Below are 144,179 nucleotides of genomic sequence, written 5' to 3' on the forward strand. Positions count from 1 at the left end.
ATGCCTAGACTCTGCTGTAATCAAATAAATAGTAAATAAATCTGCTGATATTTAATGATATTTACCTTAGTTTTGACAGAGTTCCAATCTACTTGCATCCAGCAGAATAGGTGCAATGTGTTTCTCTGTATGTAATGTGTGACTAAACACTTATAAACACATTTATTTAGTATAAAAATAAAATCTTATAAAACAGTGATCATGCCAGGTACTAGTGACTCATGCCTAATCCTACTTTCTCAGGAAGCTGAGATTTGAAGATCTGCGGTTCAAAGCTAGCCTGGGCAGGAAAGTCCGTGAGACTCTTATCTCCAACAAACCAATCAGGAATAAGCTGGAAGTGGTACTGTAGTACAACTGGTAGCGCACTAGCCTTGAGCAAAAGAAGCTCACGACATAGCCTAGGCCCAGAAGTCAAGCCTCAGGACCAGAAAAAAAAAGAGTGACCTACTCATGGAAAATATTTAGTGCATAATATCTTGCATAGAGATATGTATTTAGAATTCAGTGAGGACAATGACTTTATTCCTCTCTTCAGCCTAATATTTGTGAATAAATATATGGTGAAAAAGTACATTCATGGATTCACCATAGCAGTATGTTAACATTGTAATAGTCATTGAAGGAAGCATTAAATGTCCCACGCAATATTATCAAGGAGGACTAGCTATGTTACTTGGAGAACTGCTGATTTGGAAACCTACTAAAAAGGAGGCTTCCAATTGCTCAAGAATCATATTATGGCACCTTAGGGTAGTGACAGTTTAGACCACATGCCTTGCTTTGTGCAACTTCAGAGATCTTATGCCTGTAAAGTGTAAATACTAAGAACTAATAAACTGTCAGAAGTTCAAATGCAGGGAACAAAACACAAAAAAGTGAAGCAAACAATATTGCACAGATCTCTAAATTGCTTCAAATTAAAGCATTAGTATTTCTTACCAAGAACAATAGATTGATTTGACAATAGCAATTACTTTGTTATTCCATGTATCTTGATTTGCTAAACTTAATAATATAATTGTGCAAAATTTTAGCTGAGTTCTTAGATTATTAAAAGCAAAACATAAACCTAAGTATTGTGTTGTGAATGACCGGGCTTAATATTTGGAAGAGAGTTAAAGTTGTTTTTCCACTGTGGAAAACATGCCATGGACATTCAAGCACCTTGAACTGTCTGCATTTTTAAAATATATTTTTTATTGTAATTAATAGAAGGGTTACATTATATTCGCCAGATAGAAGGTGCATTACTTCACAAACATTGATACCTTTTCTCATGTCTTGATCCCCATTTCCCTCCCCCTCACCCCTACCCTTCATCTTGTTTTCCCCCCTTCCCTATCCAATTTCAAACAAAGTATGATGCTAAATGAAAAGACCTCTAGGATATAGAAACAAAAGCCGTATAATGAGTGATTGTTGTCCTTAATGTACTATGTTATCTCTCATCTCTTTTGCTGTCCCTCAGTTATCTCATATTGTTACAGTATCTCACTTTGTTATCTGATACATTGGATATATCTGTCTGCATTATTTTTATATTTCCATTTTGTAAATTTCCAAACCAAACACAAAAATGTGAAGCCTTCAACCTAAATATCATGGCTAAGGCTATTAACTTGAACACATGAAACTAAGGCTCTTGAACTCTGCCACCTGAAGGACCATTATTTGAGGGGAGCTGAATAAGTAATTTTTTCAGTACACATCTCTCTGGTTCAAAAATATGCTTACTGTAGTTTAATATACCATAAAATCTTGATTTAAAAATCTCTTAAAGCAACTTGTTAAACATGTCATTTGAAGTATGATGTAAAAATCAATGTTAACAAATTCTTTAATAAAAAAGAGTATCACATTAAGAAAAAAAACAACTTAACCCTAAAATAGCATTTTAGCATGTAGCTTGTCTCTCAGTAAATGTTGACAAAAATTAAAAAAAAAATCTCTCAAAGCCCAAATAAGATCATCTACAGATCTGTCAAAATTCATTCTAGGCTGCCTTTCGCCAATATTCCTCCCCACCCCAACTTCTTCAAAGGATTTAAATGCAACAGAGATTATAGAAATCACATTAAGATTGAAAGTCTGAAGGATAAGTTTCACCTGGAGTGCTTGTTAAAAACAAATGCAATTTCTGGTGTTTCATTCCAGATCCATTCAATGAGAATCTGCAGCTGGCCCCTTGAATCTGTATTTACACTTTCCAGATGTTCCTTAAAAAAAAAAAAAAAGACAACTACCCCGCTTGACAAATCTGAAAAACCTCTGCTGCTAGGTTTTAACTGCTATTAAACTGAAATTGAAAGGGGGGCAGCTATAATTTCTGCATTATTATTGATTAAGAGAACCTGCTTTTAATGGGTCAATTGTTAAAATGCATAGCTGTCGGGGCTGGAAGATACAGCTGTGTTCTCCTGCTGAAAGCAACGAAAGCCAAACCTCTGACCAAAGTCATGTTTGAAGTTCAGCTGTGAAATGTGATGGCTTTTAGCTGAATCTCAATGCCAGGCAAATGTATGCCTGTTCTCCACTACTCTTCTCTTACACCATTGCACTGTCTGCATGCTAAGCTTTATGCAGGAATGGTTTACTGCTGCTTCTTGGATTTCTATAGGGAAAAAGAAACAAGGGCTACAAAGTCAAGAGCTTTAAGCATCTCTGCATTTCTCATCTGAGCAGTCAGTGACATAGAGCTCTATCAAGCAGAGCTTACCACTGATTTAATTTGATCTTTCCAGGGAGGATTAAAAATATTGTTCTCACCCCAGTTGGAAAGTTGCTGCTAAATTTTGATATGTCAGAGGCTTTTTCATTTTCTCAGTGCCTGTGCTGGCGAGGATGGCAAGTGACAATGTTGTTGCATTTGCATTATCTCCCTTAGCTTGCACATTTTTCAACCATGTCAGAGAAGGAGCGATTTGAAGGGAAACTCACAGAGAATATATAAGATGGCCTCTTGGCCTAAGTTCTAAAGGATTGCAGGGAGACCTGAAAATTGCCCAAAGGGATGCACAGAGCTTTCTATCCTGGCCCAGCACCCTGTTTCAGTGTGACTGTACATGCTACAGGCTCATGCCACCTCTGCTTCCCAATTGGATACCTGTTAGGAATTAAACATTTCCTATACTTAGGGATCAGTAAGCAGTCAGCACGCTCCTAACTTAAAAGATGATTTGATAACGATCATGTCATAGTTGTAAAACCACTTTGGGTTTGTCAAAGGTCTTGCACTTACAGTATCTTATATAGTTCTTTCCAAGTTTCTGTTTGGTATTCAAGGCAGGTTCTATTGCCAACATTTTATGGGAGGTAGTAATGAAGAGAGTCAGTATTAGGCTTTGAAAGTTTTGAATTCAGAGATGAGCAAGAAATTCTGTGTCTGGATGAAAATTGTTATAAACTATATATCTAGTTTCTGGTGAATTATTGATGAAGAGAATGTGCGTTTTAATAAGTAATTGCTGAAATATATAGCTGCACGATCTGACATATACGAATGTGTTTTCTTGCTGGATTCTGAAAAGGATATGTGATCATTTGGCATCTCATTTGCTGTCCAAGTGACAGGAGGGCCAGAGGGTGGTTATGGTTATCTGTGTTCAGCTCAAAGGAGCATGGCCGTCACCTCTTCCCATTGTTGAGGTCAAGGGTGATGTTATTTCAGACCCTGAAATGTGTTGGTTATAAATCCTCCCACTAAATCACATCCCTTGTTCTCATTTATTACAGAATGCATGATTAGAATTTTTAATAGCTATGAAGTAGCCATCTAGTGGTAGCTTAGACATGCTATGCTTTTATTCAGAGTTGTGAAGTCCTAGCTGCTGCTCTGATTGGTTGCCAATTCTGTCTTCTCTGTTGATCACTCAGTGACCAGTGAGACTTGCCAAAAGAGCAGAGTACTTTCACAACAAGCACAAAACAATATTCACGGGTGGAAGATTCTGTGGTTCTTATTACATATTAAAATTCTAACATCACAAAAGATGGTGAGAGCGGAAAGAGCCATGGCATGAATTTGTTGTCACGGTGAGGATATAAGGAGATTGGAAGAAACTGTGAATCCATTCCCTTTGGATATTAAAGCTAATTTTCTGCCTTCAACATGAATATTTTGGACGCTTCAATCATGAATATTTCATTGAAGGGATCCCTTAAGTCACAAAACATGTTATATTTGAGCACTTACTTCAGGAAGCTCCATTTCTTTACCCACTTAACTAAAATGAAATTAAAATGTTATTACAGACTCTTCCATGTGGAGAACAAGAGTTTGTGTGTGTATATGATTATTGTTAAGCAAAGATAGAATTTCATGCAACAAAGCGCTTACCTTACTTTTCTTTCATCACAGATTTACAAAGAATGTATGCTTTCTCCCCAAAGTACTTTGCTTTATTTGTCAGGATGCAACTAATGGGAAGTTTTTAGTGTATGCTGAAGTCAAGTATTTTATTATTTCTTTCCAAGACTGCTTTATTTTAGGTGTTTCTGTTCTCTTCCTTTGTGAAATAAAATCGCACCTATTGCTGCTTTCTGGTGCTCTAGATAATGATAAGGCATATTAGTTGATTTATTTGGCTTCCATCATCATTTGAAGTTCCCGGCCTATGTTTTATTCTTTCAAACGTGCTAAAGCACTCATTGAATCCTAACAAAAAAATGTCAGACCACAGGTAATTCTGTCTGTCCCACAGCCTTGGAAGCTGGATCTTTGCCATACTTTTGTGGGAACTAATTCAGATCAGAGCAGAGCCTTCTTTGAAGTTCTATCAGGCAAGAGGATAATGAAAGATTGCAACATGAGATCATTGATATTTTAAATATTGTAGATACTGCTGCTATGAAAGGAGATACCTGGTCCCGGTATGGTAAAGAGAAAAGAAAATCTCAATTAGTGCTTTTGTAAATCCCAACACACATGTGATACATCTCTACTGAAAGGTTAGCTAGTTCATACATTTGTTTATGCAGCATTCAGCTGTGCATATGGCTTTTTAAAAATTATATAACTTTAAAATTTTTCTTTAAGTAGTTATAAAAGAGTTTCAATTCAATATATCAGTTTATGAGTTTGATCACTTTTTTTTGTGCTGTTCCTCAGGCTTGAACTCAGGGCCTGGGCACTGTCCCTGAGCTTTGCTTTTAAATTTTTAATTTTCTTTTCTCAAAGCTTGTGCTTTACCACTTGAGCCACAGCTCCACGTCTGGCTTTTGGGGCGTGGTTATTGGAGGTAAAGATCTCACCAACTTTCCTGCCTAAGCTGGCTTCAATTGTCGCATCTCAGCCTTCTGGATAGCTGTGTTTACAGTCATGAGCCACTGGCATCTGGCCTATAATCACATCTTGATCAATGCTATGCCTTCAACTACTCTTCCCCAACTCACCTGCCATTAGATAGCTTCTGGAGAGTGGTAGACATGGGGAGGTGGCAGATAAGAGCATGTGATGGAAAAATGTGTGTGTTGAAGTGGGAGGATAGAGCATTGACATGGATGAGTAATACAGCATAAGTATGCTTAAGAAAAGCAAGAACAGAGTGGGAAGAGAGGGCTGGTATAGGGTGCTGGCATTTTCATAACTTGCACCGAGGTAGGAGTGGGTGGTGACAGGGCACAGGGCTAATGTGCTATTTTGATGGAAAGTAACAACTTAGATATTGAGTCATCCTTCAGCTACTGGTGTGGGGGGAGAGGGGTACCTAGCTCCAACTGTCTCATCAGTAAAACAGCTCCCATATACATATTTCACATTGATTCACATGATGTGATTTTGTGAATTTTTCTGCCTTATTGTCACTTAAAGTTCTACAAGCCAAAGCAGAGGCCACAGTGGAACCAATATTTCTATTCTAGATAACAGGATACCAGAAGGTAGAGCTACATGGATTAGTCTGTATGCAATGAAACCCAGACTTGAGAATCTTTTGATGACATTGCTGGAATCAGGCCTGAGGTTTAAGCTTCTCCTTGCATTCCCATTATATATATTATATATTATATACACACACACATATATTTCTTTTCTATTCATCCCTCCTTAAAATAATATTGGACAGTGTGATATGTTTTAAATATAGAAGCAAGGGACTCATAATTAATCATTTCAACTACTATCATTTACACTGAAAGGCAATGACTGGATGATTGCTTTATTAATTACTGGCAAAATTTTTCTTAGAACCCACAAATCTTGCGAATCCATTCTCTGAGCATTGGCTACAATAAATTGCTTGATTTTATTCAACAAGGAAGGCAGAGAGAAAATGAGTGTCAGGCAGAGAAGGAAGAAATGAAGGAAATAGTATTAATTTCTTATGTCACTCCACATTCTCTTTATTAGAACCTTTAAAGGGATTATAGTCACATAGCACCTGCTTTTTAATCCAGCCCTAATCTACACACACTCTTCTACTGTTACTAATTTTTAACTAGTATGCGGTGGAAGAAGGTAGAAGGTAGTATGAGGCTCCGCTTTGTGCAGCCCTTAAATTTTAGGCTTAAATTTCTTTGACTAATTTAACAACTTAATCTTTGGTGTTCTTTATCTTAGTAGTATAAAAACAAAAGTGTTTATTTGAAGGGGTATCAATGTATGAGAAGTAATACACCTACTATCTGGTGAATATAACTGTAACCTCTCTATACATTACAATAAAAAAAGTGTTTGAAAATTTTAGAAGAAATAGAAATTTTTAGAATTTTTGTTGCTAACAAAAGAAAAGTGCCATTTCCTGGAGTTCATTTGGATAAATATTATTTTATACGATCAGATGCACATAGGCATTGAGTCCTAAACCTTTCTGTTGAAAAATTAGAAATATATTCCCCAGTAAGAATAAATTTACCTTCAGTTAAAAGTTTTTGACATTAAATCAACATCCATTTACCATAGGAGGAGTTAAAGAATCTTGCAACTCCGCTTATTTAATATCTAGTCCTAACTTTAAAGGACATTTTCTTTTTTAAGAAAAACTTGATAATAGTGACTTTCAAGGTTCCAAGCTTACTGGTATACTTTAATGGAAAAAAATGTATGCTTCAAAGCATTCATTTTTCTTCTCAAGCTTTGTAGTTTCCAATTTCTTGACTACTGGGTGGTGTTTAGTTTAGAATTCTCTCAATGTTTTGAGCCCCTAAAATAATTTCACTGAAGAACTAAGCCAAATGATATGAGGGGTGCAAGGAGATATTTTCATTCTCAACCTTGAGATTACTGAAATGCAGTTATTTGATGTGTTCTTTTCTTGGGGGATGGAATGCCTGCCCTGGGGCTAGAACTGGAGGTTAGCACTCTACCATTTGAACCACAGATCCATGTCTAGCTTTTTTGGTTGCAGATTGGATATGAATCTCATGTACTTTCCTGCTCAGGCTGGCTTCAACCACGCTTGAACCATTGGTCTTGCCTTTCAATGCACATTTTCAATAAGTTTAAAATCAATTAGCTTCTTTTGTATTGGGGGGTGGGAACTAATTTGTTTCAATGGGGATTAAGCCCAAACATAAACATTAGGACATTAATTTAAACATTGTACATTACAGCATGATCACCATTGTAATATCTCCAAATTAATTTACACACTATCGATCCAAACTTATTCCTTTATCTTCACACTCTTCCTTGGAATACAGCACTATCTGGCATAGAAGTTTGAAAAATAGTTGTTAGTTTAAATACTGTCACTTTTAGTCAACATTGGCCACCCAGTTGATTCTTCCTAATTTTCTTGTGTGGGTGCTGAGAAGTTAAACAAACATTCCTGTATTGAGAATGTATTGATATTGTCATAAGCCCTGGTGAATTGAAAGGGTATAGTTTTGCGAAATAATTTCAAAATCAACCTCTAGGGGGTGCTGTAGGCCATGATTTGTTTTTCTGAACCGCTCTTAGGCTCTGTGTTTTGTTATAGACAGATACCCTGAAGACTTCAAACCTGACCTCCCCTCCCATCCCCGCCCGCCCCTGGAAATCTATCTGGGAAATACTAGACACCAGTGTAAGTTTCTGAGTTTGGGTAGGATAGTATTCTAAGCTGAATTATTTGGGTTTATTAGAGCTATTCATTAGAGCTATTTCTTACATGAATTCCCCCCCCCCACACACAACATGGGCCCCCTTTTTTTCTCTTAAAACACTTAGGGGACACTTGCTAGGCAAGGGCTTTACCATTTGAACCACAACTCTAGTCCTTTTTGCTTTAGTTATTTTTTTTTCAATAACACCCTTCAATTATGTCTGGGGTGGCCTGGATCATCACCCTATTTATCCTTGTTCTCTTTATGTTTCCTAAGGATAAGTGTTGGCCGCCAAGTCCAACATAAAGGATAATTCTAAAGAGCCCAGGAACTTCCTTATACCTTAGGCAGTGACTGGGAACTGCCTATCGTTTCCAGATCTTTGGACAGCATCACTAACATTATCTAGGTCTAGCACCACTCCATAATGTGAATTCTTCTTTTTACTTTTCTTTGCCATTCACTTTTCCATGTACTTTTCCTTCTAATATTGGTCAAGTTTCCTGGCATTGGGTTAGTATTCTCTAATTTAATACTGACAGTACTGGAAAAGTAACCTGAGACTGCTTTGTAGTCAGCAATACAGGCTGTTATATAACAGGCTGTTATGTTGTTATGAATGACAACAAGGTGTATCATGTAATATGATTTGGAGTCTGGTCAATATGCTGTCTTTCTTTTGAATGGTACGGCATAATTGGAAATTGAAAATCTCCTTAAATTTCAAGACTTCATCTTTAAAATGAGTACATTGAGACCCAGGGAGATTAGATGTTTCACTCAGCTATTTCATAGCAGGATCAGTTTTAAATCTATTTTGACCATTAAGGAAACATTATGATTCTGGTTGTAGTGAAGGTAGTAGTTTCCCTTTTGCAATGGAGACCACTTTTAAAGCAGTAGAGATTGTAATGAAGCTCTATAGACAGACTCCTTTCTGACAGGTGGACTGTTCTTCCAGAAGCCAATCTTGTTTGACCATAATATAGGCAATTGGTCCCATGATGTTTTGAAACATCTTAATAGTAGGTGGCTATATTTGTTATAAAATTAAAAGGAGAAAACCATTAAAACAGAGTCTCTAACACGTAGGACACTATTTCCTTGGAGTTAAAATTGTGGAAATTGAATACAAAAATAACTGAAAGCTTCCTCTAGCCTTTCATTAAAAAACTGCTGAGGAAGAGAGAAAATGTTTTATTCCTTAAAATATCTAAAAAATGAATTCAATTTTTTGTCCTCAATTACCATCGTAAATGTGATGTCTCTATCTAGCTATCTATCCATCTATCTGTCTATCTATCCATCTAGCCATCTGTTTTGCTCCTTATCACTTCCTATATTAAGTGTACCAAGGTATATAAGATACATGTATCTTAAAAAATCTTTCCTGTTTCCCTGACAGTATGTTGTTCTTAGATAGAATTGTCTAGATAGTAGAAAGAAAAAGAATTGATTTTTGTCTCTGCTTTTGTCTCTAGTGAGATGTGAAATCACATATTTTTGTTTTTAAGAGAATCATATCGGACTAAAATTAGTTCCATAAACCTAGTTCTCAGAGATTGGCCTCTGGTTCTTGGAGTCAGGGTTCTCTCAGAAAGGTGTGCTGAGCTGGAGCTGTTTTTCAAATTTTTTCATTCTCCTAGTCACTCTTGGTGACTTGGAATTTCATGTTTCTACATCTGTCTTTTCTTGCCTTCAATCCTCCTGCAGTTCAATCTTTACAGGCAGGCTAAACGAAATGCACAATTGGGTATTTTCTATGTTGAAGAAGAGAATTCCTTGGCAACCCAGGGGGAGGTACTGAATTCAAGGTTTCTTGCTGTTTCACAGTGGAGGATGCACAGTTGCTGCTTGGGTTGCAGTCCCAGAGGTGGAGAGGGCAGGAGAAAAATCCTTGTTCTCGCTTGGGTTCTGTAATTTCATGTCTGGGTATCCCATTGGTTGAACTCAGCCAGAAGCCAACTGAGCCTGGGAATCAGCACAGGCAGGCAATTATCATGTGATGCAGAGAAGTAAAGAAAGTAAAGGGGCACATGGCATCTGAGGAGAGACAATGCCAGGACCTGGTGACTAATCCTGGTCATGAAGAGAGTATAGGATGAATACATTATTCAAGATGATTGGTTGGTCATTTTCTATAAACAAATCCCAGGAAATGTAAGAGGTACAGCCATTCCTAGTAGAGTAGTTAGGACACGGTTCTGGAAGTCAGAAAAAGGAACCTTGGGGAAAATTTCTACTGAGGGATCTTAGGCCTTACAACTTCTTTTCTTTTTGCCAAATTGTTTTCTTATTTTACCATAACAGCCAAGCAAACGGGTTTTTTTTGGGAGGGGGACGAGAAATATCTTAGCTCACATATCAAAGAAATGTTGATGGGAGAGATGTGTCTGATACACCGCTCTCTCCCCTGTCTTCAGTTTCTGTCTAAGGTCTGTTTGGAGTGTCTGATCTCCCTCTGTCAGTGTGATTAGAAGACTTCAGAATGCTGTGATTGGATCCTGTGGGGAAGTTAAACAAAACAAAACGAAAACCAAACAACCATTATATCATCTGTCTTGTTAAGAATGAAAAAAAAAAAAGAACGCAGAGCAGATGTGCCTTGTTGAATGTTTGTTTTCTATGGGAAAATAAATTCAGATCACACTTCCAGACTCCCTTCTGGACACTAAGGTAGTGAATTTAGAGTTAGGTGGTGATGATAGAATTTGCAATTTCTCTTTCAAACTGTGCAGCTCTTTAAGGGGCCAGTGTGTAACGAAATTCACAATGTGTGTATAAAAACAACTGAGTGAAGATGATAAAGACACAGTCAGCATGAGGCTCCATAAATTCACACCATGGATGTGCCACCCCATCCGCATGAGCTTCAAAGGTGCCCACAGAGGCTTCTCCAGAGCCTCTATGGGAGAAGGTAGGACCCGTGCTGCGAACATCTGGCCACCCACCTTTGCAGAAACAGGGAGAACATTTGATGTGGCAGTTAGCATGGGGCCCTATAACATATCTCACAAGCAGCTTTGTTTTAACTTTGTTGATTTTTTTTTTAAAAAAATCTTTGCTGAACAAGTTCTTGTGCTTCAGGCAGATGGAGCCTTTTGTTTTTGCCTTTAGACTGAGGACACCAGCCAGGTATTCAGCTGACTTTGGTAGATGCATCATTGATTTCTTTTTTGTTTCCCCCTGTTTATTTATTTATTTATTATTTCCAGCCTTGGTTTTGTTTTTATTTTATTTTTTAGAATCTACATATTGCTTGCTCTGCTCAATCCATCATTTTACTCTTGAAAAGGTCACAGTTCTCTCATCAGGAAACTTTTGAGATATCCTTGGTATGATTTATCTTCTGCTTGCTTCCCTAATAGAGATGCTCAGGGAGAAAGGCCCATTAGTTTCTCCTAAGGTCATCTCTCCACTGTCCATTACAAAATGAAGACCAGCTGTGCATGCTCTAGTTGGAGGTAGTCACTGGATGATTTAAAGGAGGTTGAAGACATGACTGACCTGTGCATAAGGACGCATGTGCACTAAACAGGGTGCTATGTAATGGTGTCTGTGTAGATGCCACAATGGTAGCATAGATATTTAAACCTCCTCCTTATTTGGCTCATAAAGATAAGCACTGACCTCTAAAGTATTTCATATTTTGCTATCTTATTGCATTCACCTTCCATGGCTGTTTAAACATTTTGGTATGCTATGTGTGAATGTTTTTGATCCCTCACGCCAGCTTCTCAGGGATATTAATCATCACTGACAGTAAGAAATTAAGTAAACCTACACATTGCTTTTAACTTATAGAATCTGAACTAATAGTCAACAAAATCCAGAACATCATCTTTTTACTGCTTAACACTTGATGATGTTTAGTGGAAAGACAAGATATTTTTAAAGCACCTACTATCTGGGAAATGTAACTGTAACTCTCTATACATTATAATAAAAATAAAAAAATAATCATTTCCAAAAAGAAAGAAAAAGGTAGCATTGGGAAGTCAGTTTTTTTTTCATATCTGGAAGACACTTAGAGGAAGCCTTGTTTTATTTATATGGCTTCTTTGTGGTAAGAGAAAAATATGATATTAGACTAGAAATGTTTAAGTTGACCACAAACTGGTAAAATCTCATTGTTCTCCCATTATATAAATTTGACATCTAAAATAGGTGATGTTGCATATTTCTATTCTTTCTGGTTACATGCTTGTTTCAATCAAAGTTATTGATCCAAGAACCACTTACTGTATTTCTCCAATATGTGTGGTCCTATGTTAAAAGATATATTGAGCAAGACAAATTAATCCATCTCCAGGTTTTCCAATGTGGTATCTTGGCATTAAGTTGCTCTACTATGATGGAGATATTTAGTTGACTATAGAGAAGAAGCTTGTTAAGAAGAATGTGATTGTATAAATTCAAGTGTTGGTATGCCTGGCACACCTGCAAAATTTGTCAGTCTGACCTTGTGTCCCGAATACTTTATTCAGTTACACAGGGAAATTTGTTCTGTCTTGAACCATGCTTTCCCTCACCCCTTCCAGCTCCCCAAGCAACTTTCAAGCAAGGTGTGAAGTTGCAAGACTGTTTAATGCTTCACTTATTTTCAAACCTGTGGATTTCACCAACACAAGAACTGCAACTAGAACTCTAGTAAACTAAGTTTACAACTGTAGTTCACAGTATCAATGTTAAAAACCCACATAAATGTCATGGGAATGCTAGGGAAAGAATGGTGGGAAATCAGATGATAAATAGTTAACATGAAGATGGATCAGTGTCTTAGTTATGTGGCCCTCGCACATACTTAAAGAACATAACCAATCCTCTTTGCTATGCAAACCACTGTTCATACTTAATTTTAAAAATATATTCCACCATTTCATTCTTAAAAATGATTTAATTATTTTAATTTTTTCCATAAACACAGTAGTTTATTTTTGTCACTCTCAGAAGACTCTTCTACTTGCTTTGAAAATCAGAGAATTTAACCCACATAGACAGCAACAGAAGTCGATCCACAAAAGCTCCAGAGTTACTCAGATATCCCACCCCACTCTACCCCCCCCCAAATACCAAAGGGAGGAAGGAAGGATGACAGGGCCCAGACAGTCAGACTTTATTTAAATTGTTAATATTATTTTTTTTCTGGGCTTGAGCTCAGGGCCTGAGCACTGTCCTTGCACTTTTTCAAGGCTAGAGTTCTACCACTTGATCCTCAGCAGCACTTCCAGCTTTTTTCTATGTATGTGGTACCGAGGAATTGAACCCAGGTCTTCATGCATGATAGGCAAGCACTCTACCACAAGGCTAAATTCCTGGCCCCTAACATGTTATTTTTTTCATATTTTAACCATGACAGCGATTGAGGACATGAAAAAAAAACCTGTTAATAAGCTGGGTGCCAGTGGCTCATGCCTATAATACCAGCTACTCAGGAAGCTGAGATCTCAGGATCACAGTTCAAAGCAGCCCAGATAGGACAGTTCCTGAGACTGTTATCTCCAGTTAGCTATTAGAAACAGTGCTATGGCTCAAAGTGGTAGAGAACTAGCCTTAAGCAAAAGAGCTCAAGAACAGCTCCCAGGACCTGAGTTTTATCCCCTTAACCAATTTAAAAAAAGAACAAAAAGAACAAGACACCTAAAACAACTTCTTTGAAAACATTTTAAAATTGCTTAATCTTAAGGACGTATTAATAAAAAGTTCTTAGATTTAATCTTCAACATATGCATTGGCCCTACAGATAATAGAAAATTGTTCCTAGTTCTCAGATAATTAAAACTTATATTGATGCTTATGCATGGTGACATAAATTCAAAGGTAAAAAGTTCTTTATTGTGCAAAATTCAAATTTGAATTAGATTCTGAAAAAGTTGAGTAGGATCTCCTTGGTTAGTTTGGTAATAGCATGCTACAAAACATGCAATTATGATTCCCTTGGAAGAAATAAACTTCCTTTGTTATTTCCTTTTTCTCTTTTCCTTAAAAGTAATGTGAGGTAATGTATCTTATTTAATATATCTCCATGTTGTGATCCATACTCTTAAAATTGTACCTTACACTTGAAGCGAGGACTGGAATAGTATTAGGAAATTGGATTTGAGTCTTGTTTCTAAACAACTGTTTGATTTCAATGTCTCTCTTGGTAAAATAGAGCCAAATAAGACACATAAGTAACAGAGTACTGTGTGGGGAGACCTGATATGGTCTTTTAAAGTGCAAAACTTTGTATGAAGGGAAATGGGGACCAAGACATGAGAAAGGGTATCAATATATGTGAAGTAATGCACATTCTATCTGGTGAAATATGAAAAAATGTAAAATATAGTGAGCAAGCTCTGATCTAATACCAGCATCTACATGCATGTGGAAAAATAGGCAAAAATTATCCATTTATACTTTTGAGTAGGTCTTAGTTCTCAATGTAGGATAATGGTCAAGATTTGAAGGGTAGCCTTTACAGTCTTTTCTTGTTTAAAATAGAAAAAAAAACACAAAAGACCTGAGGATGTGCATGTTCTTTGCTTGTTTCTCAGTGATGTGAGAAAATTCACAGCACACTCTGTAAGGGCTGGAAAGGCTAGCTGGGTCCATGGCCTTTCAGCAACAGATACAATTTTGTACTCCATGTTATTACTTCTTGTAAAAGCTGCAGCTTCCCATTTCCATCTCTAGAACACCAGATGACAGCTCTGGCAGAAACAAATAGCAGGTGGAATGACATGTATTTGTGGACTTTAGGTGATCGTTTGGCTTTCACATATTGCCATGTCTCTTTTTCCAGACTTGCCCTTCTTTTGTAGGCTCAACACCTCTTCTTAACATAATGATTACATTCAAGACCTGCAATTCAGCCAAGATGCAGTCACAGGTCACTGTTCTTCTATTATCACAGCTGGGGTTGAAATCTCGCTTTGCCTCTCTCAAGAACAGACATTGTATTCTTCTAGCCTGTGTCATCCTGGGCAATGTCAAATGCTACTAAAGTTCATTCCCAAGAACTGGTCACTGTAGTTTCTTTGTTTAAAAATTATTGTTATTATTATTAATAATAATAATTTCAGGGCCAGTGAGGGCATGTGTTAAATGCCCACCTTTAATTTGTTTATGATTGTCTTCTAGGTGAGTTCCAACTGGAACTAAAAAAAAATAGAACAGGTAGGGACAGTGATTGTGGACACAAAGAACGGGAATTTGAAAGGCAACATATTCCTCCAGTAATGATTATAAAATTCTACTTTAAGCAACGAGAGCCCTTCTTTAAAATGTTTCTGTCTCTTACAGCTCATATATGCAATTATTGGAGATTCTGATGGGGAAAAATAAATTCAGTCTTTTACTGAAGAAAAAAGAGAATAGCAGGTCCAATATTTCAACACAAATAATAGGAAGGTGAAAACATATTGTTGCTTGCTAGTGGAACTTTGGAAATCTTAAGGCTTTAAATATAGGTTCAAAATGATGTTTGGGGAACTGGGAGTGTGGTCTATCGGTAGAGTGCTCACCTAGCGTGCACGAAGTCCTGGGTCCTATTCCTCAGTACCACATACACTGAAAAAGCCAGAAGTGGTGCTGTGACTTTAAGTGGTGGAGTGCTAATCTTGAGAAAAGCCCAAGGACAGTGCCCAGGCCCTGAATTCAAACCCCGGGACTGACAAAACAACAACAACAAAAAAACCCCAAAACAACAAACAATAAAAACAAATAAACAGAAAAGATGTTTTATTAAAATATATGCTCCCCTTTTGAAGACTGGTATTCTAAAATGTTTCTAGGGTAAACCTCCCTTAGAGAAAGCTAACTCAGGCTGGGAGTTTGGCCTAGTGGTAGAGTGCTTGCCTAGCATGCATGAAGACCTTGGTTCAATTCCTTGGTACCACATACATAGAAAAAAAAGCTGGAAGTGGTGCTGAAGCTCAAGTGGTAGAGTCTAGTCTTGAAAACATCCAAGGACAGTACTCATGCCCTGGCAAAAAACAAAACAAAACAAAACAAAAAACAAAAAACCTAACTCATTATGAACAGAAAATAAGATCAAATGCCTAAGAACTTGAATGAAGTGATGAATAATTTTTCTTTTCTGAGAGCCAATTAACTAGCATAATTATTGAACTCATGTTTGTTCACCTTAAGTTTATGAGCACAATATGACTGATTTATCCTTATCTAATAATCCCTATTTTTTTCACCACCTGCTGCAGCTTCAAAAATGTGATTTGAATTAATTTGCTTTGATGAGGACATTGTGTACACTGGAATGAAAGTTTTTGTCCAGAACAAAATGTTTATTTCCATTTCATCTCTCTGAAAAGGTAACTCCTGTCCTCTGTACTATGCTGTCATCTGAGACTTGGAATGACTTGAACTCTTCAGATGAATGATTTTGTTCTAGCTGAACAGCTGTTTCTCAGCCCTTGTCTCTAATAGATGGGTTGTCATTATGAAAATGTCCACACACTAGGGTCTTGCTTTAAAAATGAAATATTTGGAGTCATACTTATAGTCATTTTTGGTTTTGTTACTTTTTTGAATACTGTCTTCCTTTGTGTCTAGCTGGCCTGGACTGCGATGCTCTTATTTATACTTCCACCATGCCTTGCACATGTGTGTGCCACAATAGCACTCAGATTTTTTTTACTGGTTGAAGCCATACCTTGTGAACATTTTTCCTGGGTTATCTTCAAACTACACTCTTCTTGATCTAAGACTCCTAATACTAGAGTATACAGGCATGAGTTGTTGTACCCAACTGAAATCTGTCCCTTTCTTCAAAACTATATCCTTTACTTATCCTCAACTGTTTATGTTTCCTCATTGTTTTTTCTTTCCAATATGCATATGGTTTTAAAATTGCATCATTGGAGTGGATCTAATTATGTACATACTAAAGATATTGCTCTAATTGTACAAATGATCAACCAAAGCATATTTAAGTTTACCAGAGATCTGTTAAAAAGAGTATTAGGAATGTAGTTCAAGGTAAAGTGCTCACTCACACTATGTAAGTGAGGCTATGTGACTTCTAACATTGATTTATGGAAAAAATATCCTTAAGTGTGGAAAACTCAATTTGTAAGTAACTGACATCAACTGTTCTAGGTTGAAAATTGTTGTAGTAATCACTATTTTGGTCAGATTTTAGATTCGTCTGATCATGTGTGGATTGTCATATTCTATTAATTAAAACTCAACTCTGGCCTGGCACTAGTGACTCATGCTACAAAAAAGCAGGAGATCTGAAGATCATAGTTCGTAGCCAGCCTGGGTAGAGAAATCCATTTTATCAGCAAAAGGCCAGAAATGGAATATGAACTAACATGTAGTCCGAGGACGAAATGCTGTCTTCTTGCATATGACTATTTTGGAATTTCTTTTTGTGATGTTTGTAAACATTTGCTGTATATTATATGCTATTTTAGCTTCTAGGTTTATTCATTAGCCAATCCAAATTTTTCCAGATTAAAAAAATCTGTGAGCTAGGTATTAATATTCAGAAAATACCCCAAATACCCAAGAGCCTGAAAATATTGATCTTCACACAGTCTCTTTGGTATGGTATTGTAACCACAGGAATCTCCCCAAATAAGTAATATTTCACAGAAACATCTAAAAGGAAGATTATGAGTGTACATCCATCTGGTAAAGAAATTCAGAAACATGCATCAATTGTCACGTCTTTATTCAAAAGAAGCACATTACATATTAAAAATCTGAGATGACTGAACTTCCACCCAAAGTGATTTTTCATTGCAGGCTTCAAAGACTGAAATTATGTCAACATTAGATAACCTTTCACATTTTAAAAATTTTATTGTCAGGGTAATGTATAGAGGAGTTACAGTTACATTGGTCAGGTTGTGGGTGCATTACTTCTTGAACATTCTCATGTTTTTGTCCCTCTTTCCTTCCCCTTACTCCCTCCCAATCATCTTGTTTCCCCCCCTTCCCTTCCTGTACCAAACAAGGGCCAGGAGTTTGGCCTAGCGGTGGAGTGCTTGTCTAGTATGCATGAAGACCAGGGTTTGATTCCTCGGCACCACATACAAAGAAAAAAGCCAGAAGTGGTGCTGAGGCTCAAGTGGTAGAACTCTAGCCTTGAGAAAAGCTCAAGGACAGTGCTCAGGCCTTGAGCTCAAGCCCAGGTCTGGCAAAGAATAAATAAACAAATAAATGTATATATAATACACCAGGTAACAAAGTCAGATACAGTAACTACATGAGATTAACCATAATGGGGAAAAAAGAGAAAAGAAATAACTGCACATAGCACATTGAGAACAGCAATCACAAAGACAAATGTCTTTTTCCATACCCTAGAATTCATTTTGTTTAGTCTCATCCTATATGACTATGTATATATATGTATATATATGTATATATATATATATATGTACATAGCCTTTGAGCTATTGTGATGCTCTGCTAGGAGATTCCTAAATGTGTACTGATTACTGCAAGTGAGAGAAATTATGGAGCTTAGGTGTCTTTGGGTCTGGCTTGCTTCACTTAATATGACTTTTTCCAAGTCTTTCCACTTTTTATGAATGGGGCAATGAAATGTAGTAGAATTCTATGCTACCAACAGAAATAATGACATCAACCTTTCACATTTTAAAAAAATGTTTAAAAAATGGTTTTACTGCCTCTATCACACTCCTTCCCTTTCTTCTCCCAAGTAACATCTCCAGTAGATGTCCTTGCTTCACTTTTGGTAGTTGCAAATAGTTGGTTTCGACAATATTCCATCTCCTTTATCCTTCTTGACATCTCACCTCTCCCCACTAGTCTCCATCTACATACAGAGTTTGTTCCTCTAAACCCTCCCCATTGATCAATAGCTTCAGTTGTGTTTCTGTCTGCCCTTATATATACTTGCAATGTATTAAAATTGTTTTCCTTCTTTCCCTTTTATCTCTTAGGTTGTTCATGTTCTGTGTTCAACCTTATAATTAAGCAAATGGTGTCTGTCTGTCTCTGTTTCCGCCCATCCGACTATCTATCTATCTATCTATCTATCTATCTATCTATCTATCTATCTATCTATCTATCATCTCTGTGTGTGTGTGTGTGTGTGTGTGTGTGTGTGTGTGTGTGTGTGTGTGTTATGTGTGAAGTTTTAGTCTAGCTTCTATATATGAGTGAAAACATTTTTTAAAAGTTTGGTTTCTCTAGCTCAACCTGATGTCTCTGGTTACACCCATTTTTATGCAAGTGACACAACTTCAAGGCAGGTCTTTTACCACTCCAATAACACTTCAAGCCCCTTTTTGCTTTAGTTATTTTCAGGGTAGGGCTTGGCCTTTATACTCAGACTGGCTTTGGATGCAACTTGGCCACTTATGTTTCTCATTGTCACACAGGATGATAGGCATGTACCATTGCACCCAACCATCTTGCTTCCCCTGTGGATGAGAGAACAGTCAAGTGCCACCATGTCCAGACATGAGATGGGGTCTCATAAACTTTTTGTTGTTGGTGGTGGTTGTAGGTCTTGAACCCAGGGCCTGGGCACTGTCCCTGAGCTCTTTGGGCTCAAGGCTAGTACTCTACCATTTTCAGTCACAGCTCCAATTCTAGTTTTCTGGTGGTTAATTCATGATAAGAATCTCACAGGCTTTCCTGCGTGGGCTGGTTTTGAACCCAAACCTCATATTCCAGCCCTCTGAGCAACTAGAAATACAGATGTAAGTCACTGGCATCCAGTTCTCATAATTTTTTCTGTTTGCTTTGCCAGTCCTGGGGCTTGAATCAGAGCCTGGGCATTGTCCCTAAGCTTCTTTTACTCAAGGCTATTGCTCTACCACTTGAGCCACAGTGCCACTTCTGGCTTTTTTTGTGTGTATTTGGTACTAAAGAATGGAACCCAGGACTTCATATGTACTAGGCAAGCACTCTACCACTAGGCGACATTCACAGTCCTCTCATAAACCTGCCGAGTAGCTATGATTATATGCCTGTGCCACTGCATTTCGAAGGTTAGTACTTAGCATTCTTATTTGATTATTTATACCAGTTTAAACTATAGATTGTGGCATATCTTGATAACTACATTATTTTGTAAAAATCTTTTGAGAATTTTCACTTTTTAAACTTAACTTCCTATGTTGTGAAAAATCCTAATTAATCTTATTTTAGTTAGATTTGAACTGTGACAAGTAGAGAACTACTTCTTTATTAAGATGTTGCAAAGTTTGTGTTTATATTCATTTAGATCCAAAATTATTTTTTTCTCTCTGAAGCAAACCTGAGTTGTATTTTATTTATATAAAAAAAAGACACAGAAGTAAATCACCACCTTTGTTTTGTCACATGGAGTAAATGGCCCACATCATTGAAATTCATAAGGTAAGTCCATGCCCATTTTCAGCTGCTAAACTGTAAAAGATGAAAGTTATTTCTATGAAATTGGAGTGAAGAGGACATAGCCTAATATCCTTTAGCTTTCGCTGTTTCTTAATTTGCTGACTTGAAGATGACACATAACCATACAGACACTAGGATTCTTTATACACACACACATATATAAAGACTCTATATGTACATATATATGTGTATATATACAGACATATGATCTTTAAACTGTACTTTAAATTCAATGCCATACTTACATTCCCTTATTACAGATTATCTGGTTCAGAGTGATTAGCCACTGTGATAATTAAACCATTTACATGCACAAACTTTCAAATGGATATCCTCACTTCAACTTTCAGGGAATTCTCTAGTTTTACTTCTGGGGATTCTTACCCATTTTGTGGAAGAATGTTTTCCTAAAAAAATAATTAGGAGATCGGCAGAAGAATGCGGCGGTTCAGAGTGAGTCTTTCTGAGCTCTCACCAAGATACCAGTTCTAGCTTCATAGGGAAAAGGCCATAGCCAAAGATCCATCCTAAGAAAGCTTCAGCACCACAGAGATCTCAGAGAGGAGAAAGGCAAGAAACCAGAGCAAGAAGACAGCATGAAGCAGTGCCAGCCACTCGGAGCCGCCACAGAGACCAAAGCCTCACTCCTGAACCTGAGCAGACAGCACTTCTCTGCAGTGCAGATCTGCTGGCTCCAGACAGAGCCACACAGAGCCTGCACGAGCCCAGAGCCATCACCTGGCCTTGATGTGGAACTGTCAGCTTCACAGAACCAGAAAACCTAGCAATTTGTGAATACCTGCATGGAGACATTTCCACTTCTGTTCACAGAGCGGCATTGGGAAGGAATCCCCTCTCCCAATAGCTGACAGCAGCGCCATCTTGACTGCTGGCAAAGACCCTGCCAAACCAACTGGAGCCTGAGAAGTGGTGCTGACAGTCATCATTCAAAAGGACAAAGGTTGTCCCAGAGGTATCTTAGCTTGACCTCTGCCCCTGGCACTAGTGGAAGTTCATCCCCCTGGGCGGGGTTGCGCTCCTGGTAACAAAGACACTCCTGACTCCATCAAGCAAATTTTACTTTCACTAAAACCACACACAGATCGAAACACAGTGATTGTTGGTGACTTTAACACATCATTCTCACCTATGGACAGATCAACCAGGCAAAAACTCAACAGAGAAACCTCAGAATTGAACAACTGTATAGACCAACTAGATCAAACAGACATCTGCAGATTATTTCACCCAGCAACATCACAAAATAGGTTTTTCTCAGCAGCACATGGAACATTTTCTAAAATAGACCACATTTTAGGGCATAAAACAAACCTATGCAGATTCAGAAACACTGAAATTATTCCCTGCATTCTCTAAGATCACAGGGCATCAAATTGGAACTGAAGACACATCTCCACCAACGAAAACCCTGTAACTCATGGAGACTGAACAACATATTGTTGAATCACCAATGGGTCATCCAGGAGATAAGAACAGAAATTCAATAGTTTATGAAATTTAATAAAAAGGAACACATGAAGGCAGCAAAGGCAGTACTCAGAGGAAAATTTATAGTTCTGAGGGCTTACATAAACAAACTGAAAAAATAGCAAACCAAAATTTAAGGTCTTGGAAAAAGAGCAACAAACCAACCCTAATCCTAGTAGAAGGAAGCAAATTACTGAAATCAAAGCAGAACTAAATGAATTGGAGTCCAAAGAACTATAGAAAGAATCAACAAAACAAGGAGTTGGTTCTTTGAAAAATTTAACAAAATTGACAAATCCTTAGCAAATCTTACCATAAAAAGAAGGGAGCACACCCAAATAAACAAAATCACAGATGAGAATGGTAATATCATGACAAAAATTACCAAGATCCAGAGCATCATGAGGGAATACTTTTCAAACCTTTATGTCAACAAATTTGAGAATCTAGGAGAAATGGATGAGTTTCTAGACAATGTTAACATACCCACACTGAACTTTCCCTCTTTGCAGATGACATGATTCTGTATTTAAAGAACCCTATAGACTCTACTCCTAAGCTCCTTGAACTGATTCAAAACTTTGGCAGGGTAGCAGGATATAAAATTAACCCTCAAAAATCAACTGCCTTCTTATATGCGAGCAATGAGAGGAACGAGGCAACAATCAGGAAAGCAACTCTTTTTGCAATAGCCTCAAAGACAATAAAGTACCTAGGAATGAACTTAACTCAGAATGTAAAGGACCTATAGGATGAAAACTTTAAAACCCTGAAAAGGGAAATTAAAGCAGAACTGAGGAAATGGACAAACCTCCCATGTTCCTGGGATTGGAAGACTTAACATCGTGAAAATGGGCATCTTGCCAAGGGTTATCTGTACATTCAATGCAATACCCATCAACATCCCAATGTCATTCTTTAAAGAAATAGGTGAGGCAAACCAAAATTTCATATGGAATAATAAAAGACCCCGTATAGCAGAAAGAATAGTGCAGGAGAAATCTCAATATCAAACTTTACACTCTCTTACAGAGCTATAGTGACCAAAACAGCTTGGTACTGGCACAAGAACAGGCCTGAGGACCAATGAAATAGAACTAAGGACCCAGTTATTAACCTACAGATCTATGGTCACCTAATCTTTGATAAGGAAGCAAAAAATGGAATGGAAGAAAGACGGCCTCTTCAATAGGTGATGCTGGCAGAACTGGTTAAGCACCTGCAGAAAACTAAAGTTGGATCCTTCTTGTCACCCTGCACCAGGATTTATTCCAAATGGATCAAAGACCTTGAAGTAAAAGCAGAGACACTGAAAACTGCACAGGAAGGAATAGGAGACACACTAAGGTCTCCTTGGCACAGGTTGAAACTTTCTTAATAAAGACCAAGAAACACAACAAATCAGAGAACGTCTGGATCTGTGGGACTGCCTTAAACTGCAGAGCTTCTGTATGGCAAAGGACATAGCTAGCAAATTAACTAGAAAACCTACAGAGTGGGAAAAGGTCTTCACTAACCATACAACAGACAAAGGCCTCATATCTAAAATATAACAATAGCTCAAAAAAATTGAATCACTCCAAAACTAATCTCCAAAGTAACAACCATCCCATTAAAAGATGGGCCAAAGATGTAAAGAGAGTCTTTTCTAAATAAGAAATCAGAATATCCTATAGACACATGAAGAAATGCTCGACATCTCTGACCATAAAAAATGCAAATCAAAGCAACTCTAAGATTCCACCTCACTCCACTTAGAATGGCCATGATTAAGAAATCTAATAATAATAAATGGTGGAGGGGATGTGGCCAGGAGGGATCACTACTACACTGTTGGTGGGAGTGCAAACTCCTTCAACCACTATGCAAAGCAATATGGCAGTTTCTCAAAAGACTAAGCATAGAACTCCCCTATGACCCAGCAATTCCACTACTTGTGATTTTCCCAATTGTCCAGACACAAGGGCACACTAAATCCACTAGCACAATGATGTTCATTGCAGCCTAGTTACCATAGCAAAGATATGGAACCAACCCAAATGGCCCTTAGTTGATGAGTGGATCAACAAGATGTATTTATACACAATGGAATTCCATACTGCAGTCAGAAAGAATGACATTGCCCATTTTTAAGGAAATGGAAAGACTTAGAAAAAAATCATATTAAGTGAAGTAAGCCAGACTCAAAGGAACATAGGCTCAATGGTTTCCCTCATTTGTTGTAATCAGTAGAAACCTTTGGTTCTCCTAGCAGAGATTTACAATAGAACAAAACCTAGATACATAAGGCCGTATAGTATGATGCTAAATGAAAGGACCTCCAGAATATAGAAACAAAAAATGAGTGATTGTTGTCCTTAATGTACTATGTTATCTCTCATCTCTTTTGCTGTCCCTTGGTTATCTCATATGGTTACAGTATATATTGTTATCTGATATACTGTGTATATGTTTATTTGGTTATTTGAAATAGGAAAGGGAAAGGGGGAAAACAAAATGAGGGGCGGGGTTTGGGGGAGGGAAATGGGGACCAAGATATGAGAAAAGGTATCAATGTATGTGAAGTAATGCACCTTCTATCTGGTGAATATAATGTAACCCTTCTATTAATTACAGTAAAATATATGTAAAAGAAGAATAATTAAAATTTGTTCACCCCTTTCTCACCATTTTTGTTTTCCTTCCTTACCTACCCTCAAACAGGTAAACTTATATACAACATAAAAGGTACAGAAATGTAAAAAAAACTGACACAGTGGGGGGGAACCAACAAAAACAAAATAAGAAAAAATGTTCTGATTCTGTTTCTTGGAGGTCATTTCGATAAAAATTTTTATAAACATTTTTTCATAGGTTCCTATGCACTTAGCTATTGAAACTTTGTAATCTCCTAAGAATATCCTCCTTTGGTCTCACTCTGTGAATGTCTATAGTCCTGTATACTTTACCAAGTTTTGTGAAAAATTTTACATTACTGAGGGACATGTGGGTTGGTTCCATGTCTTTGCTGTCGCCAATAGTGGTGCAATGAACATCATTGTGCTAGTGGCTTTACTAAGTCCTTGCTTCTGTATGTTTTGAATGGAATTGCTGGGTCATAAGAAAGCTCTATGTTTAGTCTTTGGAGGAACCACCATAGTGGTGAAAGAGTTTGCTCTCCCACCAACAGTGTAGTAGCAATTCACTCAAGAGATGATTGGATCAAAAAGATGTGGTACTTATACACAATGGAATTCTATGCTGCCATCAGAAAGAATGACATCTCCCCCATTTCTAAGGAAATGGAGAGGCTTGAAAATAATCATATTAAGTGAAGTCAGCCAGACCCAAAGGAACATAGGCTCGATGGTTTCCTTCATTTGTAATAATTAGTATACATCAAGGACTCTCCTAGCAGAGGATTACAATAGCTCAAAATCTAGGTGTATAAGCTCACATAGGATGAGACTAAATGAAAGGAACTGTAGAATATGGAAACAAGAGATTTATCTTGTGTGATTTTTCTAAACGTATTATATTATTTCTCTTCTCTTTTTTGCCCATATTGTTATTGTATCTGACTTTGTTTCCTGGCATATTGTATATATGTTTAGTTGTTTATTTGATATAGGAATGGGAAGCGGGGCAAACAAGATGATTGGGAGAGAGTTGGGGGGAAAGAAATGGGGACAAAAACCATAAGAAGGGGTATCAATGTGTGAGAAGTAATGCACCTACTACCTAATAAATGTAACTGTAACCTCTCTATACAATACTCCAACAAGAAAAAATTAAAAAATAAAAAGCAGAAAAATTTATATTAGTATTTTATAGTGAATAAACCAAGCTGAAAATATTACTTCATAATATTGACTGTATATTCCAACATAAACTCTTAGGCTTCTGTTGGTATGTGTTGATGCTAAACTGACTGAAATGTAATCCAAAGAGTTTCATATGATTAACTTAAAAGCTAATTTGTTTATCATCTACTATCAATGTAACCCAACATACTGAACTATTGACTGATTTACTGTGTTTCTCCAAGTGGAAGTTCCAAATATTTATTATTTTCAATGTATTTCTTGATGTAAATTTTGGTGATAAACCAAAATTTTAATTTTTAACAGCCATTTACTTTAATCTTAAGTGTTACTGTTATTCATAATGAAATGATTAAACATAAATTTAAAGCTGGTGTAGCTTCAGGAAGAATTCCAGGATTATATACTCTAACAAAATATTTTCTCATTTGGATACTCAAATTGAATTTGCAAGAATGATTGCATTAGGATGACACTAATCAAAATGGATTATACTTATATTGATATGCTGAATTATAATCCATTTGTACAACTCTTTATATATGATAAAGAGTATAAATCCTAAAGTGTAAGTGTATATTCATATTTGAGTCCTTAGATTGGTTTTTCTGAAAAGTTCTGCCAGTAATAATGATTTCTAATTTCACCAGGCAATTTATAAAATACACATGTGACTTAAGATATGAATATTATTTTCCTTTTCTTTTTATATATTGGCTATATATATTGATCATTGTTATTATATATTTTAATTAATAGTTTTAGTTTACTAAAATGTCAAAAAGACAATATAGAGAATTATATCACAACAGTCTTCTCACATTTTTCCTATCTCCAATTATCATTTAACATCTTATACTAGTAGTGCTCTTTCTTAACCAATTAATGAACTCAAAGTTGATACATAATTATTATGTAAAGTTTCAGTTTTCCTAATATTTCAATTTTTATAAACACAGCAACATTATTTATTTTGTTCTATCATAGATTCCCCCCAGAAAATCATATTACATTTAATTTTCACATCTTCTTGGGCTTTTCTTGGAAATGACACTTCTCATACTTTCATTTGCTTTTTATGATCTTGGAAGTTTTGAGAAGCATGGTAAATATATTATAGAATATTCTCTTATTGCAATCTGTCTGATGTTATTCTCATCATTAGACTGGGTTTATGTGCTTTGAGATAAAGACCTCAGAATATTGTACCATTTTCATCACATGTTATCAAGGCACCTTCTAACCACATGATTCATAGCTACTGATATTAGTCTCAAGAACCTGGTTGAAAGAGTTTACCAACATTTGCTACTATAAAGTTACTAATTTTCACCTTTCCATACTGTACCTTGGGGTATTTTGTACTGTAGTACAAACTATCCTATATTTCTATTTGTTTGTTTTTATTTTTAAATTATATTTATTTTAATTTAGTTTTGCTATAAAGATGATGTACAGATGGCTTAAATTCACATAAAATAATGAATACATTTCTTGTTGAAGGAAGTCACTATATGCTTCTCTCATGTGTAGAAGATTCCACGTTTATCTTTTTCAATACATGATATTATTTGTAGTATGTGTAATATACAGCATATAAATGACATATATATATATATACATATGTACACACACAGACACACAAGCACACACATAATCTCAGATTTCTTGGTTTGGAAAATAATGGAAACCTAATTCTAAATCTCTTATGGGCCCTCTTCAAAAATTAGTAAAATTTACATGGAAATGACGTATAGCCACCCAGAAAATAGCAAATATCAATATTTCCATAAAAATAAAATAAAATAAATTCCAACAGAGCTTTGAGAGGTCCAGTTAAAAATCTGAGTGTACAGTGTGGAAGGACTGAATACTCTAATAAAAGAATAGAGAAAGTGAAACTTTTGTATAAAACATTGAAGGAGAAGAAAGAGTAATGATAACTATCAAAATAGGAAGCACAGCTTGAAACAACCAACATAGAGCCATCGGGAAGATACTTGAAAGTGTACAGAAATGAAGTCTCAGAAAAGGAGTATTTCTAATGGAACAGTCAGATAATCATGGTCAGAACTATTGGAGAGAAGAAACTAAATGCAAATTAAAAGCCAGGGCAGGAAAGTAGGGATTTTTGTCAAAACTGAGTCCTTTTCTCATTTCTTACATTCACCACCACCATCACCATGTCCAGAACTGGAATTTTCTACCAAAATGCAGAAGAGGAAATTACCAGAAGACAAGATATAGAGTTTATACATGAAATAAACACTAATAGAAAAGAAAAATCAGCTCTTCATGTACTTATCCATTTGGATTTTTCTTTTTTTTTAAATTTCATTTTATTGTCAGGGTGATATAAAGAGGGGTTATTGTTATAGTCATAAGATTGTGGTACATTACTTCCAGAACATTGTTATCCCTCCCCATGTTTTGCTCTCACTTTCCCTCCTCCCACCCCTTCCCAAGTTGTAAACTTCATTTCTAACATATTGTTATGTGAATGTCGCTGTTACATGGGTTCAACATCTTTTATATAAAGAAAATACAAGTGTAAGCTACACAAAGCTGAAAAGACAAGATTGCATTCAAAGCATGTATAAAAATCCGAAAGTATAAAAATGCATTTTGTCCATTAAAAAGTATCATAAAACTATAATGAAACACTTGAAGCTAGAATAAGCATTATCAAATAAGTACTAAAGAATATAAAAGAAAAACAATGACAATTATAGCAGCAGATTGAAAATGTGATCTAAAATGATCCAAAACACAGGAAATAAAACAAGAATTGTTTAAATTTTTGAAGAGACAAAAATTCCACTATAAACATTGAAAAAAGGAACCTTCAGGAGAATTAATTCAAGGAAAGATTTAATGATAGGCATTGAATAGCCAAGAGGAGTATATATATATATATATATATACACATACATACATATACATATATGTATTTATACATATGAACATATATATGTGTGTATGTATACGTATATACATGCATATGAATATATACGATATATGTGTATATAGTGTATATATGTATATGAAACAGGAATGGTAGCAAAAAGATTGAACATACACATAATTGATATTTCTGTAGTAGAAAATCAAAATGATGAAGCAGAATTCATGCTTACTGTTATATCTAAAATTATTTCTATACACTAAAGAAAACTGGCACAATGAAAAAGTTTTCATTTTTGAAAGAAAATGATCTGAAAGAAGCATCTCTAAGATGCAACAAGTTTTCTAAGTCTAAACAATAGGCAAATGTAGAAAGCTGTGCGACTTTAGATTGTTTCAGAAAACCACATGGAAAGGAAACACTGATGGAACAACATTCTTAGAAGTTTTAGGAAAATGCAAATAAAAGACAATGTTATCTTGTCAAACTCTCTTTCATATGTCAAGGCACACTTTTGAATGTGCTGAAACTCTGGGAAAACTACACAATTATCTTTCCTGATTCACTAAAGGAGTGATTTTGTCTAATAAAAGGAATTTGAAAACCTTTGGTAAAATGGCTGAATAGTCACATATTACATATCCATGAGTCACACAAAGATGGGATAATGTTTAGAAGATGTGTTTTCATATGTTAGTATATTTTATGGCTTCTGAAAGAATAGAAGGGATAATATCAATGAATTGGAGATGGTAAAATTATTTCTTTGTCATAAATATTAGAACCAGTAAATGCTATTTAAAACCAACCTATCAAAAATAAAGTGTGGAAAAATTGATATGACAATTAAAAGTTAATTACTGTCAGGCACTGACAGTTGGTGCCTGTAATTATAGCTACTTAGGAGACTGAAATCTGAGGATCGTGGTTCAAATTCAACCCAAGCACAAAAGTTCACAGGATTCTTATCTTCAATTAACCAGCAGAAAACTGGAAGTGAAGTTATGGCTCAAAGTAGTAAAGCACAACCCTTGAGTTGAAGTGCTCAGAGACAATGCCCAGGCAGAGCATAAGTCCCACAACGGAAAAAAAGTAATTACTAAAATAAAAGTGATAATAATGGTTAATATCTTTTTAAATACTAATAGAATTTAAGAAAATCAAAGAGGGCACACTAAATCTAATAAATATTGCAGTTACAATAATCATTTGAGAGACAAAATAAAGAGGAAACATAAGCATCACAATAATTATTAAAATTAGCTTTCTTGCTTATCGAAGCAAAATATACTCCAATGTATATCTAAAAATATATTCCAATAAGCACCAATTCTAGTTATGTACAAAGGATTTTAGAAATTTATTATTTAAATGATATAAATAACAGTATAGATCAAGGTCTATCAATTCATTTGAAATAGAAAGAAAGCAAGGGTTATGACCTTAATTCTAGTGAGGTAGTAAGCCATTCACACATAAGACAACAAATGAATGAAGAAAAATGATAAGATTTCTTATTCATGGAAACTGAGCAACAAATTATGAAAAGCAGAAAGCAATATATTTGGAGAAGTAAAATATTAATCCATTGATTCTTTTAAAGAATTTATTGTATTAGAGGTAATATATAGAGTGGTTGCAGTTACATTCATCAGGTTATGGATACATTACTTCTTGAACATTGATACCCATTCCCATGCTTTTTCCAGCTTTCCCTCCCTCCACTCCCTCTCACTCATTCTGTTTTTCCCTTCCCTTCTCTATTTCTTTCTTTCTTTTTTTATTGTAGGGTGATATATGTAGGGGTTATAGTTATAATCCTCACATAGTGGGTACATTACTTCATGAACATTGTTACCCCTTCCTATGCTTATCTTCCTCTTTCCTTCCCCACCCCCTCCCAATCATCTTGTTTTCCCCCTTCCCTTTTCTATTTCAAATAAACAAATAAATGTATATACAGTATACCAAGTATCAAAGTCAGATACAGTAACAATGGGGGATAAACCATAAGGGGATAAAAATAAAAGAAATAACTTCATATAGTACATTAAAGCCAACCACAAAGATAAACCTCTTGTTTCCATATCCTAGAGTTCATTTTGCTTAGCCTTATCCTATATGTTTTTGACTTATTGAAAATACTGATTCTTCAAAAATTCAACAATCTAGGAAACTTATTAGTTAAAATATGCAAAACAAGTTGGTAAATTAAGGAAAAATAGTTCCAAGTCAAGAAATGATTATGTGTTATATCATTTGCATCTTTAACTGAATTTTCACAATATGAGCAGTTGCTAAATATTAGACCTTTTCATCAGGGCAGAAATTTAGTAATGGGAAAAAGAGGAGAGTTCAGGGAGTGATGGGAAAATGGCCAGGTCAGCAGAATTTGAACTGAGTTTAGATGATAATCCAACTTAACTCTGAACTCTGGTAGAGGTCTGATTCTCTAAAGCTACAGAATACAATGCTCTATAATTAATAGGCAAGCTTTCAGCAAAGCAAAGGTCAATTTTCAATCTTTGAGAGTAGGAGTTATTTTCAGTTTCAAGAAAATAAGCCTTTGCCAGATGGTTATTATGTGATTCACATTATGATTAGGTTCAATGTGTCATCTTAATATTTACATAAACATAACTCAAAAGAAAAATAAAATATCCCTCCTGTTTGAGTATATACAGTAGTATTTTGACTGGTTTACACATATCTTAATGTATCATTATTATGGAACATTACCCTTTATATATTTTTCTTTCCTTTATGAGGTGTCATGATTTCTAGCTACCTGAGTGGAAAGAAGACCAGGATGGAATATAGATTTCTGAACATTTAGGTTTTTAACTAAACCATTTTCTTCACTCATGTATTTTTAACTTTGTCATAAATATCAGCTTCCAAATAGGTTTCTGTGCTCTGTATTGAACCAAAGGTTCAATACATGCATCCCATCTCCCTGTCTTGAGTTGTAGTCTAACAAATAGTAATGGCACTTGCCATTGGCTTAGTTGAAAGAACCTAAATCTATTAATTCCAAGTTGGATGCTTCTCCTAGGCTCCAATTGTTCCCTTGCACTTTACAGTTTCATTGTTTAAAATTCATGTTTAAATGCAGGGCCTTCCAGTGTGATACAGCAGAAGTGAGTGAAAGAGAGAAGAAGAAAAAAATGCCTTGCTAGTGTGAACCCCAACTCTAATCAGAGATGTAGACATTTTGGATCCAATACCTTGTCACATGGGGTGAGATCTATTGTCATTTGAAGTTATGATCAAAGTTCTACATGGTTCTTGCTGATAGATTTTTTTCAATCTCATGTACACTTTGATTCATTTTGCTTAGCTTTAAAACATTTGTTCTATTTACATGAATGTATTCAACAGGCAGATTGTTCCTTGTCTGAGAATTCTTCTCATGAATGCAAATAACATTTCTTAATCTCTCACAGATGCTTCAGGAAGTATGCTTGATGAATCACCTAGAGGAGATTTTTTTTTAAGAAAAAAAGGACAAAGAGAGGAAAAACAAATGTAGAATGTTACACAACCCTTGAGTATGCCATTAATGTTTTAATTTATGCAAAATATGCACCCTGTGAATTAATGCCTTGGGAAGAAGCCATAAGGCTTTCTCCAGGGCTATGGAAAGACAAGGTCAGGCCTTTGCTGCATTAAAAATGCAGAAAGGTTTGATCAGATCGGATGAGATTTCCATGCCTATTTTGGGTAAATAAACTTGGGCTTAAAAAATGCTCTTGAAACCATATGCTGTCTATGTCAAAAGTCTTCCTCTTTGGGAGAAAGTATTTTTTTTTGCCAGTCCTGGGCTTAAGCTCAGGGCCTGAGGACTGTCCTTGGATTTTTCTCAAGGCTAGAACTCTACCACTCTACCTCAGCACCACTTCTGGCTTTTTCTAAGTATGTGGTACCAAGGAATCAAACCTGGGTCTTCGTGCATGCTAGGCAAGCACTCTACCACTAGGCCAAACTCCCGTCCCCGGGAGAAAGTTTTGTTTTGTTTTTTTTTGGAGAAAGTATTTTTTATCAAGATAACATGGACCAACATTTCTTGTTTCAGGTTCTTCCCAGTGCTTTCATAGGGAAATTTAGATACTTATTTACCAATAAATGCAATTATTAATGTAAGTTGTTTTTTTTTCCTCTATAGAGGTGTTAGGAAATTGAAAACACCCTTGTCAGTAGGCAATTGTTCAGATCTGGCCCTGCTGCTGAGTTTGCAGATACACAATGTATTTGCATGCACATAGAACTGAGGACAAGAAATGCATGTCTTGTTCCCATGGAGTTTCCATTCCAATAGATAGTTATTCCCATGGTGGTGGGGGGTACTAGCAGCTGCCAGCAAGCACATTGCTAAATAGTATTTTTTAATCAAATGCAAAATTCAGCCAGTGATTGGGATTCTATGTGTCTCCATACATTCTGAAGTCTAATTTCCTGCTGGCTATGGCTCTCTCCTTTCCCACTGAGGTCTGGATGGTGTAAAACAGAAAGAGGGTGGGTCTCAGCCCACTTTAAGTGATGATGTTAAGTCAGGAACTTTGGTGCACCAGGTATGCATAAATTCCCTAGAGCAAAGTGGCAAGAAAGGGGAAGTTAAGGTTTATTCACAAGACAGGAAAGGGGCCAGGAAACACAGGAGAGCTGAGATTTCATAGCATTTCAGCTGTAGAAGAAATGCAATATGAGTCTTTTGTTTATGGTTTTAGTTCAGCTAGCTATTCCAGCAGGCTACTGAGGCGATCAGCTGTTTGTCAGTTTGTACAATCCTTTCCAGGAATACATGATCAAAACTGGACTCAGATAAGTTTCTGCTTCAGTTCAAAAGAACATTTTGATAAAACCTAGTTGAACAGCCTTCCTGTAAGACAAAATGAATCCTGTACAAAATGATGTAGTTTAGGCTAATTTGAGTTGGAGGCCACAATGAGATGTTAGTAGTATCTGGCAGAAAGAATGGAAGAAAGACAGTATTCAGAAGAAACAGACTATATCGGAAGCCGTTAGACTGTAAGGAAAAGAATCCAGTCAGTGAGTCATTCATTCATTCACCAAATATTTGTTCTACTTAAATCGCCTTTCTTTCCATACTCTTAGTGACCATGGATGCTATAGTGTCTGCCTTCTTCTCCAGCTTCACCTTATGACATTTCTAGTGCCTTTTTAGCTACTTGTATTAGCCGTATTATTTTCTCTATTAGAAAAGTTGCACCTCAACACATCAGCTATCCAGGTACACATACCTACACAGATACAATATGCACACAGGTACTTCATCTTCTGTGTCTGGTGGTCTCATCTTTCACCTTAGTTCCTCCAATAGATTTTCTTCCTTTCTGCTCTATCTAAGGTACATTACTCCAATACTATTTCTCTCTCTCCTAGAGCTCTATTTCTTTCTTCCTATCATGCATCGCAACCTACTATCTATTTATTTCCTATGCAATTTTACCTCTAGAATCCATACCAAAAGGCTTTCCCTGTTCCTGGCACCTGTCACAATTTCTAGTCCTGAATGAGTGCTCCTGAACTAGTAATGAATGAATGAATGAATGAATGGGTAGTTGAATGTTTAGGGAGTTGGGATGATTAGTAACAGTAGAAGGGACAAATCCCAATAAAATCTATTCTGAAAATCAACCTTTAGAGTTCATTTCTCAGCTCTTTGAGGAATGGAGGCCTTTAAGAGGAGCAGCATCCACTCAACATCTCTGGTCATAAAAGAAAAGCAAATCAAAACAACTCTAAGATTCCACCTCACTCCACTTAGAATGGCCCCGATCAAGAAAACTGTTAACAACAGATGCTGGAGGGGATGTGGCCAGGAGGGATCACTACTACACTGTTGGTGGAAGTGCAAACTCCTTCAACCACTATGCAAAGCAGTATGGCAGTTTCTCAAAAGACTAAACATAGAACTCCCCTATGACCCAGCAATTTCACTACTTGGCATTTACCCAACCATCCAGAAACAAGGGCATACTAAATCCAGTAGCACAACAATGTTCATGGCAGTATTATTCACCATAGCAGAGATATGGAACCAATCCAGATGTCTCTCAGTTGATGAGTGAATCAACAAGATGTGGTATTTATTCACAATGGAATTCTATGCTGCTGTCAGTAAGAAGGACATCACCCCATTTGTAAGGAAATGGAAAGACTTAGAAAAAATCATATTGAGTGAAGTAAGCCAGACTCAAAGGAACATAGGCCCAATAGTCTCCCTCATTTGTCATAATTAGTAGAAACCTTGGACACTCCTAGCAGAGATTTACAGTAGAACAAAATCTAGAGACATTAGGCTAAATAGTATGACACTAAATGTAAGGACCCCCAGGAAAAGGAAACCAAAGCCATATAATGAGTGACTATTGCCCTTAATGTGCTATGTTATTGCTCATCTCTTTTGCCATCCCTTAGTTATCTCATATTGTTACAATATTTCACCTTGCTATCTGATATATTTTATATGTGCTTAATTGGTTATTTGAAATTGGATAGGGAAGGGGGGAAAACAAGATAAGCAGTGGGGGGGAGGTTGGAGGAAAATGGGGACCATGTCATGAGAAAGGGTATCAATGTTTGTGAAGTTATGCACCTTTTATCTGGTGAATATAATGTAACCTTTCTATTAATCACAATGAAATTATTTTAAAAAAAGAGGAGCAGCATCCAGCAACAGAAGGGGGTGTGATAGTACCATTTTTTTTCTGGGAAGAAATGGTTGGTGGATCCTGATACCTTAGTGTAGTATATGTGAGAACAAGTGGTCCCTTCTAGAAGTGGGTCCTTTTCTTTACCAGTAAAAGAATAAGAGGGCAGGAAAGTGTTTAAAGTAAACAAAGTATGTTTTTAAAGCTAAAGGAAAGAGGGGAGTTAGTGAGAACATACTCTTCAAAGGCAAGGGAGACCATAGCTGGGGTTGTACACACCCTTTATCTGGCCCACCAGGTATTTGGTTCTGCTTCCCTTCTCTTTTGGGGGAGTGTACTTTTAAGTTGATTGAATAATTGGGACCATGTGCTCCCAGAGGCCTTTCTTATTGGATCCACACCATACCCATGTCTTAAAGGCAGAAGTGGGAGGCTTGTTTTCCATGTTGGGCCTTGATTTTCCTAAAGCACTTGTGTCAAAGTCTTGGACCACTGGGGATAAGAAAGGTGATTTGTGCTATATTGACCTTTGTCCCAGTTGCCATTTTTCTTCCCCTTACTACCTAGCTGGCATCAACTCTTCCTTCAATGGCTTGCCATTGTAGCTTCCATTATCAAATGTGTCTTGCTGGTTTAAGACATTTGCAGATTATTGTCTCTGTGGTGGGAAGAAGCAAAAAAAATGTTGACATGATTGTTGCAGTATTAGTTTTCCTCATTTGTCATCAGGTATTTCACTGAGCTAAACTACTGTTTGAATCTTCAGGAACGTGGCTCTGGGAGGCAGTCCCACGAAGCTCCTGTAGAGTCCTAGAATGTTGGGTCTTCCAGTGATTGGGTCTCCAGACTCATTTGCAGCTTACCAGGTGCATGTAGGAAGCAGCTGTGAAGATTTCTAGAAGGTTCCTTCACTCTCCTTCCTGAGTTCCCAAGATTCTTAACATCGTCTCCTCTTTTCCCCTTAAGACTGCCCCATGCCTGGATTTTTACAAGGGAAAATATCCATAACTTTCAGCAAACAATCCCTAAGTTAGGTCAAACAACCTGAACCTGAGCCAGTGGCTCCTCTCTCCTGGTCTGCTCCACCAAGCTCAAGAATAGATATGCAAATTAATACCTAAATCTAGTCTTGGGAGTCCCAGCTGGTTGTGTAAAGTAAACTCTGATAATAATTGCTTTAGCTTTGGCTCTGTTGTGGATGAGTGTGGATTTAGAAAACCACTTGGGGAGAAAGTTTCTATGGTGATAGCCATTTCAGATGCTCTCAATCTCCTCATTTTTTTCCAACCTTCACAGAAAGGTAAAATCAGAGTTGAGATTGATCAACTTCAAGGCACACAATATACCAAATCCAAAAGTAGATGCGGGCTGAATTTAATAGAATGTAGTGTCATCTCAGACCACCTACCTTGAAACAAAGAAAGAGAGCTAGAGCGGTTGCGGTGTGAGAAGAGAGGGGCAAGTGCTTGCTGAGGCACATCCTGTGGACTTGTGACTTGGCTCCTTTGTAAAAAAGCCGATGTGCCTTGGCAAAAAAAAAAAAAGAAAAGAAAAAGGTCTGCGCTGCCGGGGCATGCTGTCTCTGCTCTGATTCAGAAGAGCCTTTGTCTCCCCGGCCAAACCGCGGCTGGCCGGGCTCCAAGCTGTCTTCTCTCACCGGTATTCTGCCTTTTTTTCCTCTCTGCCTGAGTTCTCTGTGGTCCTAAAGCTTACTTAGGCTCAATTTCTGGTAGAGGACTGTCTCCTGCACTGCCAGTACATGAATCTTGGCAGGAGCTCAGTACGCCTCACACTGAACCACCGCCATCTTCCTCAAAGAACGACATTGCCCCATTTGTTAGGAAATGGAGACTTAGAAAAAATCATATTAAATGAAGTAAGCCAGACTCAAAGGAACTTAGGCTCAGTGGTTTCCCTCATTTGTCATAATCAGTAGAAACCTTGGGCTCTCCTAGCAGAGATCTGCAATAGAGCAAAACCTTGATACAAAAGGCCATATAGTAGGACGCTAAATGAAAGGATCTCTAGAATATAGAAACATAAGCCATATAATGAATGATTGTTGTCCTTAAGGTACTATGTTCTCTCTCATCTCTTTTGCTGTCCCTTGGTTATCTCATATTGTTACAGTATCTCACTTTGTTACCTGATATATCAGATATATTTGTATTTGGTTATTTGAAATTGGATAGGGAAGGGGGGAAAACAAGATGAGGGGTAGGGGTGGGGGGAGAGATAAGGGGACCAAGACATGTGAAAGGGTATCAATGTATGTGAATTAATGCACCTTCTATCTGGCAAATATCATGTAACTCTTCTATTAATTACAATAAAAATATATGAAAAAAATAAAAAGAAAGGAAAAAAAAAAGAAAAAGAACAGCGTTCTTGCTCTGTTGCACTCAGTGAAAATGAGTTGGCCACAGGAGGCTGCAACAAAATGCCTCTTCTCAGAGGATGCCTGGAAGCTTGGGGGATGTGCAGGAGGAACGTGAAGCACAGATTTTTTTTTTTAAGCCAAGGATTAAGGGGAGAGGGAAGGATAAAGTAAACAAAAACATTTTCCTTTTGTTTCATGCATAATTAATAGCATTTCCCACCTGCCCTTTTCTCCCACCACAAGCAGAATCAGTTTTCTGTTGGAACATGAAAACTAGTGAGAGAAGTACTTATTACAGAAAGGAAGACTCTGCACAGGACCAGATTAACAGGGAAACAAACTACCAAGCTATTTATAAAAGATCTCAAACTAGTTTTACATCAAATCATAATTTCTATAAAATGTATCCCTACTGGGCAGGGACTAAAGAGCCCAAGGACATGCAATCAGGTATGATGTTTAAATAGCTGTGTAAACAAGTGCTCCACCAACTGCCCAGTAACTCATTTCCCTCAGCCTATTAACAATAGTAGCTGAAAAGTAGTTTTCAGGAATTACAGGATATACAGAATTCATTCATTAGGGATGTGAAAGACTATCTTAAAGATTCAGAATTGTTAGTGCAGACCTGTAATCTCAGCATTCAGGATGCTGAAACAAGAGGATCATGAGTTGGAGGTCAGCCTAGACTATACAGGGGACACCCTTTATCAACAGCAACAACAAAAGAAACTCCCAAACCACCAGTTCAAAGCCATCTGGGCCATGAAAGTCTATGAGACCCCTATTTCCAATTAACTACCAGAAAACTGGAAGTGGCACTGTGGTTCAAAGTGCTAGCCTTGAGTGAAAAAGTTCAGGGACTATATCATGCCCCTGATTTGAAGCCTCAAGACTGAAACAAATAAACAATAGTAAGGAAAACCAACGTCAAGACAGAGATTTACTGTGATGAGATAAATATGATATATCTATGGGGTCATTTCTTTAATATTATACTTGCTTTTTTTGCATCCTGTAACTAGACCTGTCAAAAGTATGTATAAAGTGGTCAATCATTTTTAAAATTACAATCTTCAGTACGATTCTTAAAATTTTCTTGTAAAGTAACTATAAGACCCAGTTTGTTTGAGAAAGAAATGAAGTTGTCTAAAACATTTGGGTTTATGTCTCTTGTGTAGATATATAACTAAGGCTATCCCTTATACTTTCAAAACTTTGCTGATTTAAAAAATATGTAATATTGCACTTGTATTTACCTGCCATTGGTAGATCAAACTGACATTGGTATAAATAGTAAAAATAATAACAGCAACACCAAAACAGTATACAGTCATAGGTGAAAGCTATCTAAGTTAAGATACAAATAAAAACAACCACTAAGATTAGTAGGGAAAAGATAAAGATAAGCCCATTTGTCTGATTTGGGCTATGTGAGTTATGGCATAGTAAGCAATCAAGTTGGATTATGGGTATCCAATCAGTTAACTGGAACCTTGCAGAATCTGCATTGGCAGGTTAGGAAAAAGAATGTCACTGAAGGAGTCTAAACAGATTATATAAAGAGGGAAAAATGTTAATATGACAACAGTGTTTGTAAAATGCTAAAGTAGTTAGTAGTATGGTCCTGGTCAAGACCCAGCAACAGAGTGTGCCATAAGCCTACTAAAATGAGTCCTTAGAATAGTAAACAGGCAAGTCAACTGGTCTACCATCCAGTGGGCCTGCCATTCTGAAGGGACTAGAAAGAGAAACAATAATTTCAGAAACTATCAGATGGAAATATTAACCAGATAATGTGGCAATTCTTGATTTATATACCTTTCAATCACCTCTTATAAAATAGGTCTTGTAACTGAAGATGTTCCTTAGAGACCTAGATCTGAATCTAAGTAAGTGTTCCCTTTCACAGGGGAAAACAGAAATACCTAGCTACTATAGAAGGCATATTTAAAATATTAGTATGTAAGGGATCAAAAACTATGAGTACTTTAAGATTGATATTTTGTTTCACAAAGGAATAGAGGCCCATATTTATTTTTATTGTAAATAATAGAAGGGTTATATTCTCCAAATAGAAGGTGCATTACTTAACAATCATTGCTATCCATGTTTTTGTCCCCATTTCCCTTCCCCATCCACTCCCCCATCTTGTTTTCCCCTCTTCCCTATTGTGTTTCAAACAAACAAATAAACATAAATACAATATATCAGATAACAAGGTAAGATACTGTATCATTACGAAATAACCAAGGGACAACAAGAGAGATGAGAAGTAATATAGTACAACAGTCATACCTTATATGGCTCTTGTTTCTGTATTTTAGATGTCCTTTCATTTAGCCTCATCCTATATGGCCTTATGTATCTAGGTTTTGCCCTATTGTAAACCTCTGCTAGGAGATTCCAAGGTTTATACTAATTATGACAAATGAGGGAAACCATTGAGCCCATGTTCCTTTGAATCTGGCTTACTTCTCTTAATACGATTTTTTCCAAGTCTTTCTATTTCCTTTACAAATGAGACGATGTTGTTCTTTCTGATGGTAACATAGAATTCCATTGAGTATAAATACCACATCTTGTTGATCCAATCATCAATGGAGGCATTTAGGTTGGTTCCATATCTTTGCATATAGCACAAAATCGTGCTATATGCAAAGAATTCTTATCAGCATTCTTTTGTCCCTCCCCCTTCATGAGCAAATCTTTTAAACTTACAAACCAATTGAAATGAAAACCAGGGGTCACTGTTTTTCTTAAAATTTTATAGTTAAATTTGAAGTTTACTTATTTTAATTTTTGTTTAAAAGTTTCTACAAAAAGAAAACATATTGTCTATTGATATTAGTGGCTCCTGCCACCTTACTATTCAAGGGGCTGAGATTCAGGAACATGGTTTGAATCTAACTGGGACAGACTCAAGACTTATAGCAAAAATAAAACAAATATCATATATAATATATTGTTTACTTTTTTGAGGGCCTATTTAGCATGCTCCTTTCTAGTTTCTTCAATGTTGAACACATAATCAGTTCTTGACAAATATTTTTGTTTATGTTTGTGTGTGTGTGTCCTTGTTGTCTCTCAAAATATCTTGCATTTTAATAATACTTATACTAGATTGTAATAAAAGATATTGTTCCTATTTTATAGCATAAAATAAAACCATACAGCATCTGCAATCAGTTCCATACTGGCCTCAGTCTGTTCTGTGAACTTTCCTATGCTCATTAGATACTTGAACTTGGTTTATGTGGATGAGATTAAACAGACTAGTCACTTGTATGAAAATGCAGGTAACAGGGAAAAATTCCTTTTGCCAAAACTTCTGGTTGCAATCCTAACAACATGAATAACAGGGTTGGAGAGGGGGATGATGAAAATTCACTGAGTCACTGCAAGTAATTTAATTATAAATAGAGATTTCTTTGAGTAGTGTTAATGTTTGCTACCTCAGCTAACCTGACAATAAAGGTTTCACAAGCTACAATGACATCTGGAACCAAATCACATGTAGGAATTATGCAGCCGCAATAAAAGCCACTTAATTAGCATTGCAAATGGTGTTCCAGCATTTATGAGATGTCTGCAAATTTGCATACAGATACATAATTACATAATTTGCAGCTGTTGTGGTTGTTCCATAAGACCTTGCCACTTTTATTAGCAGAATATGTAAATCAGGAATTAATTCTCTTTATCTTTCTCATTCTCTATCTTCCAGAGATGTGTGGTAAATCATGGAGACATGGTACAACTCTTAGCTGGACTTTGTCACCTTGTCTTAGACTAAATTATAACAAAACATACCCATAATGTACTTAGAAATTGTATTATTTTGAAATTGTAAATACCACTTTCTAATGAATGAATATGATTTCTCGGCTAACATTAGCTTTTACATTTTTTTAAAATCCTCTACTTCGTTATTATAAAAATATGGTCTATTTATGTCTTGCTGGTTTAAGGAGGTTAAATATACACTGCCTCTTATTTTTATTGTTTAGATAATTGTTTCTAGCTTATATATTAAATTAACACAGTCCTCTGGAATGGAAGAATTGTATCAAAATAAAATAGTATCTAGTAAGTAATTTAGATACAGAAAGCTGAGCAGATCTGGCATCTTCTTCTATAGAACAGAAGGAACGATCATTCAATTTATTGTTAATTCTTTTGAAGGAAATGCTAATTGATAATTTAATAAATTTTATTAGAACAATTTAATGTAGCAAGCCCATAAAATTTCAGGTCTGGAATTTGTCAGAAAGATTTACCATGGATTTGTGATTTATCCTCAGCCAATCAAATTAAAAAATATGCAGTTGGATATGCAATGATGGCTTTATATTATCTGAACTAAGGCATGGTAAGTACAAAATATATCAGAGAAGCCTTTAATAAACTCTTGATAAACAGGCAATTCTATCTTACAGCCTTAAATATTGGAGCCACAATTATTTTAGGACATTTCATTAGTTAGATAAATGGATATTAGAGTCTCTCTGAGGCAAAATGTCCAGATAAGTTGGGATTTGAAGGTGCAGGCTCTTTTGTTCACTCATCTATTCATCTATTTATTTAGCATTTATTGAAATAGGAGTTAAAGAAGAGGAAAGCTTGAGCTAAGTGATTAGACTGGTGGTTTGAGAATATGGAAGCATAGTATGTGTCAGAAAGAATGACATCGCCCCATTTGTAAGGAAATGGAAAGACTTAGAAAATATCATATTATGTGAAGCCAGACTCAAAGGAAGATAGGCTCAATGGTTTCCCTCATTTGTCATAATCAGTAGAAACCTTGGGCTCTTCTAGCAGAGATGTGCAATAGAGCAAAACCTAGATACATAAGGCCACATAGTATAACGCTAAATGAAAGGACCTCTAGGATATAGAAACAAAAGCCATATAATGAATAATTGTTGTCCTTAATGTACTATGTTATCTCTCATCTCTTTTGCTATCCCTTGATTATCTCATATTGTTACAGTATCTTACTTTGTTATCTGATATATTGGATATATTTGTATTTGAAATTGGATAGGGAAGGGGGAAACAAGATGAGGGGTGGGGGTAGGGGGGAGGGAAATGGGAACCAAGACATGAGAAAGGGTATCAATGTATGTGAATTAATGTACCTTCTATCTGACAAATATAATGTAACCCTTCTATTAATTACAATAAAAATATATGAAAAAATGGCCTATAGATACATGAAGAAATGCTCACCATCTTTGACCACAAAAGAAATGCAAATCAAAACAACTCTAAGATTCCGCCTCACTCCAGTTAGAATGGCCAGGATCAAGAAATCTAATAACAACAGATGCTGGAGGGGATGTGGCCAGGAGGGATCACTACTACACCGTTGGTGGGAGTGCAAACTCGTTCAACTACTTTGGAAAGCAGTTTGACAGTTCCTCAATAGACTAAACATAGGGGCCAGGAGTTTGGCCTACTGATAGAGTGCTTGCCTAGCATGCATGACGACCCCGGTTCGACTCCATGGTACCACATACATAGAAAAAAAAAAAGCCAGAAGTGGTGCTGAGGCTCAAGTGGTAGAGCTCTAGCCTCGAGAAAGTCCAAGGACAGTGCTCAGGCCCTGAGCTCAAGCCCAGGACTGGCAAAAAACAAAACAAAACAAAACAAAACAAAAAAAAAACAAAGACTAAACACAGAACTCCCTATGACCCAGCAATTCCACTACTTGGCATTTACCCAATCTTCCAGAAACAAGGACATACTAAAGCCACTAGCACAATGATGTTCATTGCAGCACTAGTTACCATAGCAAAGATATGGAACAAATCCAGATACCCCTCAGTTGATGAGTGGATCAACAAGATGTGGTATTTATACACAATGGAATTCTATGCTGTTGTCAGAAAAAAATGACATCGCCCCATTTGGAAGGAAATGGAAAGACTTAGAAAAAAATCATATTAAGTGAAGTAAGCCAGACTCAAAGGAACATAGGCTCAATGTTTTCCCTCATTTCTCATAATCTGTAGAAACCTTTGGCTCTCCTAGCAGAGATTTACAATAGAACAAAACCTAGATACATAAGGCCATATAGAATGACGCTAAATGAAAGGACCTCTAGGATATAGAAACAAAAGCCATATAATGAGTGATTGTTGTTCTTAATGTACTATGTTATCTCTCATCTCTTTTGCTGTCCCTTGGTTATCTCATATTGTTACAGAATTTCACCTGGTTATTTGATATATTGAATATATGCATATTGGGTTATTTGAAGTCGGATAGGGAAGGGAGGAAAACAATATGAGGGACAGGGGTTAGGGGAGAGAAATCGGGACCAAGAGATGAGAAAGTGTATCAATGTATATGAGGTAATGCACCTTCTATCTGGTGAATATAATGTAACCATTCTATTAATTACAATAAAATACATGAAAAATAAAAAAGACATACATCATTGAGTTTGTAATAAGAGTGATAAAAGAGAAAGAAGCTTTTATTGCATTTCTGAGTACAAAATCTTTAATCCAATCCCCACTCCAATCCCCAAACTCAGTAATATTTACCAGAAGAAAGAATTTCACACTAGGTACTTGACCCAATAGCACATTACCCATATACTCTGAGAAGCAGGCCAAGGATCTGGCATTGTAATTAATTCTATTTCTTCTCTCTATATTTAGCTTAAGATATTTTTTTAAAACTTTCAAATGGTATAGTGCTGAGGCTAAAATGATGGCAAGTATGACTGGTCCTTTCTAGCTTGAAACGCTGACATTTTTATAGAACCAGAGATGTTGCCCAAGGGCTCTTTGCATCCAGAGTGGGTCCAAATGACTGTAGAATCAAGAGGATTATTCACACATTTTCTCCTTTCCCATTGTGCCAATTATTCAGTTGGCTTTTTACTTAATAGGTAAAAAAGTGCATGAATATCAAGGCTAGGTTTAATATACATTCAAGTAAGAGGATAAACTAAAGCAGTCACTCCCCAAGGCTTGCCTTGTTAATAGCTAGGACAGAGATCTTCTGCTGCCACTGTCTGTGCATCTGTATGTCTCTCTCCATACAAGATAGCCTGAAATCCTTTGAAGTACATAAATGACACTATTTCTCTTGTCTGTGACTTTTAAGGTGATTGTGAACTTATAAGCATCTACTCTTCTTAAATAGCAAAGACACTACTACAATACTTTCTTAACAGAAAAATTAAAAATATAAAGATATGTTTGAAAATAATTTGATACCTTATGTAATGGAGGTAAATAAAAGTTGTATCTAGAGTTATAAGGTTTATTGTAACATTAATTAACCTTGTTCACTACAACTTTTATCAAATAACTAAGTGATTATGCTCTCCAGAAAGAGGGTGAAAGCATTTCTTTTATGTCAGAACAGCCATCAACATCTTTCCTCTCACCTAATGCCAGTGCCTTAGATCATGAATTTTATGTTTTCTATTATGTTATAAAGGCAAGAAATCAGGTCCAAAGCTTGTAAAGTAGGATTTACTCTAGGGAAATAAGTAGATTATTAATTCTTGTGATTTGGTAATCACAAGAATAGCATATTAACAAGTTCTGATAATATAATTTTTCTATTTCAGAGATACATTATTTTTATGTTTCATCTTTGGCACTTTTATTCTGAGTAGTAAAAAAAATATCCTGCAGTATAAAGGAAAAACAAACTTCTACAAATTTACTAGTGGACTAAAAGAGAGCCAGTTTCTAGATTAAGATGGTCATAGAAAAAGGAAGTGTTTCAATAAGGATTCTGCCAAAGAGCAGAAATCACACGAGCATTTTTCAAGCAAACTGCCCTGGCTGGTATTTAATCCAAGAAATTAAGTACTTTCAAATATTGTGAAATGCTGGAAAAAAAAAACTAAGGTCAGGCATGGGAAGAGAATCCTCAGATCATTCAAAGGATTTAGATAACATAGTAGTCTCAGATTGAGGAAAGGGGTGCCAATAGTCAGATATTTCTTCAGGACTTGAGGGAATTTCAAGAGAACTCTCAGAGGCCACTGCAAAAACCTCACCTCTCCTAGATATCTGTGTATTTATCTGTCTCTTTGTTTGCCAACTACATCCAGGGACATGAGAATATGGCTTTTGCCTTTCTTCTTCATTCCAAATCCTTCACTATGGCTTCTCTTTGGCAACTTGGTATCCAAAGATACTGGATGAATGCAGTTGCCAGACATTTAAACTCTTTGCTATTAAGAGACTGCAAAAGGACCTGGTAGTGTTCTTGGGGCAGAAGACACAGAAACATAGTATATTCTAGGAATGTATAGTAGAAATATTCTTTCTCTCCTCGTAAGCTGCAGTATGATATGCAAGGTTTGGGTGGTGTGTATCTGCAATCTCAGTGCAAGACAAACCTGGGCTACATAGCCAGATTCTGCCTCAAGGGATAAGATAATATTCTTCAGTTTGAGGATATGACTTATAAAAAATTGGCATAATTAAACTATGATGTTAACCCCATGTGAAACTTCATTACTTGTATAATTGATTCAGAGTCCAGAGCAGTCCTATCTGTCATTTCCTAATGGTGGCCATCAACATCTTTGTTTCTCATCATATCACCTGCAGAATGCAGTGTTCTGTGCTTCTGCCTTTCACTGCAGCTCTTGACTCTTTTTTACCTCTTGTTTATTGTACTTATACTGAACTGAATTTGTTTCCTTGTTTCTTAATAATCTCTTCCTGATTGTCTCTCTTTTCTGTATGGCATATTTCCTATTTGTATCACTTCTTATCCTATGGATTGACCTATAATGGGTTCATGGTAGGATATTTATATAAAATATTGTGTTATTCACTCGTTGGCAAATAGAGGTCATTTGGGGTCACTTGGACAGTTAGAGAGTTTAATCCTGTCCTTATTGGGTCCAGGTTACTTCTAGTTCAGCCAAGTTAAGGAAGAGGAAAGCCTAGGGTGCTATGGACCACCTACTGATTTTATGAAATTTCCATTCACACTGATGAATTGACTGTCTGATTGACCTTATTGTTCTTTGAATCTCTCTAATCTGTTATACAACCTTCATATCTCAGCCCTTATATCTGCTTCATTAGCAGTACTGGTTCTTATGGGAATACTATGAACTGTGCTACCACCAGAATAGCTTAACATCAGAAATGTGTTCTCATAGTTTCCCACTGAACTTTCACATGTACATTTCCCTCTTTAATAACATTTTTAAAAATCTCATGTAACTTTTGCTATCTCATATGGTTACAGTATTTTACCTTGTTATATGATATATTGTATATATGTGTATTTGGTTTTTGAGATCGAATAGGGAAGGGAGGAAAACAAGATGAGGGGTGGGGGTCGGGGCAGGGAAATGGGGACCAAGACATGAGAAAGGGTATCAATGTATGTGAAGTAATACACCTTCTACCTGGTGAATATAATGTAATCCTTCTATTAATTACAATAAAAAGTGCATGAAAAAAATCTCATGTGGATATTTTATTACCTTGCTACTTCTAGTCTACTAATGTATTGTTTACTTATCTATCTACTCTTCAAAAATATCACATCCCTTACATCTTAGGTTGCCTTCAATTGGAATGTTAGCACATAATTTTAGTTCCCGAGGAAGAATCAATTAGAACATACAATGGACAATTATTTCTGTTTTATGTCTTAGAATGCCTAATTAGTCCATTGGAGAAAACTCAATTTATCAAAAGACTAAATAAACTCCAGTCCCCATTTTTCTCTACTTCTAGTCCTGAACTGTTGGAAAAAAATTGTAAAATTCTGTAGAGACAGGACATAAATTTACAATTTCTATTCTCAACTGGGTCAACAATTTGTCAATGAATTTTGCTTATTCCTTACTGGATATTGTCTCTTCCTGCATCCCTATGAAATAATATTTATAGTTCAAATTAGGTATGGTGCCTTATTATGTGGACAGTGCAGAAGTAGTGAAGGGAAAGGTGAGGAAGGCACCAATAGAGAACTGCAAATGTGGAGCAGTGATTACTGGTCTGATCCTATCTGTGTTTCACAAAACATCATCAGAGAAGATCTAGGGCCTGCCAACTCTCCACAGAGTTCCTCTAGAGTGTGGGAAGGAGTCAGATTGATCTGTAGTAAATTAACTTTGTTCCCATTGATGGAAATTGACATTGGACGATTGATGATGAGGCCCCTTCCACTACAGTTTCCAGGCAAAATCACCAAAGTTTGAGGTTCACATGTGCAAAGAAATTCAAGGAGTCTCACAAGAAGAATTGTCCTAAATGATGGGATTTGTTTTAGTGTGATATGAAGTAGGGAGAAGTGAATAAAGGAAGAATCACCTTTTCCTCATGCAGGATACAGGAGTAATGAAAGACTGAAAATGGTGGTTCTTTATCTAGAATCTTTATACATTTTTTTTTCTGTGGGTCATGGGGCTTGAGCACTCATCCTGGGCACTGTCCCTGAAACTCTTCAGCTCAAGGCTTCGGTCCTACCCCTGGAGCCATAACTCCACTTCCCATTTTCTAGAGGTTAATTGGGGATAAGAGTCCCAAGATCTTTTGTGCCTGGGCTAGCTTTGACCCTTGATCCTCAGATCTCAGCCTCCTGAATCGCTAGGATTACAGGCGTGAATCACAGTGCCTGGCAGAATCTTAATACATTTTGAGCTGGAGAAATACATATGGCTATGCTATTTGGCAACCTGAACACATTAGGGATAAAGGTTTTGGGTAGAAGATGATTCTGGATGGTCAAGATGGGTGCTGCTAATTATTCTAAATAGTGGATATGTAACTTAAGGCTTCCCCAAACTAACAGTAGGCAAATATGAGGACTTGCACCTGCCAGACACACTTTCCAGTTTACTGCCTTTTACCCCATTCAAAGAACTTTGCAGGTTCTTAAGCTCTCAAAGGCGAAAGTAGATATAGTCCCTTTTTGTCCCCATTACCTTGTTAATAGTTAATAAAAGACGTGAATGTGGCTCTTCCAGTTTTTCAACTTAGTCTCTACTTCCAATTTCGGGTCCTTCTAATATCTTTTTATTATTAGTTTCTCTGTCACTTCATCTGTGTATCTGTGTTTAAACATTTTCACCCCATAAAATGTTATTGCATATATGGAGGCTGAGAATATCTTAAGTCATCTTACTCTAGAGCATCACTGGAAAACCCTGGTGAGAGAAAATAGACTTATGGTATGGGTATCAGGTAGAAGCTTCCCAATGTATGCTTGATGCGAAGAATCTAGTGTAGCCACTCCATTAGACCCCTGTCTTGTCTGCTCAGTAGAAGCTACTTGTTTCCTTGACCAAGAGAAGAGGTCAAACACTTGCTAGGGATTCTATGACTTGAATGAGGCTATTCACACATCTGGGTTGACACATAAATTGCTCTCACTTTCTTTCCCAATGGAAATATAAAAGAATAAGCAATATTATTAACACTTTGGAAGAAAGTCTCTTTCCTAACTAGAATGTGTGGCATATTCATAATTTTTTGATGCTGGGATCTTTATTATTTTCAAGAATAGAATATATTTATATTTTTATATTATACTTTAAGGTGAATGTGAATCAAAGAATAGATAGATAATTTTTCATTAATTTTGAAATGAGACAGAATCCTAAATAAATGATAGTTTTGGCTAAGTCAAGAAGGTAGAGTTTTAAGGAAAAGAATTGATATTTGGAATCTAGAAGCTTGAATTTTAGCTCTTGCTCTTGATTTTATATTGTCATCATTTGTTAACTCAGAAGTGCTCTGGGCTGACAGGCTCAGTAATCATTTGATCTTGCAGGGGCTCATTAAACACCTCCCCAACCCTTTATGAATGTTTAAATGTCTGCATAAATAAGATTATGAGAGAAAGAGAATGAGAAAAACATAGATTATTTTGCTTCTTACATCTATCTGTTAGAAGCAAAGGTATTACTTTAGAAGTAACCACAACAAATCAAGCCAGATGGCAAACCAAAACATAATACACAAAGACAAATTCTGCCCACTTCTCATTCTGTCTTTCCAGAGAGTGGATCATTTATTTTAGTTTATAAGTTGCAATATTCCATAGTATTGACAGTTTTATTTTATGTATATAAATCATATTGAAATGAAATCCTGAGGGTGAAATGTGCCAATTAAAGTTATATACCAGTATATTTTTCCTTCAAGAAAAATAAATTAAGCAAAATTTCACAATCAAATATGTTTTCAAAAATTACAAGGAGCCATTATGAAAAGAAACAATGCAGTAAAGCTAGTATTTGCAATGCATTCTGAGTATAAATCTATACAAATAAAGATAAATAAGTGGAACATGATGAAAATATCTGTTCTTTTCAGTTGCCAAGGTATGATGGAGTTTTTATGTCTTAAAAATATATAGTTTGTGCCTTTCTTGGTGCAAATAGTCATTTAGTAACAGAGTTATCTCTGCTTGTCCAAAATAGATTAAATTCATTCCAATTATTCAAGTCGTATGCTACAAAACATTCATCCTGTTGTCTTTTGGTTTCTTTGCCATTTCTCCACATTTACATCTGCATTTTAAGTTAACTGGTGCTAACCTCCTGCCACCAGTCATATTTGTTGTTTTATGCCTTTCTTAATAATTTTCCACATTATTTTTATTTTTCTAGCAAACAATTATAAAGTAGGTCAGGCTTCTTGCCAGTATCAAATATGGGTGAAAATTAAACTGTAGTAGGAAGCCAATTCAGTATTTTTTTCTTGATCAAGAAAAGATAATTTGCCCATCTGTAAAAAATATATATAATTCTTCTTATCTCTGAAGGCTTTGCCACAATGAATACATCATTGCCAGAACAAATAATAAAGCAAAACGCTACAATTCATTTGCTTAGCTGCAGTGAGGAAGGAAGAAAAGCAACCTGCCCTCGTCTTTTCCTTTATAATTAGCAGTGCTGAAACAACTTTAAAGGCAGAGCCAAAAGAAGATAAACACGAAAATGTTATGTTGGGAAGAGTTTATCATAAAGAGACCTGTAATTATTTAAAGAATATAGTGAATAGGAAAGTTTATGCTTTTAAAGTAGGGAATGTTGAGAAATAGGAAGTTCCAGACTTGCTTATACTGTAGTAATAAGAGAATAAATATAAAAGGAGGAATTAGGCTCCCTTAGAAAAATTTAGAACTGGAAAAAGAATATATTAAAAGCCTGACCAAAAAAAAGCCTGACAATGAAATATGCAAATGCATTTTGAGTTACTGATAGAGTTCAAAAGGCCAAATGGAATAATGGAACAACATTGAGCGCTGGAGATATAATCTTTGATCTTGTGGTATTTCTGTTCTTTGTGTATCTTGGTTTCGTCATAAATAAAATTATGTTTAAAACTTCCACATTCACCTTTTTGCCAGTAAATTGTAGTATAATATTGGACCACAAAAGTCCACTTAGAGGGAATTGATAACCATTTTCCTACATTACGAATAGCATCCATAGCTAGAATCCGTGTGCTCTGGAAGAGTCAGGGTTGAGACTTCAGAAGTTAGAGGCCAAGGATTAGAACAGACAGTATTTTATTCTAGTGGAACTCTCCAGGGTACATCTCTTTGGTATGGCCTCTCTACTTCATTTTTTCCCTCTAAAAGATCATGAAGCTAACCAGTCTTTTCCCTTTCCACCATTAGCATTTCTAGTCAAAAAAGTTCTGGAAACAGATTGCACACAATGTGACTATGCTAAAAAGGCACTTAAATCTAATTTGGATGATAAACTTCATGTGAAGTGTGTTTTGCCGCAATTTAAAATAAAAATAAATTATATATCTTTCACTTATCTCTCATCTCTATATTAAAATATTCCATTCCAAAGAATTATGAGGGTCTAGAGAAAAAGCACCAATAATCTAGGATCAAGGTGGTATTTGTAGGACAACTTACATTTTTCCACAATGTAAAGGAGTTCCTGGAGGACAGAGAAAAGCTTTTTGACAGTGGAACAGAAAGTACAGAAAATGTTTCACTGTTTGTGGACAAACTCTGCTGGGATGCAAGTGGAGATAGACAAACAAGGGTAAGTATGTTTCAATTTCTTGAGATGAATGCTTGCCTATGGTTTCAATTTACATTTTAGTTTTCCCAAATTTTAAATTAGTTCTAATAACTACATCATCACTGTCACCAGTAAGAGTAACCAGTGGTAAACCAAGTTGAGTGAGAGTAGTGTCTGAATTGCCTGGATCTACAGAGAAAAGTATGGAAGGAAAGGTACAAAGGAAATGAGTGGGAAGGTAACACAATATACAGGGTTGATATGAAGATACTTGTAATGACGTGTTTTGAAGAGGAGAGTTACTTTTGTGAATGCAAAATATTCTTCTTTTTAGAAAAACAAAGCTGATTAAAAAGTAATTTTCTTTTGGGAAACAAAACATCAATCACAAATGTGACACTGCATTTAACTATTTCATTTCGTATTCTGATCATTTTCTTACTATGAATACTAACACATTCTATTCTACTTAGAAATATTTGTACTTGAACACTAATTTTTCCGCTAGAAATGAGAAAATGATGGTGTTCTTTATTTGTCAGCTCAAATTATCCTAATTAATCAGAAGCAGGCAAATTAGTATCAGTATATTGTAAGGCTTTCTGTGTGCTTATTATTATAATTCTTAAATTATCCCTATTTATCTATCATTGAAGCAATTAATGTTGGCTTCAAGATAGTTTATGTAAAAACACTTTAATATCACACATCTGTGTGTATATAAATTCAATTCAGTCCCCATTCTGGAGATTCCAGCTTATACATGGAAGACTTGAGTAAGGATTCCACACTCTACAGGTTCAAATATTTGCTCAACATAAAGATGGTTTGCTAATAAACATAAACGATGCTATACAGAGTTTGCTTTTTGATGAAATCAACAGTGCTCACGATTTAAGTTTGGCTAGAAAACTTTAGACTTGTGAGAGTGCTGAGAACAGAACACAGCATGCCATGGAGCTAAAAACATACATAACAACCAAACCATGACAATGAAAACCATAAACCACCCAGGTTGCAGGATTGTTGGAGGCATCTTTGTTTCTGCATATATGAATTTGAGGCAGATTTGATCTAGAAATTGCCTTTATTAGAATTTTTTAACTTGAATAAACATAGTTCCCATTCATATCTCATTCCTGGAGTACACAGATGTTTGCAAAAGAACCCCTCAGATGTTAACAATCTAATTTGTTTGGGTTGGTCTAGTGTGATGATATAATCATCAAATTTTGTGTCAAGGTCAGTCTTCTTACCAGGATTTTGCGCTCTTTGAATAATGGTTATACTTCTTTGTAGGCATCAGATCTGTGACATTGGTGGTGAGTAGCTCGTTGGTTAGGCTTTAGTCAAGCTTTGTGATGTGTCCATCCCCATTTTAACTCTGTAGCTGGGTCATGGAGAACTGTTGTCAGGGAATGGACCAGTCTCACATGTGCTGAAAGTGGGAGAAGCTTGTATCTTTAAAGCCAAATGTAGGCATTGGCAGGCAACAGAGTAGAGATATGGCATTTAAAAGATTTACTCATTATACTGACAATCCTGGGTTTCAGACTCTACGGGCACAGTACTTTCATTTCCATTACTTTACTATCTCCTCAATGCAACAAAGGATGAACTCAAGAGAATTCAACTGAAGGATGGAAAATGCACGTGGTGTCATATTTTAAACCAGCAATTGCTTTACCATGAGCACATCACTTCGCTTGATTCAATTGGCAATACCATGTTTCTGCCAGGCTCACTAAATTTTATTTGTCCATAGAAGCTTGAATGAAGTTTTTCAAACATGAATATAGGTAGTATTAAAAGTAGAGTTGAAAGCTGAAATACCCCATGTCAAGTGCTTTGGTACCACAGAGTAAAAAGAACCAACATTTTTTTCTGCTCCCCAAGAAGATGACTCACTCCCCTAGTGTCCTTAGATTTCCTTACTTTCCAAAGATAAGAACTCACACTTCAAGAGAGAGTTTTAAAGGTAGTTTTAGGGCTATGGGTAGATATGTGTAGGAGTTGGTAAAAATGGAATGTGTATAAAGTTTACCCACAGAGGGAGGTATGGATTCAGGCAGGATTGTTGTGAGGCTCTTATCTTTATAGCCTTGAGTACAATAGTTCAGGGATACTCTGAGACCCTGCCTTCAAGCCCCGGGACTACACACACACACACACACACACACACACACACACACACACACACATTTAGGAAAATTACTGTTCCACCGTTTTTAATATTATTATCTCTAATTATTAAATATGGTATATTTTAAGGACTATTAAGAAAAAATAATAAAGCCCCCAAACATTTGCAAGGTCTTCTAAAAGTTGTTTTCATCTACCGTCAGTAAGTTTGATTTTTAAGTGTGTTTATCTTATGATGCAAACATTGTATATCTTACTCCAAAATTCCTTGTCTTCCTTCTAGGAAGGACTGAATCTACAGAGAGTACAGGTGGTTTTCTCTTATGTGCCTCAGCTTATGTGTGGTTGATTTGTTTCATGTATCTTCATAAAGGACCACATTTGGTGTAAGAGTTTCATAGATTTGAGTGTCACCTCTTTTACAATCTTTGGTGTATACTCTGTAGGGAAAATCTAGATGAAAATATTTATTCTCCAAGAAACAAAGGTAAGGGCCCATTTTATACTTGTAAAGGGAAATATAGGTTATCACCTATCTAGAGGCTGAAAAAATATTTCACTATCTTGTATATCTATTTGAAACACTTAACTCCTAAAATGACCATCTAGTCTCAACCTTAGTTGTGGTAAGGCTCTCCTCCACATTTTCTAACTTTCAGAAATTTCTGTGCTTTCCCAGGCCTCTTAACACAGAAGAACTGTGCTTTGCTCTTCTGGGCAACATAATCCTCTTTGGCCTTACAGGGCCACTAGCAAACAGCTTGTGTTCTGAAATAAACACAAATGCCTAGCCTTAACACTTTTCATCCTTTGTATACAGGGTGTTCTTGTTTGCTTTGTTCATGACCTGATTCTATACTTAGTTCACTCATCAGACTGTGCCCATCTGCTGTGGACATCTGAATTTAGTCTTCCAAACATCCCTATTTTATCCCCTGATTTTCTCTTAAACCCTGTCCTGAATACGAGTAGTTCTTGAGCTTCATGCAAATAACTTCATTTTAGAAAAGTGACTTTATTATTCACTGCTGTTCATAGTTACCATAAAGAAATATACAGTAACAGAGAAGCTGGACAACATCTCAGGGCTTGTCCTCCATCCAAATACCAAATGCCTCTGCGGAACTGCAGCCAGCTCATTCTTGCACTGGCACAGTTGGACCTAAAGTTACAGTGTAGTTTCAGTATGGGGGTCCTTCCTATGGCCAATTCCTTAGCACCAAAGTACCTAGAAAGTCTTTCCTTTCTTCCTGCTTGGCTTCTTGGTACTAACTCTAATTTCCTCTCTACCCTCCCTTTATTCCTTCCTCCTCTGCTCCTCTCTGTCCCTCCCTCTCTCCATTCCTATTTTCCTTCTCCTTTACCTCCCTTTTTTTCTTTTTTTCTCCTCTTCTTTCATTTATTTTAAGTGCCATTTTGTATGTATCTATGCATGTATTCTATCTATCTATCTATCTATCTATCTATCTATCTATCTATCTATCTATCTTCTGTCTAACCTGATCTATTACATTTAAACTGCCAGAAGAATGATTTCCAGATTTGTGAGAGATATACTCCTGAAATTGAAGTGATAACTTTTGCTGGTGATATTAGACAACATAATGACACTTATATTTTTTTTAAGAAAGACTATGGGTTGTTCTGGATTTCTAGGTTCTCAAGCTGGAATATTTTTACTGTGTTGTTGTTCTGTGTAAATTCTCACAAAACTGCAAACTTGAGACCTCTTCAGATCAAGGAAGAATCATGAGTTTTAAAAGTGATTAAAATATAAGGGAGATAGATCTGTAATGCGTGAAATGCATTAAGATGTTTATTTTTTGGAATGCATTCTTTTCCCATATATTTTTATTGTAATTAATAGAAGGGTTACATTATATTCACCAGATGGAAGGTGCATTATTTCACATACATTGATACCTTTCTCATGTCTGGTCCCTATTTCCCTCCCCACTCCCGCCACTCATGTTGTTTTCCCCCCTTCCCTATCCAATTTCAAATAACCAATCAAGCATATATACAGTATATCAGATAACAAAGTGAAATACTGTAAAAATATGAGATAACCAAGGGACAGCAAAAGAGATGAGAGATAACATAGTACATTAAGGACAACAATCACTCATAATATGGCTTTTGTTTCGATATCCTAGAAGTCCTTTTATTTAGCATCATAGTATCTGGCATTATGTATCTAGATTTTGTTCTGTTGTAAATCTCTGCCAGGAGAGCCCTAGGTTTCTACTGATTATGACAAATGAAGGAAACCATTGAGCCTATGTTTCTTTGAGTCTGGCTTACTTCACTTAATATGATTTTTTCTAAGTCTTTCTATTTCCTTAAAAATGGCGCGATGTTGTTCTTTCTGACTGCAGCATAGAATTCCATTGTGTATAAATACCACATCTTGTTGATCCACTCATTAACTGAGGGACATCTGGGTTGGATCCATGTCTTTGCTATGGTAAATAGTGCTACAATGAACATCGTTGTGCTAGTGGAATTAGTATGTCCTTGTTTCTTAACGATTGGGTAAATGCCAAGTAATGGAATTGCTGGGTCATAGGGGAGTTCTATGTTTAGCCTTTTGAGGAACTGTCATACTGCATTCCATAGTGGTTGAATGAGTTTGCACTCCCACCAACAGTGTAGTAGTGATCCCTCCTGGCCACATCCCCTCCAGCATCTGTTGTTATTAGATTTCTTGATCCTGGCCACGGAATGTATTCTTTTCAGGTTACAATTATGTTACCTAGGCTTTGATAATTGGCTTTATGATAATGATTTAGACTGTTAGTAAAATAAATATAAAAGCATTATTAAGTATGAACTCTTACTAGTATGTATTTTTTAAATGAAGTAAACAAATTACATAATTCTATCTATATATTCTTTATAGTCCTTATAAATATATGTATATATAAAGAGTATGCATTTACAATTTTCTATAAATATAATTTCTACTTCCAGTAGTAATGAAGCTCCAGGAACTCTGAATTATTTTATTTTTAGCTATTTATTACCAGAAATACCTATTTCTCTAATAGCTTGGCTTTCCCAAAGTAACAATTGAGGTATACTATTAAAAAAAAAGAGGAAATATAAGAGCACATTTTTTCTTTTCAGAAATTAGTTGAAAAGCTCTGTCCATTTTTCTGTTTTAAGGTCTTGGCTTCTGACTCAAGTCAGCAAGGAGATTGGGCATGAAGGCTGATTTCCAGTACTCTGACTTAGAAGAACACTCTGACCTGATTTTGACCGTGTCTTCTTCACTCATAGTTCAGAGCTTTATCCTAAGGACTAGAATCATGAGTTGCTTCTTCCATGGTTAAGAAAGGCCTTGAAGAATCTTGTCTTAGTGAGAAGACTAGGTTTTATCTTTCCTATGCTAATGGCTTCTTACTCAAGGCACATGGCATTTCTCTCAAGGAGGGAATAAATTCTTAGGGAAAGAGCTTTCTGTTTGGCTGTGCTATCAGATAACTTAGCTTTATAATCCCAGCATTCACTGTGGATTTACACATAACCTTTTGAGATAGAGTGGATTGACAGTGCTATAATCAACTACTATTTAAATGTGGGCTAAGTCTACAGAAATCATTTTTTCTTACATTCTTAATTAATACCTATAAAGAGGCCAAGGAAGATGTTTTCTTCTGAAAACAAAGTATCATGTGATCATCAGTTTTAGTTTTTCATGCATTTTGTGGGGGGGCTTGGGGTCATGGCACTGTCCCTGAGCTCTTCAGCTCAAGGCTACTGCCCTACCCCAGGGCCTGCGCATTGTCCCCGAACTCTTCAGCTCAAGGCTATCACCTTGCCCTTGAGCCACAGCCCCACTTCCTGTTTTCTAGTGATTAGTTGGAGATTAAAGTATTCCAAATTTGTAGTGCCTGGGCGGGCTTTGAACTGTGATCCTCAGTTTTTAGCCTCAGGAGCAGCTAGGCCTGAGCCACTGCCCCAGGATGCTGATATATTTTTTTTAAATGGAAAAAATGTTGGACTGTCAGGACTGTCTCACACAAATGACAACCAAACTGTCTACTTTTTTTTATTATTACTAATAACAAAGTTTATTTTCTTTAGGTTGTATATGGGTTAGTTTGTTCACTACAATTTTAATGTATTCATAAAATGTCTGTTTTTTCACAATAGCTAACATTTTCTGGGTATCCTATTTATTGGCATTGTCTCAGGATATTTATATTTGTATGTATTGATTTCTATGTATGTACCAACACACATACACTTATGTATATACACATATCTTTAAACCATACACATAGATTTGTGTGTATATCATACACATACACATGTATCCTTCCTAATGCTCTGAGGGCTCATTATTATTTTTCCTTTAACACAGACAGGGCAAAACTTTTCAGGTCATCATCCAGTCAGTGAAAGAGTTGGAGCTGAAACCCAGCTAAACAACTGACAGTCTATAAAATCATAATTCAGATATTATGGTTAAACTGCTAGTGGTGGCACAATCTCAGCACTTGTAAGATTAAGGCAGGAGGATGAACAATTTAAATATATATGAATTATATACCAAGATCTTGTCTCAAAGAAACAAACACAAAAAATAGCCTTAGTGATTTCATCATAATGAAATACAGTTATGTAGGGATTCCTACAATTCCTACAATATTCTACAATTATGTAGAGTAGTATGTAAGCCATACTATTCTAAGTACTTTTTTTCTATTTAAAATTGCATTCTTCCTATTTTTCTTTTATTATTAAGGAGCAATATACACATGGCAAAATTCGCCCATCACATATATGAATTTTGACAATTTTTCTTCATGATGTGACCATATCACAATAAAGATAATGCTTACATTTCCCAGGCTTCCTTACTGTGCCTTTTGGTTGTTAGTTCACAATGTAATTCCTGGCAACCTACACATTCTATATGAAACCTTCCCAAACACTTTTAAAATCTTCATTTAATTCTCAAAGAAAATCTAAAATATAAGTGTTATTGTTTTTTTATCTCATTTTATAGAAGAGGGAGTTGTGGCCCAGACTGGTAAGTAAATTTGTACAATGAATAGGTAGAGAATACCAGGATTTTGAAGAAGGACAATCTAGCTTCAGGATTCATGTCTTTCACTGAATATTACCTTATTTTTAGTCCTCAAGTAAGGTAGTATGATTATCTTCTAAGTGATAACTACAAAGTATGTTAATCAGCTGTTGGGAGCTAGGCTCTTCATTATGTGCTCAGCACAATTTTTCTTCTATAATTGTTTTTTTAAACCTCCCATATTGTCATTCTCATGGAATAATATTGAGCTGTTTTTATTTATTGGGATGTGAAATTAAAACTTTGGATACTAAATATTTAGAGTTCCATCTTTGAGGTAAGTAGAATGACATCAGGGAGATAAGTTCTCCAAGGTCACAAAGATAATAGATGAAAGTTAAATTAATTAATTCTGATTGATTCAGACACACTATTTCCGCTACATTTCCCTTTTTCTTTTTGCTGGCTCTGGGGCTTGAACTCAGGGCCTAGGTGCTGTCCCTGAGCATTTGTGCTCAAGTCTAGCACTCTCCTACTTAAGTCAGAGCCACATTTCTCCATTTCTGAGTAGTTTATTGAAGGTAAGGGTCTCTCAGACTTTTCTTCCTAGGCTAGTCTTTGAACTGTGATCCTCAGATCTCAGCCTCTTGAGTAGCTAGAATTATAGGCGTGAGCTACCAGTACCTGGTCATTTTTGTTTTTCAGTGGTACCAATGTGGACTCTGCACCAGGAATAATGCATGGGAAATAGCAAATACAAGAATATAGAGTAGCCACAAAGCTGAACTAACATTAAGATGGGAATGTAGGAAGCAGTAAAACTTGACTGCAGTTAACGGTAGTAAAAATCAGCTGGAAACAAATTTATCCATATAATAAATAAGAAGCTAAATAATTACTAATTATAAGTAAGATCTCTAATTTATTTTCATGAAGCTGTTTTTAAAAGAATCACATATTTTATAAGTATTTTATATTTATAAGCACATATTTTATAAGTATTTATATTTTATAAGTATTATATAAATGCATACATTATCATATGTATTTAAAATATGTCTTTGATACTTGGCTTTTCCAATTAGTTTTCACTCTAAATGGTATTAACCAGAATCTTATCTTGCCAGTTTGAAAGCTTACTTAACAAATGACAGTATTATTTTTTTCCTTTTTTGTATAAATGGTTTTATTTAAAAAAACAACTGAATAATGCTCACAGGATATGAGTCTGTATTACATATGTTATTTGTTACTCTCATGTGCAGATGTTTGTGTATACCTATCAGCAGATAATAATGCCACTTGTCTCTAGGGACAACAGAATATTTACCAGTGGCTTAAATGGTTGACAATTTGTATCAATTATCTTTTATTTTTCCAGCTGCTCCATCAAGAAAGCTGCTGATGCAGTTATTCAGCAATTTTTCTGTTTGTGCTTGATGGACCTTCAAAAGCAACCAAGGCAAGTTATGAATAGAAGACAGGTAAGACACAAGAACTTGTAGAAAATGAGATATACATTCAGCTTCATTAAAAATATATACATATATTCAGTCTGTAGATAAGAATTAAAAATAGGGGCCAGGAATTTGGCCTAGTGGAAGAGTGCTTGCTTAGTATGCACGAAGACCGGGGTTCGATTCCTTGGTACCCCACATACATAGCAAAAAGCCGGAAGTGGTGCTGAGGCTCAAGTGGTAGAGTGCTAGCCTTGAGAAAGTCCAAGGACAGTGCTCAAGCCCTGAGCTCAAGCCCAGGACTGGCAAAAAAAAAAAAAAGAATTAAAAATAATGCTGGTGAGATCATAGTAGCTTTGTCTATATTACTTATCAACTCCCAGAAAGCTTAGATCTAAAATGATATTTTCTTACTTGCACTTGTTTGTCAGTTTTTTCCTAGGGTCAGCATTGGACAAAACCTGATTTGGGGGGTTTTATATGTGCTGATAGGATTAAGATGCAATTAGCTTGTTATAACTTGGATTTAGTATGATATCTAAGACCCTGAATACATTTACTCTGTGTGTGGGGGGGTGCCCATCCTGGGCCTTACCTCAGGGCTTGGGGACTGTCCCTGAGAATTTTGCTCACAGCTAATGTTCTACCATGTGACTTACAGCTTCACTTACGACTTTCACAGCAAAGTCTCTTGGACTTGCCTAGAAAAATGTCTCAGATCTTAGCTTTCTAGTACCTAGGATTACAGGTATGAGCCACTGGTGCCTGATAATACATTTACTTTCCAAATATTTACCTTATGTCTATGAACAAGCCATTTCATTTTTACTATTATCACAATTGTTTTCAGTTTCTATTATCCCGTTCCACACATTCAGTGTCTTAAGGGAATAACAGGACATCCTAAAATGTTTATTTTAGAATTAGTTTGTTTAAGATGGCATCTTCTAAGAGGCAGAAATTTCCCTATTCAAATCATTTCCTCCCTGCTTATAAATGCTGTTGAAATACACTTAGTGGTAGAGTCATTGTCATAACTGTGTTACTGACAAAACAGAACTACAATTCTTAGTCAAAAGCTATTTATTTATTTTGTACAAGAAAGTTCAAGGAAAGTAGGAGAAATTCACTCTGATAGAAAGGACTGTGTGAGATTTTTCACAATATCCTATGATATCCTACTAAAGCAATACAGAAATCAAATGAAAGAATGTGGCCTGCTCTGTGTCACCTATGGTGACCCACATATACATGGCTTAGTGTAGTATGAATCAAATCTCTAACTGTATCATCTCCTTGAGTTACAAGGTCAGTCTGTAGCTTGCTTTTCAGTGTCCACTGTGTGCCTTCAGCAGGGGTATTTGGGTTTTATTAAGGACTCTGCCTGAGTCTGTTTCTGCAATTGGCTTGGGAGACCTTCTCTCTTGCCCCAGAAGACCCCAGAAAATGGCACAGATCAAGAGTTCCAAATCTTCCTGTTCACTTGAAAAACACTTCCCTGGACCACAAGTGTGTGCACGTCTGAAAAGTCATGAAGAATCTGAAAGCTATCACTTGAAAGAAGCAGTGTGTGCTATCATTCTCAGTGGTAGATCTTGTGGATGTGGCCCTGGCCCAACAGTAGGCCAGGAGTAGATGACCCAAAAGAGTGCTGGTTTTGGTTTTGGTTTCTGTTTTGCTGTGCATATTTAAAAATGCAGAGAAATGCTGGATTGTAGAGTTTTGCTATATATCCTCTGGTCATTGAAATATATCAGTGATGAATGCACCTAGATTTCACAGTTGGGCTAATTCATCATACACGAGCTCCCCTAACCATATTTAGATGATCTGTCCTGAGAAGATCCATGCTGTTCTTAAACCACAAGAGGAGGTGATGCAGAAGCAAAAGATATCCCCAAAGAAACTGAAGAAACAGGAATAAATTCAGCATAAAATATATGCAAATAAATGTTAAAAATAAAAAGAGCACAGCTTGATTCTAAGTCTTACCAGAAATTTGAGTCTCTTCAGAAACATATGCACTGCTATAATGTCTCTTTTGATTCTTCACCACTTTTTGGATAATTATACTTTATGTTTTAATGACATGACACTGATGAACTGCTGAGTGGTTTATATAAGCTCTGCATTCACCTTAGTCTATTTAAATTTTAGACTTTTTCCATTTGTTGGTCTTCAAGATTGAAAACTAGTTGAAAACCTGAAATTGAAAAAGTTGCTTTTGTAATTCATTATACTAATACAGTATGTATACATGTGATCTATAAGGCTTAGAGATTTTTTAACCTATAGGGATAACACAACTTGGCATTTTTCCAGTTATTTATTGCCCTATGACATAGTGAAAAATTAGGGTGATCTTTTTATATCACTTATTGCTATCATTTGACTCTATTCATGTATTGGCGATTTATTCCTCAAACTCATATGTTGATGGTGATTGGAGGGATTTTTGGAGGTAAACTAAGGTTGGATAAAATTGTTCTATGGGCTCCCATAATGGGACCAGTGGCTTTAAAATGAGATGACGATCATGCACTTTGACCGCACCGCTCTCTCAGTGTGTGGTACTCTGTGCCCCTTTACAATGCAGCAGAAAGACCTGGACTATAATGATGCGCTGGTATTGGGCTTTCCAACTTATTCTGTTAATAGCAACAGAAGACAGATTGGAGCTCTTGTAGTTTGCAATGTGAGCAGTTCAAAATGATGTCTTTCTTTCGGAGAGACTAGCTTGACTGAGAAACTCATTTCCAAGGTGGCTTCCTACAATGGCTAACAAATTGTCACTGGAGAGTGGAGTTTGGCTGGGAGTCTGGTCCAGGGTTTCTATGTCTTCTCTACAGAGCACTTGGGATCCGGTTATGGCTGGTATATAAGTGCATTTTCAGAGGCACTGATCAATAGCTCAAGCAATTTCTGCTAATCAAGTAATGACATTGCTTAGATTCAAGGAGGAGACAAAGCTACTTGCTGATGGAAGGCCTATCAGACAACCCAGAGTTGTGTTTTTATATTGCTATAGAAACTAAGTCAAATTTAAAAATTTAATTTTCTGGTATCTAAATTATTCATATATATTTTCTATTCCTAGTTAGTAGAAATAATTTTAGGTTAGCCACACCTGGGATTTATGTAAGTAAAAGAAATAATTAGAAACAAATAAAATTGGAAATTAAACAGGTATCCTTAGCCTAGTTTCGAGCACCTGGTATCATTTATGTATGAGTTAACTTATGTCAAGAATGGCCAATAAATTTGTGCAAGTTTAGAAAAGGCAAACAAAAATAGTAAAAGATACATTACTACTGGATAAATACGCTTTCAAGAGAAAAGCTTTTGAAATTACGTTCAGTTATGAAAAACTAGAACAATTATAACATAAATATTGAATACTAGTTATTGGAATGCACTTGTAAATGATTACATGTGTAAAATTATTTTATCCTGAAAGTCACCCCATTGAATCAGTACCACTACCATTCCTGTTTTATAGAGGTTGGTAGAAAAGCTTAGATAGTCCAAACAAATAAATGACAGACCCTCATTTGGCCTTTGTCATTTGGTTCTAGAGCTGACTCTCTGCCCCTTCCCTGCTGGATACCTTTCATCTGATCTGAGCTGTCCAACTTATGATCTAGTCAGGGATATAAAGCAAGCACACCAATAAAAGAAGTGAAAATTATCTGCATTCTGTGGTCCTGCAAAAGGCTGTCAGACATGTAGCAGAAAGTTAAGAACATCTGCTAAATATTTGCATATTGATTGGGATAGCAAAACACATTTTACATAGTCCTAAACTTGGAAAAGTAATGGTGGAAACGTGAGTAGGATGCTGGAAACACTCCCAGCTCTGAAGGGTGAGATTGTTGAGACTTTCACAGAGGGAGAGATGAGATATTTTTGCTGTCATGATCACATGCATCAAGTGTCTCCACCTGGTAGTGTCTTAGTATGTACCAAGAGGAGACAGGAGAACCAAGAGGAGAGGGGGACTTCTCAGCTAACTTTTTGCTGCTTTAGCAAGCATAGAGAAGAGTTTTGTTTGTTTTTTTTAACTGTTTTTTTTTGTCTTTTCTCTTTTGGTGCTGGGGTTTGAACTCAAGATGTTGCATTTGCTAGGCAAGCACCTTGCCATTGACCTACCTCCCAGTCCAAGAGCTTTAAAAAGGCTAAAATTCTTGTTGTGATTTTCCTTGTTCTGTTTTCTTTATTATCTTCTGAATTTTACCAGATATTTAAATTTTATACACACACACACACACGCACACAAACACTCACACACACTTCTCTAAGGATATAGAAAGTGAATTCATATGTCTCCTTCACACTTAACCCTAAACCAGAAGGAAGTAAAGAGAAATTTAGACTAATTTCTGACAATGAAATCTCAGTTCCTATTTGACACATTCTAAATCCACAAAGGCACAAAGTACTTTTCCTTTTGGCATGGCATTGTCAGTTGCCTATCCAGTCTCCTCTAGTTATATTCTAAAACACCAATGGTTTTATGAATCAATTCAACATTTTCTGATTCTGCTCACATACCTCATATGTCTCTCTGGAAGGATCACTCAACCTTCTGTTAAAGCATAAGTCTTCATTAGATGAAATCAATCTCAGTGATATTAGCTCTCTAATAGCTGATTGGTTCAGGAAAATACGAAGTGGCCAATTCAGGCCAGTTTTTGCCTAGTGACAGTTATTGGTACAGGGAATGCATATTCCCTATATTGCTCCAGCTAGAACTAAGTAAAAGAAAATGTATGAGTTTTCTTTCAACTCGGGATGAATGAGGAAGAAAGGAAATATGCCATTTCACATGCTGTAGACAAGCACAGTGATAAAAATAAAACAAGAAAAATAAAACAAAACAAACAAGAACCCTCAAAATATTCTAGCTACAAAAGGTCACAGATGATATGTAAATTCAACCTTTCTTCTCCAAAGATAAAGGACACTGATGCTGTACATGTATAGAAAAGAACTCATAGTATCTGAGTTTCAGAGAATTCAAAATAAAAAATCCATGAACACAGTGGCCTTTGGATAAAAGGCTTGTTAATTAACAGAAAAGTTAAGTCAAGCTCAGGAAGTTTTACAAATACAATTGGTGTGATGTCCTATATAAATTCTTTATTTCAACTTCAGAGACAGAATGAATTAGAACACGAATTTTACGTTTTAATTCAAAATCCTACTCCTATTGATAGATATTATGCTACATGGATTGCTAGAGTAAGTTTTAAATTATTCAAGAATAGATGTCCTAATTTGTGTGTGTGTGTGTGTGTGTGTATGTGTGTGTGTGTGTGTTTGTGTGTGTGATGGGGCTTGAACTCGGCCTGGGTTCTGTCCCTGAGCTCTTGAGCTCAAGGTTACCACTAACCTCTGGGTCTGGATGTTGTTCCTGAGCTCTTCTGCTCAAGGCTACCACCCTGCCCTTGTGCCAAGCCCCACTTCCAGTTTTCTTGTGGTTAATTGGAGATAAGAGTCTCAAGCCCTTTGTGCCACGGCTGGCTTTGAACCTTGATCCTTAGATATCAGCCTCTTGAGCTTCTAGGATTACAGGTGTGAGCCACTATGCCCGGCTCTAGATCTACTAATTTGCAAAATAGTTTATATGACTTAACTAATAGGCTTACAATGAAAATTAAACCAAATAAGACTTTAAAATATTTAGTATAAAAGGCATATAGAATAATGCTCAATGAAATGCTGTTTGCAATAAATATTATACAAAATGTTGGTAAAATTATGATTATCTATAATAGTTTTTCAAGTTAAGAAATTTATAAAACAATATATATTCTCTGAATTACTGAGAAAAGAGAGTAGGACTATTTCTTGCCTAGATTTATAACAAAGTGATGACAGCCATTTTATATATTAATTCACTCAGTAAGTAGTAATTGAACACCAGTTCTGGGCTTAGTACAGTTCTACCATAAAGAATACAGAAATAAATAATAGACTTAGAAAACAAATAGAATATAAGAGAAAGTTTTAGGCCTTATGGCATTTTCTAAAAGGAGATGAATAGCTGGAAATATTGTCAGGTAATATATCTTTTTGTCACACTGCGATGGTGAAGATTATTACAAAGAATGACAACAGATAACTTCAAGGAAGCAGTGTTTGAATTTAAGTTTAGTGGTTAGGGAAAACTTGTCTTTACAAAGCGATATTTGTTGAAATGTTTGAAATGAGGGAGGGAGGAACACAAGTATCTGAACGAAAAGCTTTTGTAGCTAAGTGACACACAAATGCCGTGCTTGACGGGGTATGGGCAAAGAAGAAATTATTTTGGGGAAGTGAGAAGACAAATAGGTAGAAATCATACTTTGTGCTAAGTAAAAATTGTTCTGCATTTTGCATAATCCAGTTCAATTACAGAGTTTATGCATAGGGATGGAAATATAAGTTTGTAAGAAATTAATTTCTACAAAGGTTGAGAGCACTTCTTTATGTTTTTAAGGTGCTATAGAGGAGACAATTCTCTGTATGGCCTTATATCCCTTTCTGGCATTTCTCAGACAGGCTGTCCATTTGAATATCTGTTGTTCTGACATTCTATAAAGAGTAATGGTACTCTAAGTTTTAGGGACTTAAGTTTTGTTATTGTTTACGTATCATCATACATTAGTTACTGTCATAGTGATATTTATTCATGTAGATTTTCTCTAAGCCTTCAGGTTCTAAAATTCATGATTAGGTCCTCTGTTTTCAAATTAATTTAATCTACTGATTGTGGACACTAAATATTTGCATGCTAGATATACTACTTAATTTCTGAATTAGAATATTCTGGAAAATCTCAAAAAGGGCACTAAACTCTACATGGCTTTTTTTTTGGCCTTCTGAAATCTTTTATGAGCTATATTTCATTGAAAAGACCATTTAAGCTTTGGACCCAGCACATTTGTATTCTTTGAAAGTGTTCCCAAAGCCTATATCAATATATTACGTGTACATTTGAAATGAGGTTCCACACTTCATAAACCTATGTTCTGTATTAAACTTCATCTGGGGAAGTCTGTATCAGTTTTCTAGGGTGTAAAGTGATGGGAAAAATGAATCTTATTTGAATTGATGTTAGGTTACTTATGAAATGGCCTCTTGGGGCATGAAGGAGAGTGGCTGGAAATTGTGTCTGTAGAATTGGCTGGAATCTGTTAAAAATTACCTCCAGATAAGAGGAATGAGCTGTGCAATGAAATGATTTCAATAGTTTGAAACATTTGTTTCTAATGTAAAAGTCATTGTATATGAGAATTATCTGCCTAGATTTTTTTTCCTTCCTGACAAGAGATTTCCTGCTCTTAAAGTATCTTTTCTAAATTTCTACTGAATTGTTCGCCAATGCAATCCAGAAATCTTGTTAATTTAAGGTGAGAAAATGGGTATTAACTTTCCTTGTGCTAACATCTCCACTATTGATCTAGGATTAAAAGGCCAAAGGGGTTTCAATCCTAGAAACATACTTGAAAATGACACCTGTTTCAAGTAGAAGAGATTATTGAGTAAATAAAAAAAGAAAAAAAAAACCGCTAAATGTGATTTGATTGTCCCTGTGAACTTCATAGTTTCCTTTTTTTATTCTGAAATTCGAACATGTAATTTTGTCATTCTCTCCCCAGATTCAGGTAGCTTTGTTAGTCCAGTGTAAATGTGATTTTATTTCCATCAAATGCACGAAGGGAACTCTGCTTTTTGAAAGCAATAAATTGGTTTTAAGGTTCTTATTTTTTTCTGCTATGCTAAGTGTTTCTCTGTCCAATGGCTGCCATTGCATTTAGAGGTGTGAGGCAATTAAACAGAGAAAAAAACCTATGTCTTTGTCACCACAGGGATACTTAAAAATATTTTCAAAGTTTAATTGGCAGTTCCATTTGCAAAGTGATTTATATCTTTCTTTCCTGTGCATACTAAGTTCAAAAGGTGAATAACAAGAGTTTCCCTTGAATACTTTTTGCATTTAATATTTTCTATGTCATCTAATATTCCTAATGGGAATGTGATTTCCTGTTAAAAATGTCATTGATATTGGAAAAATTGGCTACTTCAATTCTAGTGTGTGTAAATTCTCCTGGGCATCTCATGTTTTCTTCTTTAGAAGAATTCTGGTGGCATTATCTGGCATTGTGACTCATTATCAACTGTAGGGTTTCCTAGAGGAAAATATTTATTTATTTATTTATTTTTGCTAGCTCAAGTCTGGGACTTCAGCTCAGGGCCTGGGCACTATCCTTGGGCTTTCTCAAGGCTAGCCACAATGCCACTTCTGGCCAGGCAAGCACTCTACCCCTAGGCCAAGCTCCCAGCCTTGTTTATGTTTTGTCAATGAAAGCATTGTAAATACAAATTGAGTTTCCTGTTCATTCTAAAAGGGTTGGAATTGATCATTGTTAGTCAAAATATTCCATTTACATGAACTTTAGGGACTTGTGGTAAAATAAAAGAGGGAGGAAAAAGAGAGAAAGAAAGAGAGAGAGAGATTACAAAAGAGAAACTGAGGTTGAGGAAGAATAAAATGATGACAAAGTGAAGTAGCAAATGAAGGGAAAAAATGAAGGACTAAAAGGGAAGACATTAACAAAGTAGAAGCAGAGAAAGGATGAGTAAAGCACAACTATAGAAAGAAGAGAATAGGAAATGGAAAGAAAGGGAGAGGAAAAGAAAACAATATATCTGAGCCAAGAAAAAAGAAATCTTTAGCATTCTGTATATGAAAAGCCAACTTTCTTGACCCTCTGAGTACACAAAGAAAGGCACCATTTGAGGAATTGCTTAGGTAATTTACTTTGATATTTATGTAAGTATTAGACCTTTAATTTTATATTATTATTCTGCTTATGTGATGTTGAGGCCTCGTGCACGCTAAGCAAGAACTCTACCACTAAGCTACATTCCTAGCCTAAGCCTTTAATTAAGACTTTTTTTTGTTTGTTTGTTTTGCTAGTCCTGGGGCTTGATGGACCTGGGATCTCTTCCTGAGCTTCTTTTGTTCTAAGCTGTGCTCTACCACTTGAGCCATAGCACCACTTCCAGCTTTTTTTTTTTTTTTTTTTTGAGCAGTTTATTGGAAATAAGAGTCTCATTGTCTTTTCTACCCTGGCTGGCTTCTAACAGTGATCCTCAGGTATCACCCTTCATAGTAGTCAGGATTACAGGTATAAATCTCCCATAGCCAGCTAATATTTTCTTCTCCAAGATATGTATACTTTTAAAAATATTTAGGTGAATTTGAAGTTCTGAATTCCTTTTTCTTCTTTAATATCCTCTAGTGAAATAACATGGATATTGACTCTTTTGAGGAGGCAGTAGCACTTGGTTAGTTACAACTTTTATTTTATTTTACACTTTTTGTTTGTGCTAACAATAATGACCTAATGTGGCAGTTTCTGCTTAGGACTATTCACTCTGTGTTTGTGTGTGTATATGTGCACATGGTTGTGGTGTTGTGTGTGTTGAGGATTAAACCCAGGTCTTTTAAAGCATATATTTAATAATATATGCTGCACATCTTGGCTCTCTTTTTTTGCTTGCATGAATTCTATAGTATACTATTATACTTACTCATTTATTCAAGTGAACCCGCAATTAAAAACCTCATCTATTCCTGTTTATGAAATCCTGAATAGAATCCTCTCAATTATCAAAAATGTCTTGCTTTTTGAGGAAGAGCTAATTTAGTTTTCATTTGTCTATTCTTTCTGCTTTACATTTCAAACTCACAAGAAAGGGCTTTGCCAATCATAAATGTTTAGACAGAATCCCATCACAAGCCCCTTTCAAAGTCTCAATGTTCAGCTTGTTTACTCTTTGCATGTCAGACATACCAACCATGTAACAGTTCCTGCAAGTATTTTGAGTCATCTTTTGTTCTACCTATCGCTTCAACGTGTGGTTGTTTTGTTAAGCTGGCATCTTCAAAGTGCATGGAAAAAATTAATAGTCAAAAGAGAAAGAATCAAAAACATTAAAGTGTTTGTGCATGTGCGTGTGTGTGTATGCTTCATTGACAGTACCTGGGATTGAACTCGGGGCCTTTTGCTTAGTAAGAAAGTGCTCCAAAGCTGAGCACACTTCTTTAATCCTTTTTGTGCTGATTATTTTCTAGATCGGATCTCTCTGCCTGTTGGACGGGTGCAGGGTCTTATTATTTTACTTCCCACTAAATAAAATGAAATTTTTTTTCCTAGTGAGCATTGACCTCTTTTCAATGTGGTTATTTCCCAGAATTCACTTAACCACAAGTTAAATAAAGCAAGATGTAAATTAAGCTAATAAATACAAATATTATATAATGCTTACAAGAATTCAATTATTTGTTGCAATGAACAGTATATCACCTGGATTATTTCTTGATACAGGCATTTTTTAATACTAACATATATACAGGTTGGTACTTTCAGACATGTTATATTAAAATTACAAACTATAGCAACCTAAGCACTATTCTGTTGTTCTTCATATTGCTTCAGAACTTATAAATATATAAGTGTAAAATTGCTGCATGATTATCATTTGAGAACTTAGACAATAATGAGCTTAGTTAATATCACTTCAAACATAAATAATCTTAAACAAAATGCAAAAACGTCGTGACATGCATGGATATTAGTATTTAGTTTGGTACGGAGGAATTAGATATTCTAGAGACCATTCAAGTTCCAAATGACAATGTTGAGATATGAATCTGATTGGCCAGCCTTTTCAGCATGCTCTGGCCCTATTATTTTTGAATCAATGCTACCTATGTTGGGAGAATTGTCACCAAAAAGAATCCCAGTGAGTCCACTTGGAGATATTAATCTAGTGCCTTGCTTGCTAAGCACTAAGGAAGTCTTCACTTCTCTAACTTTGCACTCTGTGTATTTCCAGAAGAGATGGAAAATTGGTAATATATATACAGACAGGTCAAGAGCCATTTTGTTAGTCATTCCCCAAATTTCAAAAAAAAAAATATACCTGCTAGGATTCTTTAGTAGAAAAGAAATCTTATGGAGTGTTGTGAGTCAGTCTTACTTTAACGTGTTAATAAGAACTTAATCCTTTAAGACATGTGATTAAATCCTAATTGACAGAGAAAGAAAGATAGGGGAATTCATTGCTAATTAATGTGACTAATGTCCAATACACTTTTGGTGATCTTCATGCCTGAAAAGTAATTTGAGAGTTTCTCCCATTTAAAAGATGATTTAACATATGGTTCATTTAAATAGAATGCTAATTTGAAGAGTCTGAAATGTGTTTTGATTTTTATGAAACTCAATAACAGATCTATTGGGTAAAGAAACCATACAAATACATAAACATAGGTAAGAAAAGGTTAATTGCATAGAAACATAAATCAAAAATTCTCTGGAGACAATAATATAAACACAGATGTGCTTTTAAAATTTCTGTTTTCAAGACTTGAAATTCTTGGGCTGAGATCTTATTTCACTGTATTTCTAAGGAAATTTATTTATACTTCAAGACTGTTTTGTCTATGAATGAACTATGAAGATTGTCTTGGTGTGAAAGTCATTAACTATTAAGTGTGCATAATTTTGCTGGTATGAAAGAATAAGACAAAGATGATCTGATATGAAGATATCTCTCCTGAATTTCAAATGTGTAATTCCATTCAAAAAAGTTTAAAACCATAAAATAGAATATAAAGGCAAGTTACAATTTGTTTTAGTGAAATTTTGTGTATAGTATGGAGGACATGTACATAACTAGAGTGGTTTTTTGTTGTTGTTGTTTTTGTTTTTACAGTCCTGGGGCTTGAACTAAAGTCCTGGTCATTGTCCTTGAGTTTTCCTCAAGGCTAGAGCTCTACCATTTGAGTCACAGCACCACTTTCAGCATTTTTTCTGTGTATTTGTTTCTAAGGAATAGAAATCAGGGTTTTTTCATGCTAGGCAAGCACTCTACCACTAGGCCATGCTCCCAAGCCCCTAGAGTTGTGGGTTTTTTTTTTTTTGAGTGTGTGTGTGTGTGTGTGTGTGTGTGTGTGCGTGAGAGAGAGAGAGAGAGAGAGAGAGAGAGAGAGAGAGAGAGAGAGAGAGAGAGAGAGAGAGAAGATTGCAGAATGTTTTTTTCTTTGGTCCTTCATCCTGCAGAGAGCAACATTTCCAAGAAGCAAAAAGTATGTGGCTGTTTCTTAAAAATAGTATAATATATGAAAATTTTTCATTTACTCTACAGAATAAAAGCATTGTATATTCATTAAATTTCCCATTTTTCCCTAAATTTGTATTTTGTTCATTCTTCTCATGCCATTCACTCATCATAGCAAAGCTATTTTCATGAATGAAGCAAAATCTGAGTTTCATAGACTGGCTTTTATCTCTAGTAGAATAGCCTACAATAGTACTGATCCTAAGAAAATACAACAGCTGAATAAATTCTAAAAAAAAAATCACTTTTTTTATTGAAGGCTACAGACTGCTTCTTACATAGCCGGACTTTGTGTAGTGAAGATGCACAGAGATGAGAAATTTGGAGCATGAACTCAACTTTCTTGTGATTTTTAAACCATCTTTAATTGCTGATTCGCAAACTGGGGAATGAGGGTTGATGGAATGTCAGTGGAAATGGAGAGGCACAGAGAACTCTTATTGAGAGGCAAGGAGGCCAGATAGGCTTTGGTCAATCTCATGGGAATAAACTGAAGTGAGGAAATGAAAATGGAAGTTTAAGGCTGCCAAGGCAATCAGAAAAGAAATGCCAAAAGCCCTGAGAGAAAGGAACATAGAAAAATAAGTTTGACACTTTTTTTTCCATTGAGTCATTTGTTGAATTGTTAACATGTGCAGTGTAGAAAAACAAAATGCCAATAACAAAGCAGCTAAAAATAAAACAGCATTTTTGCAATTTGAGGTAATGAGGGAACTAAATTTGGGAATTTCAGAACTGTGGAGGGAGAATTTTAGCAAACATGCAGATTCATTATTGAAACCACTAATGAGACCTTTAAGAAGACTAAAATTACATCAATCAGCAGTGGGATCATAACAATCAATTGATGAGATGTGTTTTATGCGTTCTATGCTAGCTTTTTTTTTTGCCATTGGGTTGTATGAGTATTCTCTGATGAAAAAAAAAATACCCCAAAGATTCTAATATCTGTGTAAATAAAAAAATAGTATACTTCAATGATTGGGTCTAGATGAATAGAAAACAGAGATAACTGCAAAGGTGAGCTAGATTATTGACAGTAAGGGACACAATTTTTAAAATATACATATAATTCATATTTTCAAGGAAATGGGCCATAGGAAGATAAATTTTAATGAAAAGAGACCAGGTAGAAACTTTATAACTAAAATTCAATAACTGAAAATGAAGAATATCTGATATGGATTTGACAGTAGATAGGACACAATGAATGAGAAACTGAACTAGATGATAGCTTCAAGCATGAAGAATACAAAGGTATAATGCAGGGATGGTTATAAAGAGCATATGGGACTGGGCAAAACACTCCAAATCACATGAGTCCCAAAAGATAAGAAAGATAAAATGTGGCAAGTGCTGAGTCAGAAAAGAAAAAGTTTATAACATTTTAGAGTTGTTGAAAGGAAAATCTGTCACAAATTCAAGAATTTCTGTGAACCTCAAGCAAGATAATAAGGAAATTAGCTCTCAGCATGTTAATACATGATTATAAAGTAAAGCCAAGACAATTATAACAACAAAGGGAGAGATTATGATCTTGTTTTCTAACCCCATGGAATTTTTCCAGTCTTACTTGTCACCCTGTTGCACATGCTGTTTTTCTCTTGGTGATTAATTTTGGATAGTTGCAAATCACCTGTTTTCCAAGTCACTAAATACAATTTACTTCTGTCATGCCATGGCTTGACTATTCACCCTGCCTCAATTCCTGTGGAAATGCAATTACCTTGGGAGTGGTGTTAAGAGCTAGGACCTGTAAGAGATGACCAGAACATGGGCCACTAAGAAGCCTCTTCTATCCATTCCTTGGAGTACATTTCCTTTAGCCTCAATATATATGGTTATATGTGCACAAAGATGCTGAATGCTTTGGTCTCACTGTGTGACTGTTTAGCGTGCTTTTTAATTTGTCATATCCATGAGTAATTATTTGTCTTTTACTACCAATTGGGTTTACTTGTAGATTTATATACACATTCTAATTATTACAAATGAGGGAAGCTATGCCACCTATGTGGCTTTGGGTATTTAGTATAATTTTTTCCATTTCTTTACAAATGCGGCGATGTCATTCTTTTTGATAGAAGCATAGAATTCCATTGTGTATATATACTACACTGTCTTGATCCATTCGTCCATTGAGGAACATCTGGGTTGATTCTACATCTTATTTATGGTAAACAATGATGCAATGAACATGGTTGTGCTGGTGGCTTTAGTGCAGACTGGTTTGTGATACTGTGTACAATTTTGTTTTTGTTTAGTCTTTTTTTTCTTTCCTGTTTTTCTTTGGTGTATTCATTTTTGTCTCTGTATTTGATTTCTATACACGTTGTCTTGTATATAAGTTTATTTGATTTGGGGAGGGGAAGGGGAAACACAAAAATGGTGGGACAAAGGATAAATCAAATGAGCAGTGATACTGTATTCACTAGACATTATATTGGAAATGAACTATACAACTTGAGTGGGGAGAGGGTAAAAATGGGGAAAGGGGTAACACTGTTCAAAAGGATATGTACACATTACCTGACTTATGTTATTGTATCGGTATATCAGCTTTATAATACAGATAAAAGCCATTATCTTTTGAGAAGTTTACTAATACAAGGAAGGAATTGGGCCTCTTTTACCTGTTTTAGCTTCTCTATTATCACCCATACTTTCACCATGATATGATGTCCTTCTATGACTTTGCTCCTTAATCCTGGAATTCTCTGAAGACAGAAACTTATATTGTCTATTTGTGTAGACTGTAATAATTTTTTATAGCAGTAACAAACAGACCAAGTCGTATGTGGAATATGCAGATATATTTATTCAAGCTCCAATATTGAAGTTTTTCAGTTCTATAATTTATACTGTATTCCTACCTAGTAATTCCAATACCTTGAAGAATTTTTTCTTTTTAAATAATTTCCTCCATCCCCTTTTCCCCCTGGATTCTGTATATATTAGTTATTTTAGCTTTCTCATCATCCAATATCTTATTTACTCTGATATGCTTTTCTATTTTTCCTTTTCCTTTTTTGTTTGATTCCTGTTTCTTGAATTACTTACTGGATTTTCAAATTGAACATTTTTTTTGTCATGCACACAGCAATTATGATAACATTGCATCAGGTTAATGGGAGAGTATCAAGGAACAAAAGAATATAAAACATCAAAGTATATGGCCATATCCGTCCCTTGCCACGGTATTTCCTAAACTGAGAAGCCCCAAGGAAAGAATTTAGAACGTGGTGCAAGGAAGAATCCTTTTCTGTGTCTGTGAACTAAAGGTTTCTATATTATCCAAGCAGAGATAATATATGGAATTTCCTGACTCGATTAACAGCTTGTTTTGAGCTGTACTTCTCTTTTCTTTCCATAGTTCTTTGAAATTTGCTTCAGAGAAAGGGTACATAGTGTAACAATAAAAGTTACTATTTTTTCAGGAGAATGTTTTTCTTCAATTAGTGCATCTGGCTCCATGCTCTCATTTTAATGATGATGGGGAAATCTGTTACCTACCACCATCTGTTCCCTCACAGGAGGGCATGATAACTGTCATTTGATTTAAAATGGGAGTCCATTTTTGCCCACATCTGGTTTCTTAGTTTGTAATTCTTAAATTTGCCAAACCTGAGGTTGAAAGCAGTATCTCTAAGTAGTAAGCTTAGTGTCCTCACTCATACCTCCAGCATTCCAGGAATTCCAGGATAAACAAAATATTGTTCTCAATATGTAGTATCTGACAATTTTCTCTTTGACCTTTTCTCTACAGAAATAACAATCTAAACACTTCCTGTATAGATAGCATTTCAACCCATGCTATCTCCCATCCATATTGATAGATTATTGCTTACTGTTTTAGAAATTTTGAAGCAAATACTTCTCAATTCATTAAAATCACTATTACAAAAAAGTAACATTTACTGACCCTGAAAATAATTTTCTTTATGGGTAGTATTTTGATTGTGGCTATTCATTTTTTTAATGTTTGGACTATATTTTATTAAAAATAATACAACAGAAGCAAGGTAAATGAGATAAAATGATTTATACAACCTGAGCAAAACCACAGAGGCAGGACTGATATCAGGATTCATACCTGACACCCCTCCAATGATCACTACTTGTGTTAGAAATGGTAAGATGGAATGTCATTCACTAGGGAGGCAGGGCCATTGGAGAAGCTGGTTTCTTTTTCTTTCCATTTATTACCGGTCTTTGGGCTTGAATTCAAGACTTAGGTGCTATCCCCGAGCCTCTTTGTGCTCAAGGCCCAGTGCTCTACCACTTGAGCCACAACACCACTTCCTGCCTTTTCTGAGAACTTTATTGGAGATGAGAGTCTTACGGACTTTCCTTCCTAGGCTGGCTTCAAAACAAGATCTTCAGATCTCAGCCTCTCGAGTAGCTAGGATTACAGGCATGAGCTACGGGCACACAGCAAGAGAGACTGGTTTCTAATTGCCTTTGTTCAAGGAAGTTCAGTGAGTCCTGCATCTGGCCTATCTTCACCTACACTCTTTTTCAAGGCCCACCTCCATCTCTACACTTATTCACACATGCCTCAGACTGATTCTAGGGCTTCATTACAAATAGATTTGATTGCTAGGAGAATGCTCCTCAATCTTGCTTCTGTGCCTTCTTCCTTCCTAACTTCCCTCTAGAGAAGGTCAGCAGACCACTGTGAAAAAGGAATCTGAGGACAAGGGATTTTGCTTTCTCTAAAGAACTTCGAAGCAACCACCAAATGTTGGCTATAGCTGAGAATCTCCTTGTAGAAGAATTTAGCTCTGCTTTTCAAGGTCTTCCATGTCTACATCTTGGGGGGCTTTAATCTTCTTTTGCCTTCTTTTGGGCTGTGTTTCACTAGTCCTAGGTGCCTTTGAAGAGGCTTCCACTACCATAGTGGCCTTTTCTTTCTGTGCAAGCCGAATCTGCTGTAGTAATTTTCTGCGTTTCTTCCCAGACAGGGTAATGTTGGCATGAGCACTGGATGCTCTCTTCTTGAGGTGATGTCTCGTGATCAGCCCATCTATCATGGCCCCGACCACCTTGTGCTTCAGTCTCCACTCTTAGTTCAAAACCCAACGGTGCTTGACAGCTTCTTCCTCAACTCCATTTGGGACAGGTTTATCTTTCCTCCCGGGGCACCCATAATTGCAGGGTGGTGCACTTCTGGGCCACATTTGTGCTTCTTGGCTACTCATTTGTTAAATACAGTGTGGAATGTGCTTTTGTTGTGAAAATGCTGTCAGTTTTTTCTTTGCTAGTTTGTGTGTGTGCATATGCGTCTGTATGTGTGTGTTTCTGTGTGAAGAACTTGAAGAAATAATCCTACCTGTTTGTTTGAAAGTTAATCTCCTTTTTCCCCTCTCACATTAACCTTTTTGGAATTAAAAGGCTAAATAACACAATGTTGGAAGCATAGCCATTAGATCCTCCTCCCTGTCTTATTGACTCGTCCTCTATCCTCTACAACAGGGGCAAGCACAGAGTAGATATTCTGTCTTGAATGAGTAAATGGATCAAAGGGTCTAAGGGCCTCTGATTACTTATTAATACTGAAAACTAGGTTGGAACCATCTGTCTTTCTTCAAACTGTTCTCTACAAACTTCAAGTTTAAAATGTAATATAAAATAATGATTACTTCAGCATGGAAATTCTTTCATTTGTTAGTACATGTAAACTTATATAGAATCCCATTGCTATGGGAAATATGTGTTTCCTCCTGTAGGTTATATATGGGTTCTTGGAATTATCCTACCTTTCAAGGATAGGGAATCATTTTGAACATGTAGGATGAACAGGTGAATATTTCTCTGGATATTTTATTTAGTATGTATTAAACATTCAGTGAACTGTCCACTAAGGTATTGCCTAGGATCAAAGGTGCTTGATTTAAAAAAAATCTTTCAAAGGTGGCTCAGTGCCCTTGAGTTGATTAATGATCTAGATTTTCTATTTCATGTCAGGGAGCATATTCACAGGGATTAATAAAAAGGGCAACAGCTAAATGGACAAGGAAAAAAAAGGCCAAAGTCAAAATGTACATGGAAATGTTCAAAAGAGAAATTACATTATTACAGAGCAAAGGCCAGAATAAATGTAGCTTGAAGAACTTGGTCTCAATCTGAGTTTTTTTTCATTCATTTTTATTGTAATTAATAGGGTTACATTATATTCACCAGATAGAAGGTGCTTTACTTCACATACATTGATGCCCTTTCTCATGTCTTGGTCCCCATTTCCCTCCCCCAACTTCCACCCCTCATCTTGTTTTCCTCCCTTCCCTACCCGACTTCAAATAACCAAATTCAATCTGAGTTGTGTGTGTGAGTGTGTGTGTGTGTGTGAGCTCTTATAGACACATTCATTTCATTATCGGAGGAGTTTTGATTCTATTCAAGGCCCTACTTGGAGTTGGCACCAATGACTCATGCCTGTGATCCCAGGCATGTGGAAGGGATGAGAGGCTCAGATTAAGACCATGGCTCCTGGCTATCCCGTGGATGGAAAGTACTTCATAATCTCAATGACAGTAAGCTTGGTGTGGTGGAAGTAAGGTCAGCTTCATGGTAGGTGCTTACCATTTGAGCTATGATGGAAAATAGATGTAAAATAGACAAATTTAAAGTAGACAAAAATCACAAGACTCTAATTCTAAATTACCAGCGTCAAAAAGGGCTGGGTGTTCCTTAGCCTAGGCAGACAAGTGTGAGGCCTTGAGTTCAAAACCTAGTACCACAAGATAAAATAAAATATCGTGATCCTACTTGGCCCGTTTGACTGAAAATCTCTTACTTGAGTTGTTAGTTTGGTGATATTCTGGACTATCTACTATTTTGAATGAGAGGTGTGTTCTATATTAGTCAAAGTTAAATATAGAAAAACTATTTTTCTTGATGATTTTCTAGGCAAGACAAGTTAAAATAAATTACATACTAATATGAGCAACATTAAATAATCTTACCCATAGTAAGTAATTTTAACAATATCTCTAATACATTGCTTAGTGAAGACTTTATATTCCCATATCACTGACTGTGTCTACTGGCCCTATAGTAATCTGTGATAGAAATAATTGTTTAACCATTTTGAATTAGAAAACTGAAATAAATGGATCAAGTAATTTGTCTAAAGACCCACAGCTGTGTTTGTCAGAGTTGGATTTCCAGTCTAATCAGTCTGATTTTGGAAACTAAGCTGTGTAATACTTGGACGTCTGCCTGTCTCTAGAATGTTCTCTGGTCAGATATGATACTTATTATTAGCAAGAGTCTATAAAAGATTCACTATGTTTTCCAGTGTTGACATTTCAGGAGTCAGTATAAAGGATTATTTATTCAACTCTTCATTATTGTGGGGTTATTAATTAGCAACATTTATGTGTTGTGTTTATTTTCTGAAACTAATTAGAATTGTGAGCCTGTCTGTCTATCTATCTATCACTTATCTCTCTTAAAGCCAAGCCTTCTAGGCTGTTTCAACTCTACCACAAGGTGGATTTATGAGATTATCTTTCATGGAATTTCTTTCTGCAATCATATAAAAATTTATAGTTACCTTATGTGGAAATCAAAATTATGGGCTAGTAATACTTCACACGATCCAATCTTAGGGTTTTTTTTTTGATATCAGGGTTTGATACCAACCAGCTTCTACTTCCACTACTTTCAGTAGTGGAAGGCCTGTGGGTATACTTGTGGTTGACACCTTGCCCTATTCATGCTAGCTGTATCTCTGTAATGAAATATTGTGACCCTTAAGTGTGAATTAGTCTTTAATGGATTACCAACTGTGGTAACAGCAATAACATTATGATGATGGTGGACAGTTTTTTTGAAAGATTTTATTAATACTGATTTTTACATCATATTTCAAATGTCATGTTTAACAAACAAATATTCAAGAAGAGAATCTCTATATGCAATCACTGACACAGATTTTAGAACATAATTAAAAGTAAGTTGAGGGTTTGCATGTCATAGATACATCAATCTATACTATAACATTATGCCTATAGAGTATGTAGCCCATCATAGATTTTTATGTCTAGATAGTTATGTTTATATCTCCAAGACCATGTCCATTACCTTGGGTACCCGAATATTAAGTCATGACTCTTTTACTGTTTGTCTAGTGTTTTCAACATGAAGGATGCTGTATTTTGTCAAATGCCTTCTTGGCATCCAGAGAAATTATCATATGATTCTTAACCTTAGTTTTATTGATATGATGTATTACATTAATTGTAAATGTTAAACCATCCTTGCATCTGTGGGATGAAGCTTACTTGATTATAGTGTATAATTTTTTAAATTTGTTTCTGGATTCTGTTAGCTAGTATTTTATTGAGGAGCTTTGTGTCTGTGTTCACCAGAGAGATTGGTCTATGGTTCTCTTTTTTGTTGGATCTTTCCCTGGTTTGGGGATGAGTATGATATTAGCTTCATAAATTGAGTTTGATATGGCTCCTTCTGCTTCTATTTCTCTGAAGAGTTTCAAGAGTATAGGTTTTACTTCATCTTTAAAAGTCTTGTAGAATTCCGCAGTGAAACCGTCTGGACCTGGTCTCTTTTTGGTTGGCATTTCCCTGATTGCTTCCGCTATTTCATTATATGAAATTGGTTTGTTCAGTTTGCTTATCTCTTCTTGGTTCAATGTGAGTAGTCTATATTTAATTAAGAAATCATCCATTTCTACTAAATTATCCTGTTTCTTTGCTTATAGGCCCCAGAAGTACTTATTCATGATAGACTGAATTTGCTGAATGTCAGTTTTGATTGTTCTTATAGGATTTCTAATCTTGTTTTTATTCTTAATAAAGTTACCAATAATATCCAATTCCTAGAAAGGAGGTCTAAAAACAAGGCATTACAAGTTGTAGTTCCTCACTAATTCAAGTGCTAATTATTCTTGAGAATAATTTTTTTTGTGGGTCATGGGGTTTAAACTCGGCCTGGGCGCTGTCCCTGAGCTCTTCAACTCAAGGCTACCATCCTACCCTTGAGCCAAGCCCCACTTCTTATTTTCTAGAGGTTTACTGGAGGTTCAGTTCCTTTTGTGACCTGGCTGGCTTTGAACCTTGATCTTCTGATCTCAGCCTCTTGGGTAGCTAGGATTATAGGTGTGAGCCACCATGCCTGCCTGGAAAATATTTTAGATGTCACAAGTTCTTGTGACTGGAAAATGTCAAGTTGATTTTCCTTATGGATTGATTTTGAATCTGAGAAGGAATTTAGTTATACTATGTCTGTTGTTAAGAAGATTGCCTTTACATTTAAACAAGATATCAAGATAACATCATTATGGGTCGATTAATCTCTTAGTCAATTAAAAGTTAGTTGCAATCACACATAGTGTTCCTTGCTTTTACTTCCTTGCTTGCACAAATATAGGCAGGAGGATCAGAAATTCAAGGCCAGATGGACTATATGTACAGGCCATGTCACAAACCAAGACAAATCAAACTAACCAAACAACAAAACCCATACCAAACATACAAAACAAAACAAATCCCCAAAGAAAAATAAGTCAAAAGTCAATTACTTCAGAGTGCTAAATTAAATGATGTTTTATACAGTTGAACACTATGCTGAAACCCCCAAGCATAGTACTTGTCTTAAGGAAGGAGTGTCTGTGTAGTGTGTGTGTGTGTGTGTGTGTGTGTGTGTATGGGACGGTTCAGGAGAGTAGAGGGACCGTGACAGTCCTAGAGGAGAAAGGTGGTATGTTAATTGCTATACTTATTTTAAGACTCTTTAAAGTGATATCACTGAAGAAAATGCTTAGTTACTAAGATAATTGTCCAAAACTCTAGGGAACAAATTGTTCAAAAATTTGGAGAACAATGCCCAAGTTGCCTAGAGTGGTTGCAATTACATCAGCTTGTAGACTACTTACGCTGAATATTGTAGTCATTTATCCTGTAAAATGAACCAGAAAACTAAAAGCACTCTGTTATTCCTATGATAGCTATCTTGCTAAAAATAAAAGCTTAAAATAGGTTAGCTTCTTTTCCTAGGAGGTTAGTAAATAATTCAGCCATTGTCAATGGGACAGAAATACAACACATTCAAAGGTAGAAAGTAATTTCAAATGAAGGCAGTTAAACTGCCAGGCATTAGCAAGGAAAATGTGCTTTGTGCTGGCTACAAATCATATTTTCTCCTTTATCTTCCATACCTTAAATGTTCAGGCCATAAAATGAGGGTCTGCCCTTGCTAGCTTCTTCTGCTTCCATAGATCAAGACTTGCATTCACATATTTCCTTTGCATCTATGGCCACTTCAAGGTTCTTCTCCCTCCTATCCCCATCTTTGTACTTTGTGTACTTCTCTGCTTTGGTAATGTAGTTGAATGTAATATGGGCATAATGACCATCTTCCTAGCTATCAGATTCATAGGCTTACCACATATAAAATTCTTCAAAACTTCAAGGCTAAATGTGTGATTACATTGATGCCTTGAGAGAATTATAAGGCAAAGTGTGGTAAAGAGGCAACATTTACTACCTAGATAGATTAAATTTCAACTGGAAGTTTTTATTTTTGTACTCCTTCAACTGACTGAGAAGCTAGATTTAAAGTACAGAGCGCAAGGATACTTAAAGATTAGCAAAAAAGGAAAATTAGTATATGTATATAAATATATACTTTCTTGGCAATCACTGAGACAGAAATGTCTGTGGCATTTGTTTAATTTACGATAATTGCAAATCATCTTAAAATGGGCTTGGGAGTTTCAGCTCACCTCTAAATTTCTAGATTGAATCACTTGTGACAGGGAAATCAAGTTAAACATAGACAGAGTCTCTGCCCTGGGATTCAAATATGCACCTAACTAATTAGTTGACTGGAATGATTCTTGGAGGAATGCACTCTGATGGATATCTTTAGAAGAATGTCTTTTATTTCATATGACAATTCTGTAAAAATTTCGTGGCTGTTTATGTGATCCCTTGTGTATATTTATACTAAATTCTAGCATACAACAATAAGACATTCATGTTTTCTTTTTTTCAGATTTTAATGGATGAAATTTAATTCTTTATGAATTAAGTTTATGTGTAATTAAAAATGGAAATTTATACATTCTTTTTTCTGTCCCAATAGTCAACTGCTAAAGAAATAGGAGCCTCAATGTGAATAAGAATCAGGTCAACACAGTTCAACCAGAAAGAACAGAGGAAATGCTGTGACTATAATTTTCCAACCCTCTGAGAAACTGAGTCCCCAGACTGACTTTTTGGTTGGAAGTGAAAGGCAAATAATTATCGCTGAATAAAATGCTACTTTAAAGAAGATGTCCTTTCTTCTTTTTAAATTTTTGTCTGATTTACCAGGATTTGTATGTGGGCTTTAGCTTTATGGGGATGTATAATTTATCTAGAAATTGAGTTAAGTCTAAAAGATCACCCTTGGCTACTTTCATATTAGCCGCCATCAATGAATGACTATTAACTGAATTTCTGTTTTCCTTTGTGATGCAATAATTTTCCAGCCATCTGTTCTTTGGAATATTTATGTAGAGGTAATGAAGAACACTGGGATTTATGCTGAAACTTTAGAATCCTTCCATAGCTCCTCAGCAACCCTACAGATGTCAGATACCCAGTGTCAATGACAGAAGAGAAACACCTGGCAGGGAAGGTCTCAAGTGTTTATTTAGATACATTTCCCTGAATCATTGGCCAGGCTCTACTGAAGCTCCTACTATCTCCTGCAGTATATACTCCTTAACCATTGTAATGCAATGAACAGGATCATACTAATAGCAACACTACATTTAGCATTCTAATTGTAAAGAAAGTCAAGCTGATTTGGGGATGAAGGTTTTTTTGTTTTGTTTTGTTTTAAAGAAAGCCTATCTTTCCCAAAGCCCCCCAAAAGCCTGGGAAAGATAAGTGCAGAGGACTGGGGATAATTTTTGTTCATTACCTCATGCTTTATAGTTGGTCATTCAGACTGGGGGTTGACAAACACCATTTACCCCAAACCAGTCATCTGTGTTGGCTGAAGTAGAGGTTGCTGCAGAGATTTCTGGTTTGGTTATGCTTTGATTCAACATTTGGCAAATGTTAAAATGCCAGGAAGGAGTGCAGCTGTGAGCAAGACCAGGGCATCTAGAGGAATCCAAGGCTATGCCTTCATGGCAGGACCTGGGTTTAATTTTCTTAGTTTGACAAAATCTGTCTCTGGCAGTATAATCTGTCCATTTGACACATTTTGGTCTCAGCAAACTATGAAAAGCAGGTAATACTGCAAAGGAATTGACAGTTTTAACACGCTTCAGTAAGAACAGATCTTACAGTGAACTGTGCAGCATTCTGGGAGAAAGATTTAATTTCTTATGCTTGATCAGAGAGTTCTGTGTTTAAAGGACCTTACAGAAAATGTGGACAGATGGCTAGGAGTGCTTCACAAACGCTGTGGAAAAATGTAGAACTTCTCATGTAATATCCATTATTTCTTCCTTCTGCAAACCTGAGAAGTCCAATGCCTTCCAGAAAGCTCATGCCAGCCTTTGCAAAGAAATCATTATGTGTGGATTTATTTTATAAAATGTGTTACCAGAAATGACATACACATGCAATGTAAAGTGTAGGGTATGAATTTTGAAAATGAATTTAAGGATTCAGCATTTCTATTTGTTCTGTCTTACTGTCTTACAGCATCTAGACTGGTTACAATGGAGCTTACTGACAAATTCCACTATGCACCCAAAAATTAATCCATCATTTGAACAAGTGACACTAGGCCATGGATGTTTATTAGCTCAGAGCCAGCATGACTGTGCTTATGCAGAGAGGACGAGAGATTTTGCTCATTAACATCCTAAGATTTAGGAAATGTGTGAGAAAGGAAAGTGAGACTAACACAGACCTAAAAGGAGTTCACTCCTTAGCACCTCTAATATTTTCTAGTTATTTTTGCATGTATAAAATTAATGTGTAAATTATTCATATCTTATGTTTCTTTCCACAAGATGTAGCTTTGACCCTTTCAAAATTCCACATTTCACAGGTGAGTTGGTCTTTCCAAAAGTCATAAAGTGGCCTAATAAAAATAGGCCACTGATGTAATTGCAGAAGGCATCAAAGTTCAGAGGAGTTTGCACTCTTGTTAAATATCAAGGCAGCTCATCATGGGATGAGGATTGCAGTGAGAAAGAAGGGCTAATTGGAGAATGCCACTGTCTTCTGCCAGCTAAGTATCTAGGCTAAGAGGTTGCCAAGATGTCTTCCACTCTTGCTTGTTTCATTCAATTTGTGCTTTCTTTGGTGTTTCAACTAAAGGCATTTGAATACACAATATGGACATTATTCTTATTTTAAAGTTTGGAAGAATTTCAAGCATGTTTTCTGAATTGGCTCATTTATTGGCTTCCTCTAGAATTTCCATTTAGTTTTATATCACTCCCTGGGTATGAGACTGTTTTTTCTGTTTTGTTTTTTGGTACCAGGAAATTTGAACTCAGGCCTTATGCCTTTTAGACAGACACTCTGTCTACCTCTCCAGCCACACTACCTGCCTTGATCTGGGGTCTTGAATAAAGACATTTCAATAAAAGGTGCTTGGTCTCTCTATAACTAACAATTTTCAAACATCATTTGGCCAGTTTGAATGGGGAAAATCATAGATAAGATTGGAGCAAAAACTGTTCCCTAAGAAGTCCCAAAATGCTGCCAGACCTGAGAGGCTTCCTGAAGATATTGGAGACTAAGAGCTGTAGTTGGCTTTGGGAACTGTCCTTGGTAAAGTTAAACTGGAGCTCCAGGCTGGTGAAATGACTTGTACATGTTCAAAGAAATAAATTGGGGAAGTGAGCTTTTCTGCAGGGCCAAGTGCTCCTAACAAGAGTCAAGACTAAGGATGTAAGCTTCTAGTGTCATAAGAAGTGCTGGGAAAAAGTGCTACAGAGTCTTTTTTTTTGGGGGGGGGGTGGGCTTAAACTCAAGGCCTGGTGCTGTCTCTGAGCTTTTGTGTTCAAGACTCTACCATTAGAGTCACAGCTTCACAGCTCCACTTCGGTTTTTGATGATTAATTGGAGATAAGAGTCTCACACAAGATGATTGGGAGGGGTGAGGGCAGAGAAAGGGGGACAAAAATATGAGAAGGGGATCAAGGTTCGAGAAGTAATGTACACATTATCTCACGAATGTAACTGTAACCACTCTATATTCCAACAATGAAATACAGTAATAACAAAAGAGTCTCAGAATTTTCTGACTGGGCACTTGGGAACCATGATCATAGTAGGATTTGTAGGTGTGAGCCTCTATGCCTCACATTTTTTTTTTTAACATAGGCCTGGACTTGTTGCCATTTTCAAGTTTGATAAGCTGCCATACATACGTGTATGTTAACATTTAAAAGGATTTTCATGAATTACCTAGAAACTTCTTTTTAGTATATCACTTGATTTATATGCATATTTTAACTTGTTTTTTTTTTTACCAATTTTATTGCTATGCAAATAATACATGAATGATTCTCCACTATTATTCTGAGTTCAATCAGCTGTACTAATTTGAGGAATGTACAACAAAACTGTTGTCATCATTAAAAACTCAAACATCTTCAGGTACCAGTGGCTCACACATACAATCCTAGCTACTCAAAGAAGCTGAGGTCTGAGCGCCACAGCTCAAAGCTAGCCTGAATTGGAAAGTCCATGACTTTTTCTCCAATTAACCACCAAAATGTTTGAAGTGGCACTGTAGCTCCAGTGGTAGAGTGCCAATGTTGAGCAAAAAATAGCACAGTGACAGTACTCAAGTGCTGAGTTCAAGCCCTAGGAGTGACACAAAAGAACAAAGAACAAGAAAAACAACAAAAACCCTAAAAATTCTTCCTTTTCATAGTCTCCTTTGAAACTGGGTGAAGGAGTACCAGATGTACCACTCTGGTGGTACCTTTTGCCTAGTGAATATAATGATCTTGCCTTATGTGTGGACATGCATGGTCAACATAAATAAATAAATAAATATTTCCAAATCAAAAAAGTTTTCAATTCCTGTGAATGCATTATGCAGCTTAATTGATGCAGACAAACATTTAACATACCAGTGTGTTCAAACTGTGTGACTGTGGAGTATTTTCCCTGCTCTTCCTTTTGTGAAAGAATACCTCTGAAAAGCAAATGGTTTAACTATCTATTAACTGTTTAAACCTTACTCCATGGAATTTCACTTGTACAGCTTGGGGGTCTATAGATGTGTCTCATCCTGTGCTGGTTTATGTGAGAGGTATTAATATTGCTACATTTTTTTTGTGAGTCTTGGAGCTTGAACTTGGCCTGGGCACTGTCCCTGAGCTCTTCAGCTCAAGACTACTGCGCTACCCTTGAGCCAAACCCCACTTCCTGCTTTCTGGATGTTAATTGGAGATAAGAGTCTCAAGTCCTTTTGTGCCCGGCTGACTGTGAACCTTAATCCTCAGATCTCAGCCTTCTGAGTAGCTAGGATTACAGGCGTGAGCCACCACACCCAGCTTCTTTTTATTGCCACATTTTTAAAACATTTTTGTTATTTTCAGGGTAATGTATAGAGGAGTTACTGATACATTCATCAGGTAGTGGATGCGTTACTTCTCGCACATTTGTTGGGGCCTGATCGCCATTTCTGGGGCCTGTTCACCAATCTGACTCAGCAGCCATTGAAGGGCTTTGACCAGGCATTCCTTGCATACCTCTCTTGAGGTATTTCTGTGTATGTGACTCAACTGAACCCCCTAGAGCATGTCCTCAGCCCAGCTTTCCTGCACTGGTCCGGCCCAGCATCTGAAAGTTTGCTCTAACCCTTAGTGATAGCACCTTGACCTTTGTTCTATTGGTTCATTTCCTAGTTCCCACCTCCTCTTTCCCCCACAGTATATAAACTTGAGATCTCAATAAACTTGAGATCTGCTGCGCTTTTATGGCTGATACAGCTCCTGGCTCTGTGTTGTTTTCTCCCCGGTAATTGGGGGAGGGCTGGGTTATCGATACTTTCCATCTCAGGCTCCATGGGACTTCAGGCTGGTCCTGGGTGTCCCTCTTATACCCCTGTTGCTGGAGAGCAACACACATTGATTCCCTTCTCATGTTTTTGTTTTTGTTTTTTTTTTCACCGGTGGCAGAGCATTTGGGCATTTGGGCTGTTCCATCACTTGGCTTTGGTGAACTGTGCCGAAATGAACGTAGGTATTCAGGTGCCTTTGTTGAATTCTTTCATGTCTAGGAGTGATATTAGTAGATCATAGATAGTTGTTTTTTTTTTTTTTTGCCAGTCCTGGGTTTGAGCTCAAGGCCTGAGCTCAAAGTCCTTGGACTTTCTCAAGGCTAGAGCTCTACCACTTGAGCCTCAGCACCACTTCCGGCTTTTTTCTATGTATGTGGTACCAAGGAATCGAACCCGGGTCTTCGTGCATGCTAGACAAGCACTTTAACCACTAGGCTAAACTCCTGGCCCCTGATCATAGATAGTTTTATATTTAGTTCCTTTTCTATTCTCTTTCTTTTATTTTTAAACTAATTTGCACATTCGCTTCCATAGTTTTGCATCAATTAACATTCTCACCTAAGCTGTTCCCTTCTTTCTCATACCCTCACTAACACTGGTTAGTGTTTATGTTCTCAATGATGGCCATTTTAACTGCTGTTTGGTGAAATCTAAATATTGCCTTGATTCTAAGAGGAAAGAGCAGAGGAGATGCTGAACAATGGTGATGAGGTGACTCATCAATAAGCCTTGGGCATATAAATGAATATATTAAATTTTAACTGCCTTGTACAGTTGTTTGAAGTGTGTGTGTATGTGTGTGTGTGTGTGTGTGTGTGTGTGTGTGTGTGTGCGCCAATCCCGGGGCTAGAACTCAGGCTGAGCACTGTCCTTGGGCTTTCCTCAAGACTAGAGCTCTACCACTTGAGCCAGGGCATCACTTCCAGTTTTTTTTTTTTCTGTGTATGTGGCACTGAGGAATAGAACCTGGGTCTTTGTGTATGGTAAGGCAAGCACTCGACCACCAGGCCAAACTCCTGGCCCTCTTTTGAAGTTTTTAGTAAGAAAATTATTTAGAGCAAAGGGTGTCTTAACAACAAGGTGGAGGTTGTGACAGTCCTCCTAAGACTAAAACACCTGGATTTTATTTAATTTACATGATAAAACATTGTTTCAAATTTCTTAAAAGGTTGCATATTATCAGAAGATGGGAGAAATGATGGGGAAAATAGACATCTGCAGTTCTCAAGAAAAAGAGCGTGAAAAAAATTCAGTTTTTGCTGGGCAGTATTAATATGAACAACAGCTATTTTTTTGTGACAGTAATGACACCTACTTCATGTGGTTTCAAGTCATGGATAATCAGCCCTTCTAGTTGTACACAATGGGGAAATTTGAGCCATTGTAAAATACTCAATTGTATGCATTGTGAGCAAACATGTTTTTCCTCGGTAGTGATCTCCTTATAACTATAGACCCATGGATACCAAGGGTCTACTCTACTGCTAGTGTTTCTTCATCTTCTCTTTCAAGAATCTTTTCAAGTCTCCTGAATACAGCTCAGTGGTGAACTAACAAGGGATTTTACTACCCCAGGAATAAAGGTGATATGGTTAAGCCAGCCTACCTTGCTTGTGACAGGTAATTCTTCCCATTACAGACCTGGAAGTACGTGAAAATAGGCAGCAGAAACAGTGATCACATGACAAAACACTGACTCTTACTGTGAACATATACTAATCATACTTAGTTCTACTTAAAGGTGTTATGGTAGATTCCTCAATGGCAAGCAAAATAGTTTTCCTTACTCGCCCAAAACTCTGTGAGCTGCCTAATCCTGTATAATAAATCAATCTTGGTTTGTAATTGCCCACTTTTAAAGTCATGACACTACTTTGATTTAAATTATTTAAGCAATTGTGTGTATTTTTCCTTTCCATATATTTTTACATTATATTCACCAGATAGAAGGTGCATTAATTCACGTACATTGATACCCTTTCTCATGTCTTGGGCCCATTTCCCTCCCTTCACCTCCACCCCTCATCTTGTTTCCCCCCTTTCCCTATCCTATTTCAAATGACCAAATACATATACATATATACACACACATATATATACAATATATCAAATAATAAGGTAAAATACTGTAACAATATGAGATAACAAAGGGACAACAAAAGAGATGAGAGATAACATAATATATTAAGGACAACAATCGCTCATTATATGGCTTTTGTTTCCATAGCCTGGAGGTCCTTTCATTTAGTGTCATACTATATGATCTCCTCCTCTCCTCCTCCCCCTCCTCCTTCTCCTCTTCCTTCTTTTCTCTTTCTGTGGCTTGAACTCAGGGCTTGAGTGCTGTCCCTAAGCTTCTTTGTGCTCAAGTCCAGTGCTCTACCACTTGTGCTATAGCACCACTTCTGTATTTTTTTCCTGAATAATCTATTGGAGATAAAAGTAGTATGGACTTTGCCTGGATTGTTACAAACCACAGTCCTCAGATATCAACCTTTTGAGTAGCGAGGAATACAGATGGCACATGGAGAGTGATTTAAATAACAGAAATATGTTTCTTCAGTTCTAGAATCTACATATCTTGAAATCTGATTTTGGCAAGGTTAGTTTTTATTTTTTTTTATTTTTTGTAAATTTTTTTTAATTGTAATTAGTAAAAGGGTTACATGATATTTGCCAGATAGAAGGTGCATTAATTCACATACATTGATACCCTTTCACATGTCTTGGTAGCCATTTCCCTCCCCCCCCACACCCCCCACCCGTCTTGGTTTTCCCCCCTTCCCTATCAAATTTCAAATATCCAACTACAAATAAATTCAATAAATCAGATAACAAAGTGAGATACTATACCAATATGAGATAACCAAGGGACAGCAAAGGAGATGAGAGACAACATAGTACATTAAGGACAACAATCATTCATTATATGGCTTTTGTTTCACTATCCTGGAGGTCCTTTCAATTAGCTTCATACTATATGGCCTTATGTATCAAGATTTTGCTCTATTGCAGATCTCTGCTAGTAGAGCCCAAGGTTTCTACTGATTATGACGAATGAGGGAAACCATTGAGCCTAAGTTCCTTTGAGTCTGGCTTACTTCATTTAATATGATTTTTTCTAAATCTCTATTTCCTAACAAATGGGGCAATGTCATTCTTTCTAACAGCAGCATAGAATTCCATTGTGTACAAATACCACAACTTATTGATCCACTCATCACTTGAGGGACATCTAGGTTGGTTCCATATCTTTGCTATGGTGAATAATGCTGCAATGAACATTGTTGTGCTAGTGGATTTAGTATGCCCTTGTTTCTGGATGGTTGGGTAAATGGCTAGTAGTGGAATTGCTGGGTCATAGGGGAGTTCTATGTTTAGCCTTTTGAGGCACTGCCACACTGCTTTCCATAGAGGTTGAACGAGTTTGCAGTCCCACCAACAGTGTAGTAGTGATCCCTCCTGGCCACATACCCTACAGCATTCGTTTTCCTGATCCTGGCCATTCTAACTGGAGTGAGGTGGAATCTTAGAGTTGTTTTGATTTGCATTTCTTTTATGACCAGAGATGTTGAGCATTTCTTCATGTGTCTATAGGCCATTTTTGTTTCTTCTTCAGAGAAGACTCTCTTTAAGTCTTTGGCCCATTTTTTAATGGGATGGTTGTTACTTTGGAGGTTAGTTTTGGAGTGATTCAATTTTTTGAGTTGTTGATATATTTTAGATATGAGGCCTTTGTCCGTTCTTTGGTTGGTGAAGATCTTCTCCCACTCTCTAGGCTTCCTAATTAATTTACTAGCTATGTCCTTTGCCTTACAAAAGCTCTGCAGTTTAATGCAGTCCCACTTTTCCATCCTTTCTCTGATTTGTTGTGATTCTTGGTCCTTATTAAGAAAGTTTCCACCTGTGCCAAGGAGGCCTAGTGTATCTCCTATTCCTTCCTGTAAAGTTTTCAGTGTGTCAGCTTTTACCTCCAGGTCTTTGATCCATTTGGAGTTAATTCTAGTGCAAGGTGACAAAGAAGGATCCAACTTTAGTTTTCTGCAGGTGCTTAACCAGTTCTGCCAGCACAACTTGTTGAAGAAGCTGTCTTTCTTCCATTCTATTTTTTTGGCTCCCTTGTCAAAGATTAGGTGGCCGTAGGTCTGTGGTTTAATATCTGGGTCCTCAGTTCTATTCCATTGGTCTTCAGGCCTGTTCTTGTGCCAGTACCAAGCTGTTTTGAGAATTATAGCTCTGTAATAGAGTCTAAAGATTGGAATTGAAATTCCTCCAGCACTGTTTTTCTGCTAAGAAATGTTTTTGCTATATGGGGTCTTTTATTATTCCATATGAAATTTTGAATTGCCTCTTCTATTTCTTTATAGAATGCCATTGGGATATTGATGGGTATTGCGTTGAATTTGTAGATAGCCTTGGCAAGATTGTCATTTTCACAATGTTGATTCTTCCAATCCAGGAGCATGGGAAGTTTTTCCATTTCCTTAGTTCTGCTTTAATTTCCTTTTTTAGGGTTTTAAAGTTTTCGTCAAAAAGGTCCTTTACATTCTTAGTTAAGCTGATTCCAGGTACTTTATTTTCTTTGAGGCTATTGTGAAAGGTGTTTCTTTCCTGATTATTGCCTCGTTCCTCTCACTATTGGCGTAAAGGAAGGCAGTTGATTTTTGAGGGTTGATTTTATAGCCTGCTACTCTTCCAAAGCTTTGAATCAGCTCAAGGAGCTTGGGAGTAGAGTCTACAGGATTCTTTAAATACAGAATCATGTCATCTGCAAAAAGGGATAGTTTTATTTCCTCTTTCCCTACTTGGATCCCCTTTATGCTTGCTTCTTGCCTTATTGCACTGGCTAGGAATTCTAGTACTATGTTAAAGAGGAGTGGAGAGAGTGGGCATCCTTGTCTCGTTCCTGATTTTAGAGGGAATAGCTTTAGATTTTCACCATTAAGTGTAATACTAGCAGTGGGTTTCTCATACAGAGCCTTTATTACATTGAGGAATGTTCCATGGATTCCTAGTTTCTCCAGAGCTTTTAACATAAAGGGTGTTGGATCTTGTCAAATGCCTTTTCTGTGTCTATTGAGACAATCAAGTGATTTTTGTCCTTGCTCCTGTTGATGTGTTGAATTATATTAATTGATTTGCGTATGTTGAACCAGCTTTGCCTCCCCGTGATGAATCCACTTTGATGATAGTGTATAATTTTTTTGATGAGTTGTTGTAGACGGCTGGCCAGTATTTTGTTGAGAAGTTTTGCATCAATGTTCATCAAAGATATAGGTCTATAGTTCTCTTTCTTTGATGAATCTCTGTCTGGTTTGGGGATGAGGGTTATACTGGCTTCATAGAATGAGTTTGGTAAGGAACCTTCATTTTCAATTTCGTTGAAGAGCTTGAGGAGTATTGGTGTGAGCTCTGCTTTGAAGACCTTATAGAATTCAGCTGTGAACCCATCTGGCCCTGGGCTTTTCTTAGGTGGAAGTTCTCTAATTGCCATTTCTATTTCAGAGCTTGAAATATGCCTGTTGAGTTGGGTTAGTTCTTCTTGGTTCAGTGTGGGTATGTTAATATTGGCTAGGAATTCATCCATTTCATCTAGATTCTCAAATTTGTTGGTGTAAAGGTTTGAGAAGTATTCCCTCATGATATTCTGGATCTTGGTAATTTCTGTCGTGATATTACCATTTTCATCTGCGATTTTGTTTATTTCAGTATGCTCTCTTCTTTTTTTGGTAAGATTTTCTAAGGGCTTGTCAATTTTGTTAATACTTTCAAAGAACCAACTCCTTGTTTTGTTGATTCTTTCTATAGCTTTTTGGATTCCAAAACATTTAATTCTGCTTTGATTTTAATTATTTGCTTTCTTCTACTGGGATTAGGGTTGGCTTGTTGCTCTTTTTCCAGGAGCATAAGGTGAGACATTAAGTTGTTGGTTTGCAATTTTTCCAACTTGTTGTAGGCACTCAGCGCTATAAATTTTCCTCTGAGTACTGCCTTTGCTGTGTCCCAAAGGAGTTGGTATTTTGTGTGCTCCTTACTGTTAAATTTCATAAACGGTTGGATTTTTGTTCTGATCTCTTCAATGACCCATTGGTGATTCAACAATGTGTTGTTCAGTCTCTATGAGTTACAGGGTTTTCGTTGGTGGAGATGTGTATTCAGTTCCAGTTTGATGCCTTTGTGGTCTGAGAGTGTGCATGGAATAATTTCAGTATTTCTGAATCTGACCAGGTTTGTTTTATGGCCTAAGATGTGATCTATTTTGGAAAATGTTCCATGTGCTGCTGAGAAAAATGTATATTGTGTTGTTGCTGGGTGGAATATTCTGCAGATGTCTGTTAGATCTAGTTGGTCTATATAGTTGTTCAGTTCTAAGGTTTCTCTGTTGAGTTTTTGCCTTGTTGATCTGTCCATAGGTGAGAGTGGTGTGTTAAAGTCACCGACAATCACTGTATTTCGATCTATGTACGGTTTCAGTGTAAGTAAAGTTTGCTTGATGAAGTTCGGAGCTCCAGGATTGGGTGTGTAAATATTTAGGATCGTTATGTCTTCCTGGAGGAAAGATCCCTTTAGTAGTATGTAGTAACCTTCTTTGTCTTTTCTTACTAATTTTAGTTTGAAGTCTGTTTTATCTGATATGAGGATGGCAACTCCAGCCTGTTTATGGGGGCCGTTAGCTTGATAGAGTTTATTCCAACCTCTCACTTTCAAAAGATGATTGTTTTTTTTGGGTAAGATGTGTCTCTTGAAGACAGCAGAACGATGGCCCTTGCTTTTTGATCCAACTGGACAGCCTATGCCATTTAATTGGAGAGTTAAGTCCATTGATATTGAGAGTTAGGATTGAGAGATATTTATTAGTTCCTACCATTTTTCAAAGCTTTTATTAGGGCCTGTGTCTTGACAGTTCTTGTGGTCCTTAGATGGTATGCTGTTTAGGTGCCATTTCTTTCCCTATATTGCATTTATTTTGGTTTTCTATGTATAGAACATCGTTGAGAATTCTCTGTAGTGTTGGTTTTGTTGCGACATATTTTTGCACTTTTTCCCTGGAATGGAATGTTTTTATTGTTCCCTCAGTTATGAATGAGAGCTTAGCTGGATACAGTATTCTTGGTTGGTAGTTATTTGACTTAAGGGCATGACATATTTGCTTCCAGTCACTTCTTGCTTGCATGGTCTCTGCTGAGAAACCTGGGGTTATTCTGATTGGTTTTCTTTTATAGGTTACTGATTCCTTTTCCCTGGCTGCCTTTAGGATCCTTTCTTTGGTTTCTATTGATCCAGTTCGGATTACGATGTGGCAGTGGGATGTTCTTTTCTGGTCAGGTCTGTTTGGGGTTCTAAAAGCTTCTTGTATCTGGATGGGCCTGCCCTTCTGGATATTTGGGAAATTCTCTGAGATGATTCCCTGAAGTGTATTTCCAATACCATTGACCTCTTTCTCCACGCCCTCCTCAATACCAATTAGCCTTAAATTAGGCTTCCTTGGACCTCCTGAAGTGCTCTCTCATTTTTCCTAGATTTGGATTGACTCATTTTCTGTTCTTTCTCTATAATAACTAAATTATCTTCAGCCCCGGAAATTCTCTCCTCTGCATTGTCTAACCTGCTATCAAAGCTATCTACTTTATTTTTCATCTCCCTTGCTTCTAATTGCTCATTTTTGATGCCTTGCATCTCTTCTTTTAGGTCATGTATGGATTTCTTTAGCTCCTTGTTTTCCATTTGTGTGGTTAGCTCAGTAGCTTTACTTTCTTTGAACATTTGCTGGAGTTCGGTCACCTTTTTATTTGTGGATTCTATGAATTCATCCATCTTTCTTTGAAAAACCTTTATTATGGCCTCCTTTATGGCTTCTTCTTTTTCACTTATCACCTTGTTCATGGTTTCCTCTTGTTCAGCTATGGCTTCCTCCCTTATCTCTTTCTTTATATTTTCACATTTTTCATTAATGATGTTTATCAATTGCATTTGTATAGCACTTGGAAGACTCTCCTCTAGGTTTGCCAGTGACTGTTCCATTGTCTGTTTACATTGGGTGGGGGATGTTGTTTCTTGATTTGACATTTTTCTTGAGTTTCTTGTTCTGCCCATTTGAAAATGGGAGCACGATTAATACTAAATACGATTATAGTTTTTCAGATATAACCAACCTAGACCTCTGTAGCTGGCAGACACTAGATGTTCACAAGTTTTGATTGGTGTTATCACTCTTTCTTTTTGGGCAGTTACCAACCAATCTAATACATCCACTGATAAGCGATTTATACCCAAAACAATAAGCCTCTCAATCCAATCTCTATTGTCTTTAAGTCCCTCTGAGCCTAGAGAATAATTAAACACCTAGATATACAGTATTGCTCAACAGCCATCAAGTGTAGATCCATGCAGTATAAGGGTTGAAAGATGAACAGAGGTCCAGAGGTAGAAAAATGGAATGAGAGAGGTCAGGGGAGGTACAAGAGGATTAACGTAGGAGTGTAAGAATATTGTAGTAATGAATAAAAGGTATAGCGTAAGGATAACTGACCTAAGTTGGTAAGTACGTAGCATATTTGAGTACAAAGTTTGGAAAGAATTTGAATAAAACTTATGTGTTGCTTCATGACTAGCTCTTGGCCCAACCAGTGGCCTCACAGTGGACCATGGGATGGATCTGCGAGCTTCCGTCTGAGCGCCGTTGGCAGACGTTTTACTGTGCTGTTTCCAGGGGCGGCCCCAAGCCAAGGGTCTGGGGATTGAGAGTTTCAGGGGCTCTCCACAGGACCAGCAGGAGACCCCTCTGTTCCCAGGGGCGTGGCCCAGCTGAGGACGTGGGCTCCAAGGGCGGAGCCGCGCCTTTTTGATTCTCAGAAGGGGAGCTTGGCTGCTGGTAGGCCCTTCAGATCCCTGCTGTGTTTCCACTGCTTTGTCAGAGTCTGTGACTATGGGAGGCCCCTCGGTGCTGTCTTGCTCAGGATTCCCAGCTGGAGGATGTGCCGCTCAAGAATTGAGGGGGGGCAGATGCTGGCTCCTATTTTCCCTCTCCCCCTACCTGCTTTGTAAGGCAGGGTCCCAGCGCCCTCCACTCTCCAGATCCAGTGGCCTGGGAGAGGATCCTGGTGGGCGGGTGGGAGCTGGGACAGCTCCACCTCCCCTGGTGGGGTGCTGAGTCTTAGGGTTTGCCTGCTTGTCAGTCTCCAGTCAGAGGGCTGGGGGTTGAGCCCCTTGGGCGGGTGGGAGTTGGGACAGTCCTGCCTCCCTTGGTGGGGTGCTGGGTCTTAAGTAGCCCGCCTGTCAATCTCCAGTCAATGGCCTGAGGGAGGGGGCTGTTGAGGGAAGGGACAGGATTCTAAATTCCTTGCCCCCCTGCTCCCGCCAGTCTTTCTCTGCGGCGCCCGGCACCCCTGACCAGCAGGGAAGAACGGACACCACCCGAGGATCCTTCTCGTATCACGCTTTTAATGAAGAGCCACTTGGTTAAAGGGAGAGCTGAAGCAGAGGGGCCCTGGGCCAGGAAATGCAACTGCTTATATAGGCCCAAGGAACAAAGGGCTCTCTACCATTGGCTGCTCTGTTGGTAAGGCCGTTTTGAGACTCGGGATTGGTCACGCCCTTTTTCGTCATGCGCAGACTGAAGAGCAACTTGATACTTATTAACGAGTAAAGGCCTCGCACTCACATACCAAATAAGTTACAAGGAGCGAGGCAGGAAACAGGTGCCATCCGGCTCCCCACATTTCTCGGGCAGGGTGGAGGAGTTAAGTTCTATTGCTTGGCACAGCTCTGCTTTCCAGATGTGCTTGGGGACGCGCTGTATTACTCACGCCTCTGCGTCCGTCTGCGGGTGCTCCATGGTCGTGGGGAGTCTTTCACTCCCCTCGGGTCTCCGCCGCCACCTATGTTCTGTGTCTGGGTTCCACTGCTTGCTCTTCTGGTTCTGTGTCTGGGTTCTTCTGCTGGCCCAGTTCTGTGCTGGTTTCTGCAGCAGTTGGGCTCCCAGCCTGGTGCCCTCCACTGCCGCCGCTTTTCATGGCTTGGAGCCAGCGCCTGCTGATGCTTTTCGCGGCTTTCCCCGGCTTTTGCGGGGTGGATCTGGGGGTGAGAGGTTGGGGAGGGGTCCTCGTGTTCTGAATTCTTTGAGAAAGTTGGATGTGAGCTTTATCTGGATTTGTTTTCCTGTTTGAGTCCTTCTTCGTTGCTTTTTGAGTTTGTTGATGTGGATTTCTTAAGGTAGTTGGCTCGTGGGACTCCCTGGTTCTCTCTTTTTGTGAGAGAGCTAGGCAGCATCCCTATTGTCTCGGCGCCATCTTCCTTCCCCCTGTTCGGCAAGGTTAGTTTTTTAAACAAAGGCATCTTTCTGTCTTGCAGCTGACTGCCTTTTTTCTGGACCAGTGTGGACTTTGGTATTACTACTTATAAGCTCACTAATCCTTTTAGATCTCCTATTTATGATATCAGAATGCATGATTATTATTGGTTCGAAATGCAAGTTTATTTTTGAATTCATCTTATTTTATTATCTTCAAGTACTTATTAAAAAGCTGCCAGAAATTCCAAATAAGTTCTTTTTTCTTTTTTTCCAGTCCTGGGCTTGAGCTCAGGGCCTGAGCACTGTCCTTTGACTTTCTCAAGACGAGAGCTCTACAACTTGAGCCTCAGCACCACTTCTGGCTTTTTTCTATATATGTGGTACCCAGGAATTGAACCTGCGTCTTCGTGCATGCTAGGCAAGCACTCTACCACTAAGCCAGAGTCCCAGGCTTCTATATGCAATTTCTAAGAGATCTAGTTGTTCCCTATCTTCAATAAAACCTTGTATTATGAATTTTTTGTTTGTTTGTTTGTCTGTTTTGTTTTGGTCATTTTAGTGGACAAGTTATAGTACCTTATTAATATTTTAGTTTTAGTATTGAGGTAGGTGACTTTTTTCCTATTTTATTTTTGAAAGCTAAGTAGATCTTGTTAATTGAAACTTTATCTTGTTATTTACCTATATTCAGATAGTATACTAGATGTTTTGGAACAAACCTTTAGTTGTCCTTTAGGACTCAGCATGGCGGACAGTTTTTCTTCCATCTTAATGCTCCATTAACCACCTTTGTAATGAGGATGCTTGATTACATATTTTCCTTTAGTTCATTCTACACCATATTGCAAGCATCAGTTACTTGATAATCTTCCCTTCTAGATTGAGATACTCTTCCTTTTTATATTCATAATATCTAATTTGGAGTTTGGCACAGAACAGGCATTTAACATCCATACACATACACATACACATACACGTACACACACACACACACACACACACACTCAGATGTACACACATAGTTTTTCCTAATTTTTCACATACTGTATATTTGCAAATTTATCTTCACAATCAAATTTATTTGTTACAGTAAAGTCAGAATCTATGTTACTTTTATTGTCAGATGTTTGTAGAGTGATTTAAAAAACGAAACTGAGGCCGAACAAGAAGGTGCTGTGGTTTCATATTCTGTAGCTCATACTAGTTAGAGTCGGGGTAGCTTTTACTATATATATTGTGCCATATGTTTTTGGTTTTATTTCACTGTTTAAAATGGCTTCAATCATAACCATGAAGTTTTACAAGACATGAGATATTCCCAAGCTTAAAATGGATGTGATCTTCCTGCAAATACTTAGGATCAATGAGCTTGAGTCATATGTGAGTGCTTGCTGAGTTCAGTGTTATGAATCAGCAATGATGTACTGAAGAAGGTGGCTTTGAATTGAAACTTAGATCAGTTGACAAACATGTGAACAAAGGACTCCAGAACCGAACTTGATTTTACTCCTAGGAATAATGGTTTAGTATTTGTCACTTCAGTTATCAGCAAGTTTGTAACTGCAGCAAACAATGAGAAAATTGTAACTCTGCAAATAATGAGAATTGACTTTTTATCGCGGTCTCTGCATTATGAAAAGATAATGAGGGAACAAAATGACATAAAAGTTCAATCCAGGGAAAGATAACATCTAATTGAAGACACCAGCATATATTCTACAGAGGAGTTACTGCCCATGATAATAGTTAAAGTATAGAATATTAATATGTAGAACTGAAGGTAAGAACATAATCTAACAGAAGGTAAGAAAATTGTCATGGATTTGGGGAAATTCAAAGATAGACACCTGTCCAGTTAAAGCAGAAAGATAAAGTAGTTAGTTCTATATTATGTTGAGTCTTTCTGCCTCAGTAGTCACTGTTAACTCAATAGTCTTTCAGTTTAGAATATTATCTTATATCGCCTCTGAACTTCCCAGACAAAAAAAGTGAAAAATCACATCAACCTAAAGGAAAAAGCAACCTAAAGGAAAAGCAACAGTGTCAGCATGTATAAGAAATGTCTAGCAACTCAAAAGTCAAAGGAATGGACTGTCCCCTAAAAAAAAAAACCACTGCCAATCCTGTGTCTGAAATGAAAGAATGCTGGCATTTAGCCTTTTTATACTTCTTGGGGAACACTTCCTTTTGTCCTGTTCCCTATCAGCATACTAGTAAAGCCTCAAAAATGAGTAGGGAAAAAGGAAAAAAAATCTCAATATAACTCAGATCTTAATCTCTGCCTTAGATACTACGAATTTCTGCACTAGATAGTATAAATTAGTTTTGAGCTAAGCACATAGTTGTGCTTTTGCAGTTTGGATATGATTGCACAGCAATCCAAAGCAGTCAAAAGCCCTTTATTGAGGGTTCATGTTGAAAGGCCAACACTAGACTTGGTTGGAGGAATGTACATGAATAGAGGGAATCACTTTTTTCCTTTTCATTTGCATGGTTCTTTGATAGATCTATGCAACAAACTAGAATCCAGAAGCACACACACACACACAGATATCTTCACCCTTCCTGGAGCTTGGACTCAGGGCCTGGCCATTGTCTGTGAGCATTTTTCTTTTTTATTGTTTTTCAGAGGTGATGATTGAACTCAGGATCTTGCACTTACTAGGCATGTGCTCTTCCACTGAGCTAAATCCCAAGCCCTGTAAACATTTTTTTTTCTCAAGGTTAATGCTCTACCACTTGAGGCATAGAACTTCTTCCAGTGTTTTGCTATTTAATTGCAGATAAAAGTCTCAAGGACTTCCCTGCTTGGTCTGGCTTTGAACTGCATTCCTCAGATCCCAGCTTTCTGAGTAGCCATGATTACAGGCACAAGCCATCACTGCCTGGTTCACCATATATATTCACTCAATCAATTTATTGTACAGATAATATCTTTTTGATTAATTTTCTTAAAATCTATGGTATAATATGCAGTATGATCTAGTTTAAATGCAATATGTAAGAAGTTCAGACTTTTGATCGCTCTTATTAATAGCTAAAGTCAGCTATTAGTATTGATTAATTAACCTAATTCTCTTTAGATTAAAGAGAATGGTGAAAAATATGTGTTTAATAATTTAAAGCTAGGGTGGCCTAAAGGTGGAACATTTAGTTCTTTGAATATATTACTATTCTTATATGCCTTTGTTCCTGAGTAGAAGTGGCCCATTCTAAGAATTGCCCAGAGTGAAGAAATTACCAAGCAAAGTTTTAAGGCTAAATTTGTAGAATTTCCATTCAAGTTTCTTTTCTATGGAGACAGCTTGGAAGTCATCACTTTGTACAATTACACAAGCCAAAGTGAAAAGCAAGCTTTTTTTTAGACTCATCAGAAAATGGAAATCCAAGGACCAATCATCAACCTGAAATCTTGAGAGACACGTGGACACTGACGATCCTAGATCTAGTCATATTACCTAAAGTGGAGACATGTGGGGACATAAACTAGCAAGAAACATAATGGTAGTTTTATAATGAACTGCTTCAGTCTGAATGTGGATGACTTGGGGAGTAAGAAACTGCTGGGCACTGTGGTGTTAGGATTCTGTACTATCCAGGACGCTATCAGGATTTCATGGCAAAAGCAAGAGCAATCTCCCATGGCTGTGCCTGTGACCAGGCTAGTGGGAGGAAAAGCACCATCCTTATAAAATGCTCCAGATTCTTCTTTATCACCACAGCCAAATCTCAGGGATAAAGACTTCAAGCACTATCCTACCTAGAAATACACTTCTCAGAACTCTAGGATATGGAAACAAAAGGATAATCTTGTGTGATTGTTATTCTTAATGTACTATGTTATTTCTCTTCTCTTTTTTGCCGTTATGGTTAATCTCATGTTGTTATTGAATCTGACTTTGTTGCCTGGTATATTGTATGTATGCTTATTTGAAATAGGAAAGGGAAGGGTGGAAAACAAGATGATTGGGAGGAGTTGGGGGGAGGGAAACAGGGACAAAAACCATGAGATCAATGTATCGATATGTGAGAACTAATGCACCTACTACCTGACAAATGTAACTGTAACCCCTCTATACATTATCCTGACAATAAAAAAGGTAAAAAAAGAAATATATTTCTCTATGACAGTAGATCCCTCTCTTTTTCTTCTATCTCTATAGATGCAAGAGGAAAGCTATGAAATACTTGATAATGGGCTAGTAAAGATACTGAGACTTGATGGGTACCAGAGAACATTAAGACACTGAGATTTGTCGAGTATCCATGGCTCATGCACATAAACCTAGTTTTTCAGGAGCCTGAGATCTGTGTAGTAGAGTTTGAAGCCACTTCAGAGAGACAAATCAGATACTTTCATCTCCAAAAAGGGGGCAGCTCTCTGCAAAAAAACTAAATTTGGATCCTTCTTTGTCACCCTGCACTAGGATTATCTCTAAATGGATCAAAGACCTCGGGGTAAAAGCCGACACACTGAAAACTTTACAAGAAGCAATAGGAGATACACTAGGTCTCCTTAGCACAGGTCAAAACTTTCTTAATAAGGACCAAAAAACACAACAAATCAGAGAAAGTCTGGATAAGTGGAACTGCATTAAACTGCAGAGCTTCTGTGTGGCAAAGGACATGGCTAGAAAATTAACTAGAAACCTACAGAGTGGGAGAAGATCTTCACTAACCATACAACGGACAAAGATCTCATATCTAAAACGTATCAACAGCTCAAAAAATTGAATCACTCCAAAACTAATCTCCAAAGAAAGAACCATCCCATTAAAAGATGGGCCAAAGATTTAAAGAGAGTCTTCTCTGAAGAAGAAACAAAAATGGCCTATAGACACATGAAGAAATGCTCGACATCTTTGGCCATAAAAGAAATGCAAATCAAAATAACTCTAAGATTCCACCTCACTCCAGTTAGAATGGCCAGGATCAAGAAAACTAATAACAACAGATGCTGGAGGGGATGTGGCCAGGAGGGATCACTACTACACTGTTGGTGGGAGTGCAAACGCCTTCAACCACTATGTAAAGCAGTATGGCAGTTCCTCAAAAGACTAAACATAGAACTCCCTTATGACCCAGCAATTCCACTACTTGGCATTTACCCAATCCTTAAGAAACAAGGACATACTAATTCCACTAGCACAACGATGTTCATTGTAGCACTATTTACCATAGCAAAGATATGGAACCAACCCAGACGTCCCTCAGTTAATGAATGGATCAACAAGATGTGGTATTTATACACAATGGAATTCTATGCTGCTGTCAGAAAGAATGACATCACCCCATTTGTAAGGAAATGGAAAGACTTAGAAAAAGTCCTATTAAGTGAAGTAAGCCAGATTCAAAGGAACATAGGCTCAATGGTTTCCCTCATTTGTCATAATCAGTAGAAATTTTGGGCTCTCCTGGCAGAGATTTACAATAGAACAAAATCTAGATACATAATGCCAGATACTCTGATGCTAAATAAAAGGACCTCCAGGATATCGAAACAAAAGCCATATTATGACTGATGTCCTTAATGCACTATGTTATCTCTCATCTCTTTTGCTGTCCCTTGGTTATCTCATATTTTTACAGTATTTCATCTTGTTATCTAATATAATGTATATATGTTTGATTGGTTATTTGAAATTGGATAGGGAAGGGGGGAAAACAACATGAGTGGCGGGGGGGTGGAGGGAAATGGGGACTATGACATGAGAAAAGGTATCAATATTTGTGAAGTAATGCACCTTCCATCTGGTGAATATAATGTAACCCTTCTATTAATTACAATAAAAATATGTGAATAAAGGGGGCAGCTCTCACAATAGTATATCTGTTGTGAGTAAAAGGGAGTGTGAGGCCCTAGGTCTAATCTCCAGCACTATGACTTAATTCTGAGGCTCTAGAAAGGCTTTTTTCCCCATGCTTTGCTGGCATGCCAAAAGGGCTCTATTGTGAAATAGCAAGTTATAGCTGAAGAACTAAAAGGCACAGAATCTATCTGCAGATGAATTTTTAGGAGACATAGGGATAAAAGCTCTTTTTCAACTTAAACAAATACCACATATTCCATGAACAACTACATCTTGAAGAAACAAAGGAAGCATCAGAACCAGTATCAAAATGACAGATTTTGAATTGAAAAGAAAGGAATATAAAAGAATTAAGATTAGTGTTTTGAAGGATCTAGAGTAAATGCTGATGAGGGCTTTGAAATTTTTTAATTCTTGGGGAGTAAAAGGAGGATTCAGAAAGGCAGGGAAGAAGGGTGAACAAATGCAAATAGGCTATTCAGTAAACACCATGTGAAAAACTACTTATGTAATTTGTGGACTGGGAAAGGAGAGAGAAATTGAGGATAGTAAAGGAAGGGGTGACATTGTTTAAAAAAGAAATGATCTCATTACCTGATTTATGAAACTGTAGTTCCTCTGTATAGCACATTAATAGTAGTAACAATAAAATTATTGTAAAACAACAAAAAATGAAAAAATCTTGACAAGGATAACTAATTCTGGCTGTAATGTGGAAATTCCACAAAGTAATAACCAAAAGGACATGTTAGAAATAAATAAATAAATACACAAATAGCAAATGAAGAATGTTTTGATGGGCTCACCAGAGGACTGGACAAAGCCAAAGATAGAATTCATAAGCTTGATTATGTATCAATGGTAACATGCCAAGCTGAAGCACAAATAAAAAGGATGTCCAATAAGTGAGCAACAGGCCTTATATGATATTCTTTGCAAGGTTATAAACTAAATGAATAATTTGTGTGTGTGTAACATACCTTTCACTGGCTTAGTAGAAAGAGAGCGAAGAAAGAATGGAGCCACAGTTAATGCTGAGAACTTTGCAAAATTTATGGTGTATGCTACTCTGCACATACAGATAGCTCAGAAAATTCTAAAAATGCAAATAAGGAAAAACATACATCAGGGTTTCTCATATATAAACTACAGAATACACCTGACAAAGATTAACTCAAACCTTGTCTCAGAGAGATATTTTATCTGGAAAGAAAACAGGACAAGAATAACACAGAATTTATCATCAGAAATCACATAACCAATGTTATTGTAAGCTAACATTCAACCCACTTGAAGTTTTGTATAAAGAGAAATTATTCTTCAAAATTAAGGAGAAGCAGAGACTTTCTCAAACTAAAACTGAGGGTGTTATGCTAAGGGGATATTCCCCGGAATTAAAGTTAAATGACATTTTCAAGAAGAAGTATATTGACAAGATATCTAGATCAAAATTAGAAAGGGAAGAACAATAGAAAAATGTAAATGAAAATAGAATTGAATCCTTTATTTTCTTTTTGGTGATTGATGTGAAAGATGGCTATTGAAATTAACAATAGTAACAATGTATGGATTGACCACAGTACAAATGAGATTAATGACGACAATATTCTAAGAGACAGAACCAAGAAATGGAAACACTCTGCCATCTAAGCTCAGTGATCTTTGGGCTACCTTGAACTGACTCAGCTTTTCTTTCTGCGCCTAGTTCTCAAGGTCAACTGAGGCCACCAGAATGCAGTATTTTGATATTAAGAGAGACTGGCTGGAACACTCCAGACTCTGCTCCTATTTCCTTGTCTCCTTTTACCCACTTCCAAAGGCCTTTGCTGAGGATAACCTCTATTGTTTCTGTCTGTCATGGCATGTGACTGCTGAGGTATAAAACCTAGGTGGAGTGCCTGTTCTTCAGGATTCCTCACCCATGGCACGAATAAGCTACTCACAGACCAGAGTACATGCATTCTAGTCAGCTTTCTAGCTCCGTGATTTTTCACATCATGTTTGTTCTCAATGAGAAGAATAAAAGACTAATGTGACAAAGCAGAGGGAAAAAAATGTTCAGTAAGTTGGCTGCCTAATTTCCTTCTTCCTTTATTCTTAGAAAGGTGAGTATAGAACTTGTGAAGCTCTATCTGCCCTTTAGAATTAATGACTTCATTTGGGTTTCAAAAGTAAAATCACTCTATTTCATAAGTAATCATGAAGACATTAATCCTGACTCTCAGCAAACCTTCTTGCGATGACATGATGTTCTTTCTTATGACACTCCCCTGGTTATTATTTCAGAGTGCCACCCACATATTATTCTTCTCTTTGTCTTGTCAAAGAATGATTTTGAAGAGATGAAAGGTTGGTAAGTGCTTTTTGTGGAAATGACAAGATAAGATTCAGTATATTTTTTAAAAAATAAGATTTCTATGTCAGCAAATAAAAAGCAAAAGACCATACCATGTCTTATCTTTTAATTTCTCATACATTGTGATAAATATATTTTACTAAAATGCACCCTTAGTTTAGAAGAAATACCCCACCTATCTCCCACCTTGACTTTAATACAGCATATAACTTCCTTGAAATTACATTTTATAGGTTGAGAGTGTGTGTTGTTGCCAGAATAAAATTCATAGAATAGATTAGTTAATTAGGCTGTAAACACATTGAGTTCAAACAAAAACAGCTTGAATTCTGAGCAAGGTTAATTATAATTTTTTTTAAATTTCTAATAAGATTTAATCTTTTTACATCTGATAGCATTAAAGAATAATCTAGATAGAGTACATATTTTGTGATTTTTTTCTGCGCATACTATTCTTTATACGCAATAATTCAGGAGACTTTTCCAAAAGTTCCTAAATCCTTAAACTCTGTGAGTTGTTACCTGTTTGAACGTAGAAATTTGAATATTTTTCTTTAGGTTGCCTATTCAACAAAATAGCGGTAATATGTTGTGATTATTTTTCTTGTCCATTTGGCAAGTTGCTCATGTTACAAGTCTGTGTGAATGTTTTGAAAATAGCAAAATGTCCTATGTTGTTTATCTTTTTGCTTTATGATATCTAAATTCAAATTAGGAATTTGCTTTGTACTCTTGATGAAACAGGTATAGGTTGGCTCTTAGGAAGTGCAAAATAATAGAATTCCTTTAGCATTACTATTTTAAGGAAAATATAATGAAATAACACAAGCTGGAATCCTCAGTTGTGCTATTTATCCCAAATGTGGACTCATAGAATTGCACTGATAGCTTTGTTTCAGTTCATTTCTGGGGTAACTGACCTACATCTACACTGTAAAATGCTTTGGGGGTCTCCAGAGCCCATATAGCTATATGGAAACAATGTATTATTCAATGGTGATTTCATGAGAGACTATCAACTGTATATTTACAAACAGGGACAGAGGTTGAGAGGTAGAGAGAGGAGAGCTCTAAGTCAATACAATTTTGCACCAACAGGGAATTGACAATCTTGGTTGGGGTTGTGCTGGAGGGAAAGGTTGTTAGCTCTATTATCAGGATTCAATGTTACTGCCGACTCTCCTGCCTGAGGCATGAAAATTTTAGTTATAAGAAACTATCCCACAGAACTCTTTAACCCGGCCATTTGTTTCATCATTTCTCCAGGAAACAGGGACACTGCTTTTACTTATAGAGATTGCAAAAGTTATTAGGGAGTGTTATTTCTAATTCCAGACCAAGAAATACAAAGCCTTTGAGCATTTAATATTTTATTTGACTAAAATTAAGCTACACATACAGATAAGACTGGGATGTCTTGTGGTACTAGAAAGGAAAAATGAACTAAGACAACATGCCAAGTTGGAAATAACAAATTCATAGTTGCGGATTTTGTTGGGATTTGGAGCTAAGGAAATTTCCTTCTGGCTTTTAATGGATTAAGGTGAGTAGTCTTAACTAAGTACACACAAAGAATCCTTTGGTTTCCACTGGAAAAATGTTTATACTCTTTTGCTCCCTTAATTTTAAGTTTACTTTAGTGATAAAGTTTCACCATGGATGAAAATCAATTACCTTCCTTAATATCTTCCTTATTTTTAACTGAATGTATTTGCTTTGAAACTTACAAGGAAAGCAACAAACTGTACTAGTTTTTTCATCTTAACAACAGCAGCAAAATATTGGAAATCGTCATGACAACCATCTAACACTTCACAGTCCAGAGAACCACTGAAGCATTACTAGTCAGCCTGAGAGTGCACAACTGATATTGGTCCTTAAGAATATGACTTAGATGCAACAGTGATACTCACAAGACACTATGTTGGAAATGACCTTTACAACTTGTGAGAGAAGAGAGTCAGGGGGAGTGAAATGGGGGAAAATGAGGGAAGGGTTAATATTGTTGAAAAGAAATGTAATCCTTAACAGTACTTATGTAACTGCAACCCCTCTTATATCATTTTCACAATTTAAAAAATACACAAAAAGAATATGATTTGGAGGGTTATAGTAGCAATTAAGAAGGAGGGGGATTTTTGTAAGTAGGTATAGCAGTCCGTCCCCTAAAGGAAAGTCGATCATTTAATTTCTCAGAGTGAAACAGAATCCCCAAACTGAAGTGGCCGGTGACATACCTATAAACAAGCACTTGCTACTCAGGAGAAAAAGAAAATCTATTTTTGACTGTATATTTATAACTGGACAGCACCGCAGACAAGTCTCCTGGCTGTTTTTGAGACCTCATTGGTACTTCATTGATCACCTTGCCATCGTCTACGGGCTCGTCATGCTCTCAGCTCTGTTCAGCTTCCATCAGCATGAATTATGAGGGACAGGGTAGAGAATGTCACATAATATTTGTTTTTATTCCTAGTGGGAGGATTTCTGTTACATAATCAATTTGTACCTATTAAAGATGGCCGTAAATAGCTCTTACAAATGTTTAGAGGAAAAAAAATAGAGACATTCAGAACCATCTAGTTTCAGAAAACAAATGGACATGTCTTATTACTGTGCTATTATAAAGTAGTAGTATAATAAAACAAGTAATAATACCAAGATGTGCAGTAAGTATTTTTTTGTAAAGCCAATGTGTTTAGTGTGTGTATGTGTCTGTGAGTGTATGTGCATATGCATGTGTGTGTGCCTGTGTGTGCCTGTGTGTGTGTGCATGTGTGTGTATATGTGTGTGTGCTGGCCCTGTGGCTTGAGTGTTGAGCTATATTGTACTCAAAGCTAGTGCTCTATTAATTGAACCCAAACTCCATACTTTTCTTGGGCCAGGGGTGCTTTTTGCAGACAGAATCTCATGGACTTGGCTGGGAGTTTGGCCTATTGGGAGAGTGCTTGCCTAGCATGCACAAAGACCTGGGTTCGATTCCTCAGTATTACATGCATAGAAAAAGCTGGAAGAGGTAGTGTGGCTCAAGTGGTAGAGCTCTGGCCTTGAGAAAGCCCAAGGATAGTGCTCAGGCCCTGAGTTCAAGCCCCAGGACTGGCAATTTAAAAAAAAAAAAACCAGCAGCGCGCGCCAGTCCCGTGGATCTGTCTCTTGCTTCAACAGTGTTTGGACGGAACAGACCAGGGACTCCTCTTTCCCACCAGCGACTACCTTCGGATCTCCTCTCCACTCACAACCTCCGACCCTTATCTTCTCCCCCGTCTCCTGCTTCCCGGACCAACCAATGCCTTTTTGGTGTGTGTGTGTGTGGTTAGCTCTACACCGACTACTAGCCATGACCTCCCAGATTCGTCAACCGCCTGGTCAACTTGCACCTACCTCTCTCTGGGGTACTATTTCGATCCCGACAATGTGGCTCTGGATGGCGTGGGCCACTTCTTGTGCGAGCTGGCGGAGGAGAAGCATGAGGGCGCCCACCGTCTCCTGAAGATGCAGAACCAGCGTGGCGGCTGCGCGCTGTTCCAGGATGTGCAGAAACCTCCTCAAGATGAGTGGGGTAAAACCTTGGAAGCCATGGAAGCCGCCTTGGCCTTGGAGAAGAACCTGAACCAAGCCATTTTGGACCTTCATGCCTTGGGTTCTGCCCGCACAGATCCCCATCTCTGTGACTTCCTGGAGAACCACTTCCTGGATGAAGAGGTGAAGCTTATCAAGAAGATGGGCGACCATCTAACTAACCTCTGCAGGCTGGGCGCTCCTCAGGCTGGGCTGGGCGAGTATCTCTTCGAACATCTCACCCTCAAGCATGACTAAAAGATCCCAGAATCCAGCAGCCTTTGAGGGCCATTTCACCTGAGCCTCTCCCTCTAGCCACTGGGCAACTTCCGACTAAATACCCTTAGCCCTTTCCAAGCCATGGACCAAATGAAATAAAGCTTTTTGCAGAAAAAAAAAAGAATTTCATGGATTTTACCTCCCAGCGTTGGCTTCTAACTGTGATCCTCAGATCTCTGTTCCTGAGTAATTAAGATTACAGGCCTCTGAAGCCACTGGTTCATTATTAAGTAGGTGAGATTAACAGTTAAATTTGTGGACTTTAATTAAAGCAATGTTCCTCTAAAATGTAGGTTAGCACCATCCATCTAATTAGTTGAAGCTCTTTAATTAAACAAAGATTAACCTCTTTGGGGCAACAAGGACTTGGCTTTTCACTATTTCTTTGAATTTGCAACCTGCCAGCCTAACTCAGCTAACTTTGAACTTTCCAAGCCTTAACAATTGCCTGAATACATTTCTTAAAATCAACATTCCTTCTTCTCTCTAAACTCGTATCTTTTATTTCTCCAGAAAATTCTAATAAATACAAAATTTAAGAATTAGGGTGTTATTATAACAAGTATTTAACTTTTTTGTTTTTTTTTTGCCAGTCCTGGGCCTGAGCTCAGGACCTGAGCCCTGTCCTTGGACTTTCTCAAGGCTAGAGCTCTACCACTTGAGCCTCAGAGCCACTTCCGGCTTTTTTCTATGTATGTGGTGCCAAGGAATCGAACCCGGGTCTTGGTGCATGCTAGGCAGGCACTCTACCACTAGGCCAAACTCCCGGCCCCAACAAGTATTTAACTTTTAATGTAGAAATGACTTCGAAACAATGATTAGAAACTGACTTCAAGAATTTTGAAAAGTCCAGATGTTTTTGAAAATTGTCGACATATAGGCATTGGAAACATTTCTGCCAGATGCTGATGGCTTGTGTCGATAATCTGAGCTACTCAGGAGGCTGTGATCTGAGAATTATGGGTTTAACATCAGCCTGGGAAGGGAAGTCCATGTGACTCTTATTTCCAATTAACTATCCCAAGAAATCTGAAAGTGCAGCACTAATTCAAGTGGAAGAGTTCTATCCTTGAGCAAGAGAAGATCAAGGCTATCACCCAGAATAGTTCAGGCTGCAAGCCCCCACCAAAAGAAGTGTTTCCGGTGAAAACTCAGCTGAAATGAGAAATGTTATTGGACAATGCGTGATTTTTGATATGAACTAGCAAGTCATTTGGTTGTATTGTGTCTTAGTGTTTGATGGAATGTTAAATTTGTGGGTTAGAAATTTGCATATTTCCCTGAGAATATTTCTAAGTAAAGTATGGAAAGTACAGTCTGGCTTTAAAATTTCAGTTTCCATGTTGCTTCAGTTAAATATGAAAGGAAGTAGATAAACTCAGGAAATTTAGCTCAAAGGAACATTAACTGAGATTTGGAAAGTTCTCAGCTTCTCCCTATTGTACAAAAAATTGCCAAAGTGTGTTCTGGAGGAAAGGCCAACTTTGTGGCTAGGCAATCATGCCATAAAAATTATGAATACAATCTGTGGGTATATTTCAGCAGGAGCCAGAAATATGGATGGAGCTGCAGAAACACTGATATACCTTGATCTCAGAAAAGGAGAAAGAGATGCAACAAAAATGAAGCAAAAGCTGGTGGCCTTGTGAAATTCTTCATGAGTGTTCACTAGAACCATCCATTTATGAACAGTTGTTATTCTTCAAGAAAAGGAAAGAATAACCTGGACATTTCAAGAATCCACAGGATTTCAATAGGCCTAAGGAAACTGTCTCATTTTTGGCTTTAACAACCAACCTTTTACCTAAGAGTGACCAGATGACTGCCTGGAACTGCAGGTGTAAGACTGATTCTCAAGGCTGTGAGGGTAATGTGTCCTCTAGGGCCTTGGTGACAGGCATGATGGCTGGAGAGAGAGAGAGAGAGAGAGAGAGAGAGAGAGAGAGAGAGAGAGAGAGAGAGAGAGAGAGAGAGAGAGAGAGAGAGATTTGGATTCAGTCTGAATAAAGATGCTTCTGTGGGATAAAGAAGAGAAGAGACAAAGGCATTTCAGGAGGATACAATTGTACATGGAGTACAAGCTGGTATGAAGCAGTTATGCAAGTATATTGTCAGTGTGAGGAACATGTCTTGCATGCCAATGAGTATATGCATCTCTATTTCCTTTGATAAATTTATTTATTCATTAAAGACAATAAACAGATTTAGGCCCAATTGCCTTCCTTTTCATTACTTAGCAATGCAATGCAAAGGTTGTTTTCCTTTGCATCACTTAGCAAAACCACCAACTCTCCTTACTCTCCTAAACATAGGATACTGTTCAGTTCTTCCAGGTAGTCTTGAAATTATTGTGCTGAACTTAAATGATTACGGATGTTATTTTTAATGAAATCTTCTCATTAAATTGTTTCCAAATCGTCATGTTGATCAATCTCAATATCAGCCAGGATCAAGCAGTGGCTTCGGCCTTTATCGATATTGTACACAACAGAGGAACCGAAGTTGTCTTAAAATTCTTGCTGGCTATGTTGCTGTACTTCAATGCCTGCCATTTGCTCAGTCTTCAGAACCAGCAAGGATTTTAAGTGGCATGCATCCTGACAGCATCCAGAGAAACAAGTGCCCCCATGAGGACTTATTACTTGTTTTCTGACCATTCAGGAGGCTCATCATGGAATTTCCAGAGAGCTGTGATTTCTTATGAAGGCAGAGTTTGGGTTTGAATTGTTTTAACATTTGCAGACTATCTAGCACATATATGTCCATAGACATATGGCTGACACTTCTTGTTTCTCAGCACAGTTGACAATTTTACATCATTTCTGTAAGCTACCAGGTCATTTCACTTGGAAGCTAGAAGCAGAATTGAATGCTGTGATTCTATGTAATGAAGAAATCACTGTGTACTTTTTGATCCCAATAGTTTTTAGAGTTTAACAATCCCCAAAGTATCTCCATGGCTTGATTCTGAGTTTCAGTATTTTTTGCCTTCCTGGGTTCCAAAAAGAAGTCTTATTTAACTCGCATATACCTAGACAGAGCTCTCCAGTGACCTCTCTCTGTATAAATATTTCTATATCCATAAAATAAAAAACCACACTACTTTTTCCTATATTAGTTATCTCAGTAAGACATGATAGTCATCTACTCTAATTCTATCAAGTTTAAAGGGTAGGTGTTATTTCCACATTTAGTCAAGGAAGAAATCTGTACATTCAGTGTTTTGTTTTGTTTTGGTTTAAATAACATATCCAGTTAGTTAAATCTGATTTTTGTTCCTGGCAAAGTAACATTTCTTCATGCTGATAAGCTAACTTCCCTCGAGATGTATTGTCTTCTGAATATTTCAATACTTTATGGAGTGAAAGTCTTCCCATGATATAAGCTTATATATTTGACCATTGATTTGTGTGAAACAGGTAATTAGAGAAAATATTAAGATCTCTGTACCCTCTCCCAGATAATGACTGGTCTGTTGCACTTCAAGTTCATGCAAAAAAGAACAGAGTAATGGATTTTAACTATTTTCAATCAGGGAAATAGATGTCAAACATCAGAATTTCTACTTCAGTTGTACTATTTTTTTTTTGCCAGGCCTGGGGCTCGAACTCAGGGCCTGTGCATTGTCCTTGGACACTTTGTGCTCAAGGCTAGCTATTTGCCACTTGAGCCACAGTGCCACTTCCTGGCATTTCTGCTTTGAAATGATCACATGTGGTAAGGGAGGTATAGTTGGAAAGAGAAGAGGATGACCCCACCTAAAGCCATCTATCTCATTGTATCTCTTCTTGTTCCCAATGTTCTGTGGCAGAGAAGTGACACCAAATACCACCTGCACATAGGACAAGATGCCAGATGCATACAGAGCTTTGCTCTTGTTATGGTCCTGCTCTCATTGAGTTCCGATTTTATAATTTCAGGTCCTAGGAAATTCCTAGGAAATTGTTACAAACATTGAGCTCTACAATTTCTTCAACCAAGTTCAAACCCAAGAAGGTATCTTCATCACTGAAGGGAAGAAAACAGTCCCATAACCTTACCAATGATTTTAGAAGGGCTGTTGTCCAGTAATTCCTATGAAAACTTTAACTTAGTTTCTCTCTCTCTCTCTCTCTCTCTCTCTCTCTCTCTCTCTCTCTCTCTCTCTCTCTCTCTCTCGCTCTCTCGCTCGCTCTCTCGCTCTCGCTCTCTTGCTCTCTCGCTCTCTCGCTCTCTCTCTCTCTCTCATATATATATTTCTCTCTCATTAAACTTGAGAATCACTTTAGAACCTGGGAGTAACTGGGAGTGATAGAACCCATTATTTTCCATTTCATCTTTTTTGTTTGTGTGTGTGGAAGCCAAAGATTAGACTTACTACAGAGTCATGTGTAAGGTGAGATGGAGCTAAGGCTGAGTACTTGACATTTTTAATCTATTATTCAAGTCTTGATGATAATTTGAGATTCATTTAGAGGTATAGCTCTTCAGCTACATACACACACACACACACACACACACACACACACACCTTTGTATTAGTAATTCAAACACACATTTTGCAAATTCTACCTTCAGTTGTTTTTCATTAATGTGTAATTTCAATTGTTTTTAAGAACAGAATTTGTCTCACAAGTGAAAGTACAAAGAGATGAGAGGGTCAATTCTTAAGTCATGAGTAGTGACAAGTGAAATTATATGGAGAGAGGAAATCAATCCTGCCAAATGAAACAGGGCACAGGAGGAGTCGAAGTGAATGAATCATTACCCACAAGAATCCAATCTGTTCATATCCATGAGTTAGAATCTTTAAAAAAAATAGCTCTATTGGTAATTAAATTTTATCAATAGGCTTCTGATTAGCTTCACAGACAATAACCTATTACTTTCAAAGTACAAACTTTTCTTCGCTGAGAAAGTAGATGCTAAAGGTTCCAATAGAGAATGTCTCCTTGTAATTTGCCTCATTCTTTCTTTTCATGTCACAAAACTCTGACACTGGATGTGGGTTCAGGTAATTTTATAAATTTCATTTGGTAAAATACAAACAGCAATTGGTGCAAAGTAGTAGCACCAATCTAATTTGAATTAGTGGAGTCAGTGTCAGCCTGGCCACTAATTAGCTTTATGGCGTGTATCATACATTCACCTTCTCTTCTTCCGAACACTGAGGCCTTCTTTTCCAAGGCCTATCCAACTAAAATTCTGAAAGCGGTAAAGGTCACTGTATTTCCTTTGTTGACTATTGGAGGTTATTAATCTTTGTTTAAGAATGCAATATCTTGCTGGGCACTGGTAGCTCAGGTTTATAATCCTAGCTATTCAGAAGGCTGAGATCTAAGGATTGAATTTTGAAGCCAGTGTGTGCAGGAGTTTGTGAACTTCTTATCTCCAAGAAGTAGAATTGTGGTTTAAGTGGTAGGGCACTAGCCTTGAGCGAAAGACGCTCAGGGACCACTTCCAGGCCCCAAGTTCACCAAGATGGGTATATACATAAAAAAGCAATATCTCAAACTTGGAAAAAATTATATCAAGTGAAGTGAGCCAGACCCAAAGGAACATAGGCTCCAGGGTTTCTTTCATTTGTAATAATTAGTACACATATAGGACTCTCCTAGCAGAGGATCACAATAGTTCAAAAGCTATGGTCATATAGGATGAGACTAAACAAAATGAACTCTAGGATATGGAAAAGAGGTTTATCTTTGTTATTGATGTTCTCAATATACTATGTGTATAGAGGGTTTATTCAAAAGAGAAGAGAGATAACATAGTATATTGAGAACAACAATTACACAAGATAAAGCACTTTATAAGCAGTTATTTCTTTCTCTTTTTTCCCCCCTTATGGTTAATCTCATGTGGTTACTGTATCTGACTTTGTTACCTGGTGTATTGTATATATGTTCACTTGTTTATTTGAAATAGGGAAGGGAAGGGGGAAACAAGATGATTGGGAGGGGAGAGGGAGGGAAAGGGAGACAAAAACACGAAAAGGAGTATTAATGTTCAAGAAGTAATGCACGCGCTACCTAACAAATATATGTGTAACCTCTCTATGCATTACCCAACAACAACAAAAAAAGTAATATCTTACTTTAGACTGTTACCGGTTTGAGATTGAGGAACTTAAAGAAAAAAGAAAATTCGAAAATTCTACCAAAGTCACCTACCATTGTAAAATTATCATTTGAAAATTTAGATAGGATTCAAAAATTTGTGGTTTGCAATGTATCTTGCCATATTTTTCTGAAGAGCTGTAACTGCTGTTTTCTTAATTTATTTTATATTATATGTGACTTAAATTTGTCAGGGATTAGAGTATACTGATTTTTAGGTTTATCTGACATCATGAATTGGCACTTTGCCAACTGAAATGGCTAATGCCATTAGGCACATGTTCTTGCTTAAGTTGGTTAATGAGATTCCATTTGCCTGGATGAGTTTATGTTCCTTGGAGGGATAATGAATGATCTTAAAAATGTTTCAGTTACCATAGGAATGCACCCATTCTTATAATGGTGATTACTAGAGAGAACTATAAAATGTGAGAGATAAGGTTATGTCTGAATAAAAGCAAATAATTCAGAGATAAAATGACTGTAGGAATAAAAGGCATGTCTTTGTAGATCTTTTTTATTTCCATTTAGATTTAGAAGATACAAGTGTATAACCCAAATTAATTTGTTAGTGAGGACAAAAGAGAACAACAAATGGAGAGAGAGAGGGGGGGAGAGAGAGAGAGGGAGAGAGAGAGAGAGAGAGAGAGAGAGAGAGAGAGAGAGAGAGAGAGAGAGAGAGAGAGAGAGAGAGACAGAGACAGAGACAGAAAGAGAGAGACAGAGGCAGACACAGAGACAGAGAGAGAGACAGAGGCAGAGAGAGAGAGAGAGGAGAGAGAGAGAGAGAGAGAGAGAGAGAGAGAGAGAGAGAGAGAGAGAGAGAGAGAGAGAGAGAGAGAGAGAGAGAGATCTTCTGTGTGTACCAAAAAGAGACAAGCCAGGCACGGTGACTCATGCCTGTAATCCTAGCTACTCAGGAGGCTGAGATCTGAGGATCAAAGTTCAGTGCCAGCTCGGGCACAAAGGACCTGAGACCTGAGACTCTTATCTCCAATTAACCTCTAGAAAATGGGTAGGGTGGTAGCCTTGAGCTGAGGAGCTCAGGGACAGTGCCCAGGCCAAGTTCAAGCCCCATGACCCACAAAAAAAAATAATAAAAAGGGATTAAAATAGATTTTGTTGTCTGTATGAACAGACATCTGAAGACAGAATTTTAAGGATTAAGGTGATTTTTCCCCCCTTAATAAGTTTTTTGTTTCCTTTTCTTTCTGTTTATCCTGTCTTCTGATTTCTCATGTGACTTTGAAGCATGTTTTCCACCAAAGAGTTGGGCCATCCTTTAAAAATCGTATTATAAAATTATGAGAGAAAACAAAATTATGAGAGAGGAGCAAGATGATTTCTAAATAAAACACTATATATTCCCCTACTTAGTATGCTTCCAAGGATAAAAGTTTAAATTCATCATAAAATTAAATATATATACATGTGGACTTATATATATATATACCCACACACATATAAATAATGTAATTTATATATATATATATATAATGGTACTTCTTAAACCTAATGCCATTTTTATCAGAGAATTTATGGAAACACTCAACAAATTTTTGCAGGCTATTCTGTTACTTCCTGGTTAACAGACTCTGCTCACAAATATAAAAGAACATAAAATATACTTAAGGAATATAATGTCAAATAACCCATATTTATTACTATATAAGTTTCTGATTCCTGCTTTAATAGTCATAATTTCATTTTTTTCCAGTTTGCTCCCATTTATCTTGGATTGAACACAATCAACACTGTTGGGGAAATACTAAGTAAGAAAGAGAGGAAATGAGACACTAAATACTTGCTAGTTTGGGATATTGGTTAATAATTACTGATCCTGGCTCTCTCCAGTCGGCCTTTTCAGACATTGGGGATGCTAAGCATCTGGGAGAAAAGTTTACCTTAAAATTACAGTGTATCTCAAAGCAGAAAATTTACAAAACAATACAATGGTTATCTTGTTGCAATGATTTAGATGATCCAGAGCAAGGAAGATTGAATGGATACCAAATTAAATTCTACTGACGTGTGGATTGTATCTGTAAGTATTGAAGAAATATATATTGGTTGCTGCCTGTGGTTCAGGCCTAAAATTATAGTGGGGACCAAATGAAGATTAAGCTCTGCTTTCAATGACTATATTTGTTCTCAATGGCAGATGGAAAGGAAGAGATGGAGTAGAGGGAGAGAAAGAGGGACATTAACAATATGAACAATATGGCAAGTAGATCAAGGCTGCAGATTCAAGGAAGATCTCACTAAGCAGAGATGGGACTGATATTTGAATGCTCTATAAAGACAATATAAACTCAGAGATCATTCCCTTGCTTAACATCATACATTCTGTTTGTATGTTTAGACCATGCTTTAAATATTGAATTTCTTCTGTTAGGTAATATTGAAAGACCCTGAAGACTATAACATTCTAGGATGACAGACTGTGTTTTGCTTTCTTTGTCCATGATTATGGGAAAATATTAAAACAATGTAGTTTTACTGACAAGAATAATCAGAATTGTACTGAACATTCATTCTAACTCAGATGCTATATTGTTGCATTTACTTCTCATAATAATTCACTACAGTAGTGCATTGGTAAAATTCTACCACTTCCCTTTTTTACATTTAACTTTTGTAACATATATAATGTTTTGTAGGAAATATCTTCATGTCACTTCTAAATCTCTCACTGTATCTCTTGTCCACATACATGGTATGTACCTTTTACCTATTGAAGTATCTATATGAACTATTTATGTATTATCTTCATCATCATTCATTATCATCATTACCTACCTATCAACACACTTACCTAAATCTTCTGACATAAAAGCCTTATGAAATGTACTTTACTCTTTTGTCAACGTAAATTCTCCATTCTGAGAGATTCTATCAGATTCTACTTTGTATCGTCTACTTTTTAAATAAATGTTTGTCCGCGGGAGTGCAAACTCGTTCAACCACTATGGAAAGCAGTGTGGCTAAACATAGAACTCCCCTATGACCCAGCAATTCCACTACTTGGCATTTACCCAACCATCCAGAAACAAGGACATACGAAATCCACTAGCACAACAATGTTCATTGCAGCACTATTCACCATAGCAAAGATATGGAGCCAACCTAGATGTCCCTCAGTTGATGAGTGGATCAACAAGTTGTGGTATTTGTACACAATGGAATTCTATGCTGCTGTCAGAAAGAATGACATCGCCCCATTTGTTAGGAAATGAAAAGACTTAGAAAAAATCATATTAAGTGAAGTAAGCCAGACTCAAAGGAACTTAGGCTCAATGGTTTCCCTCATTCGTCATAATCAGTAGAAACCTTGGGCTCTACTAGCAGAGATCTGCAATAGAGCAAAATCTTGATACATAAGGCCATATAATGTGAAGCTAATTGAAAGGACCTCCAGGATATTGAAACAAAAGCGGTATAATGAATGATTGTTGTCCTTAATGTACTACGTTGTCTCTCATCTCCTTTGCTGTCCCTTGGTTATCTCATATTGATATAGTATCTCACTTTGTTATCTGATATATTGAATTTATTTGTATTTGGATATTTGAAATTTGATAGGGAAGGGGGGAAAACCAAGACGGGTGGGGGGTGTGGGGGGGGAGGGAAATGGGTACCAAGACATGTGAAAGGGTATCAATGTATGTGAATTAATGCACCTTCTATCTGGCAAATATCATGTAACCCTTTTACTAATTACAATAAAAAATGTACACAGTAAAAAAAAATAAATAAATGTTGGTCCTTAATAAACAAATTGATTTTACAATTCAGTTTTGAAAAGCACTGGTACATGCAGTAGTCATTTTCAGTCAACATTTTGCTTCAAGTATATCTGACATTGACCATTGGCCTAGTTTTTTATTAGCTGTCTGAACTTGGCAAAAATTATTTTACCTTTTGTTATGGTCTGTATGTATTTCCAAAAATTCACTCACGTGTTGAAACTTAATGAAATACAACAGGGCCTCATAGAAATACTAGATATCATGAGAGTATTGTCTCATTAATGAAGTAATGATAGAGCAAATAGGAGTTGAAAAGCTAGGTTCACCCCCTCCACTTTATGAGGACAAAGTACTCCTCTCAAGAAGGTATAGCTCTAGATTAGAATCATCTTGTAACAACCACAGATAAAACCTGCTATTGTTTCATTTTTTACTTTTCATGCCTCAGGTTTTTTCTTTATAAAGTATCTGTGATATTCGTTGCTAAAACACCTTCCTACGGTTTTGTTTTAATCATCTATAACAAGAATAAAATCTACACTAAAAAATTTTCTTGAAGTCTACATGCAAAAAAGTAGAAGATAAGAAGATGAAATACAACAAGACTTACTTTAATTTTAAAAATATGCTTTAAGCTTGGATCTGGTGGCTCACAAATGAAATCTTAGCTACTGAGGAGGCTGAGATTTGAGAACTGAGATTTAAAGCCTGCTTAGACAGAAAAGTGTGAGAGTTATCTCCAAATAAACACCACAAAACTGGAAATGGAGCTGTGGCTCAAAGTGTAGAACACTAGCCCTGAGCAAAAAGAATTCAAAGAAAGTACCCAGGCTCTGACTTCAAGCTCTATGACCAACTAACTAAAATCAAAGGTATAAAATTGGTTTATTTAACTGATTGTAGAAAGAAAAAAAATCGACAGTGTAGTTGAATTTAAATATTTGAAGTGTAATGTGCAAGCACACTATAAGCCAACTAACCAATCAACCAAATAATCATCATCATCATCATCATCATCATCATCATCATCATCATAATACCAGAGTAAATTTGTCTATGTTATTGTAGATATCAAATCTTACCAGGACCAACAGAGTAAAAAAAAAAAAAAGCAAATGTCAATTCAACATAAGGCAAAATATTCTAACAACTGATATTGTTCATGAATTATATCAGGCTGATGTTTTATAAAGTAATCTCATCATGAAAATAAGCAGTAAACTTTGGCCAACTATCTGTTCGGAGTGAGATAGAAGTAAGTGGCTTATAAACCCCATGTGATTTAAACTGTTCTTTGGGTGGATACTGAAATATTAAATTTTAGGCTTGTTTATATAGTGGAAGTAGGCTATTGGACATGCTAAACTAAATGGAAAAAAAAGAAAATGACTAGTCATAGCAGGTGCACTTTCACATTAAACAGTCCTCAAATTTTAAGTAGATATTTATGATGAAAAGCTATTACATAGATAGGTCTAATTATTTTTTTTCTCCCTCTTCAGCTGCAAAGATATTCTTGAGATCATAAGAGAGAACATAGCATGAGAACATAAGACAGGGATTGTGCATTTGCTGAGCTTTATGGAGGGGCTTACCACAACTAAAGATTACAGATAAATGCTACATTTTCCTGACAAGTCATAGCCAGCACAGGAGGGGGTTGTCGATTGAACTCTGTGCATTGCATGGATTGCATAAACAGATCTATAATATGTAAGGCTTCCTCTCTCACATCATTTCATTTGAAGACATTTCTTCTGAAGCTGAAGACAATTAACTGGAATTGTTGATGTTGTGGGATGTGAAATGACACATGTGTTGTGAGTCTGTTGTATTTTTGACACCAGTGCATGGAAAGAATTTTTGAGCATTTTCTTATAGTCTGTTTTATGAGAGATATATTAAGGATCATAATTTTGATGATAATGTTTGTATACCTGAAAATGTAACTAGCTTTCCAAATTGTTTTTAGTTTCTCTATTTTCTTGTTTCTCTGTGGTTCTTACTTCCTAGATCTTTTAAATCTGGCCCTTTTAGATTTTTTTTTTCCTTTGGTCAGTCATGGGATTTGAACTCTGGGCCCAGGCATTGCCCCTGAGCTATTCAGCTCAAAGTTATTGTCCTACCCCTTGAGCCACAGCCCACTTCTTGTTTTCTAGTGGTTAATTGGAGATAAAACTCTCAGGGACTTTACTGCCCAAGCTGGCTTTGAAACTTGATCCTCAGATCTCAGCTTCCTGAGTAGCTAGGCATCCTTTTAGATTTTTACATTTGAATTAAGTCCACTTTTGTTTCTTATCAGCATGAATTAATTGTACAAAGGGGTTTCACTGTGCTCTTTATATTCTTGCATATGATGTGCTTTGATCATTCATCTTCTCTGTATTGCTTGTTCTTTTTTTTCAAAATTAACCAATAAGTATTTATTTATTTAATTTTTTTATTGTACTTAATAGAAGGGTTACATTATATTCACCAGATGGAAGGTGCATTACTTTACAAACATTCTCAACTACCTTTCCTTTCATCTCTTCTTTTTTAAAGTATTTTATTATGCTATTTTCATATACATATTTAATCAAATGTATTTCTCCTGTAATATATATGTATTCAATTACATACTATATTCATTCTCTTTATTCTCTCCTCTCTTTTCTCACTCCTCCAATCTGCTGGTTTCCTTCTCCAAAAGCCTTTCTTATACAACCACATATTTATTATTATTATTATTATTGTTATTAATTTCATACAAATGGGTGAAAATGTCATGCTTGTCTTTCTGTGATTTAGCTTAGCTGGCTTAAGGTGGTATCTCCAATTTCTTCCATTTCCTACAAATGATATTTTATTCTTCTTTAGACTGAATAATACTCTATTGTGTAAGTTTGTAGACATTCACATACAAGCATGCACGTATATGTGTGTGCATGTGTGTATGATTGTGTTGTGTGATATCTCACATTTCTTTATCTAATCATTCATCAGTTATTGAACAATTGGGCTGGTTCCATCCCTTGGCTATTGTAAATAGTGGTGCTAAAACATTAGTACATAGATGTTTCTCTTGTATATTAATATTTTTATTATTTTCTTTTTTAAAATTTTTATTGTAATTAATAAAAGGGTTACATGATATTTGCCAGATAGAAGGTGCATTAATTCACATACTATTATTTTCTTTTATGAGTAATATTTTTATATTATAAATAATGAAGAGAAATCAAGAGTACATAATAGAGAGAAAAGTTCATCTATTTGTCTCTGGTCTTACTCCATTTACTTTATTTGATTTATTTTCTACTTGAATTCATATTTAAATCCCAAATACTATTTCCACATTAATTTGTTGTCAATTAATTCAGCATCTGAACTTAGGAATGGAGTGGTCAAGAAACAATTGTTTTCCGATAGGTAATTTGGTTATGCATATGCTCAATTGAGACATTTAATATCTGATATCAAATTGGATTTATGTACTGGAAATATAAATTTGTAGGTTATTTGCTTATAGGTAGGAATTGAAATTATGAATTCTACAACATGCCTTGAGAGTGTAGAGACTGGGAAAGAGAAAGAGGACCTAAGGCCTGAGGAATTTATACTACCTAAATTCTGGTAAGAGGAATATAGAGGTGGTAGGGGGAAAAATTATAAGGTGGAAAGAAAATTTGGGGGAATGGGGTGCATTTTTACACAAAGGAGCAAAGGAAATGACTTCCTCCAGAGTGGGAAAACATGGTCAATTGCATAATGTTTCTGAGGATACAAGACGGAGTCAAATATATTCCAGAATGGTATTAGTGCAAGCTTATTTGCTATAGAGATGGCGTGTGTGAATGAAGAAGGGGAAAGTGAGGAAATATTGCAGGAATCTTGAGATTTCTCATGATCAATTAGACAGTTAGACATGAGTAAAGCTTGATTTGGGAAGAGAACAAATGACCAAGAAAGGAAATTTTTTTTCCTTTTTTTCTAAAACAGAGAACTTAAGTATAATTAAACACAACAAATAAATACTTAGAAGTACTTTAGGATGAATATGAAGACAGAGCATGAATCATCAGTAATATATGCTTGAGTTCAGCATATTTTTTTGTATAAGGGACCAGATAGTAAATATTTAAGTTCTCTAAGCCATAAACTCTCTTTTACAACCTAGCCAAAACTACCACTGATGTACTAAAACAAGTACAAGCAATACATAAATGAATATTGCTATTTTACCATAGAGCTATTTCATAGATAATAAAATTTGTATTATGTATAATTTACATACTTTGTTTTCTTTGATTATTTTTCCCTAATTATTTGAAAATGTATAAATCATCTTTAGCTTTGAACCCTATGAAATCAGATGAGCAACAGATGCTACCTGTTCTGCAGGTTATAAACCATAAGGCCTCTGAAAAGGTGAGCAGGTCTAGAAATTCCAAAGCATAAGTAGAGAAGATTAGACTTAAAGGGAGAAGGAAGTTGCAAATTCTGGCTTTGCTGGAATTCCTACTACCATGTAGTAGCCATGTGATCCTAGGAAAATCACTGAGTTTGGGAGTTGTGTAGTAGATTTACTTTTCCTTCAATGCCACCACAAATTACATGTATGCATGTGCTTTGGCATCCTTGCTATGTATTAAACTGTAATAGTAAAATCAAAGGCTGTTCTTTGATAGTAAACAGGTGAGTTAAAGTTAGAAAGACCCCACCCTGCCTCTAGACCCTTCTTGAGTGTCTGATTTCTGTCTACTATAAGATGAACAGCCTTCCATACACTCTTGGTACACTTTAAAACCTCATGAATATACTTTTAAGCTTGTTAAAAAAGTCATGAAGAAATGTAAAGAGATGGACATGAGAATTTTAGGAAAACACAAATTATATTTGAACACAAGAAATTACCTACCTCGTATAGAGGAGGAATAAATGAACTAAATAGTACCTTGCTGTAACATAGCCCCTGAGAAAACTTAATGGAGGAAAGATCTACTTGAGCTCACAGTTTCAGAGACTGCACCTCACAGTCCTTGGCTCCACTGATTCTGGACCAGAGGTATGTGGCAAAGCATCATGACAGTGGAAATTTGTAGAAGAGGCAGCTCTTCACCTTATGGGGGTAGCCAGGAAGCAGCCACTGAAGAAGAGATAAGGGGTAATGTGTAACCTTTCAAGACAACTCTGGTGAACTACTTCCTTCAACTAGATCCCATCTCCTGAAGTTTCCATAACCTCCCAAAATAATGTCTACAACTAGGAACAAAATATTCAACCCATGTGTCTGTGGGGGACATTTTCATATTCACACCAAAACGTATGGCTAATGATTTAGAGCCAAGAGGGGCAAAATAAAAAAATGTCCCTTGGCTTATTTTTAAGGCAAACCTAAACATACATTTTATATTTTTAAAAGGACATAGATGAAAACAAGTGTTTATGACCCACAGAACTTTAAATATTTATTTATCTGGTGTTTTATAGAAGCATTGGGCCCATTTTTCTTATGAATCCAGGTGGTTGTTTAGCTTTATCTAATCTCCTAAAGGGAAGTCAAATCCTATATGACTTCCTTCCACTTATCATATTTGTTCAAGTAAAATACTAACTGAAACTGGTGACACTGGTCACGATGCATTATACTATTCATAAACTTCTTTGTTAAATGGCAATTCCTTTGTACAAATACTTAAAGATGATTAAGAAGTACTAATAGAAATGCCAGAAAAATTTAAGGAATGGCAGCAAGGATAATTTTTCTTAGCTAATTCTTTTTTACCTAGACTTTAAATATATAACATCTGAAAGGTATCTTCCTTAGAGAAGTAATTCTGATTTGTTTGTTTCTTTCCTTGGTCTTGTTTATATGTTGGTGGTACTAACAGGTGAACCAGTGTCTCATATCTGCAGAGGCTCAGGAGCAATACCTCTAGCTCTTTTTGCTTCAGTTATTTGGAGATAAAGTATTATATTTTTCCCACAGCTAGTCACTTACCATGATACATCTACCTATGTCTCCTGCATAGCTGTGATTATAGACTTGAATCATTATACCTGGGTTGTTTGTTGAGATTGAGTCTCATGAACTTTTTGCTCACATTTGATTTTAACCATGTTTCCAATCTCTACTTCTTGTATACTTAGCTACGACATCCACCAAATCTGGTTAGTTAATGAATGGTGATAATATATATTTATCATGACCAGTTAATATTAATTCATTTAGCTTCTTTTCTTTTTTTTAAATCCTTATCCTCTTATTTTCTCAGTAGTTTCTAAAGCTGTAGGAACAGAACATTATTTGATCTCATCCAGTTTCAAAAATAATTTGACTTAAAACAAAAGAACAACTTTCAATAAATAGTAATTTGGTCCCATTATACATAATTTTCTAATATAGAATTATTTGTTGTTAAAAATGGAAATGTAAAACTTGTCATCAAATACAAAGGTATATCTAGGTGGATGATTTGATAACTTTAATTTGCATTTGGTTTGTAATCCACTTTCATGCTCTTAGAATATTTTCATTTTTCTCTTGAACATTTTGTTGGAATATACATAATTGATTCTTATATTCTTTTGCAAAAATTTTTCCAAGTGATGTTATATTCATCAATGAATACTTCCTTTAAAGGAAAATGTTTTAGTTTTTATGCATAATACAAAAACCATTAAAACGTGGCTATCACATATACCCATTTAATATAGTAGTTGTTCATTTGAAGTTCAAAATGAGATTCTCCTCTCGTGAGGTAATTTGATCATCTGTGCCCTCTTGGTTTGGCTTTTGTTTCATTTTGCTCCTCTTTGATGATGTAGGTCTAAAAATGTTTGACTTTTTTTTCATGGTGATTATCTATCATCCGTCCATACTGATTATCCATTGGTCATCGGACCAAGTACTGGTCCTGTTTCTAGAAAGCTTTAAGGTGAAGGTACCCCTCATTTCCTTGGACTGACAGTCAATCTAACGGCTATTATATCAGAGGGAAAAAAATTTTTACCTTGTTCGAGTTACTTTATTTTTGAGTCATTTTATTGTATAGGATATTCAGAGTATTCAGTCTTGCTTCTCTCTCTCTCTCTCTCTCTCTCTCTCTCTCTCTCTCTCTCACACACACACACACACACACACACACACACACACACACACACACACACATCTCAAGGCAAAAACCTTAGAGTAAATGACAAGAAGGTGTATAAACAAAGATGATCATATTTTGTATCTTGAAGATCCTTTAGTTCAAAAATTTTAGTATATATGGAAGATGCCTGGTAAATATTCCTATTTAGCAGTCTAGGCAATGATAATAAGTTGTCCTTCTCTGAATGGTTGAAGCTGGAAATGAGTTTCACATTTCTGTTCCCACAGTTCTGAAAGCCACCATCACTGCAGAGGATTGGACACAATTTTCTCCCTCATAGGAATAAATGGCACATCTATTTCATTTCTGAGCACTGTAAAGGTTATTCATATATTGTGCATTCCATATTATTGGAGTTTGGGCTCCACAGTACCAAATCCAAATTAAGTAGGTTTCAGTTTTAGGCTGAAGATTTTTTTTTGAGAGCAGACATGTTTGTAATGAGTTTATTTTCTTCCACAGCTGGCTTGGTGAAAAGCATATAGAAACTTCAATCAGAAAAATAGTAGCCAATGCTCTTTTTTATAGTAAGAATTAGTAAAGAAGTAGGTGGAGTAGAGAAAGAAACAGGGACAAAACATGAGAAGGGATATCAGTGTGCGAGAAGTTATACACCTCTCATCTGACAAATGTAACTGTAACCCCTCTATACATTTTCCTGACAATAAAAGAAATAAAATAGTGAATGGACAAAACAAATCAATAAATAGGCAAAGTGAACAAAAACCTCCTGAGGAAATTAAAAACAAGTAAATACACATACACATACACGTATATATATATTTACAGATATGTGTATATGCATATATAAATGTATGTTACATATAGATTTGTACATATCTGTATATACATATTACCTATGTGTAATAAGACAAATATAGTAGAATTAAGCAGAAATTTGGCCAGAACTGGCTTTTCTAACAAGGTAACATATACATGAAGATCTGGCGGTGGGGCGAGGTAGAGATGAGCATTGTAATGAATAAAATATAGGTGCAAATTCTGTCATTTTCCTGGAAAGGTGGAGCCTATTTTCCCTCCACCTATCTGTTTGCCCTGAATTTTCTTTGATCAATATGCATAGAAGATACAATGCTATACATCTTTGCATACCATTTTGTATTTTTATATTTTTGGAACCTAGCCCTTGCTTTTTTCATATATTTCTATTGTAATTAATAGAAGGGCTACATTATATTCATCAGCTAGAAGGTACATTACTTCACAAATATTGATACCCTTTCTCATGTCATGGTCCCCATTTTCCTCCCTCCTGTTCATCTTGAATTCCCCCCTTAACTATCCAATTTTAAATAACCAATTAAGCATATATAAAATATATCAGATAACAAAGTGAAATATTATAACAATATGAGATAACCAAGGGACAGCAAAAGAGATGAGAGATAACATAGTACATTAAGGACAACAATCATTCATTATATGGCTTTTGTTTCTATATTCTGGAGGTCCTTAGATTTAGCATCATACTATATGGCCTTATGTATCTAGATTTTGTTCTATTGTGAATCTCTGCTAGGAGAGCCCAAGGTTTCTACTGATTATGACAAATAAGTAGCCCTTGCTTTTTATGATACTCAAGCCATGTGACAGACTGTGTGAAGAATAACCCTGCTTGTGATAAAGCCCAGACTAGCTGGCACCAGATGCCTGCAGGTAAATGAACCATCATGCTCAGTGAAACTGCCCCATGCCCATATCTCTAATATCATGTGTGAAAGGCTCTACTGAGCACAGATCCCTCCCATGATTATGAATGGTAATCAATAACTGTTGTTTTAAAGTATTATATTTTGATGTGATTTATTATCATATGTCACTAGATATCTAATTCAAGAATTAGAGCAGAGGACCAAAGATGGATATCTGGTTGCTATATTTCCAAAACAGTTAGGAAGGAGATCATGACAGTTATAGTGGAGTTATTTAGTGTGAGACTAGCCCAGTGAACCAGCAGCCAAATAACTTACGTACCAGTAGTCAGCAAACTATTTGGCTCCTAGCCAGTCTATACTAGTTCCAAAAATGAAATTATTTTTATTAGTATACAGATGCATATTCATTCATGTACTGTTTATGTATGTTTATTTTCATGCCACAAAGCAAATCTGAGGAGTTGCAACAGAACACTATGACCCACAGAGTTGAAGCTATTGTTACTCTCTTGACCTGTTCAGAAGAATTTGCTAGACTTTGTTACAAATTATTGTAACCCACTGCAGTTCTTGGGCAAAACACTGCCTTGATGTAGCTGGTATCTTACAGACTTCCCCCTCATTACTATATATATAATAAAATAAATATGCAGAGATGAAACAAAGAGATCACAAAGCATAGTTGTTGTCAAAGATGTCAAAAAATCAGTAGAGATTGTAAAATCTTATCAAGTGATGGATAACATTTAAAGGCAGAGTTGACTTGGATTTAGACTGATAAGATGTTAATAGAATTTAAGTGTAAATTCATGTTTATGTTTTGGCTTCAACAACTAACAGGTCATAAACAGATGTTGAGTAAATATGGTTTTTGATTTAGGGATTGCCACATGAGTATGATTTTGGTATAATATAGCTGTATTTCATTTTTCTTCTAGTGAGATGATATACTATCGGTGAGTGTATAAACTCCTATATTCATAGACAGTCTGGGGAAACAACATGAGTTCTACTACAGAAGCACATGCCTGTGGTCGAATATTTGCTGAAGCTGAGTATTCATTTATTAAACCATTCCCTGAAAATGATTCAATGAAAATAAGCCACTTTTACATTTTTGTTAGGTTATTGTTCTCTAGCTGCAAAAAGTCTTTCTACTTTGTACATACTGTTGCATGTTAGCAGGAAAGAAGCCATAAGTAGTTTAATTCCTTATCTTTCCTGTCAGAAATCTATTTGTTTGTGTGTGTGTGTGTGTGTGTGTGTGTGTGTGTGTGTGTGTGTGTGTGTATTTGTGTGTGTGCATGCTGATCTGATTCTGGGGTTTGAATTCTGTCTCTGAGCTTTTTTTTTTCTCAAGGCTACTGCTTTTAACATTTGAGCTACAGCTCTCCTCCTAGCTTTTGGATGATAAATTGAAGATGAGTCTGATGGAACTTCCTGCCGTGGGTGGCTTTGAACCATGATCCTAAGTTCTCTCCTGAATAACTACGATTGCAGGTGTGAACTACTGTTTTTTAAACCCAGGACTTCCATGTGGGAAATGGAAATGATTGCTTAACCATACTAACAAATCATCAAAATTACCTACTATTTTTTCAGAGATGGTTGAGGGAGGTATTTCTTTTGAAAAGAACTGCAAATTGTGGCTCAGCAAAAGGTAAACTGAAAGAAAACACCCAACAAGATGTGTATTAACATCACAAAGGAGGACCAGAGGAGTGGCACCTAGGCAGCAGAGGTATGGGAAAACTATTTTTGAAAAAGACAGCTTATTTAACATAGCACCTCTTGCTACTGAAAAACACCTTTCTAAGGTGCATATGTTTCTAGCTGTCACTTCCAAATCCAGTAACTTATTCATCTCTCAACAGCAAATGTGTGACCTGGCTCCTCTCAGGAAATGGGAACCTCCTGAAAACCTAGAAGCTTTACCTTAATTAGAAACACCATTGCTTCCCCCTCCGTTGGAACCGTTCTTGTTCCTTTTCACAGCGAGTCTTTCCGAAGTATCTGGCAGGCAGTTTCCTGTCTTCCTTTGAAGAATCCATTCTCAAAGTTGGCGTCTTGGCATATCACTAAAGTGACTTGATCTTGTTGAAAAATATCCACTCAGCATAATGGTCCCTAGTGGAACTCTGCTTGTCTCCAGTTAGGGTTTGTGTGAGAACGCATCTCCCTTCTCTACCGCTCTTTGTTTGATCATTTTACAGAAGAACAGACAAGACAGAGAAAAATTGGACAGACAGAGACAGTCTTCTGGGGCTGTGGTATAATGAGAATTACTTTTTACTGAGCAAGGATTACAGAAAGCCTCCTCTAGCAATCCCCGCCCCTCCCGCCACCATGAACCAGACCCAGGAGCCCTTGGGCAGAACTCAGTGGTCCACAGTTGTCATTGTGTGGATTTCTATTGCTTTTGAAATTTTCTCAGGAAAAATGAGTGATAAGCATAATTCCATATAGGTTTTGAGTAAGAGGCAAAGTTTCTGGTGTGTAAACTCTACATAGGTGAGCAAATAGAAAGAGCTCAAACTCTTCTGATGTGTGTACCTCCTCCACTCTAGGCTCTTACTTGGTTAAAAGGAGCAAACAGGCTCCATTCCCAAGGAGCTGAAGAAGATAAGAGTTCACAGCCCGGAACAAGGATGGCTATCAGACGCAATGATTAAGCATGGAAAATGTCTCAAACTTAGGAATGGCTTCCCTTTGCAGCTGCAAGGCCAGCTTTTGTATTTACGAGCACTTAGTGAGTTCCGAGACAGGTTTATTATTTGTTGGCTTTCTCCAGCATTGCGCAGTAAAAATTGTTTTCAGAGAGTATTCAAAAGTGGAGCTGGCTGTCACTGTAGCAAAGCGAATCCATCCACTGATGTATTTCACTCTCTTTGATTGATAACTAGTCCCATGCTTTGGCATTTCAGGAAAAGAGTGGAAAAAGAAGAAATCTCAGAGGTCATTAATCCTTTCTCTCTCTCGCAGACTCCCCTGAGAGTAGCTGCTTGTACTATTAGCCACATGTCTTAAATGCTGATCTCAACAATTCCTTCCTGGCCTGCCCCAAACATCACATCGTCACCAGGTGTCTCTTCCACTCACTAAAATACTCTTATCTTGATTGCTGGCTTCAGACAGTCACCGAGGGGGCCACTTCCTGGAAAATGTCCTCAAAGCCAGTACTTGAGACAGGCCCTTAGATCAGCAGATTTTCAAAAGCGGCCTTCCTGGCAGCTTTTCATACTCAAACAGGGAGCACAGGGAAGTTTCTAGAAACCCCTTGGTGCTGGAAGCTGTAAAGGATGCTAGACAGTGTCAGGCTTGAGTCAGTTTCAGTGGTGCTTGATAATATTTTTCTTGATGGTTCCCCTATTGTGCTGTGAGTTGGCATACAGGAGAGCTATAATCTTTCATCTGTGTGACAGTGTTTAATAAAACTTCCTTGTAGGGAGAGGGATTGTTTTAAAAATAATAATTATTATTAATTATAATAATAATAGATATTATTATTACTGCTGTGAAAAAGTTGTGTGCTAGCTTAAATATCAGGAATGATTAAAGTCAGCTCCAAAAGAATGAGCCAGTAGGAATATGAAAACCCAGTATGTCCAATTTGAACAATTAAGGTAGTCTGTGTTTATATATTTGTATGTGTGTGTGTGTGTGTGTGTGTGTATGTGTGTATGTGTGTGTGTTTGGGATGGAGGTGTTATATTATCTTTGGAGTTCCTTGCTGATTTGATTCATTACATAGAGTTCCAGATGAGTTCAAAATGCCGGAGTCTCTGAACCTTTAAAGGAAACATAGATAGTATCTTCATCTGTGGGAACGGCCTTTTAGGGAAAAACAACTTCTTTACCATTCTTGCATTTTCCAGTGGGAGCATATAAGTTCTTTATACTGAGCACAACTTTTCTCTACAGCATGCTGTCTGAGGAAACACTTCAATACAAAATTATGAAATGATGTGCAGTGAAAAGATGTATAAGTATCTTTTGGTGTTTTCCAGGCCATAGTAAATAGTGGTGGTTTGGAGAAGATCACTTCGACATCCTTACTGACTCTTCAAGGGGGACCTTTGGGGTTTGAGGAGTCAAACAATAGAAAATGCATGAACTATTTCCCCAATTCCCGGTGAAGAGAATTCCAGGTTCAAATTGACACAGCTCTCTACACCTCTAGTAATCTCTAGACCTAAAAATCCCCACAGTTTCTACATTTCTATCAGTCTGGCTTTGTATGTACATATGTGTGCATTTGTTTAAGTACATTTCCTGCCTACCCCCCAAATAAATATGAATCTTACAAAATTTCTGTGATCAATTATGATGGAATCATGTATTTTAAAGAACTTTGGATATGTTTGGATTTTTGTAAAAATCAGCTTTATCAAGGTGTGATACACTAAAGTATAATTCACATAAAAGTCCCTCATTTTAAGCTTACAATTGATGGATTTTGACAAATGTAAGTAGCTAAGGAACCATAAGAGTACAATTAAGGAACAGAACATGGTTTTTGCCTTGTCATGTCCTCTGGCGTTCTACTAAAGTCTGTATCTATTCCCACTCCACCTACTGGTAATGGTTGATCTGTATTCTATCCCAGACTGTTGCCTTTTCTAGACTGTCATCCGTGTGAGTCCACATGACAGAGTGATCTGGGATGCTGTATTCTATCACTTAACATCTTGCCTTCCAGGCTCACTCATGTTTCATCCGTCAGTAGTTCCTTCATGTGGCTCAATGGTATTTCATTGTGTAACTACATCCCAATCTATCATGCTGCTCTGCAGATGAACGTTTGGACTGTGTCCAGTTTTGACTTATTATAAATGAAGCTGTTAGCATTTGTGTATAGGGCTTTATACAGTCAGAAGATGGTCTGTTTCTCAACTAATTTTGCCCCACATCACTCAACTACCTTTTGGCAAATAGAAATTCTTGAAATTAGTTGTCAGGGATGATGGTTTGGCTGTTTGACATCAGAATCTGAAGTTGAAGTGTTCATTCTCTGTTACAGGTTGAATTACGTTATTCCATAGTTCATAAATTAAAGTCATAATTGCACAGCACCTTAGGATGTGACTGTATTTGGAAGTAGGGTCTTTAAAAAGGTAATTATAGGGCTGGGAGTTTGGCCTAGTGGTAGAGTGCTTGCCTAGCATGCATGAAGACCTGGGGATGATTCCCCCACACCACATACATAGAAAAAAATCTGGAAATGGTGCTGTGGCTCAACTGGTAGAGCTCTAGCCTTGAGAAAGTCCAAGAACAGTGCTCAGGCCCTGCGATCAAGCCCAAGGACTGGCAAAAAAATAAAAAAGGTAGTTATAGTTGAACAAGGTATTATTTGCAGGATTTAATTTGAGTCATATCCTTAAAAGAAGAGGGAATTTGGGCTGGGAGTTTGGCCTAGTGGTAAAGTGCTTGCCTAGAATGCACAAAGAACTGGGTTCAATTCCTGAGTACCCCATACATAGAAAAAAAGCCAGAAGTTGTTCTGAGGCTTAAGTGGTAGAGCTCTAGCCTTGAGAAAGTTCAAGGACAGTGCTCAGGCCCTGAGCTTAAGCCTAAGACTGGCAGAAGAAGGGGAAGAGGAAGAAGAAGAAGAAGGAGAAGAAGAGGAAGAAGAAGAAGAAGAAGAAGAAGAAGAAGAAGAAGAAGAAGAAGAAGAAGAAGAAGAAGAAGAAGAAGAAGAAGAAATAATTAAGACACAGGTGCGGTATAACATGCCTATAATTCCAGTTACTCAGGAGGCAAAGGTAGGAGGATTGAGGTCCAAACTTGATGAGGCAAAATGAATAAGACCTTATCTGATAAATAAAAAAAAGGGCTGAGGGGCATGGATGAAATGGTAGAGTGGTAGTATGGTAAACATGAGATTCAGCGCCCAGTCCCTGATTTCTTTCCCTCTCTACCCTCCTATACACACACACACACACACACACACACACACACACACACACACACCACACATGAGCAAATGGAGGAAAGGCCATGTGATAACACAGAGATGTCAGTCACCTGGAAGTCATCCAGAGGCCTTAGAAGAAAGCAGTCCTGCAGATCTTGTTCTTGGGCTTGCATCCACTTGGATTGTGAGAAAATAAGTGTTAGTTAATCTACTGTTGTTATAGCAACCCACTCAAAATAATCAGTCTATGGACCTGAGGATCACAGTTTGAAGCCAGCTAAGGCAGAAAAGTCCATAAGACTCCTATCTTTAATTTGCCAGCAAAAAGCCTGAAGTGCAGTTATGGTTCAAGTGGTACAGTGCTTACTTTGAACAAAGAAGGTCAAGTACCAGACCCTATGTTTTAGCCCCACGACCAGCATGGCACAAAACAATACAAAATAATATCTCTCAAACAAAAGACACACCTATCTATCGCTAGACACTACACAAGACACTGGCTGTGAGGTAACATCTTATTCTCCTAGCAGATACATTGCAGTCTAAAAGCAAACACAAAAGGAAACACATAATGCAAGAACAAAATAAGATCATATCAAGTAGTTCTAGAGTTATGGTGGAAGGAAAATCGAATCGTGTGAAAGAAAAAGACCAAAAGAAAACCCCAAAGCTACATTTCTTTTTAAAATTTTTTTATTGTAATTAATAGAGGGGTTACATTATATTCGCCAGATAGAAGGTACATTTCTTAACAATCATTGCTACCCCTTCTCATGTTTTTGTCCCCTATTTCCCTTCCCTACCCGCTCCCTTCATCTTGTTTTCTATTTGTCTTTGCCTTTGCATGCAGGCATGTAGAGCCTAGCTTTAAGAAAATCCAAGGACAGTTCTCAGGCCCTGAGCTCAAGCCTAGGACAGGCAAAAAAAAAAAAAAGAGAATCATAATTTCTTGTTGATAAATATACACTTGCTTTTGAAGAGCATGTTTAAAAAATACAATGGATGCTAAACTTCTAGACCTTGTTCTCCTTTATGTTGTTCTTTTATTTCTTGTATATTCTGACTTTGGGCATGTGATTTATTCATGTGGACTCACAACCTGGAAGAACAAGGATGTGAAGAACTTAACCTACAGAGTATATTTCTACCTGGAATGTATCATTCACAATAGTACCACCTCTCTGCACTTATATCATGTAAATTTGATAAAGCATAACTAGTTTCATTTTAAATATAAGAGAGAGAATACTGAAGGACTCATCTTAAGTGATACTAAGATAGTAAATCAATCACAAAAAAGATCACTCAGAATGTTAAATAAAAATAACTGTATTGGCCAGGAGTTTAGCCTAGTGGTAGAGTGCTTGCCTAGCATGCATGAAGACCCCGGGTTCGAGTCCTTGGTACCATATACATAGAAAAAAGCCAGAAATGGTGCCGTGGCTCAAGTGGTAGAGCTCTAGCCTTGAGAAAGTCAAAGAATAGTACCTAGGCCCTGAGATCAAGGCCCAGGAATGACCAAAAAATTGAAAAAATAATTGTATTATGTTGTTAGGCACACATATTATAGAATAATGCAATAAGCACTAACTGGGAATCATTATATTCCAGATACTTTTTACTTTTAATTAAAGAATTTATTAACATTGATTTTTACATCATATTTCAAATGATGTGTTTAACAAACAAGTATTCAAGAAAGGAATCACTATATACAATCACTGGCACTTAGATGTTAGAACATGATCAAAATTAGGCTGAGGGTTTGTATGTCATAGATACATATAAATCTATGTAATAAAACATTATGTCTAGAGAGTCATAAGTTTTTATGTCTATGTAGTTGTATTTATATTTCTAGTACCATGTACATAGCATTGGATATGCAACTTTAGAGTCCTCGCTCTTGTACTGTTTGGATCTAATAGCCACATATTAAGGATACCATGCACCTTTGGTTCCTTTGGTCTTGACTTATCTCACTCAACATGATTCACTCTAGATTCATCCACTTCCCTGCAAATGCCATTTTTATCTTGTCTGTTGGCTATGTAGAATTCCATTGGATATATATACCACATTTTCTGAACGCATTCATCTGCAGTAGGGCATCTGGATTGTTTCTATCACCTGGCTATTGTGAATAGTGCAAAGATAAACATAGCTGAGCAGGTGTCCTTATCGTATCTTGGGTTATGGTGTTCAGGTTAGATGCCCAGGAGTGGGAGGGCAGGATCATAGGGAAGGTCAATTTTCAGTTCTTAAAGAAACCTCCATACTGCTTTCCAGAGTGGCTGAACTAGTTTACAATCCCACCAGCAGTGCAGTAGGGTTCCTTTTTCTCCACAGCCCCGCCAGTATCTGTCATTGTCTGAGTTCAAAATCTTGGCCATTCTTGTTGGGGTAAGGTGATTAGGGTTCTTTTTATTTGCATTTCCATTTCCTTTATGACCTTGGATGATGAACATTTTCTCATATGCTTTTCTGCCATTTTAATCTCTTCTTTTGATAAGTCTCTCTTTTTTAATATTTTTATTGTAATTAATAAAAGGGTTACATGATATTTGCCAGATAGAAGGTGCATTAATTCACATACATTGATACCCTTTCACATGTCTTGGTCCCCGTTACCCTCCCCCCACCCCCATCTTAGTTTTCCCCCTTCCCTATCCAATTTCAAATAACCAAATACAAATATATCCAATATATCAGATAACAAAGTGAGATATTGTAACAATATGATATAACCAAGGGACAGCAAATGAGATGAGACATAACATAGTACATTAAGGACAACAATCACTTATTATATGGCTTTTGTTTCTATATCCTAGAGGTCCTTTCATTTAGCGTCATACTGTATGGCCTTATGTATCTAGGTTTTGCTCTATTGCAAATCTCTGCTAGGAGAGCCCAAGGTTTCTACTGATTATGACAAATGAGGGAAGCCATTGAGCCTAAGTTCCTTTGAGCCTGGCTTACTTCACTTAATATGATTTTTTCTAAGTCTTTCCATTTCCTAACAAATGGGTCGATGTCGTTTTTTCTGACAGCAGCATAGAATTCCATTGTGTACAAATACCACAACTTGTTGATCCACTCATCAACTGAGGGACATCTAGGTTGGTTCCATATCTTTGCTATGGTGAATAATGCTGCAATGAACATTGTTGTGGTAGTGGATTTAGTATTCTCTAGTTTCTGGATGGTTGGGTAAATGCCAAGTAGTGGAATTGCTGGGTCATAGAAGAGTTCTATGTTTAGCCTTTTGAGGCACTGCCATACTGCTTTCCATAGTGGTTGAATGAGTTTGTACTCCCACCAACAGTGTATTACTTCCCTTGTCCATTTAGTGTGTCCATTTAGTGTCCATTAGAAGTGTGTTATTCAGCTTCCAAGTGTTTGAATATTTATTGGCTTTTACTGCATTGTTCAGAACTATTCTGACTCCACTATGATCAGATAGAATGCATGAGATTATATCAGTCCTCTTGTATCTGATTATATTTTCTGTATGAACTATTATATGATTTATTTTGGAGTATGTTCTATGTGCTGCTGAAAAAAATGTATAAAGTTTTGCTGTTGGTTGGAAGACTCTGTGTATATCTGTTAAGCCCAGCTGGGCTATGGTGTCATTTAAGTCAATGGTGTCTTTGCTCAACTTTTGTTGGTTGACCTATCATTTGGTGAGAGTGGTATATTGAAGTCTCCCACTATGATTGTGTTTGAGTCTATCTTGTTCTGTAATTCTAGTAATTCTAAGAGAGTTTGCCTGACGAATTTGGGTGGTCCCTTGTTGGGGGAGTAAATGTTTATAACTGTAATATTGTGGGTATGGATTGTACCCTTTACTAATATGTAGTGGCCATCTTTATCTTTATGTACTTATTTTACTGAGAAGTTAATTTTGTTAGAGACTAAGATTGCTACTCCTGCTGTTTTGCCCAGTGCGTTGGAGTGGGAAATACTTTTCCATCCTTTCTCTTGAAGTTGGTTTCTGTCTTTGGCAGTGAGGTGGGTCTCTTGGAGGCAACATATGGATTGGACATGTTTCTTAATCCAGTCTGCTGCTCTGTGTCTTTTGATTGGATTGTTCAGGCAGTTCACATTTAGGGAAATTATGAAGGAGTGGTCAGTGTCTTTTGTCATTATTTATTTTTACTTCTGTGTTTCTTTCTCTCTCTTTTTTCCCCTCAGATACTTTTGTATGAACCAGCTTATTTTATTTTCACAGCACACCTACAAGCAGTTATCTAAGTGAATAATTATATTCATTTTGTATTATGTAACTCAAGCCTCAAAGACTTTAAGTAAATTAATGAGGGTTACAAGGCTGCAGATTGGCAGAGTTGGGCTTTGACCCCCCCCAAGCAGTTTGATTTCAGATCTTACATTCTTAACAAACACATTCCAAAACATAGTTCCCACAGTAAGTTCAAAATTATTTTCTTTTGGAAACTGGACTTCAACAAATATTCCTTAAAACTTCTTAAAAAGAAAGTCAAATTGCCTACTTAAATGGAGAAATGTTACTTAAATCCTAAGACAACTTAAACTGAAAAGTTATGCTGTAAAAAAACCATGATATTATTTGGAAGGGGACAACCTTTCAAAGGTCACAAAGGTCATTTAGATAGCTATTATATTTGAAAGTGAAGCTACTTTTTTGATGGAATGATTTTAAAGGTGTTTATAAATTGAAAGTCCTCTTTATATGTTTTATTATTTTCTTTAAAATGCTGTACAGTGGTATTGCCATTTAATATAGCAGTTTACGAATATAATATGTTTTGATCAATGTCACCCTCCCTTAACATTCTCATCCCTTCTTCCTCTACCCATCCCCTTTCCTCACCTTTCTTAATTTTATACAATATACATCAGATTCTGGTCTGTATTTTCTGGTCTTCATTCATCCATCCCTTTTCTTTCACACCATTTCACCTCCTTCCAGTGTCTGCTTCCTGGTGTTTTATTTTGCTAAACTTAGGTTTGGGCTTTCTAGGGATTTGCATTATTTGAGAGCTCCCTTTAGTCTCCTGTATTTCAGTTAATACAATTGTATACCACCCAATGTATTTATAAATTTATAAGCTAAATCTAGATAACCTTCCACATAGTAGAGAAAATATGGATTCTTTGTCCGGGCTTGTCTTACTTCACACAACATGTTCCCCCCACCACCCCAAGTCTTTCCATTTCTTTACAAATGGTTCAGTATCATTCTTTCTAATGGGCACGTTTAATTCTATTGTGTGTCTATACCACATTTTCTCTATCCATTGCTTCACTAAAGGGCATCTTGAGCTGATTCCATACCTTGGCTATGTCCTGAGTGGATTTCTTGCATCCTGGAGAAATGCCCAAGAAGGGAATTATGTTTCCTGTCACAGAATTTAGTTTGGATTTCAACTCCAATGTTTAAAATTTTGTTTTGGCTCCCTGTTCAAGAGCACTCCGTGAAAGACAGGGGTGTCCTGGGATCCGAGCCGTATCAGACGCAGGGAACGTCTACAGCTATCCACTAATGGCAATAGATCATCGGAATCCCGCGATTCCCAGTGCCCTTGTTCTGGGATTATGTTTTATAATCCAACCGTTTCCTTTTGACAACATATAATATGCCGACGGTTCTGGAAACTACATTAAGTTTTCCAGGAGGTTAGATACCATGTAATGTTCTGAAGTTGGAATTTCCTATGTCATCCCCTTGAACCCTAAAAAGTAAACTTTACTTCCAGATGTGCCCGATTGTTGAGAAATAGGTTTAGATCTCTAGAGAACTGACTCAATGAATGTTAATTGATGTTGATGATGATGATGATGATGATAATGGTACCCCATCCTATAAAGCCATCTGTTGTCTTTATAACTAGAATAAACATTCTTTTCATTTCTGATCATTTGCCTTAAATATTTGACTGAATCTGTATTATTTTATTACTTTCAATGCCTAACTTCTCTAGTTCTAAGTATATACTAGTATATGTGTGACATTAATAAACTAAGTATAATGTTATCAGAAATATCTCTGTTTGTACATCACTTAATCTGCTTCATTTTGCTTTAAGTTAGGAAAATTATTTTTATTTGTTTCTAAGAAAATCCAAAGAAAACATTTTATAAAAAAAAACTGAGATAAATGACTGAGAAAAAGAAGTTACTTACATGTATCATCATCTTTGAACCTAATACTATGATTATTCTTGTACATATCTATTTCAGGGATTTTCCTATCAGTGATCATCTTTTATGCTTATAGTTTGCAAAACAAATGTAGTCACTTCCTCAATATAGGTTAGAGATCACTAATTGAACAGGTTGGGAAAAGAGGGAAATTTTATTTTGATTTTCTTTTTACACATGTTTGACTACTCACCTTTCTCTCATACTTTGTATGTCTTTGTGTGTGCATATAAATCTCCCTCTTTTTCTCTCTTTCTTGCTCTGTCATGAGATATCTTGAGGATAGGATCAAGCCTAAACATAAAATTCCTTACAATGCATATATGCCATACACACATGGCCTGGGAACAATCTTACAGAATTTTTTAGTATGCCTGTTTTTGATTGTGATTTGTCACATAAAGTCCATGAATTCATTTTTTTTTGGATGGGTCATGGGGCTTGAGCTCAGCATGGGCACTGGCCCTGAGCTCTTCAGCTCAAGGCTACCACCCTACCCCTGGTCCTAGGTGTTGTCCCTGAGCTCTACAGCTCAAGGCTACCCTTGTCCCAAGCTCCACTTCCTGTTTTCTGGAGGTTAATTGGAGGTAAGAGTCTCAGGTCCTTTTGTGCCCATGCTGCCTTTGAACCTTGATCCTCAGATTCAACTTCCTGACTAGCCAGGATTACAGGAATGAGCCATGGCACCAAGCTTGAATTTTTGTTTATATGTGGTATCAGCACCCAAAATCTTTTGGATTTTGGAAGATTTTTAGTTTTCAGATTAGGAATGCTTAGATTATAATAGATGTATTTTTGAGAAAATTCAAAATTTGTGCCTTATCAGGCAGTATCATGTAACAATATTTTAAATAGAAAGTTATGACCTTAGTATTATTTCATTTTTGCTTAATAATGACATTTAGCTTCTTTCTTCCTTTGTGCTGTTATCCAAATGATATTTACAAATAAATGTTTGAACATACCTGGCTCAAAGCTGGATGATTATTTGTTTCAGTAGTGTACAAAATGTAAAATATTTGCCAAATTATCTTTTTATCAAGATTTATCTCAGCACTAAGGACTTTGCTCAAGGGTATATTACTTTCCCAGGTATTGGTTCCATCTCTAGCACTACCAAAACAACCAAACGAAATCATATCAAGCCTCAAATCTTCAAACAAAAATAAATGAAAACAAAACAAAACAAAACAAAAAAGAAAAATGATTTACTCATTTTATAATTTTGACCACACTTTATAGCATATGAATAATCATTGGATCATTGTTACAATTTGTGTGTGTGTGTGTGTGTGTGTGTGTGTGTGTGTTGTCCCTGAGCTCTTCAGCTCAATATTACCTGCCTACCCTTGAGCCAAGCCACATTTGCCGTTTTCTAGAGGGTAATTGGAGATAGGAGTCTCAGGTCCTTTTGTGCCTGGACTGTCTTTGAACTTTGATCCTCAGATCTCAGCCTCCTGAGTAGCTAGGATTACAGGCATGAGCCACCATGCCAGGCTTGCTGTTAGGATTTTTATACTATCTCTATGGTACCTAACAAACTTGACAAGATATGGGGTTACTAAATTCCCTAACATTTATCATCTTGCAGTGACTGGATTTGTTATCATGATTTCACAGTAATTCTGAAATCAGAGTCTCAGATGCCAGAAAGAGATAAATTTACTGCTTTTCTCATACAAATCAAGATGATTTGGCTAGATTTGTATAACATCATTTTTAACATTCTGTGTTTGGCAAATATTACTGACAATATTAAAATAATAACATTTACTACCAGCAATTTACTATTTACCAGGTAATATTGTATCATCTCCTATACTATCTACTGATTTGATATGAATTGAGGCATCCAGAATGAATTTTGAATGAATGACATCGTAGCAATACAATGTAATCAGGTTTTTCAAAATTACTAAAATGCAAATTGCCAGAAATGATACTTGCTAGCAATGTTGCTTTTGCTATTTGAATAGTTTGAAGTCAACTGAACATGAAACATAGGTAGTAGTTTTACTCCTATACCCAAATTTCCATGCCTAGATGTCTATGGTACTAGGCATTTTGTATTATTGTCATATAGAAATGGCTCTGTGCTGTTTGTTTAGTAATATAAAGTTTTTAGAAATGGGTCAGTGGACAAAAGACTAATGAGTAACATGTTTCTAATCAAATTATAAAAACCCAACTTTTCCACCATTTCAGATGTCAGGTGTTAAAAAGTTACATAGTTATGTTCAAAGTGGGGAAAGGAAGATAAGGAAGTTATGAAGGAAAGCTTTCTACTTTTATTCTTGATTTTATTTGCTCTTTTCTGTTTCATGTTTCTGATAAAATACATTTGACATCATTTTGCTGATGCAAAATAGGCCAGTTGAAAAGATGTTAGTAATTCTGAGTGATCCGAAGAGAGGCCGACTGGTCATTACTTTCAGCAAAGTTTATTTCCAATTGCCATCACAGTGTTTTTAATGTCTTAAAATCAAAGAAAATGAAAGAGATTCTGTAGATTCAATCACATCAGAACTAAGGTCATCACATATGATAGCAGCAGTTCTTTTGTAACTGATGAGAGATGAAAATGTAGTCTGGAGTGATACATCTTTCTTTCTTTTTCTTTATACATTTGCTGAGTACAGGCCTCTTTTATTTTCTCCTCCCTCCAG

General features: G+C 36.6%; 2 pseudogenes; one reads left to right on the top strand and one right to left on the bottom strand.

The window, feature by feature from the left end:
- Window positions 1-77,232: 77,232 nt before the first annotated feature.
- LOC150049231 (28S rRNA/ribosome and sororin micro-cofactor pseudogene) lies at window positions 77,233-77,603 on the bottom strand (annotated as a pseudogene).
- Window positions 77,604-78,936: 1,333 nt separating this feature from the next.
- Window positions 78,937-110,731, top strand: LOC150049232 (ferritin light chain-like; annotated as a pseudogene).
- The last annotated feature ends 33,448 nt before the right edge of the window (window positions 110,732-144,179 follow it).

Source organism: Megascapheus bottae, chromosome 20 (genome assembly GCF_031878675.1).
Source record: "Megascapheus bottae isolate mThoBot1 chromosome 20, mThoBot2.hap1, whole genome shotgun sequence".
In the NCBI taxonomy this organism is placed as follows: Eukaryota; Metazoa; Chordata; class Mammalia; order Rodentia; family Geomyidae; genus Megascapheus; species Megascapheus bottae.